The sequence below is a fragment of the Xenopus laevis genome, chromosome 1L (assembly GCF_017654675.1).
Source record: "Xenopus laevis strain J_2021 chromosome 1L, Xenopus_laevis_v10.1, whole genome shotgun sequence".
Classification (NCBI taxonomy): domain Eukaryota; kingdom Metazoa; phylum Chordata; class Amphibia; order Anura; family Pipidae; genus Xenopus; species Xenopus laevis.
Window position 1 is genome coordinate 43705669 of NC_054371.1, and position 144179 is coordinate 43849847.

The 144179-nt window shown below is 37.2% G+C and overlaps 2 protein-coding genes across 2 annotated transcripts; one reads left to right on the plus strand and one right to left on the minus strand.

The window, feature by feature from the left end:
• The first annotated feature begins 1326 nt into the window (after nt 1-1326).
• Nucleotides 1327-85987, plus strand: tusc3.L (tumor suppressor candidate 3 L homeolog). Its single transcript, XM_018230223.2, has 10 exons — nt 1327-1476; nt 31513-31682; nt 45539-45656; nt 53233-53373; nt 56663-56803; nt 59492-59581; nt 70628-70691; nt 74717-74791; nt 77583-77673; nt 85697-85987. Exons 1-10 carry the CDS (start codon nt 1342-1344, stop codon nt 85710-85712), a joined length of 1041 nt encoding a protein of 346 aa, XP_018085712.1. The 5' UTR covers nt 1327-1341; the 3' UTR covers nt 85713-85987.
• A 34307-nt stretch (nt 85988-120294) lies between these two features.
• Nucleotides 120295-140676, minus strand: LOC108719597 (macrophage scavenger receptor types I and II). Its single transcript, XM_041583858.1, has 10 exons — nt 140568-140676; nt 137184-137291; nt 134018-134331; nt 129158-129302; nt 128911-128991; nt 127473-127544; nt 125172-125234; nt 123947-124112; nt 123827-123843; nt 120295-120656 (listed from the first exon to the last, which is right to left on the minus strand). The coding sequence occupies exons 1-10, from the start codon at nt 140674-140676 to the stop codon at nt 120454-120456; spliced, it is 1278 nt and encodes a 425-aa protein (XP_041439792.1). The 3' UTR covers nt 120295-120453.
• Between the last annotated feature and the right edge of the window lie 3503 nt (nt 140677-144179).

Consider the following 144179-nt stretch of genomic DNA (forward strand, 5'->3'; position numbering starts at 1 on the left):
CCGCGCGGCCTAGGGGCGCCGCACACTGAAATCCGGCGCTGATAACAGGATTACAATATCTGAAGCCAAACTGAACAAAAAAAAATGATAATTTTAATTATCATCATAAAAATTATGGTTTTTAATTATTTTAACAGGACAAGACTATTTAAAGAAAAAGTTTATTGTTGGACTATAACTCTACAATTATGGTGTTTTTGGATGTAGGAACTTACAGGAACCGAATCTTATTGGCCAACTAGGCTGTAAAAACCTCCCAGCAATTGTTAGTTGACCAATTAAAATGCAAGGGGGGGGGATTTTGAGAATTTAAAGTTTGCATCACTATGTTGTTGTTCACATTTGATAAAGGGCTAAAAAGCTCAAAACATGTTGTGATTTGTTGAATAAAGGCACATTGTAGCAGAATTATCCTGCGCCTATGGTATCATTACCCGATTTTTGGATTTACTAAGCTGCTACTATGTGAGCCTAGTAACAACTAAAATACATTATTTACACCAACCACACTGTTAGACCATACGTTGGGATAAAATCTGTGACAATGAAGATAATTGTAAGAACGTGAGCATGTATTATAACAATAAGCATCGCCAATAGGCCTAAATTATGGAAGTTGAAGGAGGTATTTCACTGTATTAGCCGTAGCAAGCAATTTCAGTCAGCAAAAGCAAACAACAGCTTGATAATTGTAAATAAGGTATAAAGACTTCAGTGTTACACACACACCCTCAGGGGGTACCCTAAAAAGCTAAATATATTTTGTGAAGAAAAGATCCCAAAATAGGATTAAAATATCTGAAGCCAAACTGAACAAATCAGTACATTATTTACCAATCACTCAGCTCTACTTGACTGAGAGAATGTGCAGACCTGACAGGCTTACTTTTCTCACAAGGAGCTTCCACAGTAACAGTTGGTGTGAGGATGTTATTCAGCATGGAGGAGGGTGGGACTTTGCTAGTTGCTAGGTGACATCATAGCTAGTGAGAAGCCACTCCCATTCAGCAGTAGCTTGAACAGTCTCTAAGAGAAAGCACCCTCATTGCATGTCATCATTTATCATTTTACAAAAAAAGTAAGCATTTCTGCTAAAGAAATATATTTGAAGATTTTAATATTTTCACCTCAACTATCCATTCAGAGAATTTTATTTTCGCGATAGATCCCCTTTAAAGCAGCCCTCCCCCAGCAATGCAGGTCAGCAGCCCCCACAGAGTAGATACTGGTCAGTGATTGGACAAACAAAAGAACTACAATAACAGCAGTGCTTTGCATCCTTCCTACCAGCTTATTGGTTGCGTCACAGGCCGGCTGGGAAAGCCAATGAGCTGAGAGCAGATGCTGCTGGGGATGCAGAGTGTTAGAATGATGGCGAGGGATAAGAAGGTGTCAGTGCAGCGATGGCTGATTGTCCCCAGTTTGCTCATCCTGTCACTCTGCCTGCAGTCTGGTGGGGGACAGAAGAAGAAAGAGGTACAGCTTCATTCAATGCATTGTCCAGTCTTATAGCTAAACACAACTGTCTTGTGTTATTTTCTCTGTGTTTGCCCAGGGCCTCTTTAGTAAAGGGGCATTTGCCCAGAGGCCACTGATTCTAGAGGGCCCACTGTGGTTTCAGTTACACATTATTAATATTGATTAGGCTCATGTTCTCAGCTGCAGAAGTCTGACTGTGTCAGGCCACCCGTACCCCTCCTTCCCTGTCAGCTTCAAATCCTTCCATAGCAAGAGGCAGTGCATCTGTTAGTAGTAGGGGGTGGGATTAAGATCTCTTAGGCTACATGTAACAAGACTCTCTCATCCCTTGCTTTGCATAAGCACATGCTGACTATTGTTTACGTGTGTTTGTGTAGATATATATGTCTGTATGTGTGTGTATTTATATGTATAAGTGTGTTTGTGTGTCAGTCTGTGTGTCATGTGCATGTGTCACTCTCCCACTGTCTTACCCTGCTCTATTCTCTACTATTGGTATGACATTTTCATTGTAGATGTATTTTAAGGCACTGATTTTCAATTTGGCCACTTTTGGGGCATTTGTATTAGTTTTGTTTAAAGATAGCACAATGTTCAGGGCTGGGTTGGATGGGACCAGTGGAGTAACTATAGAGGAAGCAGACCCCATGGTTGCTGGGATTGATTGGGGAAAAGGGGGGCCCGACTGTGGAGTCGGCTTCCTCTAAAGTATTAAAGGAATTGTTCAGTGTAAAAATAAAGACTGGGTAAATAAATAGGCTGTGCAAAATAAAAAATGTTTCTAATACAGTTAGTATTGTATAATGTAATGTATAAAGGCTGGAGTGACTGGATGTGTAACATAATAGCCAGAACACTACTTCCTGCTTTTCAGCTCTCTTGGTTTACACTGACTGGTTACCCTGGTTACTAGGCAGTAACCAATCAGAGACTTGAGGGGGGGCTACATGGGTCATATCTGTTGCTTTTGAATCTGACCTGCATGTTGAGGATCAATTACAAACTCACTGAACAGATATGTACCATGTGGCCCCCCTTCAAGTCACTGACTGACTCAGAGTTATAGAGCTGAAAAGCAGGAAGTATTGTTCTGGCTATTATGTCAGACATCCAGTCACTCCAGCCTTTATACATTACTAGTGATGGGCGAATTTGCTCCGTTTCGCTGATAGGTTTGCGAATTTCCCCACGAAATTCACGAAAAATTCATGAAACAGCGCCGGCGTCTCGTTTTTTACTACAATTTTTTTTTGCCAGGGAATTTTTGCGGGGGTTTTGCGAATTTATTTGCCGGCGGCGAATCACGCAAATTCGTGCCTGGTGAATAGATTCGCCCATCACTATACATTACATTTTTGGCTAACTAACTATATCAGAAACATTTTTTATTTTGCACAGCCTATCTATTTACAGTTTTTATTTTCACACTGAACTGTTCCTTTAAAATCCCCACCGCTCGTCTCCTTAAATTGAAGTGACCGGGCACCTTCGGGAGCATGCGGTGGGGGAGGGGGACGGGACTAGCAGAGCAGGTGAGATAATGAACACCGGGCCCCACTAAAGATTTTTTCAGCTGGGGGGGGGGGGCGTGGTGGTTTGAATGGGACACATATTGGCATTCTCGCCTTGGGGATGTAATCATTTTCAGACATAGCACTGAAAGTGTTGGCCTGAATGAGATTTACTACTAAACAGCAAATGAAATAGTAACATAGTAAGTTAGGTTGACACACACCCAGCAAGTTCAACCTCTTACGTCTATATAAAGTAATGCAACAAAAAAAATATGTTCCCTTTTATAAATAATCTACGATAATAAGATACTATAGTAGCATTTCTGAAAAGGGTGGTTCACCGTTAAGTTAACGTTTAGTATTGGGGAAGGGCAAATAAATTATGCAGTCTCGATTGTGCAGCGAATTTCTGCATTTCAGCACTGCCGAATAAATTTGCAAAACTGCAGCGAAATTTTGCCGGTGTCAAAAATTGTTGGTCGCGCGTCAAAAAAGCCGATTGCGTCAAAACCATTGTGCTTCAACATTATTCGGACGCCCATTGACTTTAACGCCGGCATCAAAATTAACGTGCGCGTCAGAATTGACACGGGCGTCAAAATTCGAGTTTCATGGATTTTTCGCCATTTTGCGAATTTCGTGGGAAATTCGCTAATTTTTGTGTGAAGCAAAATTGGACTAATTCACCCATCACTATTTAGTATGTTATAGAATGGTCAGTTCTTAGCAACTTTCTTATTTATTTTTTCTAGTTTTTAAATTTTTTGCCATCTTCTTCTGACTCTTTCCACCTCTCAAATTGGGGGTCATTGACCCCATATAAAAACACAGTTCTGTTTGGCTACACATATAATGTTATTGCTACTTATTATTACCCATCTTTAGATTCAGGCCCTTTTCTAGTCATGTTCCAGTCTCTTATTTAAATCAATGCATGGTTACTGAGGTAATTTGGACCCTAGCAACCAGATTGCTGAAATTGCAAACTTGAGAGCTGCTAAATAAAAAGCTAAATAATAGCGACATTTTACCACCCCTGGGAACTTTCATGGTGCTTGAGTTGAGTATTTTAACTTGCCTCATTGGAGCAGCTCCCCTGCCCTTTTGGCTCTCCAGCTGATATTAAACTGTGACTTCTAAGCATCCTACAAAGAGCTAGTAAAGAATGTATGTAAATACACCTGCATGTGTGATGTTTACAAGGTGTGCTGGTTGATGGTTCGCTATTACATAAAATATATGACAACTATTACTGTTAATATGAGATGTTTGTATGGACCAATAACTAAAGTGACTTTATTTCCCTGTTTAGCTTAAGAAGTTATAAGCAAACATATATGTATATATATGGGAAGCAGCACCCAAAGCTGCCAAAACAAGAAATAGACTTGCACAGTACAGCTGTATGAAATTGATGTCAATCAGGCAGGTTTGATTTTAATAGTTTGATGATGTGCCCCTTAGCCTGACAGCCCCTATTCTGGTCCTTGCAATCAGATTGCTTGGCCCTAGGGCTAAAAGAACGGATTAGGCCAATATCACCCACCTTTGCTGGACATATTTGGCGACCTTGCCAAAGGAGTGGATCTTATAATGTATGGCCACCTTGACACTATGCTCAAAACTTCTCAAAAATCCCTTTGTAGAGGTAACATTTCATTAGTCTTGATCTGCTTCAACCCACCCTTGAATTATACAGTACACTTGTCCCCTCTTTCTATGTTTCTCATGTTTATTTTCCTTGTAAATTGATTCATTTGATCTGACTTGATAATGAGAATCCCTGCCATAAGGCTAATACCACATGGGGGCTGATCTCAGCCTGTGGGAAAGCGCCCCAAAGCTGACATTCACTTTCTTCTTTACATGCCCCCGAAACAGCTGTGTTGGCCTCAGTGCAGGCACATACTCTGAATTTCAGTGTGAAAACGAAAATTTCCAGACAGAAATTCGCCGCATGTGTCTGCCAGTGTTTGGCGCCCAGGACAAAACTCGACATACTAGTGAATTAGCGTAGTCTGAGCGAATTTGCGCCTGGTGAAGTGTTGCGATGGGTTGCGAAACGGACGCTGGCTAAAATTCACTGTTTAGTGAATCTGCACCTTTGGGTCTACCTTTGCACAGCTACCACACACATTAGGTTATATTGTATATCAAACTAACAAACATCTCTAACATATAATTTACCTATGATAACTGACCCACAGGTTTTATAAAAACATACTGGGTTTAGCTCAGTGTATTAGTTTGTTCAGAGTGCTAGCTAATTTGTTACTATTGCTTACTCTGGAACAGAGAGAAATTCTAAGAACCCACTGTTTTTGTGTGTGTCTTTGCGCTCATCAGGCTTATCTGCGCACAGATTTCCACCACCACAAGGCTCCATGAAATATAAAGTCTAATGGAATTTTGTACATTTTTAAAATGTAAGGAAGTACACGAGCTGTTTTCTATCCAAAAACACCATCAAAATTAAAGTAAAAACTAAATATTGTGAAGAACAAGCCCCAGCAAACCACATAGGATGATTTCACAGTGACATGGTTGGTTTATACAGTGATCCAAAGACCTTCTATGTTTATGTAAAATAATAAATAGTTTATGTTAGCAATATTATTTCTCTGACCAACCTACTCTGTGGGAGAAAAGAAAGAAAGTATCTCTAGTATAGGTCTCCATTGTGATTGGATTAGTGGAAGAGTTTATATGCCGAGAACTTCCCACACCAGTCAGTTGAACTGAAGAAGCTGCTCGGATGAGTAGTGAAACGTCTTCATTGATTACTCAGCAAGTCCAGTTGTTTTTAGATTGACCTATACTAGATATACCATGACCTGGATGAATGAAAATCTTCATAGTCAAAGAAAGTATCCCCTTCTTTTTGATCAGAAAAAACACACAAAAATGATATGTTATCGCTATTTATAAATATAATATAAAATATAAAAAAATATAAATAAGTCCCGTATTTTCTAGCTGATTGTTTTACTAACTGCGGGACCCCACAAACGTGAGAGTTATTGGATATACAAGATGAACACTGTATACCCACATGGTATCAATGAAAATAATCTCTTCACAGCATTCATTTGAATACTTTATAACAAGATCTATTAATGAATTTTATACTGGGATGGTTATCCATTATAATTTTATCAACCAACCAGCAGTTTGTCGAATAAATCAATATGATCACTAATGATTCATATACTACATAATTAACGAATAAATAAACACTTTTTCCTTATATTACAAGTAACTGTTAGCATGGGGTATGAATAGATTTAATGGAATCTGTACAATTCATTTATATGCATAAAATAACAAGAAATAAGAAATAAAGAATATTGGATATTCAATCCTTTTAAATTAAGAGTAAGTTTATTAACAGTTTTTTAATATTTGTATTATAATCAATAAAGATACATTTTAACAATGTAGTTGAATTAATCCCTACCAATAACAATATCACCTGGAAGTCAGGCTAAGTTTTCCTATAATTATTATAGCATGGCTAACATGGAACGCACCATCATACATAAGACGTCATCACGCTATACGCGATCACGCTGGCGCACTTTGGAAACGTCATTGCGCTGAGCGTAGGCATGCGTAATGACGCCGGCACATGTTCGAAACATTATAAATATTTTGCGTCCGTGGCAGCACACACAGCCTTGAAAAAGCAATTTGCGAAACGCGCGTCGGTTTTCTATTTCTCAACGGTTTATACCATTTTTATACAAAACCTTGGGGGTTCTCTTAAGAAAAAAACTTTTTATAGTGATCTGGGCGCTTCTCTTAGCCCATATTAAGGAGATTCCTTATCTGCATTCTTAATTTACTGTCTTCACTATAAGTGCTCTGGAATTTGTGTGTTTTTTTTAGAAAAGATAGCTCTTCAATCCAGTTAGTTAAAATAGAATTGAGACCACAGTTCCAGAAGCACTGACTTCTCTCTCTTTGTGGGGTCCCGCAGTTAGTAAAACAATCAGCTAGAAAATACGGGACTTCTCCACCCACTTACCTATTTCCTTTTCATACCTTTTCTTGGAATCAGAGATATCAATAATTGCACTTTAATTGATTTCTAAGTGAATTGATCACAATCTGTTGGCACTTTATCACCCTTATTGGTGTTTTAGTTGAATTTTAGTAATTTAACAATCAATTAATGTTAAATGAATTGTTTATGAGTTAGAAATTACAAAGCATATACAATATTTAAAAGAAAAATCAATTGAGTCCTAGTTTTATTCTATTTAATGCTATTTAATTAAGGTCAAGCACTAGCACTTTGTGGGACTATTTATTTAAGGGGGAACCAACATATATAGAATCACGGGATTAAATGGTTTAACTGAAATCAAATCATATAGTGATAACATATAATTTTTGTGTGTTTTCCCCGTCTTTTTTTTTCTTTCTTTTCTCCTATATAAAAATTCAATACTGACAGAAGTCAGATCCCCTCTTTTTAATCCATTTTATATATCTGAAGATAGATCATTCCTTTTTATTGAAACCTACTGTGCGGATAATTCACAATGGGATTTAGTGTTGACATCATGGTATACATGTTGACATGTATGAAACAATATTTCAATTGCACGGCTCATTTACTCACCATGTCATCTGTATTCAAGGTAGTCGTGATGATAATTATTTTGGATCGGACTATAGAGTTTTCTAATGTTTTGTATCATAAGCTATGAGGTTTTTTTCTGTCAGAGGTGTCAGGATAATTCTACAGTGCCCTTTGCCACCACATTAGTTGCCCATAGTAACAAGTCAATTTTTCTTAAAGAATGAATGCTTTGTGCACTCATGCAAAACTCATGCTTATTTGGCTGCGAGGGGATAAATTATAAGTTCATTAACTGGAGTAAAAGCTTTGTTTTTCAAAGTAATTAAGGCTTTCAAGATGATTTTTTTTTTTTCTGCCAGTGCGTTAAATTAACCTTTATTTTCACAAATTAAAAAGCCTATTTTGGGATCTAAAGCTGAATTTTTTTGTCAGTTCACTTTAGAATTGCTGAATAACCACTATGGAACATTAACAAATTGCAGCTTTACAAATTAATACCATGAAAAATATGACTATATAGTATTTCACTCCTTTATTTCTTGCAACTTAGTGCTCTAATTTCCCCTATAACACCTTCTCTGACAGCAATCTGTACTGGGCACTGGATGCTGGGTTTAGAGCATGCTGCTGTATGTTTCTGCTGTGTACAAAGTAAAATGCAGGGGAAGGCATGGCGTCAATTTTAACCTTGTTCGTTATTAAAAGAACAATATATGACCCCAGTCCTAGATCAATACATTTTTTAGAAAAAATAAATGTATGCAGCCATGACCATAATGTTGATACCAATTTTGCCTGTAATTGGGCGGAAATGACGTCACACGCCAAGCATCGTCTGTTTGGGAGTCTTTGTAACATGCCATAAGGTATTTAAACTGCATGTACATATATATTCTTCCTGCCTTTTTGATCTTTCTTATATTGAGGAGTTTTTTTTCCCTGATGAAGACCACTACGGTGGTCGAAACGCGTCGGGTTTTTCTATGATGTTTGTAAGTTTTTAACAATATGTTATAATAAATGTTGATATTTTTATATAAGTCTATGTGTGCAATCCATAGATATAGTTATTTCTATGATATTTATTAGGATGCTATGATTGGGCAGCCCCCCTTGGATTAACACCTCAGCATGCTAATGGGTGTGCGCCTTCCAAATTTCAATTTGACTGATTTTGAACCAGTCTTGAGTCCCAGTCTAGTTACTTTGGCCACTTTGGCTATCCTCCTGCCTTGAGTAGTAAGGAATTTATCAGTTTGCCATCATTTGACATGATTGGCTAACCTAGACAGTTCTTTTTCCGCTTTCTCTTTGCAAATTCATGATTTATGATTTGCCAAAAAGATAAATAATAGCAAGAGTGTAGCAGTCAAATACATGAATGTCCAGTTGTCGATGCTTAACTTTTTTAAAAAAGAAAAAATAATGGTATTCTTGCTATATATTTTAAGAAAATGAATAGACAGTCAGATGAAACTAACAGCGTACTGTTTTTGTAAAAAAAAATCTTTTATACCATTATATTTCCTCCATTAATGTAATGATATGTTCCTGAGAGTGTACAATAAAACTGAAATACTTTCTTCTATCCTTACCCTTAGCCTACTGTGCTCTCATTATTACAAAATCACAGAGGTAAACCTTACAATGTAGGTTATAGGCAAAGTTCATATTAGATTATTAGTAAACCTGTACCCTCTAAAATGTCAGCATTGATATTTCTTGGGGCTGAGACAGTGTATATCAAAGTGGTGACACCTCTTTGTAAAGAAATATTCTTGTGTTCTTTTATATGGGAGTTCTTTAATTTTAGAAAAATAAAAAAGTACCATTATTGAAAACATATATTATTTATAGTGATGGGCGAATTTGCGCCGTTTTGCTTCGCCGAAAAAATTGCGAATTTCGCGTGAAATTCGTGAAACAGCGAAAAATTCGCGAAACGGCGCTGGCGTCTAATTTTTTGATGCCGGCAAATTTTTGCCGCGAATTTTCGCAAATTTATTCGCTGGCGGCGAATCGCGCAAATTCGCTGTGAATTCGCGCCTGGCGAATAAATTCGCCCATCACTAATTATTTATGGTTTTAAGAATTGTTTAAAGAACCCCAGGGCTGTATGGCTGCAATCTTTGTCTGCAGGTGTGCCCAACCCTATAGGCATAACAACTACCTGCAAAAACAACACGTTACCCCAATTAGCCGTGTTATTCTTTGATTTCTGATGTTTATGGTGCTAATATTGCACAGCAGTTGCAATTGGCCCCCTGCAAAAAATGATTCACAGGGGCCCCAGGCACAACAATCCATACCCTGTGTCTGCCCTCCCCTCCAAGTAGGAGAGTGGCTGGAGAGGAGAGCGTTCTTTACAGCTATAGAGGAAGCAGAACCCACAGTCCAAATGAAGTAGATGTAGCATCTACATAAATCTTATTTTATGAAGAAATAGGTTTTTTTGTAATTGCCCTATTATTTAACAAATTTGTTCTATGGAATCCAGTATAGTTTGTCCACATAGAAGTCCAAAAGTAGGGGTGGGTACAAACTGCAATAGTTAGCCAGTGACCCTGACTTCCAGAAGGTGACTATAAGAAATGGACCATCTCAAGAAGACGATTAATTTTAACACAACACAATTCATCCCAGGATATTGCTACTCATTCTGCTGTGGCTTGTCAGATGGCATTGCAAGTGACCATTTTACTATGTCATTTATAGTTAGAGGGAAATCATTAAAACGAAAATTATTCCAGTTCCTTGGAGCATTTTTTAATCTTTACATCTGCTACAAAGATATTTGCTTGTAAAATGTTGCTGCTACATTTATTCCCAAGAAGATTGAAATGTCTCTTTAGAGAGTTGGTTTCCACTAATTAAAGATTTATATATTGGGAAGGCTGCCATGGGTCTATTTTATTTTTTTCATGGTCTATTTTTGACATAAAAATGTAATTTAAGCCTCTTAGCCAAGAAAACCTTAAGTAAAAGCCAACTGGGAAAATTGCATTTTATTCCTCTATACCCTTGCACTAAATAGTGCAACAAAGCGTTTCACAAAAATAACCATTTTATAATGTGAAGTCAAAAAATGATTGTATTCATATCAGTATTTTAAATATGCCTGCAGGATTGGATAACTGTCAGCCAGCACCAGTGCTATTTTACAACATGGTCTTCTGCAAAGAAAGCAAATACAGGTATAGGATCCCTTATCCGGAAACCTGGTATCCAGAAAGCTCCGAATTACCGAATAGACTCCATTTTATCCAAATAATCCAAATTTCTAAAAATGCTTTCCTTTTTCTGTGTAATAATAAAACAGTACCTTGTACTTGATCCCAACTAAGATATAATTAATCCTTATTGGAAGCAAAACCAGCCTATTGGCTTTATTTAATGTTTAAATGAATTTCTAGTAGACTTAAGGCATGAAGACCCAAATTACGGAAAGATCCGTTATCCGGAAAACCCCAGGTCCCGAGCATTCTGGATAACAGGTCTCTTACCTGTACTACAGGTACTGTACAGTATAAAGTTTGCCTAAATGCTAGCTCTGCATGAATGATACTTTATTCCCTAAAAAAGGTCTTTATTCATCATATATTAACTTAGATTTATTCTTGCTGTACCTGTGATGATTAGCCATTTTAAACTGCAATTACATTTAGCATCTGTTTTTGGTTTTAAATGTGTATTTTTTTAAAAAAAATGAATGATTTTCAATGTAATAAATTCACGTTGTGCTGTTATTCCCTTAATATGAGGTGTTACAAAAAGCACATTAATTCAGTAAATTGACTTGCAATAACAAGGTTCATTTAATGAAGTAAATGTGTAAATAACTGCTAACCTGATATTATTTTGCCTATTACTATATTTTATGAAGTGGGGCTGATCTGTACATTGGATTATATTTGGTGGACTTGAAATTTTCAAGTCTAAAAAGGTGGACACTTTTTTTTATTTAAGTGGCATCATTGGTTGGTCTTTGCCCTGTTTTAAAGTTGGCAATGCCAGTGTTGCTTGGTTTCTATTAATGATTGCCTGGATTTCACACAGAGAATCACTGTACACTTCCATTGCACAAAGTAATATCCCATTGATTTGGATGTCTTTTAGTGAGATGGCATTACTACTCTAAAATATCATAAACCAAGTGTAACATATGTTCAAGTGAGAATGAACATTTTCTGTGGTATAGAATTTTTTTCTGCCTTTTTCCATTTTCTTTTCACACATTTTTTTCAATTTCCTGTGTGTATACTTGAAGATATGTTTTTATTTATTTTTGATTGCCCTTTTTCTCCCACAACCAGTCTATAATGCTGAACCTTTTGACAACATTATGTCGGTACTATTACTGTTTAAAAAATCCAATGTTGTTTTATTTTTATTTTTTTTTGTTAATTACATATATAAAGATTTTTTTATAGCTTGCAGTGGAAACTGAGATATTTTGGAAAGTGTATGTGAAATGGATAAATTGCGATATTTGTATACAGTATGTTGTAATTCCTTTTCATAACTAAGAAATTAAAATAAAGCACTAGACAAAGTGTAGACAGGTTTTCGACAATCTTCCAATTCAAAGGAGGAAACAGCTCAGTATACAAAAGCGTAGGGGCAAATTTACTTAAGGTCGAATATTGAGGGTTAATTAACCCTCGATATTCGACTGTCGAAGTTAAATCCTTCGACTTCGAATATTGAAGTCGAAGGATTTAGCGATATTCGTTCGTTCGAAAAATCATTCGATCGAACGATTAAATCCTTTGAATCGTTCGAATCGAAGGATTTTAATCCATCGATCGAACAATTTTTCTTTGATAAAAAAAGCTAGCTAAGCCTATGTGGACCTTCCCCATATGCTAACATTGACTTCGGTAGCTTTTAGGTGGCGAACTAGGGGGTCGAAGTTTTTTCTTAAAGAGACAGTACTTCGACTATCGAATGGTCGAATAGTTGAACGATTTTTAGTTCGAATCGTTTGATTCAAAGTCAAAGTCGTAGTCGAAGGTCGAAGTAGCCCATTCGATGGTTGAAGTAGCCAAAAAAACCATTAGAAATTCGAAGTTTTTTTTATTCATTCCTTCACTCGAGCTAAGTAAATGGGCCCCTAAGCCTCACACTAGATAAAGAAGTGACTGATTATTGCAGAGAGGTTCAGCTTCTATCTGTCAGGGCCCAAAGGATCCGCTAGGATTTGCGGACCTAGGAGGAAGCTACAGTCCAACACAGTTCAAGGTATCCGAAGGGGTGAAGAAGAGGAATAGTCAAGTCCAGGCAAAAGGTCAATACAGGCAGCAAGTGTTCTTAGTCGATATAACGGGCAGAGGTCAAACACAGGAATCAATTACAATCTCAGAAACCACACACAGGAACACAAGAATTAGAACCTATAATTGGGCAAAATCTGAAGTGTTCTGGCATCTTATATAGGCTGGTTTTCACGCCAAACGAGCGTGATGATGTCATGTGCCACGTGTTGACGTTATGCATCAGTGCTGCGTGTTTCGACGCCGTACTGGTGTCAGGACATTGCGCACGTTTTGACACATTGGCGTCAGAACTGACCACAAGGGAGGAATTTTTGCCACCATCCATTTCGCACCATTCGCAACACTTCGCCAGACACAAATGCGCTCAGATTACACTGATTTACTAATATGCAGAGTTTCGTCCTGGGCGACGAACGCTGGCGACTTTCGCTAGCCTTACTTCGGCAGTGCGAGCATTTCAAATCGAAGATGCACTACCATTCATTTCTGCCTATCGAAAATTCGCTAGTGATCTTGCGCTCAGGTCAATTTGCATAGGGCGGGAAATTTAAAGTTGTATGGACGTCTTTATGTTAAATGTTGGTGCAAATACTTACAAATTCCACTTTTTAAAACACATGTCCAGGGAACCTTAGTAAAGACAAGAGAGTTAATATAATGCCCTACACATGAGCCCACTGTAAAATGAATGTTTCATATGTTAGGCAATGTCTAAAAAAAAAATGGTTCCCCAAAAAAAGTTTGTTAGGACTATTGCAGGCTATCACGCTGAAAAAAGAAAAAGATGCCAGCGTTTTTTGAACTTTGATGCATTTTCAGCTCACTTATGATGTAAGTGAGAGAAGATTGAGGAAGATCTAGTTTCATTTCAGCACTTCGTCTGGAAAAGTCACTAGCGTTAGCCACTGCCCCCCTTTAGTAAATCTGCCCCAATGTTGGGAGAGAGGTATGTCAATTTGGGGACTGTTTAAAGTTTTTAAAGTTTACATTTACTTATGTGCCAACTACCAAATTATAAAACGTTTGCTTTTACAAATTACAACCATTACAAAGCACTAATTGAAAATTTCTCCTCCCTCTCCACTTTTTGCAAAAAATTGCTCATGCCCATTGGGTGAAAACATACATTATTTTGTGTATAACATCTCTTTAAAAAATATACAAATGTGTTTTTGCCAAGTTTTACAAGTTAATAGTTTTATTCTATATTCTGAGAATGAATAGCATATTTGTCCATCTCATTGTGGGTTTCTCCATTAAAATTACAGGGTTTTTTTTTTATTTTGTTTAAGTTAATTGCTTTATACAGAGAACAGATACAGTACAGCCTTTCTCAATGATCTGTACACATTTTCCTCCCAGAAACTAATTTATTTTCTGTCATGTCACAAGTGTCAAGAAAAGCTGAGAACTTCTGTTTTGCACTGACACTTTAGTTCCTGATTTCTTTTTATGATTTAATTGTGGAAGAACATTGATCTTTAAACTTCAGGGAGGGAAAAAATATGAAGTGGTGCATTGAAATAACTCATGAAGTAAAGATTGTGTTCTTTCATCTACAAGCACTAACAAATATCTAAACATTTGTGCAATCTCTGTGCAAAATAACTCCCACTATGCACTTAGAACTGCTTAGCAGCACCAATGTTCTCTGTCGCTCCATTTCTCTTCCTAGAGCCTTCTCCATACTAAGAAAGGGGATTTGCTAGATGTTTGCCTCCTTGGTCCTGAAAGATTAACAGAGGCATTTTCTCCTGCTTGAATATGTATTTTTATAAAGCAAGATTGCTGCAATAAGTACAAAGGCCATGCTGGGAGTCTGCATGATTCCTGGACCTATACAGAATAAAAATGAGTGCATGTGACTGTAGTAACTTAATCACCTTTATTACTACAGTAACGCTTCAGGTCATTCAAACTTATGATACACCATTTATATTACCCTTTATATTACAATCTAACAAAAAGAAACACATTTGGTGCAATTCTTACCTATTCATAAAACTTAAAAAAAGTATCAAGGGTAATATAATATTGAAACCACTCTAAATAGACATATCCCAAAGCATTGCATTCATATCATTCCAATTCATTATTTGTTTTCCTTTTTTACATATTAAGCACTGCCTCAACATCATAATGCCATCTTACATAAAGAGGAAACCATATAGTAAAATGCAATGAAAAGATCACAAAAGCACAAAAAGAAAGCACAAAAAAAATAGTATAAATCATAAATGAGGTGAAGAGAGTTACATCTTTACACAACCTTAAGGTTTTACAAACCTTAATTTCAAATTCTTGTAACTTAATACTGAGTTCTATTTTCCCCATATACCTGGTAGGCCTTAACCTAATTGTCCCTAGACCCTTACCAACAACAATTAATTTCACCCAGCTTACCCGCTACCTATACCTTCCATTATGCCCCTGTATCTCATCCATGGTGACCATATTCTAGAAAACGTATCTAGTTTATCATTAGGGATTAAGGTCAATTTCTCCAAAACCATAATATTATCCACTCTGAGTTTCACAGAATTGAAATCTTAAGTAGATGTGCGCCATGCTCTTGCAATGACCTGTTTCGTAGCACTGAACATTACCATCGTTAGCTTAAATTGGTCCTTGGTGAAGATTTCAATTGGCTTATTAAATAGAGCCTCATATGGGTCCTTTCTCAGAGAAATATTAAACACATTATCAATCATAGTATAAGTTCGAATCGACAACCCTTTTGCAATGTGTCAGTCCCACCAAATGTTCCCTCATTGTGCCCGTAATATTGCACCCCCTAAAACAATTAGGTGATTGACCAGGAAACCATTTGGCTATTCTAGCCCGGACCATATACCATCTCAAAAGTACTTTAAAAGAAGTTTCCTGGACGAGGGCATTGATAGAGCATTTAGTTGGCTGTTGTAAAATAGTTTCCCAGACTTTATCAGTTTGCGGACTGCCCAGTTCTCGGTTCCAATCATTAATATACTTAATTGTAGTACCGGGGTAGTTGAGATTAATTCTCTATATATTACCGAGACACTTTTTGGGCCCAGGGGTTTAGAGATGCATATAGGTTCCAATATTTGCAGCTAAGCCAATGGGCAGAGATGGTTACGATAAGTAGTGAAAAGCAGGGCTGTGGCTGTTATCGGTAGCTGCAGGAGGCGATGCATGCCAAGACTAAGGGGCATGTTTACTAACATTGGAGATAAATATCTGGAGAAATTTCTGGAGATGTTGCCCATGGCAACCAATCAGCAATTAGATTTAAACAGCCACAGCCAAGTTAGAAAACAAAAGCAAAGATCTGATTGGTTGCAATGGGCAACATCTCCAGAAATCTCTCCAGATATTTATCTCCAATGTTAGTAAACATGCCCCTGATTCTCTTGTAATATGTAGTGTGTCATTGAAGCAATTTAGATTTTTGGCCTGGCATGACTGAACTCTATAAGGGACATGGTGGTAAGTTGGTCCCAATTCCATTTTTTGCCCATGGTTCTGTGATGTTCCTCTGACCTCTACTAGTCTCTGTTCCAGTTAGATAAAATGGTAGGTTGATTATTTGTATTCAGGCTGAAAGGGCTGTGAGTAAGTTAAGCTCCTACAAGTGATGTGTGTTTCCTTCAATCCCTTAAAGGGATTCTGTCATGATTCTTATGATGTAGTTTTTATTTCTAAATTACACTGTTTACACTGCAAATAGTTCACTTTACCATATAAAATTTAAATCCTGAACCAGCAAGTGTATTTTTATTTTTAGTTGAAATATTGGTGTGTAGGCAGACATCTCAGGCCATTTTGCCTGGTCATGTGCTTTTAGGAAGAGCCAGCACTTTAGAACTGCTTTCTGGCAGGCTGTTATTTCTCATACTCAATGTAACTCAATGTAACTGAATGTGTTGCAGTGGGACCTGGATTTTACTATTTATTAGGGAGCTGCTATCTCGTTACCTTCCGATTTTTCTGTTGTTAGGCTGTTGGGGGGGGGGAGGAGGGTGATATCACTCCAACTTGCAGTATAGCAGTAAAGAAGATTATCAGAGCACATGACTGGGGGCAGCTGGGAAACTAACAATATGTCTAGCCCCATGTCAGATTTCAGAATTAAATATAAAAACATCTGTTTGCTCTTTTGAGAAATGGATTTCAGTGCAGAAGTCTGCTGGAGCAGCACTATTAACTGCTGAATTTTTTTTTAAAAAAATTCCATGACAGTATCCCTTTAAAAAGGCATATTGAACTTAGATGCCAGTATGGAACTACTCAGGAGTCCCCAGTTGCTCTGAATTTTTCTTTTATCTTCAAGCATAGAGAAAAAACAATTTTCTTTTTCATTTTGGGAAAAGTCTGTAGTGCAATACAAATGCAAATTGTCTCTAGGCTTGAAGAGTGTTTCAAAATTCTTGATGAATGTATAAATGAGAAAATGACACAGTTTTCAGTTGCTTTAGATTTAGATTTTTCTTTTTTCACAAAAGCCCTTCCTATTTGTGTGGTGCAAAATATTATACCAACTTCTATATAGATGTCTATAAAGGGGGGGGGGTTAATTGTGTAAAGTGTTGTTCTGTGCATGGGCCATTAATAGTTTAAATATTGTAGCATTTTAAAAAAGTATTTTTTAGCTTTATTAACTGAAAATATAGAATGTGACTACAAAAAATGCTAAGCCTCTATACTTCATAAAACTGCAGTGTTTATGATAATGGTTCCCATGATTATTCCATTTAATTATGAATTAAATGCAAGTATGGAAATTGTCATCTGGAAATCCATTGTACCTTGATGGTACCTAAGATGCATGAATCCATGTTGGTGGCAGAAGAATCCTATTTAGTTTATTTCATGTTTAAATGATTATTATTATTCTTAAAGGGCATGTAAAGTCTAAAATAGAATAAGGCTAGAAATGCTGTATTTTGTATACTAAATATAAACATGAACTTACTGCACCACAAGCCTAATCAAACAAACAATTTATGCTTTCAAAGTTGGCTACAGGGGGTCACCATCTTGTAACTTTGTTAAACATCTTTGCAAGATGTGCACATGCTCAGTGTGGTCTGGGCTGCTTAGGAATTGTCATAAAAAAAGCTGCTTGAGTTCTGTATGGCTGGGAAGTAAGGCGGGGGGCTCCCCCTGCTGTTCATAAGTATGATTGTTTCCCTGCTCAGCAGTTAGGGACCATCTGACAATTCCTATTCACAGCAGTAAATGAAGGGAGAATTTCACTGCATACAGTCATGTTTCTTAAAAAAATGGTACACATTTTTTAATTGAAGTATATTGGAGATCAGTTTCTTTTTCATTAAAGAAAGTAAAAATGGGATTTTATTTTTTTCCTTTACATGCCCTTTAAGGTATGGGGATCCAATTTAAGGAAGGGTCCATTCACCAGAAAATCTCATCTCCCATACCTGTAATTTTTGCTAAGCAGTGCAATAATGTTTTTTTTATTAAGGAATAATGTTTGACAATGAACAGAGAATATACTGTTGCTATACTTTCTTAATCATGTAAAGAATTCCATTTTGTATATTGACTTAATTGACATGTTAGAAGATTCCCCAAATCATAAATTTTTGCCTTAAAATATGCCTATTCATGTTTTTAGAGAAACATTGTATATTTGTGCCCTACGAATCACAATTTACAACAGGTCTATTAACAGAAAGGTTGGCATGCCGATTTGAAAACTTGTCGTGCAATTCATTCTTAAAAAAAAAACATATTCCTGACATGGCCTTTTGTACTGGCATTCAACACATTCATTTAAATATAAAGACAAATCAAAGAAGATTTCAGCATTTGCATGTATTAGTCTTGACATTTAGTGGTCAAACTGGCTGACTGAACATGTGTTCTATTGAGTGCTCAGTGATTAGTAAACATTGGTCTTCGCGCATTAAACTGTCCAAATAATTAAAACTCCAGAGGTCTAGCTATTTGGAATTTAATTGTCTTTTTGAAGAGCTCAGTACTACCTACTGGTTAAACAGCATAATGTAATAAAAAAGTCATCATTTCCTTTCATCATTAATAAGTAAGCAAGGGTTATGACCCATCAGGGCAAGATGAAGCCTGCTGTTACTGCACATCATAAAAATGGTATTTAATGTAACACTCTATTCTATAGGCAAATCTTAGAATATATAGTGGCTTTTAAGTTGACAGTTCTTGTTTTCCTTTAACATGGTTTTTGTAAACTAGAGTCTCAAAATATACTGAATGCAGTATAGAAGGAACATTATTACAAAGATGCCATCTATATACTATATCCCTTGAGTGTTTACCTTTTTGAAAACATGATATATTGCTGGGTTTGAAAAAAGACTGATTTAAATTGGACTGTGTTCCTGGGTCTGTTACTGTATAATACTTCAATCCTTAATGGAATTGGATTGGATATCACCCCAGTAAGTCTTATGTAGTTCAGGGCGTGCATTCTTACTTTTGTTTCCTAACTGCTTGACCCTGCATTTATCATCCAAGTAAATAATCCTGTTCTATGGAAATGTACAGCACTTGTCTGGCCTTATTATATTGTGTAGGTTTGAATATGTTCTGTTATTGCAAACTTCAAGGTAATTGCAGAATAAATTAAAAAAGAAGTAAATTAAGCTCAAACCCTGAGGTATTTGATTTATGACACTAATGGAAATTTGGAGATATAGTAAGAAAAAAAGGAAATCAGTTTTTTTTCCAGTTATAGTACTCTAACAATTATTGCACCTTGTTTTGATTTTGTAATTCTAAAAATGAGCAGAGGTACATAAGGCAGGGTATAGAACATCAGGAGGACAGCTAGGGTTGCCAACTGTCTGGTTTTTACCCGGACAGTCCAGTTTTCAGGAGGATTTCCAAATTAGGAAATCCGAACAGTGCTTTAAAGTGAATTGCGCCAATCAGCAATCACCACATCATCAGACCCACCCCAACATCATTGGGCTCGCCCCAGACATTGCCGGGCCTACCACTAAAACCACCCCCCACCCAGTCTCCCACTAGGCAAAAGGTGGCAACCATAAGGACAGCATTACCTTAGGCCAGGGTTCCCCAACCTTTTTGTTCCGAGAGCCACATTCAAATATTAAAAGAATTGGAGAGCAACACATGCATGAAAAAGGTCCCTGGCAAATAAGGTTTGTGATTGGCTATTTGGTAGCCCCTATGTGGACTGGCAGCCTACTGGAGGCTTCGTTTGGTAGGACACCTGGTTTTTATGCAACTAAAACTTGCCTCCAAGCAAGAAATTAAAAAATAAGCACTTGCATTGAGGCCACTGGGAGCAACATCCAAGGGGTTGGAGAGCAACATGTTGCTCACGAGCCACTGGTTGGGGATCACTGCCTTAGGCACTACTTGCTCCAGCTGTAACTTGCATAGCATTACTCCCATTGGCTGCCAATAGAATTAATGGCATGCAAATGAATAGCACAGGGACTGGTCATGCCATTGCAATTTTCTCGAGTACACTTTATTTGGTTGGGGAGGACCTGGGCAGGTGATGCAGGGGCCTCGTTCTTCTTTATGTGATATACAACATTTTTTGTAACAGTCAGACAACACAAGTGACTTATAGTTATGTATACATAGAAAAACATAATAAAAGAAATACAAAAACAATGTTACAGTATATAATGCAGCAAGAAGGAAACCAGGAAGGGCAGACATGAAATACTAGAGACAGGATGGACATAGCATATGAGGACAAATGACAACATAATGTAGTAACCGGACATTATAGTAAGCAACCCAAGCACAAAGTTTCATTAAGTCCACGAGGTACCAGAATATCAAGTCTGTGGATCCATCTGGCTTCTCTCCTCAGCAGGGTTTGATCTCTGTTGCCCCCTCTTGCTAATGGAGGTTGGTGATTGATTGCTATACACCTAAAGGTGGGCAATGTGTAGCTTTCTTAGCTTTAAATGTGCACTGCAAGTTGGTTGTTTGGATTTCCCTGATGAAAGTTCCCCGTATAAACTCGAGTATAAGCCGACCCGAGTATAAGACGAGGCACCTAATTTTACCTAGAAAAACTGGGAAAACTTAGTGACTCGAGTATAAGCCTAGGGTGAGAAATGATGGACTGGGAGACTTGGCACTCTATTACTAAATACCCCCAAAGCTCACAAAAAGATGGCACAGATATAAATCTGGTGGGGTGATGAATGCTATTGCACTGTCTTTGATTCCTGAAAGTACAACTTGGCAATGGAGCGTTTCAATCGGGGCCACATTGATCTCCATCCCGGGCCGCATGCACCCCTGAATAGTGCATTTCCTCTACTGTGCGCCGGTACTTATGGTAGGAAGCGCTGGATCAGGTCAGTCTTGCCGACCCCATGTATGCGGGGCCCCATCAGGGGTGCAGGGGCCACGGAGGAGCTCCTGAAGCGCAGCCTGTTTTTTGCAGCCTTTTACGTACTGACTCGAGTATAAGCCGAGGTAGAGGTTTTCAGCAAATTTTGGGTGCTGAAAAACTCGGCTTATACTCGAGTATATACGGTAGAAACTGAAACGTTGGGTATCAATAAACCTTTTTATTTCACCACTATTATCTGGTTGAAATCCCTTGGAGTGTTGTCGCTGCTGCATTTATATATATATATATATATATATATATATATATATATATATATATATATATATATATATATATATATATATATATATATATATTTATATATATATATAACAAGGGAAAGTTGTGCTCACCACTATTTTTTAAAACCATTAGGCGGGGGTGCAATGAGGATGTGACCACAAAATACATATAGTCAACTACAAGAGGTCCTCTGCACTCAACCCATTATCAATATATTTAAGACAGAGACATTTTGTGCATACTGCTACTAAAAATGCCTTACCCTTTAAACACAGGGATTGTTTGTCCATATATTGCAATATATTTAAGATGGCCAACTACGTCAAAGTCATCCCATATCTGGCCAGTCCTACGCTTAATTTTCATCCGATTCATTAAGAATTCAATTGCTTAATTATACATTTACAAAGGGACTAAGTTTTACCTGCAACTTACTAGCTGCTTTCAAAGTAAAACTCCCAAACTTGGCTGCCCTTTTATTAGACACCAGTGGGATCACCTGACTATAGCTGGGAGGGGTGGGAGCTACAACATGGAGCTGGTCACTGTTCCTGTATAACTATAACAAACAAGTTGACTATATATATATATATATATATATATATATATATATATATATATATATATATATATATATATATATATATATATATATATACTCACACACACACACAGTACTAATGCTAAAGGAGTTTTCTGGATTATGGATTTATAATGGATTTGCAGATAATGAATCCCATACCTGTACATACAGCTGCTGAGTGCAAGGATAATGAAAAAGAAGCAAAATAAAAGTTCTGCACTTATGGGTCCAACATTTCAGTCACAGAAACGTTGGACTTTGCATGTGATTAAATCAATATTTTTTATTTATTTTTCAGAGTGTGAGAGTATATATCACAGTTAAGAAATAAAAAGAATCCCAGGGATTAGGAACCCATTCAAAGACAATTCTAAAAATTAACAGCTGATTTTTATGTCTCAGACATATTGTTTTCATCGTGTAATATCTGAATCCAGAATCCTGTATGTGCATTTGTATCCCTAAGTATGCAGCAATTAGCATACTCACTCAGCTGCTAAGCCATTCTACAATATGTCGCTTAATCAGTGCTGACTGCTTCTGCCAGCATCAGCAAAACACGCAACTCCAGTGACTAATGTAATGTGACACTTTGCTTCCCAGAGACATACAGTAAATTGAGAATTGTTTTTATTACTGAGCTAAAAATTAGCAGTGATAGAATTTCGTACGACTGCTTTTGTATTGCGGTGAATATATTTGAAATCCTTAGAAAATAAATTTACAACAGCAATCTGCAGTGGCAGAACAATTTAATAACATTTCATGACTTAATTTTATAAGACATTACAAAGAAAAATTATGTTACATCTAACAGTCTCATTTTAGAGCAACAAATCACGCTGTTATTAAAGAGACACATAATTACATTCATAAAATGTGTTAACTAATTTCTTCATGCATTCTCGTGCCCGAATGACACTTTGTAAGCTTATTGCCCAGCCAATGTGCTTGCTTTCCAAATAAACTACGATGGACAAATGAATTTGGAATATATTCGACAAGCAGTAGATTTCTAAAATGACAGAGAATTTTATATGGCAGCATGGTGGTGCAGACTTGCTAGGGTTCATTTACAATGCCCCATGAAGTGTGCAAAAAAGGTGTTAGTCAACGCTGTATTAGTAAGGGTTGGGCAGAGGTAGACACATAGGGGCACATTTACTAAAGGGTGAAGTGACTAACGCTGGAGAAGATTCTCCAGCGTGATGTCATTTCGTTACTTCGCTGATTTACGAACTGTCGCTGGTGTCATTCGCTATTGAAGGAGATAGACGCTAGCATTGTTTCACACTCTAACGCCAGGCGAATTTTCACACTGGCAAACGGACATAACGGCAAATTCACTAAGATGCGGATTTTACTGATCGTTATCTCATTCGCCAGACTTGCCTTCGCCACCTCAGACCAGGCAAAGTCCAATGGAGTGCATAGAACTTCCTAAATTTTTAGTGCAAAATTTTTCCCAAAAAAAGTCCCAAAAAACGCTGGCCTTTTTTCCTTTTTTCTGAGTGATAGCCTGCAAAGGTCCGTAAAAAGTTTTTTGGGTAACCGGGTTCTTCCCTCCATTTTCTAACAAAATGGAACATAAACTATACAGTGCAGTGGCGGAACTACCAGGGGAGCAGAGGGTGTGATTGGGCCAGGGCCCGCACCCCCTCAGGGCCCCCCGGCTGCTTGCACACTAGCGATTTCCAGCCAGATAATCTTGTACGGAGGGGGGCGAGGGGGCCGGCTGCACGTCCCGCACCAGGGCCCGCCCCCCTCCAGTTACGTTACTGATGCAGTGGGCTCATGTATAGGGCATTATAACAACTCTATTTACTTTATTAAGGTTCCCTGAACTTGTGTAATGTAATGTATTTGCTGCAACATATACGACCATGTAACTTTATAATTATCCAGCCATCGCCAGTGTTTATTACTAGATGAAGCTACATCCTCCTCAATCTTGTGTTAGTGATATCATATCCTGTATGCCAAAAGTTATATGAAAAGAAATTAAAAGATGGCATTTTTTTCATATTTTAAAGTGGGATTGTATATAGAAGTTTTAAACGTTGAACATTTTTCTTTTAATATTTTTTTTAACCATTTGAGGGGCATACCACATTTGTTTTAGGGTGGGCTCATGCCTAGGACAATAGATCTCTTTTGTCTTTATTTTGCTTCCTTGGACATTTTTAATAATAAGTGGCCACTTAAAACAATTTCCCCAACATCACTAATAAAGACATATACAGTATACAACCTGTATGTACCCTCCCTATTCAAATTGACCCAAGCATAAGTGTATTAACAAATTTCCGCTAGGCACAAATGAACGTTAGCGAAAGTTCAATATGTAATGGTCGCGCTGACTAATTTATGCTACGGAAACGACACCAGCTTTAGGCTGCTGAGACGCAACTTCGCATTTTAGTGAATTTGCATAGTGGTAGCGAATTTGCGGCTGGCAAAGTGAGGCAAAGTGTTGCGAACCTTCGCAGGAGAAAATTCTTCCTTTAGTGAATTTGCCCAATAGGCTCAAGGAAGGGTGCAGCAGGAGGTGCAGTCTGCATCAGGCCCTATCCTTACCACCTGCCTTAAAGCAAGCAATAAGTACACAGCTGAGCTTTACCTTCTGATCCTGCTCTCTGTGCTATTTTTTGATCTTGCACTCAGTGGAGAGAGCAGCAAGCCTTGGGAGCGCAAATGCTCTGTATGTGAGCACTACAGGGTGCCTTCTTGCACTTGTAACCCTTGGGATTTGGAAATCACCCCAACAGCCTTGCAGTGCTGAGGGTGTACACTAAAGGTCATAATTTACAAGAAAATTTACTGTTCTGTCCATGCTTGGATGGGTTCTATCCAGGTATTCTGGTTTTATCCCACACTCCTAAATCCTATAAGATCCTATGGCTTCTTATAAATTTGACCAGAGTATATATGTGACAAGGGTCTTAAGGTGGGCATACACTGGCCAATAAATGCTCCCGATTTTATCCTTCCCGACCAAGTAAATAGTTTATTGGCCCGTGTATGGGGCTAGACCTGCCCGAGATATTTTGTCAAAAATGATCCAGATAATGATCTGTTAGGTTTAAAAATACTGCCGGGGCTAGGATTACATAAGCTTGTTGATGCGGTCGTTATCCCAATGGCCTTCATTTACCATTGTTGAGATCCGATTGTTTCTTGATTTATTGGTAAATGTATGGCAAGAGCTAGCCACTATTTTCCTCTGGGGAAGGGACTAATACAAAGAATGTGCAATATTGGTAAAGTACTAAGAAATATGCTGCCACTATGTAAATAAAGGGTAATAATATAAATTCTTCTACATGTACATTATTTTGGATATTTGTTTGGATTAAATTATTTGTGGTGAGTCACCTACTGAAAAGACACAAAGGTTGATGTAATAAAAGAGGCTGAGTTGGCACCAGGTCCAGCCTGAAACAACCAGTCAGGAGGCAACAAATTAATAATGATCTGTTTGATAGCAAACATGTGAGTGGTTGCTAGGAACTACAAGACTTTGAGACTATTATTACATTACCCAACATATTTTCAGGTGCAGTCATTAGCCTCCATTTTATGATTACATAGTACAGAAAGTGTGCTTCTAGGCACAATCAAACATATATGTTAACAGTCAGTCCTTGTTTCTGGTATGTAGATGTTGGTATCAGGATTCATACTTACAGGTTTGAAAAATACCTCTTCGCATTCATCTTTACAAAAGTTACTTATGCTGAGCTGTTGGCACACACTGTTTTTTAAGTAGCAAACGATGGGGGTTATAAACAAATTGTTGTGCTGATGCATGTCAAATATTCTATTATTGCAGACATTTTTCTATTTAAGAAAAGTTGTGCTAAGGAAAAATATGTTTGTTTCTATATACAAGTTTTAAAATTTTTTACATTTTTTATTGATGTATTTTTCTAGCACTCCCTGATGTGGCATAAATATTATATCCAGCAGCAACCTTGTTGCCATTCTTCAACTTTTCTGTTAAAATATCAAAATGAAAAAAGTCAAAATTAATTGCAAAATTAAAAAGTTGTGTATTTTCCTCTATGTCACTCCGTCACTTCTATTTTCTGACATTATTTTTATTAAGTAACCCATTTATCTCAATGGGTAAAAATCAGACAACCAGTAAATCTCAGCCCTAAAACAAGAGCATGAAGCAGCAATGGATGACCGTATTTTATACAGCTGATTTTTTATGCCGGAGTTTTACATACATTTTACATAAATTATGAAAATGTATACACAGCTTGATAAATAAGCTGTAATAATAAATACTGATGCCTGATTTGATCACCATCTTTTTGCAAAGTCTGATAAAGAGGCCCCTTGGTGATATCATAAAAATACAGCATTGTGTATTATGTATGAATCTGCAGAATCCAGTATGTAACGATTGGGTTAGACATATGCTGTTTGGTGAAAGATCTTTGACATTTAATAGCTATTTTCCCTTAATGTTTTTTGTATAAATAGCATAACATGCAACAGACTAACAGTAAATTTACTTTGTAGAAGTTCAACTTCTACAAAGTGCTTGACATTCCTTGAATAGTAAATGAAAAATGTATTAAACAGATAGAAGTGTGAACATTTTAATAGGCTGCTACAATGTTCTTGACTTGCTGTTTGTCAGGGTCAGTTGTATCACAGAATCACTTGTGTACGAGCCATCGAGGGAAATGATTTGTGAAGTCTAGTTGTGAACGAGCCTGTCACGTCTATTGATTGCAATAATGATTTTTTAAACAGCCCAGTTTGCAACGCAATAACTTGTTGTTCTTGCAAACTCTTTAAAAAACTGATCGAACTTTATGTGCACAAGAACTGTGTTCTTGTTTACATTTTGATTTTGTAAACCATTTATAATTATACTTAAAGTAATGGAATATTCCATTGTTGAAAATGTATAAATACAATAATGTTGCTTTTATATATATATTTGTGTAAAATGATTTTATGAGAATTTGGTGCAAAACAAAACGTTTCTACATATTTTGCTTTGATATTGGATAATTTCAACACTCAAGAAGAAAAAAATAATGCAACCATAAATAAATGTTGTTAAAGTGTATTTTGTTCTAAAGCTGATTAATTAGTTTTCAGTATCTCAAATCAGTCTGTTTCCTGCTGCTCCGCTCCATGTGATGTTGCACATTTAGCTTGTTAGCCTGTTGCTTTTTGTCTTGTAAACAAGCTGAAGTGATTGACTTGAATATTTTATAGACTCTATTCAGAGAAAATTACAGGATATTTACTTTGATTCTTTGGCGTATTCAGTCCTTCTGCTTAAATGTATTCTATGCTGTATAATTATTATATTATACAGAATTAATCTGTGTACAGTGCAATACCTATGTTGTCATTGTTGTCATTGTGGACTATGGAAAAACCAAGATGGTGCTTCCTTCTCCAGAGTGCGATTTATAGCCCAGTTCGTCTGACCACACCCATAGGCTTTTAGGCCACACCAAGTTTTGGCTTCTGGGTAGGGAACCAAAAGAAATACAAGAGCTGAGGGAAGGGATGAGGAACCTTATAGCTAGCTAGCCTGGGACAAGTGGCAGTTAAAGCAATGCTAAAATAGTAAATGGAGCCAGTAATATTCCCATAGCAAGTAAGAGTGGAGGAAACTACAGGAAATATTATATAATGCAATTTTTTGTGTACATTCTGTTTACAAAGAGACAATAAAAATTAATCTATTATGGCCCTTCAAATATATCAAATGTTCTTATCAAACAACTAACAATAATTGCTGGATTTACCATTTATTTAATATAATTATTGTTATTTTGTATTATTTTTGTTTATTTCATGTAGCAACAATCATAGTGTGGGCTTTTGAAAACTTTTATCTCATTTTCTTCAGACCATCTCTGTCAATCAGTCAACTTGGCAGGTTGGAAATCAGTTGTTCTCCAATTTTCAGGGGTTAAGGAGTTACAGTGTATTGCACATCTGTGTATGTCCTGCCTGAGCAATCAGACTACCTCATTTTTAAAGGGGAAGATTACCTTCTTTTAGGATATTAAAGAAGGGCCTATTCTATGCAAGTTTTCAGTTGATCTGCACTATTACATTGGCTGTTTTTTTTTTATTTGGTCCTATTTCCAAACTGCAGCTGAAAATGTCATCTGCTTGTTACTGAGAGTCACTGACCCTCTCAGCCAAAATACAGATGGAATATGTAGCAGAAAAAGGTAAGTAATACAGAAATTGAACTACAGCAATGCCATGTTCCATAGAGTTCTATTGAAAATTTTATTTTCGCTTTTTCCTCTGGAAAAATAGTACAGTACCTTGATGATAAAACCATCATAAGCTAGGTTAATAACAAAAACATTCATATTTTAGCAGCCTTGAGGCACAGTGCAGTCTCAATCATTCTAGATAATACATCAACAGAACCAAAAATATTTTGTTACTTGTCAGATGTCATTGCTAACACATGCAGACATTTGTTGATGAGGCGTCTTGCAGCATTCATTGTTTGTCCACAGTCCACCATAGAATTTGTGTGCATGGTCATGGTCATCTGATGTGAGTGTTTTCAATAATTTGCAAAAAGGACATGTTTGATGTATAATGGATGAGAATCCTTATAAAATACTGTACATTTTTGTTTTTTAATGTGTGGTGTGAATGTGTGGCAGATCTGTTATATTTGAAGATAGGAAATATGGCCATACAGTACTGTGAGTGCTAATGACTAAAAATATATGAGCATTACTTTACTAACACAACTAACACAATGCAAATTACTAGGGAGCATAACAATCAATAGAAATAACTTTCCAAGATTTTGAATCAGTAACATTTTTCTAAATTGGAGATGTCTTTTTCCCCTCCCCAGTTGATTTTGGCTTGATCAGAAATTACACTTGTGTCCCAAAGATACCACTCCAGAAACAGTGATCTCTAGTTGATCTGGCACAGCCTCAGTAGCAGTGCATAGGAAATTAGGAAAAAAGATACTGGGAGTGGAAGCAGGGCCGTCCATCACCGAGGACAGGTAGGAACAAGGGAGCAGGCACAGGAGTGGACACAGGCTGAGTAGCTGGCACAGGAGCAGACACAGGCTGAGTAGCCGGCACAGGAGCGGACACAGGCTGAGTAGCCAGCACAGGAGCGGACACAGGCTAAGTTGCCAGCACAGGAGCGGACACAGGCTAAGTAGCCAGCACAGGAGCAGACACAGGCTGGGTAGCTGGCACAGTAGCGGACACAGGCTGGGTTTATCATGATGGATGGATCATGGTTTAAGTTTTATCCTCTTCAGAATCCAGATCTTCCCAATCCTCATGAGACATATCCTCCTCTTGATAGAAATCATGAAAGGATGAAACAGCAGGCTGAAAGGAAATTTGCTCTTTCAGCCTGACAAGATGAGCGTACCTCGGAACAGGGGGGAGTTAGTTGAAAAGTCTTTACTGAGCCAGGAGCTGCAGTAGTACTTGAGGAGGAAAACAGATCAGATGACACTGGCCATAGATCCACTGTAAAGGTTGCCTTCAGTACAAAAATTAACAAGGGTCTTCTAAGAAGTGGGCCTTTTCAGCAATGCACCCTTCAGCCCACTTGCGTGCATCTCCTTCGAGGAGACAATGAATAATAAGTCTGCTCCTCAAAGAATCAGGAACTTGCTTGAAAAATGGAGCAGTAGCTTAGTTTTCACATGTAAGTAGAAACTCAGAAAATTAACCTTCTTCACCTTTATACTTTTTGAAAGAAGAAAGCCACTGGGCAGTAGAGAGTTGCAGTTCATTTACTCTGCTTAAAATGAAGGGGTTACCAGCAGGCTCCTTAGAGAATAACTTGATCATTCTGTTATGTTTGGTCACTGAGGACAGGTAGGAAGGAGGTAGAATGTAAACTGGATAACCCGTGTATAGCTGTAAATAGGAGAACAGAGTCCGGAAGCCATAAAAAGGTTAAAGTTTAATGAAAAAAGGTGCAAAACAGTAACCAATAAATAAACAGAATAACTATGGTACCGGTAGGCAAAGCAAAGTCCAGTCAAAGGGCCAAACGTTGGGACAGGCAGCAAGCAGTGAAGATCCCAAAAACAAGCCGAGGTTGGGACAAGCAAAAGTCCAGATGGATAGTCCAGAGAGTAGGCTGAAGTCAGTACCTGGAGATCCACACAAAGCAGGCAGGGAACCAAGACAAGAGTACAGGAGCAGGGAGAGGACTCAGAGACTTGGAACTTGGACCAGATACAATGGAGTCGCAGATTACATCTGGCTAGGGAGCTCAATGATTAAGCAACCAGGAGTTGTTTGTAACAGGCTTATAAAGGGGCTAGATTGCTGATTGACAACAGTTGAAGTTAACAAGGAAGGAGAGGCAAGAGAGCAGCAGAGAGAGATAGCAAGTCCATTATAATAGCAAAACCCAAGCAAAACCCTCGGGAGAATGGTGCAGGTTTGGTTCAACAAGTAGACCAGTTTGATAGCTGGCATTTCCTGACAAGGACTTTACTCAACTTGCAAATGATAACCAATATTTAATTGATTTTTTATAACTCCAAAAGCTCTAAATTTTCAATAAAATATCTAAAATTAAATTAATGATGGTTCCTGTTTGATATTGTAGAGATCATTCTTGCAGATACTAGATTTATGCCCCCAGACTGTATAGTTTTGCAACACATTGCAACAATCATTATTTTTTCTCAATCGTGTATTTTTTCTTTTTAAATCATTAGTTGAACTCCGTGGTGGGACTGTATAACAATTCTATACTTTTTGCATACAATTTGGTTGTCCAGCAGAGTATTGTGATCTTTGATTTTGCTTTACTGGTCTTTCTCTTGCATTTGCCTTATCGGTACATCTCTATTAAATGCTATATTTATAGTAAGTGGTTCCATACAGTATGTTTAGTTCTTCTGAAAGTTTATAATGATCAACAATTGTGTTTTTACAGGAAATGCAAATGTTTTTTAGAACTCAGAAATTCTTTCAAATACACTTTAAAAACATTTGCTTCAAATTCAGATGAATATGAAGGATTATTTTCTTTCTTTTTTTTTCAATACAATAATATATAAAAGTTATTATTAGCCATCTTGGACACTCAGTAAAGCATAATTCAATTATGCATTTTTGTTTCTTAGATTATAACTAAAGATTTACATTTTCGACAGAAAATCATTTTTGTATTTCCAACATTCATAACCTAATGTACAAGGGTTGAGTCAAAAAAAAGTACTTAAGTCCAAAGCTACTTTTAATAAAATATTTAAATCTATTAATAAATTATATATTTTTATATTTAATCATCATGTGTAATTTTTTTATATATAATATATATATATGTATATATATATATATATATATATATCTATATTTTTTATTTTTTTTTATTTAGTGAATTAGGAAACTCAAGAACCAGAAAACTGCTTAGTTTCAATATATGTTGTTTTGTCCATCTAGAATCTTTTAAGTGAAAAAGTTGAGCAGATGATGGAATGGAGTTCTCGCCGCTCGGTCATCCGTATGAATGGAGACAAATTCAGAAGATTTGTGAAAGCACCACCCCGTAATTACTCGGTGATAGTGATGTTCACTGCCCTTCAACCTCAGAGACAATGTTCCGTGTGCAGGCAAGTGGTTTGGGATATACAGTATCTCTGTATTTTAAAGGGTATATAAGGCTTCTGATAATATGTCTCTCAAACATGTATATATACTTATGTATAGTTTTAAAGAACAACTACAATTCTTATGCAACAATACATCTAGATAGTGCTCGAGTCAAAACTTTGTTTGACTCATCTATAGATAGTAGATTAACTGGTGGCTGTTATATAGAAAGAAGATAAATACTCAGTGCTAGAGGCCTTCAATTCAGTACATACCACTGTGTGAACATTAGTTAAGCTGGATCCTGCATATGGTGGTGTAAGAGCTTTAAATGGTGGTATAATCACATATACAGTATACTGTATATATAGAACAAGGGCAAAAAGCTTTAAAAAGCTGAATGGCCTGAGAAGGTTAAAGGAGCATAAAATAGGACCCACTTGGAAAACAATTTAATCTTGGCAATTTTTTATTAGTGAATGGATATGATAATATTCAAAGATTTACACTGACATGTTTGTATCCTGCACCATTTAGGGTTTTGTTTCATCACATAGTTTACCTACTTAAAAAATAAGACTTAGCATGATGTAGCAGCAGAATTAGCATTAACTGTAAGGCTAATTTACTTGATGAACCTAAAACTAATATCAGTAGGAACAGTCAATGTGCAAATCATTACACTTGACCGCCAGGTTCATAAACTTCACATTTCTCAGGAGACCAGTTAAACTTCAACATCTGTATTATTACATTCCCCGAATTTATGGGGGTGTCATGACTGTTTGATGATTGTTAGAAAGAGGCGCACAAACAACCACAAGGAAAGAATTTTCATTGACCTAATCAAAAATTCTTTGTGTTGTTTATAACAGTACCCATATATGAGATAAACTGCATTTTACTGCACATTATAAAAATTGTAATAATAAAAATAGTTGTTTTTTTTTTAGTTTTGGAATTCCATTTGTTTAAATTGTTGCAAAAGCAAAATGAAATCATGTGGAATCATCACAACTTCATAGTATCAAAATGAAAAAAATTTTTTGCATATATCTCACATAAAAAATGGTGTGGGTAAAAAAACCTTCATACAGCCATTCTATATTGATAACGAATGATGCAACATTACTGCCCTCTTCAGTATACCTGGAATCACTACTGAGAATCAAACATACATAGTATTTTGTAATTATTGTGTATGTGTTAAATGTTAAAGTAGAATGTGTATGTATATTTATTTATTTAGCACTACTTACTTACACATCACTGTACAGCAGAATAATTTATAGATGGCAACTGTACACTCTGCAAAAAGTAGCCCCATATCTTTGATTTTTTTTAATAAGAAAAGGAGCTCTGGATTAAGGTAGCAGGTAAGTGATTAACTGGGTTTCCTAAATAATTGGCACACCCAGTTATTTTTACTTTGCTTCTCTTTTAAGAGAATAGCACTCCTGTAATTACTTTACCTGCTTCAGTCATGCATGTGGCCCTTGTTTCAGTTTGAGGGGCATTTGACCAGTACTACTTTCTTCATTTCCTTTAAACTCACTCACTTGCCCAGTTCCTTTTAGAAGTCCAGTACATTAATCTTGGGATTATGTTAGGGGCAACCCATGTAATCAATGAATCTGTCTTCCAGAATTCTCTAAACATTTCCCACCTTAGATACTGTATATCTTAAATATAAATATTTATATTACAGTAGATATGAAAGACAATATATAAAGTCAGAATTATCAAAGATCAGCATGAAAAAGTGTATGAAAAAAATAGATTTTTTAGTAATCAAATTTTCTTTCTTCCGTAACTTAAATTTGTATTGATTTAAAAAAACAACAGAAATATAATAAACATTACATATTCACTGAGTTGTAACAGTAGGTTCAGAATATTGTATCAAAGTTATCATTAAGTTAGCGATAGGAAAAATGTGCAGTCACATCAAAAAAGTACCAATTGAAATACCAAAATGGTCAAATAAAAAATGAATAAGAAAAGAAGGAGAGACAGAGAGAACACAAAAATTGTGAGATGAAAGCTGCTGAGATCCATTAAAAAAATGGGTATATCAAATTATTCAATGGAAATCTTTCTGTGACTTCATTTACTCAAGAATTCTCAAGAGTTAATGCAATTACGTACGTAAAGGAGAAACAAACTTGTAATAAAAAAACCCTACCCTCCTACCCTAAATAGACTCCCCTCCCTCCTCCTCCGCCAGCCTTGCTGCCCCCCCCAGGCAAATGCTCCTAACTCTATACTTACTCCTCCGTGAAGATTCTGTCCAACAGAGTTCACGGGCACCATCTTCTTCTCTTCTGTAATCTTCAGAATGAGACCAGCAAACCGGCTCATGCACAGTTGGAGCATGCTTTGAAACTCACGAAAATTGCTGAAGCGGCGGTCTCATTCGAAGATTACCCAAGTGGCTGAAGATGGCACCATTGAACTCCGCTGGACAGAATCTTCACGGAGGAGTAAGTAAAGAGTTACGACATTTGCCCGGGGGGGGCAGGTAGGGAGAGGGGTCTATGTAGGGTAGGGGGGTAGGGTTTTTTTTAATTAAGGGTTTGTTTCTCCTTTAAGCATCAAACAATCATGCACAATGCAAGAAAAACTCTCAGACATGTTTTTATGACAAAGAGAACTCAAAAACAAATCGTAAATACCCCAGAATGAGAAAAGGTGAGAATTTCACATTTTGATAAACCCCCCCCCCCATTGTCTTTAACATTAATATGTAATCCCAAATAAAAAAGAGTGTATACCTAGCTCTTTGAGTGTGATATTGAAAAACAATGTAAATATGATGTTTGGCATTTGTAGCCTCAGAATAAAAATAGCCTGGTTGCAAAAGGGTTAAATCAGGAACTAAAATATTTAACCTTAGTCCTCAGGATTGCTGCATTTCTGGATATATTCACAGCCATGTCTGACTATATCATCACATATTCCTCTGTTTTTGATACTCACCTGATAATTTTCACATTTACTTAATTTTCATATTTTTCTTTTTTTCATATTTGTGGAACCTGCATTTGTGGAACTCAATTAACATGAATTCAGTTAACATATATTTAACAGTTACAACTTGAAAATATACAGTGGCATACAGTGCAATGTAGCTCGCCAGGTAGAAACAGACTCTGGCCAAAAGGGTAACCAGCTAAAAAGTTCACACTTTGATAAATTTACAGAGTAACAACCGTTTGCCTGAATGAAAGTTTGTATGCAGTCACAAAACTTCTCTAGCGCTGAGCTTTTTCGCTAGCAAATTTTCCTCTTTGCCTTTTAATAAATTGGCGATGTCCCTGCAAATTGTTATTTGGGCCAATTTTTGCTTAAAATCCCATTTTTACTTACTTCAATGAAAAAGAAACCTATCTCCAATATACTTTAATTAAAAAATGTGTACCATTTTTATAAGAAACCTGACTGTATGCAGTGAAATTCTCCCTTCATTTACTGCTGTGGATAGGAATTGTCAGACGGTCCCTAACTGCTGTGCAGGGAAACAATCATACTTATGAACAGCAGGGGGAGCCCCCACCTTACTTCCCAACCATGCAGAACTCAAGCAGCTTTGTTTTTTTCCCTGTAGAGCAGTCGGCGACTGTGTAGAGATTTGTGTTGGATTTTATTTTTGCCTGTTTGGATTTTTTTCCAACACCAGCTACAGGGACAATGATCATGGAGCCAGATTTAATCAGATAAACTGGGATTCTATTTGGAGGATTTTTTTTGCTGCAGCCACTGGTTCTGCAGAGTTGGAGAAAGTTTAAACAAAACAAAAACTATAAAATCCACATTAGATTACATGACAACACAGGCCCCAGTGCAGTCTGCCTATTCTGATTATCAGTCTTGCTGTTTCGGTTTCTGGCAGATATTATTTGGCTTGTGCTGTTTTTATAATTTATGACGATCCCTAAGCAGCCTAGATCATACTGAGCATGTGCACAGTCTTGGTCTTGCAAAGATGTTTAACAAAGTTACAAGATGGTGACCCCCTGTGGCCAACTTTGAAGGCATAAGGCGTGTGGTGCAGTAAGTTCATGTTTATGTTTAGTATACAAAATACAGCATTTCTAGTCTTATTCTATTTTAGACTTTACTTCCCCTTTAAATCATGTCATGTTTTCTCTTGTTTTTCAACTTTAGACAAACTGGGTCAACTATTCCTAGTAAAAGTGTAGGGGTAAGGTGAGAGTTGCACATATTTAACCAAGTACCTCTCTAGCAGCCCTCTGACAAGTTCCTGCAGACAAAAACCCCATACTTCTATAAGGCCATATTGGGTTCATCCATTTGATGATCCAGTGATAGAGAAGCAAGAACATTCAGTACTCTAATATATTTAAGTGACACTTTATTTAGGAAGAACATCGATAAGTGTAATGTAGGATCTACAGAAAAAGTTGAAACATGCAACAATAAATGCTACAGAGCAATGTACAATGTATGATAGTATAAATATGAGCAAAAACCATTATAGAACACCCAGCTAATATAGCAGCTTATAAAAATATATAAGTAAATCAACAATAAGAAAATATGATGGCATATAAGACTAGACTGAGGTAGTATAACCATACAATAAAATATTCTACAGCACAAACAGTAGAAATAATAGCAGGTAGTTAGTAAATATGTAAAGATGTAAAAGATATTTACGTACTTTAGTGAAAAAAAGAGTACTAAGGCTAAAAAAAGTAATGAGTGGGATAGGAAAAATGTTTAGCAAGACAAATACATAGCTGATAACCTAAATAATCATGTCTGCAGTTTTTACAAATCAATAACTGTAGCAGCACCACTTGGCCACTTAGCTATTGGTATTGGTTTGTTCCTGCCATCATCAGTTCAGGTACATGCATATTATTGATGTGAGTTAAGTAGGTTTCTGCTCTTACATTTTTGATATTTGGCATATTTAACTCTTCAGTATTGAAAAACAAGTCACAAACAGTAACAATATATTATGAGCTTAATAATGTATGCTATCCAAATCATTTTTTTGTAGGATGTGTAAGATTAATATGATATTTTGCTTAGCCATTTTGCTTCTAAATTGCTATAGCATGGAAGGCGACACCCACATTGAGCACCTTGACCTTTAAACTGATTTTCCATATAAAAACATAGTATATATTATGTGGGAATTTAGTTAAATAGCAGAAATAATACCTTTTCCAAAAACATAGACATTTCAAACAGGTTTTCATTGTGTTATTTATTCACAGTAGCAACAAACATATCAGGTTAATTCCTATGAAATCATGAGAGACTGGTTCACTAGCAGTTAGCATACATAGGAAACTCACTCTTAGATAGTGTCTTGGCCACTGTTAGGGCAAATTAATCCCAGAAAATTATAATGAATGACCCCCCGCCCTCTCCTCTTTCTGTTTCCTGGACAGACAGCTCACTCCCAGCCCCATTATTTTATTATAAGTGGTGGGTCATTAATTCCAGCACCTGCAATAGACTTGCACTTAGCCTGAGTAAACACAGTCCTTGTTATCTTTCACATTTGTTCTGTCTCATAGAGCAATCTGGGAGATATACACCTCTCCCCCAGGGAAGGTATGCCAGAATATGTATTATAGCAAAAATATATATGTCCACTTGGTTTAGAGCCATTATTCTTATCTGGGTATGGAAGCTTTGAGCTTGGGATATGCTTTAGTGTCCATTGTATGTATATACCAGGTGTTCAATTACCACTTAGGCCATAGTTACTTTGTCAACAGGTAATATGAGTGATTAGGTGGAAGAATAGCATGAAAACTGATACAGATGAGAGATTCACAACAGTGAACAGTACAGGTAAAGTATATATTTAGAGAACCTCTGAAATGTATGTAGTATCGGTTACCATCTATATTCAGCGCAACACCAGTCCATAGCCCTAAGCCAGTTTTGTTATCTCTGTAGTAAGCAACTACATCTGTACATCTGCTACATCTAAACCATTGTTGCAAAATAACAGAACACATGATTGCCATACTGGGATGTGCAATTTAGTACTCTCATTACAAGTCTTTTCTGCTCCTTTAGCTTTTTTAATTGGATAGTGTTTAAACAAAGTAATGAAAAGCAAATGTCCCTGTGTGTTTATGTCTTAATATTTTCATGCTGATTTGTCTAAGTGTATATTTTACACCTTACTAATTTTATCTCATTCCACTTTTATCAACTCCAGCTGTTTTATGGTGTTCTTGCAGCCAGTATCTCAGTATCTCAGATGGGTCTGTTTAGAGAGTCTAGTAATGCAACTAAGGCAACCATGGGTTCTGTGTTATATCTATACAGGGTGAATATAGACTTAAATAACTCATACAGAATGCAATAATGCAGATAGATCTGAAGTGCTATGGGCAAGTAGGAAGCAAATCTTGCTAGCTCCCATCACTCATTAATAGTTACATAGTTACATTGTTAAATCAGGTTGAAAAAAAGACAAAGTCCTTCAAGTCCAGCCCCTCCAAATGAAAACCCAGCATCCATACACACAACCCTCCCTACTTTCACATAAATTCTATATACCCATATCTATACTAACTATAGAGTTTAGTATTACAATAGACTTTGATATTCTGTCTGTCCAAGAAATCATCCAAGCCATTCTTAAAGGCATTAACTGAATCAGCATCACAACATCACCCAGCAGTGCATTCCACAACCTCACTGTCCTGACTGTGAAGAACCCCCTACGTTGCTTCAAATGAAAGTTCTTTTCTTCTAATCTGAAGGGGTGGCCTCTGGTACGGTGATCCACTTTATGGGTAAAAAGGTCCCCTGCTATTTGTCTATAATGTCCTCTAATGTACTTGTAAAGTGTAATCATGTCCCCTCTCAAATGTCTTTTTTCCAGAGAAAACAACCCCAACCTTGACAGTCTACCCTCATAATTTAAGTCTTCCATCCCTCTAACCATTTTAGTTGCACGTCTCTGCACTCTCTCCAGCTCATTTATATCCCTCTTAAAGGACCAGTAACATCGAAAATAGTTTTAAAGTAATAAAAATATAATGCAGTGTTGGCCTGCACTAGTAAAACTGCTGTGTTTGCTTTAGAAACACTACTATAGTTTATATAAATAAGCTGCTTTGTAGCAATGAGGGCAGCCATTCAAAGGATAAAAGGCTCAAGTTACACAGCAGATAGCCGATAAGCTCTGTAGAACATAATGTTATCTGTTATCCACTATTTATCCTGTACCATATAGACTTTTTTCAATTTCCTCCATTGCTACTCAGCAGCTTGTTTATATGAACTATAGTAGTGTTTCTGTAGCAAACAGATCAGTTTTACCAGTGCAGGGCAACACTACATGACATTTTCATTACTTTAAAACACTTTAATTTTTGGTGTTACTGTTACTGTTTGGACTACAGTGCAAAACTGCACTGCATACTCCAGGTGAGGCCTTACCAGGGACCTATAAAGAGGCATAATTGTGTTTTCATCCCTTGAGTTTTTTATGCAAAGACAGAACTTTATTTGCTTTAGTGGCCACATAATGACACTGCCCAGAATTAGACAACTTGTTATCTACAAAGACCCCTAGATAACAAGGAAACTCCCAACACACTGCCATTTAGTGTATAACTTGCATTTATATTATTTTTGCCAAAGTGCATAACCTGCATTTATCAACATTAACCTCATTTTCCAGTTTGCTGCCCAGTTTTCCAACTTAGTCAAATCCCTCTGCAAAGTGGCAGCATCCTGCATGGAACCTATAGTTCTGCACAATTTAGTATCATCTGCAAAAATAGAAACAGCACTTGCAATGTCCAACTGCATAACTAAATAAAATTACTAAAATAATTACTTATGTCCACAAGTGCAATGCATAAAAATGGATGCAAAATTGTGCATGCATTGGCACCATAAAAGATACTTACAACCAAAGACACTGCATGCACTTCTGCATAGTTGCTCTGAGCATCAATGCACAGCCCCATCTGTTTTTATTTATTGTGTGCAAGTGCACTCATTGATGCTAGGGAACCCTTGAATTACCATCAGCCTATACATAGGTAATCTTTAGGGGTTGCGTCAATGGCCACTTCTGACTTTTGCCAAGTAATTCACACGCTAATGTTTTATTTATGGCAAGCACATTGGCACACCTGTAGTGATGCCATTCCTAATCTGATAATTTTAGCCACCAATTGATCCTCATTCACAAAAAGGCACACAAAGAATTGCATGTGTTTTGGCGCATTGCCCACAATGTGAATTGTGGGTGAAAATTGACAAATTGCGTCCAAAAACAGTACATTGTCTAACCCATGATAAATAATGTTTTCATCATGCGTCACAGCCAAGGAACCAATAAAAGCTCAGTATTGCCTGCAGCTTTGTATATTAAGAAGCTGCAACAAAATCTAACTAGAAATGGAGGACAAATTAACATATAAGGCTGTAGAAATGTCTGTTTTAAGAGGGTCATTTTAGGAGTGTTGAATAAGGCAGAAGCAACTGAAATCATCTAGCTTTCATTAAAAGGTAATCCATTTAAGCATTGATGTAATTTCTGATGTCCTTTATCTGCTAATGATAAAACAGATTTAATATAAGTAAATTGATTATTGGGGGGAAGCAATTATCAAGATAAGAATAAGGAAGCAAACAAGTTAAGCATTATTGTGAAATAGCTTTGCATTCGCTTGGGCTAAACTTTGCTTTGTGTGATCTATAGATAGGTGGCACATCATTTAAAGATAGCAATTGAGCATGCTGCTAACATTTGGAGAGTCATTAGTTTGTTATCTCACTAAAATACTCTTATTTCACATGTATTTTGTATGTAAGTTTGTCATTTGGGTTTAGAAACAAGATGGTTTTATTGCTAATATATTTCAATTTTCAAAAATTGAATATTCTGTGCTGTGTATATAATATGTCTAACCATAAAGTAACCACCTCCAAAAAGGACCACTAACTGTAAACATTAAAACAATTGATTTAACCTTGCATGCTGTTGATTTCTGTCTGTACAAAGAAATATATGCTGCTGTGTTCTGCAAAATGTTATCTGTGTAAATATAGCCCCCAGTCGGGTGGGGGCTTAGGTAATACATATTCATCAACTGCCTCAAAAGCCCTACAAGAAGAATTATGAGTATTTTCTAATACAATGGTTACATCTCTAGAAGTGTTGCCAAATTCCAAGGCACACAAAGTAAGTTTTATGTGTGTATTTGGACTTCTAGGGCATTTTTGATTTCCTTGTGTTATTGGTCCATTAATACTTTAAAGGGGTTCTGTCATGATTTTTATGGTGTAGCTTTTCTTTCTAAATTACACTGTTTACATTAGAAAAAATTTACTCTAACATATAGTGGCAGATTTACATAGGGTCGAATATCAAGGGTTAATTAACCCTCGATATTCGACTGCCGAGGGTAAATTTACCTTCCCCATAGGCTAACATTGCACCTCGGTAGGTTTTATTTGCTGAAGTAGGGGGTCGAAGTTTTTTTTAAAGAGACGGTACTTCGACTATCGAATGGTCGAATAGTCGAAGAATTTTTAGTTCGAATCGTTCGATTCAAAGTTGTAGTCGAAGGTCAAAGTAGCCAATTCGATGGTCGAAGTAGCCAAAAAAATAATTCGAAATTCAAAGTTTTTTTTATTCTATTCCTTCACTTGAAATAAGTAAATGTGCCCCATAAAGTTTTATTCCTGAACCAACAAATGTTGTTTATTTTAGATGTAATATTGGTGTGTAGGCAGCCATGTAAGGTCATTGTGACTGATCCTGAGCTTTAAGAAAGAACCAGCACTACAATAGTAAATTAGAATAGCTTTCAGATAAGTTATTGTTTCTCCAACTCAATGTCTCAGTGGGACTTGGATGTTTTACTATAGAGTGCTAGTCTTATATCAACACCTAGCAATGCAGGTGTCAGGGAGCTGTTATGTTGTTTTGTTGATAGGATGCTGAGGGGAAAGTGGGGGTGATATCACTCCAACTTGCAGTGCAGCAATAAAGAGTGACTAAAGTTTATCTCAGCACAAGTCATATGACTGAGGTCACCTGGGAAACTAGCAACCTGTCTAGCTCCATGTCAGATTTCAAAATTAAATATAAAAAAATCTGTTTGCTCTTTTGAAGAATTAATTAGTTATACACTGTGTAGTACTTATAGGTTTGAAGCCATGCACCCGTTGTCAGTTAGTTGTCCTACAGCCTGCAGCCTCCCAGTGTAGTCCTTTGACCTGTGCCCCTCCAGTGCTTCTATTGAGTGATTTTATGAAATACAGGTATGGGACCTATTATCCAGAATGCTCGGGACCTGGGGCTTTCCGGATAACGGGTCTTTCTGTGATTTGGTTCTTCCCAACTTAAGTCTACTAGAAAATCATGTAAACATTAAATACACCCAATAGACTGGTTTTGCTTCCAATAAGGATTAATTATATCTTAGTTGGGATCAAGTACAAGGTACGGTTTTATTATTACAGAGAAAAAGGAAATATTTTTTTAAAATTTGGATTATTTGATTATAATGGAGTCTATGGGAAATGGCCTTTCCGTAATTCGGAACTTTCTGCATAACGGGTTTCCGGATAACAGATCCCATACCTGTATTTGTGATTTTATCTTGTTTTCAATTCCACATTGGTGTTAATTTGTTTGTTTTGAGCCACAAATCATTCATTGTGCAGTGAAAGAAGTGGAACTAGGATCTTAAGCACTTGAATTAATAGTGATTTTATTGCAGTCTGCTTTATTAAACTATTTAAAAGACCCATTCCATGTTTAGAATGATTTTTCTTTGTACCCAAGAATAAGTGAGAGAAGATCCTGCAAAGACCAATTCTGAGTGCATTTTGCTAAAACTTTGTAAAAAAAAAAAAACCTGTAATTTCACTAAAGACTGTGCACAAAGAAATATATAGAATAAAAACAAAACCAGAGTCCATACTGCAATGCAGATCAAAAAACGAAAAGCCAAGCTCTGCTTGAGTTACATTCAGCCAAGAACAAATGTCAAATCAATAAAAAGAGGTAAGCAGGCTTTCAACAGAAGAAAACTCCCCAGAAAAGTAAAATTATGCCTTGTTTGTATAATGGCCAAAGAGAGACAAAAGTGTGTCATGTTTTGTACTTGTATTGGGCACTTACTTGCAAGTTTTTCTGTTTTGTGTTTGCTTTTCTATTAAAGAAATTCAACCCTTCATAAATCTGCCCCTTAATGCAAACATATTAAGTTGCACTGAAGTATTGTTGTTTTATTTAGTTATATAAATGTCCATGGCACTTTTTTATTTACCTCTGGGTTATAGTAATTGTGCACCAAAAGCTGCCATATATTAGTTTGCGAAAAGCCAAAGCAATTTTCTTTCTACATAATTTTATTCACTTTAAGTTGAAACCTATACCATTGAACATACTATACACTGACAGTATAAAAATGCTATCACTAAATTGCCATAAAACACGGCTTAATTTACAAATTTAGATTCACGTTTTCTTTTCTTTTTCCTTTTATCTCTTTTCTCTTGAAAAGTTGCCCTATTATCTTCCCCAGAAGACCCATTGCCATCTGCTATAATATATAATACTGTTCTATTTTCATTTCACTTGCAAAATTGGAGTTCCATTAGGAACACTTCATTCAGATTTTACTCATGGGGACTTATAGTAACTAAGTGCCTTGCAAACATCCATCAGATCACATTTTCACATTTTGGTGCCTAAACAAAATATATTATGATTATTAAAATTGTTTTTAAATAAATAGAAAGATAAATACTTTTCTCTTAGGAGACATAAAACCAAGCATATTCATCTGCAGCAAAGCAAGATCAGAAAATGCACAATAGTAAACAGCAGTAATCCTAACCGCTTTGTCTATTAGTCCTGATTCAGTTCTGCAGTCAGTTGACTTGAAGCTCCCAATGTTGCTGTAGGGTTTAACAAAATTTGTGCATACCACTTATTCTGGTGGGCTTGGTTTTTCACAAGAAACTTCTCGATTACAGAATGTTATATTTGTCTTTTTCCTTAACCCTTCTCTTTATTTTTAGGAAATTGCTTATACTATCAGGTCAGGATCCTTTCTACTGATCTATTCTCTAATTATTCTGTTTCTTTTACTCCTGTAATATCAGTCTCTCTTCTCCTGGTTTAAAGAGATACTGACAGTGTCAGTAATATTGTAACATTGTCTTTGCATGAGTTTTATAATTTTGCCATTTAATGCCAATTAATTAGATCTTTTAAATAATAAATAAAGTCAAATAGGGTATGTACTCCCCTACATGTATTTAGGGGGCACATTTATCAAGGGTCAAATTGAAAATTTGAATTTTTACATTTTTTTATGGTCAAAATTGTAAAATCTGACTATGGAGTTATTCAAATTCGATTTGAGTTTTTTAAAAAATTAGATTTTTCGAAATGTATAATACTCTGGTCCTTTAAGAACTCAAATTCGACTATTTGCCGCCTGAAACCTGCTGAATTGCTGTTTAATTCAATGGGAAAGGTCCAGGGATCAATTTGGAATTGTTTGCAGCCTTCCTGACATTCAAGTTTTTTTCTGAGAAAAAAATCGAGTTTTTAAAATGCAATTCAAAATCGATTCGAGAGTTTTCGGGTCGATTCCATTCATTCGCGTTTTTAAAAACTTAAATGAATTCGAAATTCAACCTTTGATAAATGTGTCTCTAATAGTAGGTTTTTTTTTCATATAAGTATCACTTTAATAAATCTACCAAGCTAAACATCTGAAGTCATTCTGCCACATCTAGACTGGAATTCAGGGGGAAATTGTGTACTGTGGATTAAAAGCATGGCACTTGGAACTGGAATTCTGTTTTTACACATTGCAGACTGCATGTGCATTTTCAAAATGCTGGGCAGGGTGCAAAGTGTTAAGATACGGGCATAGTGGCTTGCACCAAAATGGAAGGCACAGTGCTGCCTGCTTGGCATCACTGTATTCATTTGGGAACTTGTGTGGCTTTTGGATAATTTAGCTTGGTTAAGTGAGAGCCATCACATGAGACCCCTGTACTTACAACCTTCTTAAACATATATTTTTGTATGAAATACATCACAAATACTTTTCAGTTTCTTGCCATGCATTGGTGGGAGTAGTGTAAATGTCTATGTCGTTGGGCTCCGTAGACATGGAAATAGGTTCTCTTAAGTAGAGAATTGGGCTTCACACCTAGCATTGTAACAAATTAGCCTGGATTTGGTGGATGCCAGAATAAATGCTACCTGCCCACATACCTACCCATACAGTATGTGTATATATACCCTATATAAATTGATGTTAATAAAAATGCAGCCAACAAACACCCCAAAGTACAGATTTATATTAAATTAAAATGTTGGCTGCTCCCTCAGTTTTCAGGTTACTAAAGTCATTCTACTATTTTGACAATATATAACTTTAGCTTTTTACATTCTTGCTTTCTACACATACAGCTCTCGAAACAATTCTTTATAGTATGATAATTGATTATTTCCTAAATGATGGGTGAAAACAGAGTTCTCAAATAACAAAAACATCCTCTGTAACTTCTTTTGATGGGAATGATACAAGTAACAAGAACTCACAGAAAGGGCAGAGTGACCAGGCTCCAGCAAGAGGCTAGACCAACAAACTGCTGTCACTTCACACGTTTGAATTTCATACTATTCAGCACAATAATGTTATACCAGAGATCCCGGTGTCTCTTGAGCCTGTTCCATACCAGTCAATCAATCCTTATATCTGAATAATTACAAAGGAGCTTAATAAACCAGATAACTTTTTTTATAGTTCATGTCTATGTTATGTACACAGATGTCTAAGCCAATCAATAACATGATTATTTTTTATTTCTTCCACAGGCAAGCTAATGAAGAATACCAAGTTCTGGCAAATTCATGGCGATATTCTTCAACATTTTCTAACAAACTTTTTTTTACAATTGTGGATTATGATGAAGGTGCTGATGTTTTTCAACAGGTATTGTATACCTTATATTCAGGATTGAGTCTTTTCTCATAACAGTAAGGTTTTATTTTTTAATCTATGTTAATTCTCTTGAATACTTCTTAGTTTTTGAGATATTATCCCACTTGTTTCTTTCTTTTGATGCACGTGCGTGTCTTTTTTTGTTGTTGTCCCAACCGTCCCAAAGAAGGAGGTCGCGGCAGAAAGATTATTCAGGGAGCGGGTCTGAGCCGGGGCACAACGTGTTTTTTCCCTGTGTCCCTCCGGCCCAGTACGACCCTGCGTGAATTAGCAGTGGTAGTGTAGGCTCTGTACAGGACAAAATTATTGAAATGGTACCATTACTGGTCCTAATATTGATAAACTGGTGATCTTACAGACAAGACTGATATAATGGCCATTTTCATGGAAGCTTATTTTCTGATTCTGGCTCTGGTTTTCTGACTTTTTTTGCAGAATATTTAATTGATTACATTAAGAAAGTTCCTTATATTAATTGAATAAAGCTTAGTAGTTCCCATTTAGAGGTAAAGCATCATTAAATTTTAAGTGACAAAAAGTCAGGTATTCCTATTTAGTTATAAAAATGTCAAAAAAGAGCATCTGGCAAAGGCTGCCCAGAGTTTTAGGATCCTTACCATTAAGCGATCATGGGGTAGTGGCGTCCCACAGTAATCATCAAATAAAATATTCTGTAACATTAAATGATACAGTGCCTTGAAAAAGTCTTCACCTTCCTGGGCATTTTTTATGTTTTGTTGCCTCAGAACCTGGAATTAAAATGGATTGTTTGAGAGTTTGCACCATTTCATTTACAGAACATCCCTGCAACTTTGAAAATATATTTTTTTATTGTGAAGCACACAACAAATAGGACAAAATAACAGAAATCTTCAGTGTGCACAACTGTTCACCTTCTAAAGTCAGTACTTTGTAGAGCCACCTTTTGCGGCAATTACAGCTGCAAGCAGGGGTGCTCCGCCAATGAGGCGAGTTGAGGCTGTCGCCTCAGGCGGCAGCGCCCCACCAGGTACCAGGGGCAGCAAAAATACTGCTCCTGGTACTTTAATAGCGAATTTCCGGGGGAGGGGGGGCAGCAGCAACTGCTGCTGCCTCAGGCGGCAGAGGGGCCAGGATTGCCCCTGGCTGCAAGTTGCTTTGGATAAGTCTCTATAAGCTTGCCACATCTTGCCACTGGGATTTTTGCCCATTCCTCAAGGCAAAACTGCTCCAGCTCCTTCATGTTCGATGGGTTTTGCTTGTGAACAGCAATCTTCAAGTCTGACCACAGATTCTCAATTGGATTGAGGTCTGGACTTTCACTAGGCCATTCCAACACATTTAAATGTTTCCCTTTAAACCACTCGAGTGTTGCTTTAGCAGTATGTTTCAGCCATTGTCCTGCTGGAAGGTGAACCTCTGTCCCAGTCTCAAATCACAGGCAGACTGATACAGGTTTTGCTCAAGAATATCCTTGTATTTAGCAAACATCCATCTTTCCCTCAACTCAGACCAGTTTCCCAGTCCCAGGCCCACAGCATGATGCTTCCACCACCATGTTTCACTGTGGAGATGGTGTTCTTGGGATGATGGGATGTGTTGGGTTTGTGCCAGACACAACATTTTCCTTGGTGGCCAAAAATTTCAATTTTAGTATCATCTGACCAGAGCACCTGCCTCCATACATTTGGGGAGTCGCCCACATGCATTTTGGAAAACTCAAATCGTGCATCTTTTTTTTAACTTTCAGGGGCAGATTAATCAAAGGTCGAGGTGAAAATTCAAATTTAAAAAATTAGAATTTCGAGCTAATTTTTGTCTACTTCGACTAGGGAATAGTCCAAATTCGAAATCGAAATTTATCATGTACTGTCTATTTAAAAATTCGACTTTGAACATTCGCCATCTAAAACCTGCCGAATTGCTGTTTTAGCCTATGGGCTGTTACTGCTGTTACTTTGATTTGTACAATTCTAATTTGATTGATTATGGACCTATTTGATTGAAAACGGACCTATTCGGACAAAAAAAACCCTTCAATTTAATTTGGGTTGGTCTTTTTTAATTAGAATTTCTGAGTTTTTCAGATTCGTAATTCGACCATTGATAAATCTGCCTCTAAGTAATGGCTTTTTTCTGGCCACTTTACTATAAAGCCCAGCTCTATGGAGTGTACGGTGCAATAAAGCTGTGGCCAAAAAAGATTCCAACAAAATAAATGTATGTGAGTGAGTTGGTTATTACTAGGCCAGTTTGGGGAAAATGGCAGGTAAAATTTGCCTCTGCCCATGTCATGCTTTGATTAGGTTATTTTCTAATATTGGTCTCTTATTGTTAAAAATTATTTTCCATAGACTTGACCATATGGGGTTTGCATTCATTGCATTGCAATATAGAATACATTTCCTAAGTGTCAACAGATGTAGCTTTGCAGTTGCTATTGTACTTCAACATAATCACACCTTTTTCTAAATCAACACCATCTGTTATTAGGAATTTAGTGTGTGCTATTTATTAGTTTTACAAAAACTGTGTGTAATGTTAACTTTTTAAAAGGCATTCAGAAGTGTGATTCATTGGCAGTGATGCTAAATTAATGACGGCTTCCAGGGGCAGACATGTTTATTTTGCCCAGATCACCAAGTGTATTTTTATAAGCAAGGTACTTACAGTGTGAAGTATGCAACGTACGATATAGATTATAAAAACAGATAACTCAACTCCATTATCCTATAATTAACATCTTGTCACTATAAGTGCAGCAGTAGCCTGTGTTTCAACTGTTTTGACTTGCTCATATTGTATTTTAAGATTTATGTTAAAACTCTTCCACATCACATAGGAAATCAGTATGAACAAGTTAGGTGATCTTGTTTTATCTCAATTCCAGTACACCAGTACAGGTATGGGACCTGTTATCCAGAATGCTTGGGAACAGGGTTTTTCCGGATAATGGATCTTTCCGTAATTTGGGTCATCATGCCTTAAATCTACTAGAAATTAATTTAAACATTAAATAAACCCAATAGGTTGATTTTGCTTCCAATAAGGATTAATTATATCTTAGTTGGGATCAAGTACAAGCTACTGTTTTATTATTACAGAGAAAAAAGAAATCATTTTTAAAAGTTTGGATTATTTGGATAAAATGGATTCTATGGGAGACAGCCATTCCGTAATTCGGAGCTTTCTGGATATCGGGTTTCCGGATAAGGGATCCTATACCTGTATCTTAATAAAAAAAAGTCTTTGTAGTAATATTTTCTGTCACCCCTACAAATTATTCGGACACATTGGGAACTAATACACTGGGGCAAATTTACTTAAGGTCGAATATCGAGGGTTAATTAACCCTCGATATTCGACTGTCGAAGTTAAATCGACTTCGAATATCAAAGTCGAAGGATTTAGCGATATTCGTTCGATCGATTAAATCCTTCGAATCGAGCGATTTATTTTCGACCAAAAAAAGATTGCTAAGCCTATGGGGACCTTCCCCATAGGCTTACATTGACTTCAGTAGCTTTTAGGTGGTGAACTAGGGGGTCGAAGTTTTTTCTTAAAGAAATGGTATCAAATGGTCAAATTTTTAGTTTGAATCATTCAATTCGAAGTCGTGGTCGAAGTAGCCCATTCGTTTTTTTCAAAAAAAAAACATTCGAAATTCAAAGGTTTTTTCCTCTATTCCTTCACTCGAGCTAAGTAAATGGGCCCCACTGTGTTCCAGATTGCCATATATGAACAACAAGTATGTCACAGATGTGACCAAATCAGTGCACATTTGTGAAAGTCTGTGTTTAAGTTTTTGTAATAATGGGCAAGATTTTTCACCAGGTTTTGCCGCAACAAAAATGCGCATAGACTACAATGTATTGTGTACTGAAAAAGTTGCAGCTAAAAAAGTTGCAGCGGAAAACGCCCATTGATTTAAATTTTTCCATGAAGTGAAACAGGATAGATGTGCACATTACCAGTTATTTGTGTTAGGCATTCACTTAGGGGGCTATTTATCAAGCTCTGAATATCCGAAACTCTGAATCTGAAACCCCGGCATCTAAAAGCTCTCGAGGTCCTGTATAAGTCAATGGGGAAGGTTCGAGCGTCTGTGCTGATGCGTTTACCGATATCCAATGATTTCGGGGTTTCAGCGCAAAAAATCTATGGGGCAGATTCATTAAGGGTCGAATTTCGAAGTTAAAAATACTTCGAAATTCGACCCTCGAATTGAAATCCTTCGACTTCGAATATCGAAGTCGAAGGATTTAGCGCTAATCCTGCGATCGATCGATCGAACGATTTTTCGTTCGATCGAACGATTAAATCCTTCGAATCGTTCGATTCGAAGGATTTTAATCCAACGATCGAAGGAAAATCCTTCGATCAAAAAATCACAGGCAAGCCTATGGGGACCTTCCCCATAGGCTAACATTGACTTCGGTAGGTTTTACCTGCCGAAGTAGAGGGTCGAAGTTTTTTTTAAAGGGGAAGTACTTCGACTATCGAATGGTCGAATAGTCGAACAATTTTTCGTTCGATTCGTTCGATTTCGTTCGAATTCGAATGAATTTAACCAATTCGATGGTCGAAGTACCAAAAAAATACTTCGAAATTCGAATTTTTTTCATTCGAATCCTTCACTCGAGCTTAGTGAATCGGCCCCTATGTTTTTGCAGAAAACTCCGAACAATTTGTTGGAGTTTTCGGGAAAAGCTCCAAAGTTTGCCCGACCCTATTTTTTCTGCCTTTTTTCTTCATAAATAAGGTCCATTCGGGAATTCGGAGTTGCTTGAAGTTTGATATTAGAAATACTGAGATAAATTCGGACCTTGATAAATAACCCCCTTAAATTCAGGAGAATACAATCAGTCTGTTTGGGTCATATCATCTATCTGTTGAAAGCAAGTTAAGTCTTTATGAGCACATGTGGGATCTGACACAAAGAGGTTCAACTGGTCCTTCCAAGTAAGAAGAGTCATGTGTTAGGAAATGGCACAGATGTAGACTTACCTGCCTTAGCTTGTAAAGCCTGCAGTAACTACCGTAGAACCAAATACAATTAAAAAGTACAATTTCACATTTTTTCTTCATAAATAAAATATACAGGCATCAAGCAAAGTTAAGAACATGTAATCTTTTTTATTTATCATGATGTTAATGCTTAGAAATACATATTTTCAATGGAAAGAAAGTGATGGAATTACATGAGAATTACAATTAGCATATTAAACTGAAATTCATTTTAAAACCTCAGGAAATTTGTGGCAGAGTCACATTATTTTCAGTGCTACTAAATGTTTCATAATATTGCTAGTAGTATAACCTCTAAACTGGAACATTTAACAATTCTAATTTTATGATGTATTATCTCATTCTGCTTTTACTGCATTTCGAAAATGACTTTTTTCCCAATTTTATTTTGTGTCTTTAACCTATTAAAGTTTTAATTGAATACCGAAAGTTCAATTCTGGCTTGACTATTAAGAAATCTAGTTTGTTTATAATTATCTTATGAGTGAAAAAATAAATTGTAATCCTGAAAAGAAATGGCAAAGAAAAAATGGGAATTATGCAGATGTTCAGCTCTAAACTAAACCTCGTTATTTCATAAATTAAAAAAAAAGTTTGTTTTGCTCCGTAAAAATTGCAGTGTAAGTGTGCCTAGAATCTAATTAATATATACCTCATAATGTGTTATAAGGGAAAATACTTGCAAAGAATAGAAGTAACTCATGGGTTGAGTCTGTACTTGACGTTATCTTTATCTGGCCTTTTATTTTCAAAGAAATTATATTACTGTTTGTAGGTTTTTGCCAACTCTAATCATATTGGAGAAAAGGGAGCACATCTGAAGCTGCTGCATTCATGATATGAATCTGTGTATATATTTATATAGTGCTACATCTATACACCTATGCATTCTATACATTTTTACAATACACTTCTAGTAGAGAGCCAGGGTACAAATATTGCAATAAATAGATAGAATCAATAAACAAAGTGCCTCGTGTTCACAGATACAGGAATCAAGAGACCTGCCCTTTAGAACTTCCAATCCATGTGTCAAGCAGCTTCCTTGAATTAAAGGAACAATTCAGTGTAAAAATAAAACTGGGTAAATAGATAGCCTGTGTAAAATGTTTCTAATATAGTTAGTTAGCCAAAAATGTATCTATAAAGGCTGAAGTGCCGGGATGTCTTAACATAATAACCAGAACCCAACTTCCTGCTTTGCAGTTCTCTTACCTTTTAGTTAGCGGCTTGAAGGGGGCCACATGGGACATAAATGTTCAGTGAGTTTGCTTTTGATCCTCAGCACACAGGTCAGATGTAAAAGCAACAGTTATGATCCATGTGTCCCCCCTCAAGTCACTGACTGGTTACTGGCTGGTAACCAATCAGTGTCAACCAAGAGAGCTGAAAAGCAGGAAGTAGTGTTCTTTTTATTTATATTAGACATCTGATCACTCCAGTCTTTATAGATTGCATTTTTGGCTAACTAATTATATCAGAAACATGTTTTATTTCATACAGCCTACCTATCCAGTTTTTATTTTTACACTGAACAATTTTAAGGTCTATTCAATCTAAAAACACAATTAAAATATTTACACAAACAAAAGGATGCTTCCACACCTTCCTTTACAATCCATAACTCTTTCTAAATCAGCCCCACTAACTGTGTTGTATTCTCAGATACATACAGCAGTGGAGTAACTACCTGGGGAGCAGGGGGTGCAATTGGGCCAGGGCCCGCACCCCCGCAGGGCCCCCCGGCAGTCACGCGAGCCACTGTATTCGGCTGCAGCTGCGACGATGGTGGGGGCGGGGCCCGGCTGCACGGCCCGCACCAGGGCCCGCCCCCACCTAGTTCCGTCACTGACATACAGTATATATAACCACTCCATCTCTTCCTCCATCTGGCCCATCTTTTTATATATTTTGTCTTCCCTTTCTGTATTCTTCCTCTTGATTTTTTTATTATACTGTATCAAATCTAATAATGGTAAAGATGTTTTCACCTATGCTGCCAGCTGTGCATTGTTCTCTAAAACAGTGTCTATCAAGTTAAGATGACCCACCATCCTTCATCTATTTGTATTTGGATTGAAAACTATCCCCCACTATAAACTAACTCCATTTCCTACTCTTCATGAAACCATGTCTACAAAAGTTCTTCCACCTCCAGAAAATTGTAGGAAATACATTTACTAAATCTGATGATTGCAAATTCATCTCAGCATGAAGTGGGTTAGATTGTATATGGTCCTTTCTGTGGGCACTGAAGAGTGAAGAATCCCAGTCCAACTCTAGAACTGAACTTCCCTAAAGAGGCCCTTTGATTGCAAACTTACTAACTGATTCATACAAAAGGACCTTGGCTCAGCATTTCATTGGGGGTTACTGTGGTCCTGAAATAAATCTTGGTGAAAGTATTTTTTAGCTATTTGCCATGGATAGTGTTTTTACTCTATGATCTGTAATACTTAAAAGAATTTAGTGCAATATTTTTCTGCCAATGATCATGTGATAAAATAAGTTAATCTCATGGTTTCAGTCTGCTCATATATCAATATGTTTTATATTTTAGCTAAATATGAACTCAGCCCCAACATTCATGCATTTTCCTGCTAAAGGCAAGCCGAAAAGAGCCGACACTTTCGACCTACAACGAATCGGTTTTGCAGCGGAACAGCTAGCGAAGTGGATTGCTGACCGAACAGATGTTCATGTATGTTGTGTAACAAATTATACACATTCCTTTAAATATAACGTTTTCAAGCATAATAATGAATTTGCCTTCAGAAGACAGGTGTTTATTGTATTAGTTTGTGTCACACACATAAAGGTCTTATATATTAATCTTCTCTAGTTTTATGGGTTATGTTGTGTACAGTGGCATCCCAGGACACTTATTCTGTGAATTATTATTTCCTTTTGTCTTCGTGAGGCAATATGGCTCCTTTCGCCAAAAAAACAAGAGAAACTGTAACTTTTTTTGTTTAGTGTGATCATCCTTGAGATGATTGCGGAGTTGTCCATTACTGTGTGATTTGATATTTTGACACCTATTTTAAAGAATATGCAAATTCAAGTGCCTTCCAAATGAATGTACAAAATTGCTTTTATTCGCTCAGAGAGTAATTTAATCTGCAATCATTTTTAGAAAACTGGTGGCTGTTGATACAGGCAGTTCAGTGCAATGTACCTAAATATTAGTTTTCCAGGAATTTAATTATTATGCACTAGCAACTGTACACTTTGAATAAGAAACATTTGTTTTTGGTGCCTGATATATTTTGTTTGAAAACTATAGGTAACAAGGTATACTGTACATTCTATATTGCAGAGATGAAAGGAAAAGGCATTGTAATATAAAATAAAGAAGTACAGTATTGTACCTGTTATCCAGAATGCTTGTGACCTGGGGGTTTTCTGATAAGGGATCTTTGGACCTCCATACCTTAAGGGGTCCATTTAAGATTGCATGAGTTTACCTAAAAGTTGGCGAAATTTTTCTTCGACACAAAAGCCTATTTGGGGTACCTTATGACGATTTCTGAGCTTTTTTCAGCAAGAAACTCCATAAAATTAATAAAGTCACACAGGGTTTAATTAAAGATTGATCGTGCTGAAAAGCACAAGCAATCTTAAATGGTCCCCTACGTGTACTAAAAAATTATTTAGACATAAATAAATCCAACAGGATGGTTTTGCCTCCATTCTAGATTACTTATATTTTAGCTGGGGTCAAGTACAAGGTAATGTTTTATTACAGAGAAAAAGGAAATAATGTTTAAAAATAATTCCCGTAATGCAGAGCTTTCTGCATAATGGGCTTTCAGATAACGGATCACATACATGTATTTATAAATTAATTTTATTACCCCAATTCTTATTAAATTTCCCCTGTATGTATGTTAAGAGTAAGTGGCTTTTAACACTGAAGTTCTAACAAACTTACAACTCCCAGCATCCTTTACTAGGTGGGAGTTAAAATGTAGCTCAATAGTGGAAGGGGTTGCCCATCCCTAGCATACCATCTGAGAGGCAAGAAGAGTGGGATTAGTAAAGATGGGGGTGCATGGTGGAGAATTGTGTATGCTTTGTAATACATTTATTAATAGTGCTGGTACTCCAGTATTTAATTCTGAAAGCCAAGCTCTCCAAGGCAAAGTCAATGAAATCACATTCAATGAGACAATGTAGCATAAATTCTATTTCAATTAGCATATATATAGCAGAACACATTTTTCTTTCCATAATTATACTATCAGAGCAATGGCCACACAGTAGAGGACTGAATGTACAGTATCTGATACAAAATACTTGAAACTTGAAATCGAGATAAGGATGAAACACAGTTTATTAGCATTAACTGCACCCCTAGGGGCAAATTCACTAAGATTCGTAGTTGCTCCATCGTCCGCTTCGCCGTACTTCGCCGCACTTCACCAGGCGTATTTTCGCCAGCGCTACGCAAATTCACTAAAATCCGAAGTTGCGCTCAGGGGAAGTGTAAGGTTGCGAAGTTGCACTAGTGTTAATTCGCCAAGCAAAGCGAAGTTACGCTAGCGATGCTTAATTTGCATACGGCGCCAAATTGAAGTTACAATGGAGGTATATGTTGCATCACTACACAAGCCTGGGAAACCTTCAAAACAGCAAATACAATTTTTATTTTGCCCAATACATGTGCCCACTGTATAGTTAAGTTGCCATGAAATGTAGGGGGGAAGGAGGGTAGCCCCAAAAAATCTTTCGATCTTTTTCAGCCTATCACCCATAATATAGAAAAAACGCCAGCGTTTTTTGGGACTTAGAAAAAATGTTAACTTTTTTGGAAGAAATCCCTATCTACTCTATTGCGCTTCGCCTGGTCTGAGGTGGCGAAGGAAGTCTAGCGTAAAAGGTAGCGTTCACAACAATGCGCGCGTTAGTGAATTTGCGTAGTTACGTCCGTTGTGCAAATTCGCCAGGCGTAAGGGTGCAAAGTTACACTAGCAAATTTACGCCAGTGTCCGTTAGTGAATCGGCAAATTAACGAAAATGTGCTACGCTAGCGAATAAACGCTAGCATTAGGCGCTTCGTCCTTTAGTGAATTTGCCCCCTAGTCTTCAGCAACACTGACCTGTAATGAGTGGAATTTTGCATCCATATATACATCGGTAGCTAAATAATTGCTACTGCTTCTAAGCCCAAATTGAGGGTGGACATATAAAATGAATATGATACAATGGGGCAGATTTACTAAAGGGAGAAGTGGCCGTCGCTAACGTAAATTCACCAGAAATACCATCCACAGGGACATCTCCAATTTACTAACAGTTGTACAACAAACGAAAGAGTACATTGCTAATGAAGTTTTACACCCTTTCACCCTGTGAATTTTCAAAGTTGCATGAAGTGTGGCGAAGCCTTCGCAGGTGAAAATTTGCCCTTTCGTGAATTTGCCGCAATGAGGTGGATGACTATAGGCTAAACAAGTATTTTTTTATCAATACGCTCACAACAGTGCATTTGATTTTAAACATTTTGCCAGTTTTCTTTTCTGCTGTGGAAATATATAATTTCAGCAAACAGGGTTTGGGAGTTGATTTTTTAAGTACAGGTTTCATGGTTATTTCTAAAATTGCATAACCAACAATGTAAATTTGTGAAGCTCCATAATTTGCATTTGCACATCTAAAAATATCTAAGCTTGCCCCCCCACCCATGCACTCCCGAGCATCAGTTAGAATTTAATCATCTCTTGCACCTAGAAGAAGCAAATTAAGGATTTCATTGTCTGCTGGTTATTGCATAGCCCTAATGTATGAGCAACTGATGTCATTACCAATGAACCTGTACCCATATAACTGCATTTATTTTGCAGCCACAATGCAAATATTTCTTTAAACTGTAGAAGATGCCTTTTTTAGTGAAGGAGAAAAATATTGTAGCCAGCATATAACTTATTCTTCGGTGCAAATTTGCTTTATATTGAGAAATTATTTATTTACTAGTGTCTGTTTTCCAGATTCGTGTATTTAGACCTCCAAACTACTCCGGAACAATCGCCTTAGCCTTATTAGTATCGCTAGTGGGGGGACTGCTTTACCTGAGACGGAATAACCTAGAATTTATTTACAACAAAACAGGCTGGGCCATGGCAGCTCTGGTGAGTATGTTTTCATTTGCCTGTATTGGTTACTGTGAAAAAATGAGTTGTGTTGAAAATATGTATGATAAAAAACTGCATTACAGATAAGGGCTGCCAACCTAAAGGGAGGATAGCCAGGGGGTGGGAATCTTAAACCAAGTGTATGGAAATATGGTGCCCCAGTGGCTATTTAAACTGGCACACAAGATTTCCGGGATGTTTTCGTTATTTAAAGCCTCTCTTTCATGCACATGTATAAGGAAAAGAGAAAATATATAAGTGTATAAATCTCTTGCTGAGACTTAGGTGGTGTTTTTTTTATTAAAAGCTGCACAGAATGCTACACCTCTTAAGGCTGCCAGCAAGTTGTCATGTTGTTTACACATAACACACATGAGTACATTGAGAAAATCTGTCCCCATATTTCATGAGTTGGCCTCTCTCAATGCCAGAAAGGCATTTTATTTATGGAACACCACCTCTATTCCCCATAAACCAGTTATGCACATGCCATGTTCGCTGCCTACGAAACAGGGTGGGGTATCTCCGAAGCATACGAGTTTATAGCCACCTGCCTGCACCAGAAGAATTAATTGAAGGCCTTGGGCTGAAATATTCTGTTGTTTAGGATGTTTTCGAGCATGAAGCATAGTGTTTGTATGATTGTATCTATATTTAAAACAAATAAAAAGAGGGAAAGACAAAGCACAATCTGTGTAAAACAGGCTATAAATTGTTTAAAATTGATCTAATGAATAAAGGTATGGGATTAATTATCGGGAAACCCATTATCCAGAAAGTTCCAAATTACAGAAAGGCCATCTCTCATAGACTCCATTATAATCAAATAATTCAAATTTTTAATAACCATTCCCTTTTTCTCTTTAATAATAAAACAGTACCTTCTACTGGATCAGATCCAAACTAAGATATAATTAATCCTTATTGGATGCAAAGCAATCCTATTGGGTTTATTTAATGTTTGAATTATCCCTTATTAGGAAAACCCAAGTCGCGAACATTCTGGATAATAGGTCCCATACCTGTACCCTTCATTTGTGACCAAAATCATACAGTTTGTTAGAAATGTTGTAAAGGTTGTTAAAGGAACGAACGATAATACAAAAAATTTAAAGTGTTTTAAAGTAATGCAAACATAATGTACTGTTGCCCTGCACTGGTAAAACTGGTGTGTTTTCTTCAGAAAGACTACTATAGTTTATATAAACAAGCTACTACACATGGGCAGCCATTCTAAGATGAAAAAGGAGAAAAGGCACAGGTTACACAGCAGATAACAGATAAGCTCTGTATTATACAATGGGATATTACATAGTATATCTGCTATCTACGGTGTGCCCTGTGCTTGAATGGCTGCCCCCATGGCTACACAGCAGCTTGTTTATATAAACTATAGTAGAATCACTGAAGCAAACATATCAGTTGTACCAGTGCAGGGCAATAGTGCATTACATTTTATTATATCTATAGAAATAAGTCAAATCAACTGGCTGTGTTTTTTCTCCTTGAAGACGTTTCACCAGTCATCCAACTGGCTTTCTCAATTCAGAATAATCATGATGATAAACAGATTATGCTGATTGGAGCAACATTCCAAAGGATATATATTCTCGAAGGAAGATTTACAAGTTATTCTGAATTGAGAAAGCCAGTTGGATGACTGGTGAAACGTCTTCAAGGAAAGGTGTTATTGTTCCTTTAAACCAATGCCAGTGTCAGGGTTGCCTCTATACTTTTCACCGGGTCAAAAAAATCATTTATATTGTCTCTTTTTCTTATATTAGATAAATGTGCTACTAAGTAGCTCAACTGTAAATCAGGTAATTGTTGAATTATTTCACTGAAATCCGTACTGACAATGTGGGGCATGATTTCTAACTTTACTAGTTATTTTCTATGGAAGTCTTCTTATAGAAAATGTTATTGATATGAACCACGTCCAGCTACCCTAATCCACAAACTATTGCATTCATGCATAAAATTATCCTTCATTAGTAACAATCAATAAAAGTGAAACATGCCTGCAGTTAATGCACAGATATTGTTAAAAGCAGAGAGCTCAGCTGTTCCTAGAGACTAAATGGAAAAGGGATTTAAGCTGTGCGTTTGTATTAATGCTTTCAGAACAAGTCGATTCCAGGGTGTATAAATCAGGGTAATGCATCATTTAATACATTGAGCCATTCGGTTCCCGGTTACTTGTTTAGCTGGAAAAAAAGAGTCAAACGGAAGTTATTTATTCTGGTAACAAATGTCTTTATTAGAAAATAATGAGGCAAAAATAATTTTCATTGCCACTGTTTTTATGTGTATGATTTTGATATGAAATGTCAAGTTAGGGCTTGATTTATCAACATTCAGTAAATTTTAGCAAGCAGCAAACACTAGTTACCGCTTGGCAAAATGTTACCAATCATTATAAGATTTAACAATTTTCCACGATGGATTGAGTAACCTTAATCCCTTCATGCAATTTGTATCAGATATAAACGATTCAGATGAGTGTTAGTAGCTGTAAATAAAAAAATGTTTAGAGTAGAAGGTTATTACTTGTCACCTTGGAATTATGCTTTGCCTGGTTTTCTTATTTTACCCAAGACACAGGGTCAAACTATATAAAAGTTGATAGTAGATGATTTTAGGGTATTTCTCACGTGTATTGATTGAACTATATTTACTTTTTAGTGTGTTGTCTTTGCCATGACGTCTGGGCAAATGTGGAATCATATCCGTGGTCCTCCTTATGCTCATAAAAATCCTCAGAATGGCCAAGTGGTATGTAATGTCAATGTGATACTAATATCAGTCAGTCTAGAAACTGTATGTTAGAAAACAGTACTGAAGAATGTAGAGGGATGTTTCTCAGTCCAGTTCACCTTCTTAGAACTTCACACTTCCAGAGACCTGATCCTTATGATGTTTTTCCACTCCCCTTACTCTTCACACTACTATTGTTTCTGTATATTATGTTTGCTTTTAATGAATAATAATTATGTTTTTTTATAAAGGGATTGTTCACCTTGGGGGTTATTTATCAAAGTCTGAATTTATCTCAACATGTTCTGCCAAAACTCTGCATGGGTTTTTCCACTTATTTATTATAAGATTTTCCCGAAAATGTGGTTTGCGGGAAAAAAATCTGAATTTCACAATTTTTTTCACGATTTTCCACCCGAAAACTCCGATTTTGTATGCTTTTTGACCCGAAAACTCTGAAATCTTTGGGGTATTGCACGAAACCCAGCGCACATCGAAAAATCATTGGGACTTCTCCCATTGACTTATATGCAACCTCGACAGGTCTGAGATGCCGGATTTCTGATTCTGACTTTTCCATCCTTGGGGTTTAATAAATTGTGAGAAATTCGTGATTTTTTAAGAATCCAATTTTATGCTAAAAAAAATCACAAATTTTTCAGGATTTTTGCATTCGGAGTTTAATAAATAACCCCCTTAGTGTGATGTAGAGAGTGATATTCGGAGACAATTTGCAATTTGTTTTCATTTCTTACTGTTTTTGGTATTTGAGTTATTTTTATTCAGCAGCTCTCCAGTTAGCAATTTCTGCAATCTGGTTGCGTGGGTCCAAATCACCCTAGCAACCATGCATTGATTTGAGACTGGAATATGAATTGAAAGGGTGTAAACAGAAAGATGAATTATAAAAGGTAGTAATAAAAAAAAAATAGCAGTGACCCCTATTTGAAAGCTGGAAAGAATTGGAGGAAGCAAATAATGCAAAAAGATAAAATGAAGGCCAATTTAAAAGTTGCTTAGAGTTGGCCATTTTATAACATACTAAAAATAACCTTAAAGGCAAACCACCCCTTTAATGAATGATAGGTTGTGCAAAATGGCAAAACCAACCACATCAAGAATTGCTATGGCAGTTGAAGTAAAATGTTTGCAGCATGTGATATGACTTTATAGAAGTACAGCAGTAGCCTCCCTCTTTTGCTTGCATATGTATGTATGTATATATGTATGTATGTATGTATATTTTTATTTGACTAGCACTCCTTGAGGGCAAAGCACTGTATAGCAGAACAATACATTAGTAGAACAATCAGGGGGTCATTGCAATAATAAATACAAATATGTACATTATTAAAATAGAATTCACAAAAATATAAAGTATAGTTACAAAACATTAAGTGCTCACTGTCATGGAGACAAATAGATGGAAGTTCCTGCCCATAGGACTAAGTCTAAGCGGCAGGGTAACTTACAGACACTATTCGGAGGGGTATTAAGTGAAGTGAAACATTTATGATGATTTTGCCCATAGTAACCGATCAGCAATTAGAATTCAACAGTTAGAAAACAAAAGCAAAGGTCTGATTGTTTAATATAAGCAACATCTCCGTTGATGTTTCACTCCATTTTTTACACATAAAATACACATAAATAGACTCCCAAGTATGTTTGCACCAGAGCTGACAAAATGGTCCCAAATGTAAACAGAAGAGGGAGGCTATTGCCCACAGAGACCTGTGGATTTCATGAGGCTTATATATGCCCCGTGTGGTCCTAGCCTTAAGGTTGGACAGCCAATACTGGCAGGCCTGGATTTGTGGAGAGGCCACCAAGGCCCGGGCCTAGGGCAGCAGGATTTTAGGAGGTGGCATGCTGCCCAATGACACCCACATTTGTTCAGAAACACCGGGAATGTGCAGGAGATACAATAGTTTTTTTTAAATGTTCCGTGCTCCGATCCTCATTGCTCTGGTCCAGATGAAAATTTGAGCGAATAAAAGGGAGGGGGCGGGGGCAACAAATGACAGCTGGCCTAGGGGTGCCCGCTATGTAAATCCGGCCCTGAATACTGGCATGCATGAAGACTAAAAAAAAATGAACAAGCAAATAGTTTGCCCAGAATGTGTCCTGGCATAAGGCGTGCATGCTAGCAAATTACAAACTCATAGTGCTCCCTCCATAATGTATTACTGTACATGTTTTTTTTCTTACATTAATAAATCACTTAACCTTTAACTGGTAGGTTCAGAGGGATTTAGTAAAAGCATGGAAATTTCTAGTATCTATAGCAATCAAGGGGTTAAAGCAAAGAAAACTACCGGCCATAACAAGCACTTGAACGTTTTCCGGCTGATAGTCTTGACTTTTCACAGTATATAATACCTGGTCTGTTTTTTCAACATAATGTTCATTCAAGTGGCAGAAAAGTGACAGGTATTAATTTAAATAGAATTCTTCTGCTCTATATTAAGCAATTGAATTCTGTAGCTGCTACTTTACCATGAAGATGATATGGCCCCGGTTTCCCCATGCTATTTTATTGAGTGTATTCCTTATTGCATGCTTTGTGTTCTGCGATTTTTTTTTTTTTACTGAATTGCCAGACATTGTACGGCAGGTTTTTCACTTTACATCATTAACTATCATTTAGGTAATGTGAGCAAGAGTAGCAAACAAATGAATTAGGTTAACAGATACCATTTTACATTCAGTGGAGAGGATAGGATAAGTTGGAATGGTGTGGATAAGAGAGAGCGCTAGAGACAGTCAGAAGTAGCAGACCTGGGGCAAGGGAGAATGGGAGGTGCCATCATTACTACATACTGTTGCCAGTTGATATTCTCATGCCTAATTGGTTCTAGTCTTTGAGCAGCTGCTTGGGTTACTTGCATTGGCAGGCTTTCTTGTGGCAACAAATTAGTGCTGCTGAAAATAGGAATAAAATGTCTCTGTCCTTCAGTGATAGAAAAAAGATGAGAGAGTGATGAGAGAAAAGTTGCCAGACTACTGAACACATAAAAAAAGACTGTTCCTGTCTCTCTGTGCTGCACAAGGCAAGACAAGGTGCCCAGTGTTTGTGCCTTGAGGCTAAAAGCTAGTTATATCTATGTGCCCATATACTGAGTGGTGGTGGACAGGTTTACACAGCCAGGAGGGTATAGATCACATTGTGAATGCACAGTACTGATCATTTATAGAGCTACAGTACTGTAAGTTTTAACTGTATACCACTGCACAGAGAGTACTTAACGGTACATGTATGGGGCCTGTTATCCAGAATAGTTGTGGCCTGAGGGTTAACAGATAAGGTGTCTTTCTGTAATTTGGATCTCCATACCTTTAGTCTACTTTAACCATTAATTAAACCAATTAAATTGAATTGTATTGCCTTCACTGTGTATAAATTACTGTATATCTTAGCTAGGATCAAGTACAAGTTATTGGCTTCTTGTTACAGGGAAAAAGGAAATAATTAAAAAAAAAAATATATATATATATATATATATATATATATATATATATTTTTTTTTAATGGAGTCTATGGGAGATGGCCTTCCTGTAATTCAGAACATTCTCGACAATGAGTTTCCAGATAACGTATCCCATACAGTACCTGTATGTGTGTCTTGTAAAGAACATATACTGTGTAATAGGTGTTAGGCTAAGTGCACACGCTGAGATTCAGGGAGATTTAGTTGCCCAGTGACAAATTGCCTTTTCTTCGGGTGACTAATCTCCCTGAAAAGCCTTACCACCGGCTAGACTCTAAATCGCCAGTGGGATGGTACTCGGAGCACTTCGTTTTCTGAAGTTGCCTCATGAGGAAACTTCAGGCTACTTTGGAAAACAAAGAGCTCCAAGTGCCTTCTCGCCGGCGATTTCAATTCTAGCCAGCGGGAAGGCTTTTTTTGGGCGATTAGTCCCCCGAAAGAAGAGGTGATTTGTCAATGGGCGATTAAATCTCCCCAAATCTGATTGTGTGCTCTCACCCTTAAAGTGAAAAATAGTTATTCAAAAGAACATCTCTGATAAATCCTTATATACTCATTTGCCTATGAGTAAGTGCCTTCAGCATGAAATGTCATTTATTGGGGCTTATTATTTAACGACTTGTTGCACCTAAAGGTACTGGTGGGGCCCAATATGGAGTGATACAACCGTTCTGGTACTACTTAGTTCCTTATTCTCATTTGAAGCATATTATTGTGGTTAGTTAAAACTTTATTTGATTTTAAGAGCCAAAAGCATGAAAAGTTACTGGCAGTGTTACCTGGAAGAAGATCTTCCATCAGCAGGCCTCTTGGGTCACAATCAGAGGGGAAAACAGCTGCTCTGACATATGGTGAAATTCTTATTATTAACGCATTGAAACAATCTTAGCATCCTTTCACAACATTACACTCATATCTGTGTCTGTATCAATTTTTCGGGATCTATTAAACCCAGAGGCTGCAAAAAGTCTGAATTCAAAATCTGGCATCTCAGACCTGCCGAGGTTGTATATAAGTGAATGGGAGAGATCCCTATCTTATTTGGAAGTTTCTGTTATCTGTGCTGGAATTAACCCAATAATCTGACAAATCATACGATATGGTTTTGAAGAATGTCTTAAGAATATTTCATTTCTGAGTTATTTATTAAGGTTGGGTTGTGTTTCTCAAAAAAGAATGTTTTTCAATGGTAGTTTCACGAAGAAAAACAAATTTTGTGGGGGAAAAAATGTTTTTTTCAAGATTTGTAATCTTATAATCTAAAAGCAAGAATCCAAAAGTGCTCCAGCTAAAACCTGTCATGGGCGTGTTAAAGTCAATGACAGAGGTCCCTTTAACCATCTGAAGATGTTTTTTGCCTTCATGATTTTCCGGGGGGGGGTTTATGGTGGTTTGCATCCAGTTAAGTTTTTTACATTTGGCTTTTTTCATAAATAAGCAAACATTCAAGTTGTTTCAAGGTAGAAAAAAAACCTTACAATCCTCCCAAACTCGACCTTTGATAAATAACCTCTACATGTCAAGTAACTAACACCTCATTATAGCAAATGATCTCTAATGGTCTGTGAAGCAATATTATGGTATTCTGTAGATTCCATTATCACTCCTGGTAGAAGCCAATGTCTATACTGATCTGATTTGTTTAGGTGACTAGGTGCATGTACTGGCAAAAACATTATTTTCAGAAAGAGGTGAAATTCATCAAGATGACGGCTAGATTTGTTCAACCTCGGTTGGAGAAACACAAAGGCAAAATGTAATTTTCTGTAGCCAACACAGTTGTAAGACTTGATAATTGAGTCATCATGGTTTCTTTGGAAACAAGTGTTAGAAGAAGATTCCCACCCTGTCATCAGTCAAAAAACTGAGCACCCTTGTTCTGGAAGAATGGCACAACATTTACCAAGCTACAGCCTACTTAACATACAACTGGATGTATCAGGGCCAATGGCCATCTGACACCTTCTTAATAAATATTTGCAGATATTATTAGTATGCCCGTTATTTATTCCACCTCATATAAAGGTATGGGATCTGTTATCTGGAAACCTAGAATTACAGGCCATCTCCAATAGATGCCATTTTATCCAAATAATTTAGCTTTTAAAAAATGATTCCCTTCTGTAATAATAAAACAGTACCTTGTAAGTATCTCAGCTAAGACACTTTTATTGGAGGCAAAACAAGTCTATTGGATTTATTCAATGTTTAAAAGATTTTTTAGTAGAACATCCAAACTATGAAAAGAGCCATTATCCAGGAAACCCCAGGTCCTGAACATTCTGGATAATAGGTCCCATTACTGTATGTTGCCTATTGAAACCCATAGCTGACTTCATGATAAATTTGTCCCTTTTCAGCCTCACCTTCTTTAAAGAAGTTCAATCAAAGACATTTTGATGGGATTTTATTTTAGAAAAGCACAACTTGCTACTTTTTTCCTAAAGCTTAGATGGTTCTTTATCTTCTATTAGAGACCAGTTCTCAGATAATTTGTCTTCAGTTTAATTAGTCATTTCATCTTGTCCATGATATTTACCAGATCAACAGGGAATATAATCAGCAGCAATAAAATTAGATCACATCTTTTAAGTAATGGACTTTAAAGTGTTGGACAAAGGTTTCAATTTTTCTTCATTAAGTAATAATTGCAAAGGAAAAGCAAAAGTGGTTATAAAAAAGCATAAAACTGATTATCATTGTATTTCACCTGACATTCTGTTCTGAAACAAGGAAATACATTTTGCATCTGGTTGCGTGATATAGTGGAGACTTCAATCTGTTATGATGATGAATTGTAGGCGGCATGTAAAGATAGCAAAACCTAATTAATTAGACTGTTGTCTGAATGAGATGTGTTTAACTGGGTTGCAAAAAAGTTAAACTCTACCTTATGTGGAATAATTAATCTGTTCTTATATGTAATACCATCTGTGCTTATGTGCATTTAAAGTGACCTTAAATTGGACATACTCTATATAGTTGGGCACATTTCAGCTGTACCATTGGTGTGCCTATTGGTACTTCACCAGGCAGTTTGGACAGGGCATCCTTGTATCTGCCTTGATTGAAAATCTTAAGGCGGGCATACCAGTGCTGTCTGTGTACACTCTGGGGCCGATTCACTAAATTCGAGTGAAGGATTCGAAGTAAAAAAACTTCGAATTTCAAAGGTTTTTTTGGGCTACTTCGACCATCGAATGGGCTACTTCGACCTTCGACTACGACTTCGAATCGAAGGATTCGTATTAAAAATCGTTTGACTATTCGACCATTCGATAGTCGAAGTACTGTCTCTTTAAAAAAAACTTTGACCCCCTAGTTCGCAGATAAAAGCTACCGAAGTCAATGTTAGCCTATGGGGAATTATCCTTCGATCGTTCGATCGAATTTTCTGCACTAAATCCTTCGACTTCGATATTCGAAGTCGAAGGATTTCAATTGCTAGTCGAATATCGAGGGTTAATTAACCCTCGATATTCGACCCATAGTGAATCAGCCCCTCTCTGTCTTATTAGACCACAGGCCAGGCTGAACATATAGAGAGTGTACAAGGAGTAACACACTCTATGGCCACCTACCTATTGTTTTGATCATTCTTGCTCCTCTTTACTTCCTCATCTGGCAATACACCATAAGCTACAGTAGCTGACATGGGGGCAAACTCATTAATGGGCAAATTTTCGCCAGGGTCAGCTTCACATCCATCGCACCACTTCGACAGGCGCAATTACGCTACGAATACGCAAATTCACTATAATGTGAAGTTTCATCCCAGGCGTCGAACAATGGCGACTTTTCACTAGCATAATTTCACTGTGCAAGCATTCCGTAGCAAATATACACTAGCATTCATTTGTGTCTAGCGAAACTTCGCTAGTGATCTTGCGCTTAGGTCGATTTGCATAGGGCGGGAAATTTAAAGTTGTATGGACGTCTTTATTATAAATGTTGCTGCAAATGGTTTAAGTTACCGGTTTATATTACACATGTCCAGGGAACCTTTATAAAGACAAGAGAGTTAATATAATGCCCTACACATGAGCCCACTGTAAAATGAATGTTCCATATGTAATAAAATGTGTGGAGAAAACCACTTACCCAAAAAAGTAAGTTAGGACTTTTGCAGCCAATCCCGCTTTAAAAAAGGAAAAGTTGCCAGTGTATTTTGAACTTTGATGCATTTTCAGCATATAGGATATGATGTAAGTGACAGAAGATTGAGGAAGATCTAGCTATTTTTTAAGCACTTCGTCTGGTCTGAGGTGGCGAAGGCAACTTTGGCGAAAGAGGTAACGTTCAGTAAAATCAGCATTTTAGTGAATTTGCGGAGTAACGTCCGTTCGACAAAGTGAAAAGTCGCCTGGAGATAGAGTGTGAATGACCTCTAGCGACAGTCCCGTTCACTAGCAAACTGGTGTCGATGTCCCTGTGGGTGGCAGCGCTGGGTAAAGTCCCTAGTGTTATCCACTTTGCTCTTTAGTAAATCTACCCCATGGTGCTTCTGCAGATGACATTTTGAAAACTGCCTGATTCCCAAAGCCACCTATATCCTATTAGGTCCCCATACAAGTACCATTAATTTTGTTTAAAGTAACTTGTAGGACCAGCTTAACCGGTGATTGTCTCTTCATCACTTTCTGCAAGGGAGAATTAAGGATTTCAACTAATTTCTTATTTCTGTTAAAGGGGTGGTTCACCTTTACGTGAACTTTTAGTATGTTAAAGAATTTTTAGCAACTTTTCAATTGGTTATCATTATTAATTTTTAATAGTTTTTAACTTATTTGTTTTCTTCTTCTGACTCTTGGCAGCTTTCGAAAAAAAAAAAAATGCTCCGTAAGGCTACAAATGTATTGTTATTGCTCATTTTTATTACTTATCTTTCTATTTGGGCCCTTTCTTATTAATTTCCCAGTCTCTTATACAAATCAGTGTAGGGCTGCTAGGGTAAGTTGTACCCTAGCAATCAGACTGCAGAAATTGCAAACTGGAGAGCTGCTGAATAAAAAGCTAAATAACTCAAAAACCACAAATAATAAAACATTAAAATCAATTGCAAATTGTCTCAGAATATCACTCGCTACTCATAATAAACATTAATTTAAAGGTGAACAACCCCTTTCTTATATGGGCGAACACCAGTACTAGTAGGCCAGTGTTATCAATTTTTACATACCTTTGAGAAGAGACTTTTGAATACATTTTTTAAAAGCCTGATTCTGTGCACATAATTAAACCTGACTTTTGATTTCCATTTACCATGTTTTACAGTTGCTTTATTAATTAATGTCTTATTATTTCCAATAGATTAAAAATGAAACTAATAATTGCTGGATGGCCCTTAGCCATTCCAGACTACATAAAAATGAGTTCACGTGTTCCAGGAGCCCACAGTTACATATTAATTTTATTAAATTTTTCAAGTATTTTAATTGGACTGTTCCGGTTGTCCTTTTAAGTCTGTAACATGCAGAGTTTCATAAATGGAAATATTTTTTTACATATTGCTGATAATTCTGTATTTAAGAAACTGTTCTTAAAATAAATGCAAAAAAGTTTATTTTTTTAGAGGGACAAGAAAAGAGTAAAATTTTGTTGAATTAACAGACTGCACTGGAGCTACTGAGCAGTTCAGACACAGGCATTATACAGAATGTTAATACTAATGCTTGTGCATTTGTAGTGGTTGTAGGCGGCCATTTGTCACAACCAGCAGTTGGTTCATCATCATCATATACAGTAGTTAAGCCATATTTTGCATTTAAGAATGTCAAAATTCAGGTAATAGAGAAGCAAGTCAAGAGAAGCCTATCAGTATTTGTATTTGCATATAATCACTCAATTTCTTTAGAACTAGACAGGTGTCATGATAATTAATGGAATAAAACCATCCCTACATATGACTGTGCAGATACAGGTATGGAATCTGTTATCCAGAATGCTCGGGACCTGGGGTTTTCTGGATAACGGATTTTCCTGTAATTTGGACCTACTAGAAAATCATTTAAACATTAAATAAACCCAATAAGCTGGTTTTGTTTCCAATAAGGATTAATTATATCTTAGTTTGGATCAAATACAAGCTACTGTTTTATTATTACAGAGAAAAAGGAAATTATTTTAAGAAATATGGATTATTTAGATATCCGTTTCTGGATAACGGGTTTCCAGATAACGGATCCCATACCTGTACTGTAATCCTTTTACTCATTACATTTTCAGAGAGGTAATTCTGTTGACTAAAAGCAACAATTCTTAATGGTTCCTCTAATGGAAAAACATTATAACACCTGTTCATATTAAGAAATGTAATACAGGTATGGGACCTGTTATCCAGAATGCTCGGGACCTGGGGTTTTCCGGATAACCAATCTTTCCATAATTTGGGTCTTCATGCCTTAAGTCTACTAGAAATTAATTTAAACATCAAATAAACCCAATAGGCTGGTTTTGCTTCCAATAAGGATTAATTATATCTTAGTTGGGATCAAGTACAAGCTACTGTTTTATTATTACAGAGAAAAGGGAAATCATTTTTAAAAATTTGGATTATTTGGATATAATGGAGTCTATGGGAGACAGCCATTACGTAATTCGGAGCTTTCTGGATATCGGGTTTCCGGATAAGGGATCCTATACCTGTACTGTATTTGTGTCTCAGTTGTTTTTTTTAAGATTTTTGCCTGAAAACCCAGAAATCTTTGGGTTATTGCACGAAACCCATCGCAGATCAAAAAATCTTTGGGACTTGTCCCATTGACTTATATGCAACCACGACCGGTCTGAGATGCCGGATTTTCAGATTCTGACTTTTCCATCGTCAGGGTATAATAAATCCCGAAAAATTTGTGGGGTTTTTTACTAAAAAAACACAAATTTTTCGGGGTTTTTGGCATTTGGAGTCTAGTAAATAACCCCTACCTCACCCCCCCACCATGGATAAGGAGCTTTCCTTGTGTAAAACATTAACATCCAATACTCTTCAGTATTAGCATCACCCTTTTTGTTCTCTGCTTCCTATTGGACACTTTCCCATTTCAGTTAGACCTGCCCCTGGGTCTGAGGTCATTGGACACATATAAGTTCTAAACTATGTATCATTAGCTAATGAGGAATTTAAATTGTATGAATAGAATGCCTTTATGTATTTCTATTTTTTATTACAGAGCTCAACTTACAAAACATAAGTTTATCTTGGTGACTGTGTTGTATTCTTTCCCCAAATGTATTCCTATTTATTATTAGAGATGGCCAAGCACAGTGCAGGTGTGGAAATAACAGATGCACTTACAAAATACAAATCTTTAATTCATTTACAACAATACATATTTAAATTGAATTTTAATGCTTCATTGATGTTGCCAAACGTTATTTCCTGCTTTTTTTTTTTTTTAGAAAAAAAATATTCTGCTTATTCGTTTTTGAAGACAAATTATTGTCTTGGTTGTTTTCTGACTTGATATAGCTGTACAATGTTGTATGGGAAAGAAAGGAAATAACAGTTAGTTTGAGTTTTGACAGATGGCTATGTTTTGATGAATACTAATGTAATGCATTTGTTCTTTTCCAGAGCTACATCCATGGAAGCAGCCAAGCCCAATTTGTTGCAGAATCACACATTATTCTTTTGCTTAGTATCCTTTCAATATGAATATGTACAAGATAAAGGACTTGAAATTATATATTTAGGCCATACATGCAAATGTCTATAGAGGAACTGTTCCACAGACTAAAATGCCCATCTACAGACTAATTCACAACAATTATTGGAATACGCAACCTGGACAAATCTTTGTTAGGTGGCAAGTGCTGCACTGTGTGACCTAAACTGTCTGGGGTCAATCAAATCAGAAGTATTTTGCAGCAAATCAGCATCCCACAATGAGCCAATAAAACATGTTTGGCACAACCCACAAATCCAGTGTGCTGCTGATTTTCTGCAAAATACATCTACACTACACTAATAATCGTTTGTTTGACCAGAGCACATAACACAGGCCTACCAATTGCATCTCGGTTGTCACATTACAACTGCTATAGGTGAATATTTCTATTTTTTTGGTGTAACTCTCTGTGTATTAGATGCAGATTTTTTCATAGTCACATTTCTGTATTTGAAGGCATATTTCACTGTTATTCAACAAATTATATTATAAATGTATATTATATTTTAATATATTTTCTGTCAAAAAGTCTTCAAGGTAGTTTAGTAGTAGTAGTAGTTATCAGTCTATAATATGGAACACAGAAAGAAACCCATGCTGTGGTGTTGATCAGATGCTATTAATGATACAATAGGTATGCTTCATTTTGTTTGCCTACCTTGTTATCAGAATTAGTGGGAAAGAAGTCTACAAGAATAAATGTACCCTTTGTAGCTATAACCAAAAGCTGTGGTACCCCAAAATATATGATACAGCATCAGGAGGGGGCCTTAGATGTCAGGTAAAAAAAGAAAAGTATAGCGTGGCCTAAAAGTAAGGTGTCCTCTAAGGCCACTCATGTCTACTCAAACCTAACAAACAGTAGCACAGAGGAATACCTATGTTGGAGTAGTTGTTACATACCTATTTGTACAGATGGTTTCTGAAAGTTTCTTTTAATGCTCTTTAGCCTGGAAACAGTGCATGCAACATGATACTTTATGTTAGGGTGCCAATAAGTAGTTATAATGAAGACTGACACTTTCCTAAATACCATTAATATCGGGGTGAGGTGAGGCAAAGGGTAAATAAGTTTGCATACTTTCCTTATATTTTCAGTAGAAATATACAAATAATATATGAATAGTGATGGGCGAATTTATTCGCCAGGCGGGAATTCGTGGCGAATTCCCACGATTTTTATGCAGGTGTAAAAAAAACGGACGGCGGTGTCAAAAATGGATGCCAGCGCCATTTCGCGAATTCTTCGCCGTTTCTCAAATTTCGTGGGAAATTCGGGAATTTTTCGGCGAATCGAAATGCCCCAAATTCTCCCATCACTATATAAGTAATAAGACAAAAAAAAATCAGCTAATGGCAGGTTGCCAATTTTTCATATAAATTGCAACCTTCAAGAAGGTTAAGGCACTGGAATTTAATTGAATAGTAGTTTAACTAGTAAACTCGGGCATAACTCAAGGGCATTTATGTATCAAATCATGTATCTATTTATAAAACTGCAGTGGTAGTACTAACAGCAACCTTCCACTTTTGGTTAAAATTCCAATGTAAAAACCTTGGGTGTGTTATTTACAAAAGTAAGTGCAACAAAAATACATAAGGATGCAATGAAAAACATACAAAGAAATTGGTCTATTTAACTTTTCTAGACTTAAAGGAATTGTTCAGTCAATACAATCTGGCTAAATATATAGACTGTGCAAAATAACACTTTTCCAATATAGTTAGTTAGCCAAAACTGTAATAAATAAAGGCTGGAGTGATTGGATGTCCAACATAATAGTCCGAACCAAACTTCCTGCTTTGCAGCTCTCTCATTGGTTGCCAGTCAGTGACTTGAGGGGGTATATGGGTCATAACCATTTGCTTTTGAATCTGACCTGCATGCTAAGGTTCAAAAACAAACTCACTGAACATTTATTTGAATACCGGAAATTCGGCTCTTAAAGTACCAGGACCGGCATTTTTGCCACTCCTGGTACCGAGTGGGGCACTGCCGCCTGAGGCGACAGTCTCAAGTCGCCTCATTGGTGAAGCGCCCCTGACTAGGTCAAAAACCTTTCATAAATGTCCTTATACTTCCATAGAGCTAATGATATTACCCAATCATAAAGTACTAGTTCTAAAAGCAAAAAAAGTTTCCCCCAACTGGAATTGTCATGCAATTTTCTGGCTGAAAACACATTCATTTGAACTTCTCGAAGAGTTGCTTTAGAATTTAGAGCACGCATAAAGAAACATATTATCAAATAGAAACAAATGTGGATACGGACAGTAATGACTTGTTTGTTTTAGCAGCACTCTGCAACCTCTTCCGGAGATTGGTGTGCTTTGTGTTTCCCAGTATTTATCATTCCGACAGTGTGCTTGTCTGTATTCTTCAAAAATTCCAATTAGGCATGAGTAGGCTAAGGGCCATTATGGTTTTGTATATACATAGAGGATAATTATATGCATTGCAAAGTAAAAAGCTGTAGACAGATATCCTTATTGTACCATATTCAGGTTTCAATTGCTTTGAAAACTTGCTTTTATTTATAATCTAGAAAAAGTATTGAGCGATGGTACCATTAGGAGCAATCAAAAAGCACAAAGAAAAAAAGTAGTGTGAAAACTGCAATACATTATGACAAATATTGGAAGGTCTGGAGTAAGACATACATATTCCTTTTAAACATTGTTCACAGTAAAAACGGCAGTTGCAGCTGATGGATATGCCCAGCATTATACTGTAGATATTTAAGTACAAGCATTACAGACTGTTTAACATTGGGGTTGTGGCAAGACTGAAACTTAAACGCAAGATCACAGGATATCATTAATAAAGTGTAATTAACAATATAATCTGAATATATTTTTACAAATGTATGGTGTCATTTTGCAAGATTTTTCTTGTATATACAAAATTCATTTCTGAATATTTGTACATTTCATCCACGTAGGGCAAAGTTTTCAGTTTATATTTTGTGATGGTCTATGGACCCTAATAACTGTAAGGGGCCGATTCACTAAATTCGAGTGAAGGATTCGAAGTAAAAAAACTTCGAATTTCGAAGTATTTTTTGGGCTACTTCGACCATCGAATGGGCTACTTCGACCTTCGACTACGACTTCGAATCGAAGGATTCGAAGTAAAAATCGTTCGACTATTCGACCATTCGATAGTCGAAGTACTGTCTCTTTAAAAAAAACTTCGACCCCCTAGTTCGCCATCTAAAAGCTACCGAAGTCAATGTTAGCCTATGGGGAAGGTCCCCATAGGCTTGGCTAACTTTTTTTGATCGAAAGGATATTCCTTCGATCGTTGGATTTAAATCCTTCGAATCGCTGCAAAAAGCCAGAATCTGAAAATCTGCCACCTCAGACCTGTCAAGGTCATGTATAAGTCAGTGGGAGATGTTCCTATCCCAATTGGAAGAAATCTCGGTCTGGCTGGGTTGAGCCCGATAATCTGATAAATAAGAGGTTTTTCGGGAAAAGAAACAGAAAAATACGAGCAATTTGGGTAAAAGCCAGAAAAAAACATTCGATTCTGGGTTTCGCTCAATTTTATCATTTTTTTCACAATCTGATTTATTTGAGTTATTTTATTGATAAATGAGGCAAAATTGGGGATGGGAGTTTGGTCAAGCTTTTTTATTTAAATTGTGAGATAAAATCGGAGTAAATTTAGTAAATAGCCCCCCTTAATAATTTGATTAAAATCGAGTCTATGGGAGATGGCCTTCCCGTAATTTAGAGCTTTCTGGATAAAGGGTTTCTGGATAATGGATCCCATACCTGTATGGTATAAATTAGGTACAGTCCATTCAGAGCTGAAACTAAACCCATACTTTATACAACAATGTATCTTTACTTTTTGGACCTTACTGTTTTCAGCTGAATATATATTTTAAGGGAAAAATGTAGGTCTGTTTTTTTAGTGGTTTATTTACTCTTATTTATTTGAAAATATATATCCGTGAACATTTTTAGTTTCTTAGCAACAATTACAGATGCTGCAATTACCATGGGAATGGTTCTTCTTAATGAGGCTGCAACATCAAAGGGAGATGTTGGAAAAAGAAGAAGTAAGTTATTTCTCATAAGCGTCATGACTTATTCCCACTGCATGTCATTTCCACACCAAACCTTGTCATGTAATGTTAACATATACAAGGTCCCATTGATGAGCACAAGCACAAAGCTCTAGATTTGATGCAATTCACAAAGATATAGATATCCATACATGCTCCTAAGCATCTTGTGTTGATTTCCAATACGCCTGTTCAGAATTCAGCATAATTATATGCATGGAAGCAAAGAAACCCTGTAATTACTGGCAGCCTGGACCTGACGGTAATATCAGGATACCTTAAGCAGCTTGTGCAAGTGAATCGGGTACTAATGGCAATTATTGACACTATGTGAAATCTTGATTATTATGTTTTAGATACACAGAATCATAGTAACTCTTATTTGCTAATATAGGAACAACCAGTTGCATTAAATATTGGTTGCTATGGAGTACCCCACTAGTGCAATGGTGTGTCCTTTTTTTTAGTAAATAATGGTAAAAGTGCTATTGCTTAATTATGAAAGGACTTTAAGGTACAGTCATATTTTAAAGGCATGCTGTCATGGGAAAAAATGTTTTTTTCAAAATGCATCAGTTAATAGTGCTGCTCCAGCAGAATTCTGCACTGAAATCTCTCAAAAGAGCAAACAGATTTTTTTATATTTAATTTTGAAATCTGACATGGGTCTAGACATATTGTCAGTTTCCCAGCTGCACCCAGTCATGTGACTTGCGCTCTGATATACTTCAGTCACTCTTTACTGCTGTACTGCAGCAGCCTAACAACAGAACAATGGGAAGGAAACCAGATAGCAGCTCCCTAACACAAGATAACAGCTCCCTGGTAGATCTAAGAACAGCACTCAATAGTAAAATCCAGGTCCCACTGGGACACATTCAGTTACATTGATTAGGAGAAACAACAGGCTGCCAGAAAGCAATTCCATCCTAAAGTCCTGGCTCTTTCTGAAAGCACATGACCAGACATGACCTGAGATGGCGTCTACACAACAATTTTACAACTAAAAAAATTATATTTTATATTGCCTGAGAGATAAATTCACATCTGCAATGACTACCTGGATTGCAATCAGCATTCCAGTTCTTCCCATGGTTGTTTCAAGATCATGGCCCGTGCAGCCCAGTCAATTACTTTATCTCCCATCAGTAAACCTGTTCAGTTTGTGCATGGGTACATTATTATTCTGTAATAGGAAGAGCCTAACACAAACTGTAGGAATACGAGAATTGTTAAGAATTCAGGGACACACTGTAGTGTGTGGAAATTCACTTGAATGTTAGCCTTAGCAAAAACTTATCAAAGCAGAAAGTCAGCAACATTCAGATAACTCTAAACAGCCATTTGTTTGTTTGTTTTTCACAATGGTGTTTTCAAGAGTTTGTAACATAAAGCAACAGTAACTTACAGTTCTTGTTCATTAACCAGAACAACCTGTTCCACTGGCCGAGTGCCCGCAGGTCCTGCTCTTTGCATCAATGTTTTTAGCCCCACTTAGTGTAGTAGTCCATATGTCTATTTAAACAGTTTTGGGTGTTTTTCCAGAATTTTTCTTATACAAACTCCTAGCTTCAGAAGCCTCACAGACTTGCTTCTCCCTGGGCAAAGCTCCCTTCACCAAGTGGTGACATCACTTACCAAACCTGCATTCATTAGATTACATGCTGATTACATGCTGATTCTCCAGTCTCTTTTATTCTCCTCATCTGCTGAGTCTCATAGAGCATTCTGGGAGACATGTACCTTTTATCTAGTGTTTTTGAGCCACAAGGTCGTTGTTCACCTTTAAGCTTCTTGGTGAAGAAATTAAGTACTCGCTGTAAAAATCAGTTTTTCAAGGAGCCTCACGTAGGAAAACTAAAAAGCAAAATCTTGATCTGAAAGTCAATGTGAAATGCCATTTCCAATACCCTGTACATTAACCTTATGACCGTGAAAGTAGGCCGCTTGCATTTAGCTAAGCTTTTCAGTCCAAAATCATTTTCTGGTGGATAATAAATCCTAGGTAAAATTTCATTTGTATTACGTTTTTATACAAATCCCCATATTGTCACACTGTTTAAATTGAATTTAAAATTTAAACTAGACATGTATTCTCCAACCAAATGTAGCAGCTTTTAGGTGGAATTTGTTTATTCTGAATTGATTATTCATTTTATATTCACCTGTCTTATGAAGAACGATTTTAATCATAGTCAGTATTAAGAAGCCATGGAATATGGAGAGGAGCATTCAGTAATAGGTTAAATTACTGGAATTGGCTGTTTGCTTTACCATATTATCAACAAATCTCCTTGAAACAGCAGGGCAGCAAACAGTCAGCTAGAAAAAACAGCCTGTAATAGGGAATACGTTTGCTGCTTTATAACTTTCTATACTTGCAAAGGCATTAAGGAACATGTTTGTAGTGGTGAAATAGGAAAATTGCTCAAGGTTTTCACGTTTCTTTTTCTGCGTCATCTATTCATAAATCATCTGTTGCAATGCAAATCTTCATTTACTACTTGTACAAGTTTTTTTTTCTATAATAGTATGTCCTAGTTATAAAGAACTTTAAGTTTATGGTAGGCTGACTGAGTCAGCTTCCTCCATACCTGGCTGTAGGAAAGGAAACTATAGATAATACATATTTATACCTTAGGACAGAAAAGCAAAAGGATTTTTTTTAAAAGAAGAATATGCTTTCTAAGAAGTTCAGATGAGTTTAAATAAATATAATGAGGTTACTGTACTTCTTTAAAGGTGTGGCCTATTGAAATTAATTGTTTTTATATTTTTTTTCTAGTAATTTGTCTAGTTGGCCTTGGACTGGTAGTGTTTTTCTTCAGCTTTCTTCTGTCAATCTTCCGATCCAAATACCATGGATATCCATACAGGTAAACATGTAGCAAATCAAACATGTATAACTTAGTTACTCTGGTGTCCTGTCCACCTGTCATGCACCATTAACCATTCTTGGGGTGGTCAGTAGGTGGCTTGAGAAGTGGTCATTGGAAACAGTGGATTGGTGGGATGCCAGCACACAGGGATAATGATACTCAAGCCAGACAGGATGCAACCTGCATTTGTCCTGCAAAAACATCTGAATAAACTACTGTACCATCTTTCTTAGAAAGCATAATTTAGCTCCATCATTAGGGCAGTTAATACTGATTAAGGGGCCATTTTTTAAGAAAAAAATATTTTGCTTTTCTTGCTGAGTAACACAAAGAATGCTTTACAATTTTCCACGGTAGTGTTTCGTTTGAAGAAAATTAATTCTCCTACTCCAAGCAACCAATATGGATCACTGACTGCACCCATTTTATTTACTGAACATCTATAGAACCAGGAACATAGAAAAAAAAGGGTCCTATTCTCATTCAGTGCTCTGTAGAAAATATATCCTTGAAATACATCTGGAAATCACGTGTTCCCCAGAAACTTCTCTTAGAAAAAGTAAATTTTTGCATTAAGCTGTAAAATATTATTTAAAGTTATGATTGATCTTGCACACTAATCAAGCGCAAAAATGCAGGGGGTACTGCAATTAAAAATTCTTTATCATACATTTATATGTAACAAACATTACAATATATTTGTCAGTACTTATTCACAATGTTCATCAAGGCCATAAAGATACATACCACCCAGCAATAACAGCATACAAGTAGGAAAGTGGATACTCTGAATGTGAGAATTACCCCAACGTTTTGGCAAGAGCGCCTTCTTCAAGGGAACTTGATCTTAGCATCTTAAATACAAATTTGTAAAAAAGATATATGGGAAAGTTTTTCTAGCTCAGAGGGCCCTCCATTACCTTAGATTATTGGTTTAATACCTTACCAGACATACAGTAGGTAAATAATATGGTTACATGGTTTGCAGCCCATATTTTAGTAAGAGGCCCGCCCCTCATGTCTAAAGATGTACAGTATAGATTGGTTATTTTGTGGTGTTGTAACTGGTATTGTTTTACCATTAAAACTAGAGTCCAGGGAATATTTGGCAAAGTTTGGCAAAGCTTTTAGAAATTGGAAATTGGCTATTGAAATTTTGTTGCCATTGCACATTTTTAGTTATCATGCAGGGAACACTTCAGCCCCGGGTTTGGCTGTGCACCATGTCATATACAGCATGCCCTGATGATCATGTGACATTCAAAATCAGCCAAACTACTAGATCTGGCCATTTATGGCTACCTTTGAACTTTATTGTTTAAATATTGAAGTTTTTAATAAGACATGTAGTACACCATTACAAAGACAACATTACACCATAATCTTAAGATCCCAATATAATACATTTGTTAGTTACGATATTAATACAAAAGTTTGTGGACGTTTCCCCAAAAGTGAAGCTGCAAACGTGTTAATACACAAGCAAATTGCTATAAACCTGTAGTTAGACTTTATTGTCCTCAACAAGCACATTATATATTATACATATTCTTTGCCAGATTTTGAATTTGCAGTCTGCCAAGACACTTTAGAAAATACGAAGACTGTTCTTGTACATTTCCACCTAGTACATTCTGTTCACCTTCAGAGCAGGTTAGGAGGCTGCACATGGGGGAAAAAAGAGAAGAGGAAAGAGAAAATATCATTATGTTGCAAGCAGCAGAAGAATCACTATACTAACCTAAAACTTTAAGACATGAAGAAAAAAAATAAAATACATCAGCAAGTTATGTGATATTTAGACATGATTCTTAGAATGCTTTGTTTGTCAGGGAGATGCTAGTTTTTCAGCAGCAGCTGAAGGACTGCTAGTTGCCTACACCTATCATTTGCTATTAGTCCGGATATTCCAGTTACCAGCACATCTCCACACTGCCTTTCTTATCAAGTATATGAAAAGGACATCATGGTTTTGCTCATTGATGCTACTGGGGTAATGTCCAAAGACATAGCGTTTTGTTTTGAACATTGTGAGGGAGAGTTGCTGTAGAGGAACTCAGGGGTAGAATTCCAGACTTACAACAAGCATATCTATGCGCACTTTGGCCACCTACATTCTGGGTCCAATCAGATCATAAGGGACACTTATGCAGGCCCTTATAAAGAGAACCACATCTACATGTTGATGCAGTTTCTTCCAGATGTGATTTTTTTAACCTGCCAAATAGATTGGACAGATATTTATTGCATGAGCCATTAGAGAGAGCCCATACACAGGTAGATAAGCTTCCATCTTATTCTGAAGGGACTAAATTGGTAGCTTCTGCCTTTGAATGGCCAGCTTTAAGAAACAGAAGGAAAAAAAACACTGGAAATGGTAGTGATATTGGATGTTGGGAAAAGTTATTGGCCATACAAGGAGCGATAAAAGCTACCAATAGATTGAGTCGGCAGCTTATTGACCCATGTATAGGGCCCTCCGATGGGCTTCCCTGATCAATATCTGGCCAAAAGTAAGCCAGATATCGATTGGGCAGGGCTAAAAATCGAGTTGGATCACAGACTGCATCTGTTCGTTGATGCTGTCCCACGATCCGATCGCCCGTACTATTGCATTACGATCCGATCATTGGGCCCTAGGGCCCATGATCTGATCAGTCCGATATCGCCCACCTCAAGGTGGGCATATCGGGGCGAGATCCACTCATGTGACAACATTGCCAAACGAGTGGATCTCTTTGTGTATGGCCACCTTTAGGAAGAATGAAGGAGACAACCAGGAACATGTGGACTCAAGTGAAGAGATGCAGAAGGATATTGTAAATTATCCCTAGCTTAACAGAGGCTAAAGGCTAAGTATTAACAAATATCTATAAACGTATAAATACTATAGTTAGCCACATTATATTACAAATAGGTGTTTCAGTAAATTAACTTCATTCGCACAGTAATTAATTGGTCATTATACTGCTTTATTTGTAAAGCATTTATTTTTGTAATCAAGAAAACCCACCATCAAACATTATCTAAAATGTAAAAAAATCTTTTTAATTCCATGTTTGAGGTTTTCCAATTAGAATGCTAATTACTCCTACAAATTCTTCACCCTTCAAACCGCATTGCAAGTGTAAATTGCTAAGCAGACCCCTGCAAGTCAAGATGAAGAGCAGAAAGCTATTTCTGAAAAGTGTGGCATTCTAATTTTCTGCGCTAAAAGATGAATCAAAAATTGTTATTCTTCTCAGTTCAATACTGTGCATTCAGTTGAAAAGACTTAACAAGAGCAGACAATTTTCTACAAATTTTATATGTGTGAAGGCAAATGCCTTGGAAGAGCAATGATTTGCATTTGTATTTACATATGTGAAAGTACAGTATACATCTGCCGTTCATAATTAAACTAGGAATTAAATGCTACAGGGTTGGAAAGCCAGTGTGCATTTATTCTGCAGTAATTTGCATGTCATTTTGAAAGTAGGGATGTTCTCTTGCTGCTTGTGTATCACTAACAAACTTACAATTAATATTACATTTTATATAATAGTGTTGCCTCTGAATTTATCACACAACCTGGAAGAATTTATTGGTCATAGCAATGTTATTATATATATAATATTGTTGACCAGTTTTATTAGAATTAGGGGAAACTTAAGTAGTAAGTATAGATGTAGAATGATTCGAAGGATTTAAATCCAACGATCGAAGGAATATCCTTCGATCATATCCTTCCCCATAGGCTAACATTGACTTTGGTAGCTTTTAGATGCCGAACTAGGGGGTCGCAGTTTTTTTTAAAGAGACAGTACTTCGACTATCGAATGGTCGACTAGTCGATTCAAAGTCGTAGTCGAAGTAGCCTATTCAATGGTCAAAGTAGCCCAAAAAAAACTTCGAAATTCGAAGTTTTTTTACTTCGAATCCTTCACTCGAAGTTAGTGAATCGGCCCCTTACTGTAGTTACTGTAATTTGTGGTTTACACATTTCTTGAATTATTTATTGATCACTTTAATATATTTTGCACTTGATCAAAACTTTTATCAAAGCTGACATCTGCATCGTTTCGTCAGAACAGTCAAACACAATTCTGTTTAATGGGGACATAGTTGTGCTGAGCACTATCACTAGTTTAAATCTGCTGGATCACTTGGGATGATATAAAGTTCAACCAAAATCGACATCTAAGTTTTTAACTTAATGATAGATGATGATTGTGTTAGTATTAGGGATACACCAAATCCTACTTTTTGGATTTTGGTCAAATCCTGCGGACAGGATTTGGCCGAATCGTGAGTTTTCTGTGGCAAAGAATGAACACAAATTTAAACAAAACAACAAATGGTGAGCACCAATAGTGTAGATTATAAAAAACATTAAAAAAAATGTTATTTATTAAAATATTAATAGTATTTATCCCCGATTGGTTAGGGGAATCACAGTTTTCACTGATATTATCAGCAAGCATGAGGGGGTTATAAGAACAGATTATTCCTGCTCCTTAAGTGAATTTCTATAGCAGCATTTCAGATCATGTGACCTGTCATCAGGGAATGCTGCTCCCTAAACTACCATCGGACATTACATTTTATAATCTTCACTATTGGCACTCACCATTTGTTCTTTTGTTTAACTGTTTATTTAGTATCTGGGGGCCTTGTGCCTCAAGGGCTGAGCTGCCAGATCCCTTTAAATAATTTTACTATAGAGACATTGCTGGAAACAGTACAGACTTGCACATGTTTGATCAAATGACCACTAATGTACCTGCAAGCATGTACCACTTTGTAGGGTTCGGATTCGGTTTGGCCTGTTTTTTTTTTTTTTATATATCTTGTTGAAAAAGGCTCGCTTTCAGCCGAATCCCCTAATGAATCCTGGATTTGGTGCATCCCTAGTTATTATTATTATTAATAAACATAAGCCTAAAACATATCATATTTGTTCTACGATACTGGTCATTTTGCTGAGTATTAGACAGATGAATATTATTAAAACCAAAAGGGCAATTTAGAGCACAATGACCATATTTTTTATTCCAGGAAGGCAGCAGTGCTGAGTGTAAATAGATGGAAGGGCAAGGAGCATGTGGTGACCCAAGTACCTATAATGAATGTGTTTTATGCGCACTTTACTGTGGGGAATTTTGTGGGCCTGCATCTGTGCTTGCAGTCATAAATGACCCTCATCTATCTTTCTTTTTCCCCATTTTTCATGGCACATGTTCCTCTTATAATGATGAAAAGCAAACAATAGCATAGCTTGTAGTAATTTGGCATGCTAAATCAATTAAACACTCTATTCTGTTTTACTTTAAGTACCTTTATGGTCCTAATGAGCCAGCTCAGGGAACACCAAGACATTACATCATACAGAGTGTAGACAATAATGAGCCAAACAATGCAATGTAAATCACAATTCATCATGTTTCACCAATAGTTATCTGTTAGAAACATCAGTGCTTGTTACAGCTGCTAGTCCACATGATTAGACTGGGGGAGACCATCTCCTGCCCTCTTCTGAGGTGTGAATTGGGTCCCACTCCTGTTTTGTGCATGTCCTTTTACAGAATTATTTACTGTTGGTGGGGAAACCACAGAAGGTGCCAATACAAAAGTTCTCTTTATGGACAATACAAGTCAGAGTTTGTGCAAGTCAGAGTTTTTTTGTGTGTCTATGTATTTTATTTAGCAGAAGAACTGGTCCGCTACATACAGTAAAATAAACTTGCTGGTTGGTTAAACCTATATGCCTTTTGTAGCTCTTGCTGACAGACTCCAAGGGCCAAATTATGATTATAAAGAAAGTTTTACAGAGCAGTGCATTTTTTCGGACCCTTTGGATTTTGCAATCCATATTATTCATGGTGGAATGCAGAAAAAAATGTTCCTGACAGTTCTGATAAATATGAAAAATGTTAAGCTGCCGAGAATCCTTCAGGGTTTCCTGAATCCACTACAAGGATTGTTCAGAAAGAAGTGATAACCTACTGTGAGGTTCTCTAATCAGGCATTTTTATTATATGAGTATATTTATTTTTATTCTTATAAAACAAATATGAAGAGTGTGCCTAGATATCTCTTTGAGGGAAACCTCATCCAAAGATTCAACATGTACTTAATTGAATGAGCAATGGCTCTAGATTAGAACAAAGCAACTTCCACAATTTTTAGCACCCTAACTTACTCCGCAATCATATAAACAAACATATAGGACCTCCTTTACAAAACACAAAGCACAAAAAGCCCATGTTGTTTTCAAAGTCCATAACTGATCATTTAATTATACTTTTAATAAGAGTAGTAATCAGTAAATAAAACCAGGCTAAGCAGATTGACAATACAGTATGGAACAGATGGTAGGAAGTAGTGATGGGCGAATTTGCGCCGGCGCCCGTTTTTGACGCTGGCGTCCGTTTTTTCGCCGAAAAAAATTATTGACGCCGGCAAATTTTTTTGGGCAAATTTTTGCGGGCGTTTCACGAATTTATTCGCTGGCGGTGAATCACGCAAATTGGCCGCGAATTCGCGCCTTGGGGAATAAATTCGCCCATCACTAGTAGGAAGCTGTAGACAGCTATAGAATGACAGGACATCCCTAATGTGTACACAAATATAATGTTGTCCCAGGACAAATGCCCAGTCCGAAACTGTTCTGGTTGCAGCATTTGTGTAGATAGTACAGGGTTAACATAGTCTTTTTTGCTTATCACCACTCAGCTGGAACACATGCATGCATTGATATTCTTGATATTCTATTTGGCTTGCAGGTTCCGTACATTCATTTTAAGCAGCAGTAGATGGAAGGCACCAAAGGGTGTAGCGAGGGTGCCATTGACTGGGAGGAGGGATGGAAGGCCAGGGGATTGGACCTTAAGGGTGCAGGTTAAAGAGCATTGGTGGGAGCAGAAGGGGAGGGCAGTTATATAACCAAGGAATCCCTTACCTGCTTCCTCTTCCCTCAGGATCCTGGAACGCTGGTGGAGCTGCTGCCATCAGTGTGTCTGGTTCTCCCCAATGGCTGACTCATTAGAGGCACAGGTGAGGGAAAGAGTTAGGCAGCAGGGTTCGGGTTGGGTGAATCAGCTTTTAGCAGAGCTGATTCCCCCTCCAGCCGCAGCTACGACCGTTAGCAGCAGGACTGCTGCGCGTGTCAATGCATCGGGTTCATCTAGGCGTTCCCGCCCCCCGTCCCGGCTTAGTCCCAACCCCCCTAGACGGCGGATCCGGAATGCGGCTCGCAAAGCGACCGCTACTCCAGCTACCCGCACGTCTACTGCGGCTATCCCTGCACAAGCTATCGCCAGCACCGTTAGGCCCCCTGTTACCAGAGCGCGAGCTGCTGCAAGTGCAGCAGGGCGCGCTCCTCCTACCACGGCCACTCCTATTCAGCCAGAGAGACTGACTGCTGCTCGGTCTGAGTCTCGCAGCTCCCCTCTTCCCCCTGTTTCTGTCTCTACACGCAGGCTGCATTTGGCAGCTAAGTCTCCCCCTATACCCGCAGTTCCACCTAAGCACACTGGGGTACATAATAAAAGTGTTACATCTGGGGTGCATACACACGTTGCCCCACTTTTTTCCTCTGAGGATAGTACCCCACCCCATGATTCAGAGTGTTCTGACTCTGCCTTAGGGGGGTTTCCACAGGGTCAGCAGTCTCTCCACCACAGAGCTGATATTTTACCCACTACTCATAGCACCCCCCATTCAAGTGCTACTGTAGATAGGCATGGTTCTACGTCGCGGGGAGCTGACAGGTGTATTGGCCGTAGCTCCACTGGTAGATATCAGAACATAGCTGACTCCCCCCTTAGGGATAACAGTGGTAAAACTACATATTATGACACAGCTGCAGTTATCTTGAAATTGTTGACTTCTTGCAGCAATTAGTGCAGTGTGTTTTGTGTTTAAATGTAACTGTGGGCTTATTACACCACGCGTTTTTTGCATCATGTCTACACTGTGATGAAATGTATGGCACTGATCTGTTTGATGAAATAAATTCTGACTTTTCTTGTTTTTTCAGTTTCTTAATTAAATAAACAGTATCAAGATTCCCAAGATGTCAGCGCACGCACCGAAGATAAAGTATTCCGGCCGGTATCTGTAGAGTGCTCGTTATTCCCATTCCAGTTACTTGTTGATTGTACATATTAGCTTGTTATGTGTCTGCTGGTGGCTCTCTTTTATGGTGTATTCAGAAAAAAAGATGTAATTTTTTAATGTGTATCGAATACTTTGTTATTTATACAGTTTGCTATTTGGCTGCAAGAAAAAGAAGTTGCACTTGGAATTAAATATCTCGTTACAAAAATAACTCTGTGCTACTTTTATTTATTCATTAGATAAATTGTCAGGGGGTAAACAAAACCTTAGCACAGTCAGAAACACACCAGAGTTGCCAGATTATAAAGGTCCAGCATTTGGTTTAAGCAAAGAATGCAGTTGAACCACAATCAGAAATTAAGATTTTATAAAGCTTTTCCAAGACATTCTGATACAATGCTCAACCTCTGGGTAGTTTGACATTTATTCTCTTTGGATCTCTACTAACATACCATCTACATTGTCTTAGTGATACTACAAAATAAATACCCAGAATGGTTGCTGCTAAAACTGATAAGGTATCATTGTTGGTTTGGACTCACTGCTGCGTGTGAGTTGGCTATGCAGTGTAGGGATACACCAAATATCGAGTTTGGTTAAGGATTTGGCTGAAGATTTTTCTAGAAGATTAGGATTCCAAGAGCCTGACTAAATCGAATTCCAAACCATTAATATCATGTGACTTTAGATTATGTACATTTTTTACAATGATTTGTTTGCTCACCCTTCACACGCACATTTCCCCCTGAATTATGCTAATTTGCATATGCAAATGACGGTTTGGATTTGATTTGGGATTTGACGGTATTTGAAGCCTAAATAAGTGGATTCAGTGCATCCCTACTTGTAAACACAATTGCTCACTACTTCTATCTTGCTTCTGCCAGGTCAGATGCAAGTGGAAAATATAGAATTATTTTCACCTCATCATCCCAGTCGGTCCTTCACTATAAACCTCAGTGGAAGAGAAAAAGAAACACATTTATATCTACAGGGCCATCATTCAGTCAACACTTGTGCCATGCCTCTATAGCTTTAGTCAGTAATATTGTAATGTCTAGTGTGCTTATATCTTTGCTCCATGTATTCTAACTAAAGCACAGGGACACAAAGACACCCTGTACTTAGAGGTGCAATGGTATCATCACTGGGGCGGTGCCAAATCTTAGGGACCCCCAGAGTGATCATAGTCTCCTGATACCTTAGGACAGTGCTCCTGTTTGCTGAAAACTTAACTGGCCTAGGATATTTCTGTAGGAGCTTATTTGCTGCCATCTTTTTCTCTTTGAGCACTAATCAGGGTGCAGTTTGCCTTTGCTCTTCAGCACTTTGGACTGATCCTCTATGTAATCGTCAGGGTGCATGTTGCTTTTGGTCTTCAGCACCTTGGACAGATCCTATAGGGCTTTAGTGTGTCAGGGCTGTGTAACTGGATGCCCATGGGTGGTATGAAGTTCTCTTTTCATTTTTACAACGTGTTTATTAAGTCGATAATGAAGCAGTATATGGTATGAAGTTCTCAAAGAGATTTTTTTATGGTCTCCATACTGGACAAGAGCTCCACTGACTGCTTTGAATGGCATTGTTGCGTTATTATGTAACCCTAAAACATTTCATATAGTCAATAGGTGGCCTACTGTATAGAAACAGGTGCACAGACCAGTTGGCGGTACACGGTCCCCAGGGCTATGCACAACAGAATGAGAAAGAAAGATTTTTGCATCTAAGTTTTGTTTTTCATTTTACTGTGCATGCGCCTACCAAGACCAGAACAAATAGAAGACTAAAGAAGACATCAACGACGATATCAGGGATATCAGGTAAGTTATTATAATCAGAGTGCCTATCATATTGAAAGTCCCCAGTGATTATTACTTTAACTGTCCTTTATCACTTTCAGCTGACCTTGTGTTACAGTAACACTAGCTAGCAGTCACATGAAGAATCTGATGATGATTTAGTATAGATGGAATATGTAAGGAACACTGTAGCCCTTTTAAACTCTATTACACTCTTGTATATTTTGTAGTGCAGTGTGGCTGGCATACAGCTCTGCTCTGATTTGATGCTCAAAGTCATTGGAATCTCTGGCCTAATTACAACTTCTTTGCCAAGTTCATGAGACAAAAATATAAACTGGACAGGAAACAATATTCTTAATTTAAACAAAACTGGGGTTTTTTTTTTCTCTTAAAAACAAAATATTTTGTTACTGCAATGCAGAAGACCTGTGTCTAATTGCCAAATACTTCTACTTTTTTCAACTCTGAAATCAAAAATGATCTTTTACATTTAATCAGCCCTGTAATTGACAAGCTTAACTGCTTGTGCAACATAATTGCTTTTATGTTAATACCAATGGTTTAAAATATTGGCTTATTTGAAGACCATTACGCACATGCTGTAGCTCAAGGCTGTGAAAGTAATCTATATTTGTATTAAAGAGTCTAAAAATTTCAATCCAGTTTAACATTCTAAAGTATCTTTTTAATTCTACTAATTTATTAGAACTCTGACAATCTGTAGTCTCCTGTTATATTACCCTTGACAGAAAATGACAATAGGACATAGTAACAAATATAGTAAACAATAGAGAGGCTGATATGATACAAAATATTGTTTTTAATGATAAGTGGAGCCTTTCAACAGGTAATGTGCCCCTAGTTGACTACGGTGGCTTCAATTTTAAAAAAAAAGGGAATTTGCGTGAGGAACCTACAAGAAGTGCAGATTCTTATTGAATTGACATTTCAGTTCCTAGCCCAATTACATTTTTGTAAGATAACAAACAGTGTATCCCTCCACACACGCTAAGTGCTTACTTATATCCTTGAAAATGCTGCACTGAGCAATGGAATTCCTACATTGAGGGGCAGACTTATCAGCAAACGAATGGGGAATCTTGCTAGTCTACTGCATACTTACCTGAAAAAAATAAATGGGCCCATCTGATTGATTCAATCAATAATGTTATGTATGATTGTTCTGGACCACCATGACCAAACTCTAATACCCGATTTGACCGTATTTATTATTAAAGAAGCTGGTTCGGGTAAAAACTCGAAAAATTTAGCAAAAATCAGAATTGTATGTTTTTTCCCGAATTGCTAAATTTTTTGGGCTTTTTCCCTAAAAATGCCCGAAAACGCTGGATTTTCGGGTTAATTTCAGTGCAGACCACAAAAACTTCAAATAGGACCTCTGCCATTGACTCATATACAACCTTGGCAGATCTGAGATGGCAGATTTTCAGAAAAAATCGAGTTTTGCCCCCCAAAAGCCCGACCGGATTTAAGTAAATAACCCCTTAACGGTCGCTGTTAAACCAAAGGTCAGACTTTGAAGGAGTTTGATTTTACCAAATTAATTATTATTAAATATATTTTAACCAAACGAATACATTTTATTTTATTCTGACCCATCTTTCAGCTCATGAATGTCCCCCAGTAGGCTCACTAGTTAGTTTGGCTGAACCAGAGCAAATAAAAATAACTTTGTACTTTTAATTCACCCAAGGTCATTTTAATATCCCATTTGTCAAAACAGACAGGATCACAATATGATATAAAGATATATAGATATAGGTATATATATATATATATATCCTTTCTATACATTTGTATAAGTGTGGTATCTGATTATTTTGAAAGCTATGGTACATTTTATTTTTATAAACCATATTTACAGCATGCTGAAAAATCAGGATAATCATTTACAATCCTTGAGGATCACAGGGAATAAAAATGTTCTGCACTAAACGACTGATATAAATCCTATTAAAAAGTGTTACGGTTCAAAAGTTGAATGTGCTATTTTGACCACTTGACAAATCTAACAGCAATGTAATAACAATGATTAATATAATTAAAGTTCTACTGTGAATGCAATTCTGCTTTTATCACATACTGCAGTGATGTATAGCATAGAGATGGTGCACCTTTTAGTTCAACATGTTTTTATGAAATGTATAAATCACACTTCTTGAGATGAAACTGTATAGTTTTTTAGATTATTTGTACATAACATTCTTTAACTCACCATTTAGAATGTTGAATTTTTTGGCAAGGGTGCATTGATTTGTGATTTGTGCTTATTCTTTTATTCATATCCAGGTATGGGATCCCTTATATGGAAACCTGTTATCCAGAAGGCTCCGAATTATGGAAAGGCCGTCTCCCATGGACTCCCATTTTATACCTATAAGCCAAATTTATAAAAATGGTTTCCTTTTTCTCTGTAATAATAAACAGTAGCTTGTACTTGATCCAAACTAAGATATAATTAATCCTTATTGGAAGCAAAACCAGCCTATTGGGTTTATTTAATGTTTACATGATTCTCTAGGACACTTAAGGTGTGAAGATCAAAATTCCTTATCTGGAAAACCCCAATTCCCAAGCACTCTGGATAACAGGTCTCATATATCTAATACCCTTTGTTCAAGTCTTTATATATTCAGCAAAGTATTGCCTTATATATATTATAATATATGGGTCCATAGTAGACAAGGCCAATTAAATGCGAAGACTATGGATTGATCTTACAGTTAAGATGAACTAGATCTGATCTGAAATACATTCTAGCAAATAGGCTTTCTGACTGGGTTTCAAAAGGTCTGATGGGTAAGGGCTTGTGTGCAAGACTGAATAAGAATCTAAGAACATATAGATGTAATGGAGTTTGAGTATGTAACCGTGTGAGTTGGTGGGAAAGTGTGAGATGGTATGTGCCTCATGATTCACTTGTGGCTCAATTATAAACACTGAGCAAATTTGCAAATGGGCAGTAACCCATAGCAACAGGTGCAGATCTGCCTAGAGCTAAATGAGTCCCATCGGGACAAAAGTGAAAATATGAGAGTAAGTAAAAGGGAAGGGGCAAGAATTTTATATGAGTATGCTCTTGCATGATGCTTGAAACGTATTATATAGAAAAGGCAAGGCTTTTAGTATTTGAAATGGAGCATTGGATATCATGTATTATAATAGGCGGGGAGGGTGATATATTCATTTTCACATGTTTTTTAAAACTCAAGGGGAGTAAAAAAAATCACCAATTAAGCCAATTGATTTTTTTTCACAATCATGATTTTTTTTTCCCTCAATTACAAAGATGTTTATAAAAAACATTGGTCACAAATCAGATGAAATTGCGCCAAATATTTGCGAAGTCAGGGTGATGTCATTTTTAGACACAAGTGAGCTGCACCCATTTATGCAGGGCTGTGAGGGAACTCTGGAGCTATGTCCTCAGGGCCGGAACTGAGGTTGGCAGAAGAGTCACGTGCCTAGGGCCCAGTCGTGAAGGGGAGTCAAGCACGTACAGTACCTCCTTTCACTGGCTGCCCCTAGTTCCTATCTCCTGAAGAGGACATATTTCTGCTTATCCCTCCCCCACCCACCACAGGTAACCGGGGGCAAGTGAGCATGTTCTATGTGCACACATAGGGGGGGGTGATGTGTGTGCTCTGTCTTGGGTGCAGAAATAACTTGGCCGGACCCTGTAACATCCTAGTCTGGCATTGGCAGTAGCACCAAGGTTCCTCTGTATCAATAAGCAGAGCAGCTCTCGATTCAGAACTGGAAGGCAGCAGCTGCAAGTGCAGCAATATGAAACGAGCGCACCCCTTTATGAATGGGGTTTTACACTCAACTGTTTGAAAGCAACTGCACTTGCAGATATAAATGAGCCCCTAGTTTATGTCTAGAACAGTGATCCCCAACCAGTGGCTTATGAGCAACATGTTGCTCACTAAGCCCTTGGATGTTGCACCTTGTGGCCTCAAAGCAGGTGCTTATTTTTGAATTCCTGGCTTGAAGGCAAGTTTTGGTTGTATAAAAAGCAGGTGTACTGACAAACAGAGCCTCCTGTAGGCTGCCAGTTCATATAGGGGCTACCAATAGCCAATCACAGCCCTTATTTAGCACCTCCAGTGACTTTTTTTAATGCTTGGTTGCTCCCCAACGGTTTTTTTAAACTGAATGTGGCTCACGGTAACAAAAGTTTAGTGACCCCTGGTCTAGAGGGTCATGTCTTGGAGGCTTTAATTGCCCCATATATGGCCAGCTCAAGGGAAGTTTTGCACTGAGCAAATAGTTTGCTCTGGAAGTATATGATGATAGCAGTTGGCCATGTGCAATTACCCAGAGAATTGCCTTCAAATACTCTCAAAAAACGATAACTATAATTTATGATTGATTCTGAAGGGTAGCAAGACTGGCTGACTTTAAAATCTTTGTTTAAAATCTCAAATAAGAATATAGCAACATAATGTGATAAACACACTATATTTCAATTGGTTACAAGTGTATTCCTTTAAGTTTGAAATATTGTATTTTTACATTTACAAGCAATTGCCTTTTCTTTTCATTTCTTTTCATATCATTTCCTATTGTTAATGTTAATCTGCGTCTATACAAATATTTCTTTATACCATGGCAGATTTTATTCTGACGCATTTCAAACCACAGTATTCTAATATTCCCGATAGATCTCATCAACAGCCTGTTTATGTGTCCTCCTACTTGTCAGTTTTGCCAGGCAATGACTTTGGCTTGGCTACCGAGCTTGACAGTTGATAAAATTCTTCAGAAAATAATGATCTCCAAAATACCTACATGAGTGACACCAAAAGCCAGAATTGAAATTTTAAAGATGAAAACATGTTATTAAACTGTAAGAGATCAGTAAGAGAATGTTCTTTTTTTCTTATACAAACATTTACTGTAATAATAGCCTAGCTCCGAGCTGCCATGCATGTATTAAAGTTGTACTTTTTTTTATTCGGATTTGCAAATGGATCATATTTGTGAAGATGTTTGTATATAAATTATTCTGCTCGGGCCATCTCAACTAACCATGCATAATAGCATTGGGACCCATTTGTTTTCTGTAAGGGTAGTTTTTCCTGGTTAGGGTACAACTCACAGCCAGCACACAGACAGGGTTGTTAGCCTTAGCATTTTTATTATTAACCACACTGATTACTGATGCCCTCCTTATACACGCCATCAAAGTAGGTGAACAAATGATCTGATGAGACCATACATGATGGACTCAAAGGGGCAAATGCACTAAGTTGTGAATTTTCACCTGTGAAGGCTTTGCCACAGTTCGCGCCACTTCGCCAGGTGCAAATTCACTACCACTACTCTAATTCACTAAAATGCAAAGGGAGGCGAATGCAGGCGAATGCAGGCGAATGCTTTCAAAGTTTCACTAGCGTTAATTCATTAGCACCAGGGTTGGACTAGCTTGCCTGGGGCCTGGGGAAAAAACCCGCTTGGCGTCTGCCTTGGTGGGCCCTTCGTTTAGTTAATTTTGGAGGGCATAATAAAATAATTAAATGTTTACTGTGTGGTCCGACTGGGTAGACGACTATACCTATGGTGGGGCCTAGGGACAGTTTCTGGCCACCAGTAATGTGCCAGAGCCTAGGGGAGGAGACCATTCCCAGGGTGGGAAAGTTTTCTTTGGCTGCTAGTGGAATGCCAATGTTAGGGGAGGAGGGGGTGCTCTGTTGTTGCTAGCATGGTGCCAAGGAGGAGGGGCCTATCTGGTGGCTGTCACTTGCTGCCAGTGACTAGGGGCGTATACTATCCAGGGAGGGCCTGTGCTCCTGGGGTTGAGGCTGATTGGGCGGCACTTGGTTCCAGGCCTGAGTGAGAGCTGCTTTCATGGAGTGGTTGTGCAGTCAGACCCACCGGACATTTGAATTTAGCAGCAACTGGATTCAGGGTCGGACTGGGCTGGCCCAGACCCTAAACACCCGCTATTTACCTTCCTCCCTGACCCCAGGCTCACGAAGCGGGTGAAGGGGGAGGTGCGGGTTGCGGCTGGGATGGGGAGAGACAAGGCTCTGTGGATGGGCACTGGTCAAGCATTTCATAGCAATCTTTCACTAATGTTTGTTTTGGCCTAGCGAAACTTCGTTACTACACTTGCGCTAAGGTCAATTTGATTGGTGCTTAAACTGGCCACTTATTGTTACTCATGTCCAAGGAAGCAAAATAAAGACAAACGAGAACCTCTAATGAACTAGACATGAACCCACCCTAAAATAAAAAAGTTTAATAGAAGAAGTGCTTATTCATGCCACTTGTACATGACAACTGCCTGCAATCTGTTGTGCCACTGCTTATTATGATTGCCGGAAAAACACTGCACTTTCATGCAACTGTCACTGGAAAAAGGGATGGCACAAGTGCTTGCAGGTAATTGTTAGTGATGGGCGAATTTATTCGTCAGGCGTGAATTCACAAAACCACAGCGAAAATTAAAAAAAATGGACGCCTGCGTCAAAAACGAGACACCGGCGCTGTTTCGTGAATTTTTCGCCTAACTCAAAAAATAGCTTATGGACATAGTATTCAGGTAAACTTTTTATGGTCTATGAGCCCATTAATCTCATTCAGCCTGCACCTTGCCCAAAGTCCAAGTTGCATTGCTGCAGGCGTTACACAGCCCTGTAATTAATGCCTGACATAACAGGGAGGCAAGTACAGGGCTCCACAGTACTGTGCAAGCACAAATGAAAATAGTATAAAGAATTTCCAGACTTAGCATAAAACTGCAGGTATATATTTAAGTGTTGTCTTGTGCAAATGTCTGGCTTTTCTTTGGAGTGTGATCATTTCTGACATTGTTTAAGCAGGGTGCCATAGGGACATGTGTATCTAAGTTCTACTATTTTATTGTTTATAATATATGTTTGATTATGGCTTAAAGAATCTTTAGGAAAGGTGAGGGGTTAGAGGTTTTTTTTGCCTTTACTTCAAACCCAGAAAATGCCAGGCAATCTCCCATCTGTTTTGTAACTAAGAACAGATGAGGTTGAAATAAATAAATGCATCTTAAGGAGCAACAGCTGGACAGATATACAAGCAATCCTCACAGGAGAACAGGTGCAACCCAGAGACGATAAGTTTGTCTGACAGATCCACCTGTGCTATCTGTTGCTCCAGCTGTGTTCTTGTGTAAAGATCGTAGAAACATGAACTCCTCGGGTCCTACGGTCTATAGGAGATTAGAATGATTCTGCACTTAATTCACACATTCAACAGTTGAATAGTTGGTGGTGGTTTATTTGGTCATAATATTTAAAGCTGGAGAAAAAACATTGCAATGGAAAATTTTCAAGTCTATTTAAAGAAGCCTACATTGCCAAATCCTGGAAATCCCTCGTTATTATCTATACTATTATAGATAACTATTATAGATAACTATACTGTTATTACTAAATAAGATCAACTGGATCCTAGTCAATGAGAAACTAACTAGCATTCTAAATGATATTCAAAAGATATGGGACCCATGGGTACGCTATGCAATTTGTGCCATCTTCTCCAATTAGGTAGAGAAATAACTAGTGATGGGCGAATTTGTCCAGTTTCACCTTCCCAAAAAATTTGTGAATTTCCCATAAAATTAGCGAAATAACGAACAATTCGCAAAATTCGCAAAACACTAATTTTTCACTGCATATTTGCGCTTGCCAAATCTATTCGCCCATCACTAGAAATAATTAGATAAGGTGACAAATAATCACAAGAAAGGAAAGTGGGTACATTCATTAAGAGAAGCCGGAGACAAGGAGAGAACCAAAGGAGGCATCGTATGATATTGTTCTATATGGTGTTACACTGTTTGTTTACTGCACCCGATATGAATAGGAAATACTAACAATGGTCCTACTGGTAACTGTGACATCTGTGAAACCTGGATCCACAATAAGGAGAGATCCAGGAACTTACCAATGGAAGCAACTTGATATGTCCCCTCCTTCGCATATAACACCCTGGACTTTCCCACAATCAAGAGACTTGGGACACATAAATAAATTGAAGCAATGTGAACTGTTTTGTTGTTTTCATATATTCATGTATAAGACGATACCAAGTCAAAGATAATTGTTACATAAATTGTCATCATTAAAGGGATCCTGTCATCAGAAAACATGTTTTTTTCAAAACGCATCAGTTAATAGTGCTACTCCAGCAGAATTCTGCACTGAAATCTATTTCTCAAAAGAGCAAACAGATTTTTTTATATTCAGTTTTGAAATCTGACATGGGGCTAGACATTTTGTCAATTTCCCAGCTGCCCCTGGTCATGTGACTTGTGCCTGCACTTTAGGAGAGAAATGCTTTCTGGCAGGCTGCTGTTTTTCTTTCTCAGTGTAACTGAATGTGTCTCAGATGGACATGGGTTTTTACTATTGAGTGTTGTTCTTAGATCTACCAGGCAGCTGTTATCTTGTGTTAGGGAGCTGTTATCTGGTTACCTTCCCATTGTTCTTTTGTTTGGCTGCTGGGGGGGAAAGGGAGATGGTGATATTATTCCAACTTGCAGTACAGCAGTAAAGAGTGATTGAAGTTTATCAGAGCACAGGTCACATGACTTGGGGCAGCTGGGAAATTGACAATATGTCTAGCCCCATGTCAGATTTCAAAATTAAATATAAAAAAATCTGTTTGCTCTTTTGAGAAATGAATTTCAATGCAGAATTCTGCTGGCGCAGCACTATTAACTGATTCATTTTGAAAGTATCCCTTTAATCGAAATAGATTGATTCACAGACTCAACTGTTACTTCTGCATAGTGTTCTGTTCTCTGGAAAGGTGCTGATTAAAAGTGAACTAAAACAAATGTATAGAATGCAAACTGTTTAAAGGGCACCTGTCATGCCCATCAGGTGTGGGCTAATAGAGTCTGCACTACAGTTGGTGGTAATTTAATCAGGTGCTGATGAAAAGTGCACCAAAACAAATGTAAAGAATGAACAGGGAGAGACTTAACTTTCCCAGACATGGGAGTGTGACAGCTCTTTTTTTGTTAAAGTTTTATTTACACATGTTTTTTCACCATTAAAAGCTTACCTGTTTTCCGATTGGTCAATATTTAAATCCCAGTCTTCTAATTGGTTGATTCTAAAAAGGGGGGCGTGGTTCCGCAAAAATGCGTGAAAGCCGGCTATAAAAAGACAAACATGCCGATCGGTCTTCATTCTTCATCTTCTTAAAATGATGTTTAAAAATATATATATATATATTGTCGCAGCTGTAACTTGTTGATGACAGAGAAAGTCTTGTGTGGAGGTATGCCCCTGGCTAGGTGGTAAATAGGCGGGGCTTATAGATTATTATTATTAATCTTTAGGGCGTCCGCTGCAGAGATCTGATGCAGATGATGGCTGGGAAGATATGTATGAGCAGGTATTATTATTAGCAATGGTTACTGTTCTGATTCATATGATAATTAATAAACAACAGCTGCGGCCATTCTCCACCATGTACGTGTCTGTGTCTATAACTTTGTTGTTGGGTAAATCATCATTTAAGTAAGTAATGCTGGCTGCAACTCCCATGGAATGGAATTACAATATAAATGTAATATCCAAAAGGTAGTTATCAGGGGTGTTTGTTCATAGACTTTCATGAGCACATGAACACGAGTCTTGTATTTACGAGGGCATCACCTTCACAAAGGGCAGCAAAATATAATCAATAAAACTCAAAACCCAAAAAAGGCTGATATTGAGAGCCCACTGCACATATACTGTAACTGATCTGTCAGGAAGAGCAGAGGGCACATTCTGGGTCTTAAGCTGGCCCTAGACGCAAAGATCGGATCATACGAATCAACGTTCGATCAAACTTTCCCATCTCCCGACCCTCCACTAACCATTCAGATCAAAGTCTTACCATTCCAATCAAATAAAGTACAAAAGAACAGATAAGCCGATGTTCTGCCCCTGACAGTAATCGTACGTTAGTTATGTCTGACAAAGCTAGTGACAATCGTACAATCGGCAATACACGCAGAGATATTACCCACAGCCGACAGCAATTTTCTAACCTGTCCGATTGACCAAACGACCGATCTCCGCAGGACAAAAAATGACGGGACTCTCCACACACAGTCCGAAAATCATACGAATCCACGATTCATATGAACGGATCGTTGCGTCTATGGCCAACTTAAGGGAGTGTGCAAATGATCCATGTATAGACAATCGAAATCGAAGTGTGTCATCAGTTCAATCAGTATGGAATAGAAGGGACAGCATAGGCCTGTAAAACTATGGACCCATCCTTGTCTGTAGGACAGGAGTGCCCATACTTAAGTAATGTGGGGTCTATTTTTAGTGAGTTAGCATTGTTAGCATTCTGTTCCATGGAAAATGTTACTTAAAAATTGATTTATGACAAAATGTTTATTGCTATATTTAAGAGATTAATATTTCTCATGTAACCTTAACTTAATAAATACCTGAATAAAAAGCATGAAATAGGTGGAGAATTTAGACAAGCTGATTGTTGACAGTGTTTTGAGATCTACTGATCACCAGCTAAAGGTCTACTGGTAGATCCCGATCTACCTCTTGGGCACCCCTGCTATAGGACAAATGAATAAAGGTGGCCATAGATGCACAAATAATATCGTACAAAACTAATTTTCGTGTGATATTCGGTTCGTGTATGGTGGGAAACGAGCCGACCGATATCAGCAGAAGCAGAAGACTTGGATATCGGTCGGCTCGCCGATCGGGCTGGACAGAAAATTTTGATCAGGTGCCTTTGAAGGTGTTTCTCATATTCGCATGGAGTCCAGCAGCGGCCAGGAGAGGGGCCACATGGAGGGGCATGGAGCACTGAACTGCGTTCAGCAGAAACACCTCACTCCACGTCAGTCGCAGCAGAGCCACCTGGTCAGTTATCTGCAGGTCCGGGAAGGGATGTTCCTGGCCCAATCCACCACGCTGAACAGTAACCGGCTGCAGATGGCAGATGTTCTCAATGCCTATGATGTTGTTGGGCTGCAAGGATTGGCTTCCATAGCGGGATGTGGGGTAGGGCTCTGCCCGCAGCAGCAGAGAGATGTATCCAGACAAGTAGCAGTGGGCGTTCAAGGGGTTGATGTTGGTGAGAGCGCATTGGCCTGGGTTCGGCTGGGTCAGTGGAATAGCCAGGGAGGAGAAATCAAGCGCCACAGGATGGTTGGTCGCCCTGTCGCCTTTTCTGAAGAGGAGCAGAAGTGGAGGTTTCTGTAAGTTATTTCTTAATAAAGGTTTTGGTATTTTAAAGTTTAATTTGTCTTGCTGTTTTTTTTTTGTTGTATACTAACTGTTTAAAAAAAAATGTTGATGTTACTGGTCCTTCAAGTTGTCATCCAATGATAACATCTAAACATTCTTGTGGTATGACATTTGTATATATCAAGTAACTCACATGCTGAGCAAGCATGACTAATGAATACAGCTTTCAAAAGACATTTGAAAGGATGTTGCATGTATTATTTTGACACAAAGTAATAATTTTGCCTAAAGGATTGACAGCACAACTTAACTGTTTTGCACAATAATTTGCTCTTTGCTATAGTTAGCCATTTTAAGAATATTTATACTGTCTCCAAAATATTTTTCAGCAGTTTCTCGAAGCAAACTAAGTAAAGGGTCTATATAAAGGAAGTAGAGCCAGGCACTCGCAGATCAACTGCAAATAGTTTTATTAGTACGACATGTTTCTGGGCAAGGCCCTTTATAAAGTAATTCTTGATAAAGGGCCTTGCCCAGAAACATGTCGTACTAATAAAACTATTTGCAGTTGATCTGCGAGTGCCTGGCTCTACTTCCTTTACATAAATTGACTCGCCTTATCTGGACTAAGGCAGAGCTTTGAGGCACACCAAGGCATTATTGGAACCAGTGTTTACATACATAACTAATTAAAGGGCACCTGTCACCCCCAAAATTGTCAGGTGTGGCCTAGTAGACTCTGCACTATGGTTGGTGGTAACAATAGATTTCTTTTTGCTTTTTTTCTGGCTCCTCTGCACCAGCAAGGAGCTCTCTCCTGGTGCAGGCGGCCATATTTAGTAATGAGCACTTCTCCCGGCATGCCATGTGCATGTGACATCACACACATGCACATATTGAGCAAAAGCCCTGGCTCTATTCTCAGTGCCACAACATGGATCCCTTCCAGAGAGTGTGTGTAAGGGAACCTTACCCTGGTGGTCTAGTGGGCAGCGGGGTCCAACGCCGCTCCTTCGGCGTGGACGCCCGCTGTGCTGCTCCTTTCCCTTGCTCTGCCGGTTCCTCTATGGCGTGCGCGCCGGCACGCTTCCTGGTTTATGCAACGACGTGATGCGCAGGGGCGTGAAATTCAAACAGTATAAAAGGGAAATTCAGTGTTCTGCTAACTGCCCATTGTTAGGTTCAATTTGCCTTGTTCCTGGGTGCTTTATTACGTGTATTCTGATTGATCTACTGTGATTCTGACCCTTGCCTGACTGTTTGACTCTTCTGATCTCTCCAATCCTGAACCATTAGCCTGTCCTCCGACTATTCTACGATCTCTAATCCTGATTCTGGCCTGTCTGACTATTCTAGCTGCTTGTGCTGGCCCGGCCTGCTTGTTCCTGGTGGTGTTCTTCCTTCCAGTATCCTGGTGAGACGATCGTGCCCCTTTGCTCGTCCAGAACCGTTAGCTTTGCTCCTCTCTCTGTTAAGACCTGGCGGCATCCAATTAGCCGAGGGCTCCTTCCGAGGTGAAAGGTGGCAGTTAAAGGCAGAAGTAAGAGCCGAGGCCAGGGAGCTTCGGTTCTGGATATAGGGTGCCGAACGTGACAGTGGGATTTAGCATTCAGGACAGCTCTGCTGTCCTGCTCCTCTGGTGTAGAGAAACAAATTTGGGGTTACAGGTGCCCTTTAAAGAATGTTGGACGACTTGAAAAGGTGGGTGGCGGCGGGCAGGGTTGGACTTTGCTTTCCATTCTCATTGATAATTGTCTATATCTTATTGGATTTGGATAATTTAAAGACAAATTTAAATTTAAACAATAATTAGCTGACTTCCAATTGCAAAATTGTCAGCTTAATCAGGCAAAAGTGATTATGGTGGCTAACATGGCCGTGTCAGGAGTGGCCTCTCAAATTACTCTCATAGTACCGTTGATTATTCTTCATTCCGAGAGGCACATGCTGCCCACCTAGGATACCAGTTATAAAATGGGTTAATTTCTACCTGCAAAGTACATACAGATTGAAAGAAACACCTTCATTATGACTTGTTTATTAAGCAAAAAAAAAAAAAAATATATATATATATATATATATATATATATATACATGTATATAGTATATAACTGTTATTTTCCTGGAAATAGATACTTCCAGCAGGGCCTATCCACTAATTGAGGTCTCTTCTAAGCAGAGCTGTTAAGTGTCTTATCTTAAATAGGATTTCCTAATATCATGTAAGATTCCTTTTATCTCTGTTCCTTGGCTATTGAGCTGATTTATGATTCTGTTGGTATCTATAGCCTTTCCTATTCATTTCCATCTTTACTGCTTGTGACTTTAAACCTTTGTAACACATCTAAAACAGAGTAGCCCTATCATGTTTTTTGCACGTTATCATCCATATTATATTGCAATTACCATTATTATTTTATCGCTGTAGTCTATAATGTATATAGCACTGTACAATCTATGTAACATGCTGGTGTAGAATGTTTTCCATTAACATACTGGCAGAAAAATGTAATTGAAATATCCCGTGTGACACCTCTGTGGAAATGATAGGATTAAATATAAAAAGTAAGATGTTGCCCTATTTCTTTGCTGATTGAAGAGCTAGAGAAAATGAATGTCCTCTAAACCAAAATAACTGCCAAGGCCATAGCGTATGAACCCAGTACAGTGTTCATTCCATACATGCAAGGTTTCATGACTTATTATACTGCTGGTTTATCCTGCTTTTAACCCCCTCAGTGCCAGAAAGGTTGACACTTTATTTGTGTTAAATGCCAGGTGTTTTTTTTTTTTACATTTTGTACTCTTTCACTTAAAAGAGAACCAAACCCTAAATTATAAAAACTCCGACTCTACATAGACCCCCTTCCATAAATGCCCCTGACTCTTTACTTATCTCTCTTTGCAGATTTCAACGCAGTAGAGCTCATGGGAGCCGTCTTCTTCTCTTCGGTTTTCATCTGGAAGTAAGTGCCTGTGATACGAGTCTGATGTACTTGATGATGAATGAGTGATAAGTAACAGAAAGATAAAATAACATCAGATAGTATAGATAGTAATGGCCTGTGTACTGTTAATAAAGAATAAAGGTTATTAGAGTACAAACTTGTTGTTGAGCAGAGGGATGGATGATTCACTGACCCTGAAATACTGTAATAATATGATTGGATACGGAGTGGCGGACATGCGCCACACCTCTTCAAAATAACATACTACGCATGTCTGACTCGTGATTCTTATATAACTATTGCGCATAACCATAAGCTAGTAACTAGATAGCACCAGGGGCGCTCCGCCAATGAGGCGAGTTGAGGCACTCGCCTCAGGCGGCAGCGCCCCCCTGGTTACCAGGGGCGGCAAAAATGCCGCTCCTGGTAACTAAGAGCCGAATTTCCGGTTTTCAACCCGGAAATTCAGCTCTTCTAGTGCAGAGCGCGCAATTGCGCGCTCTGCATTAGCGACGTGGACCCTCCCCTACCCAGTCCCAGTCAGGAAAAGTGAGTACCATGGGGAAGGGGGGGGCGGCAAAACGAAGCCCGCCTCAGGCGGCGAAATGCGCAGGATCGGCCCTGGATAGCACAATATAATGAAGCTCGTGCATGATGAACGAGCCGATGTAATATGTTGTAACAACTGCGCATGAATAATCACGTGTATTGAAACTAAGACAATAAAAGAAGGGGATTTCCAGGAGGAGAACGGGATAATTTGTTGGTAGACGCCTGATCAACGTCTCGTCGTGAGGTTCCCAGCATTCTCCTCCTGTGCAGAAGTCCCCAGCCGTGGAGTGATGCTACAACATCCGGTGATGTATTGATGTTAACTCTTTTATTATAATATACTTAAACAGTTGTTTGCCTTAATACTATGTGTACTAATTAATTTAATAAACAACTCTTATTGATTTTGATGAAATGTTTTGCATATAATTATTAAAGTAACATTGACCTATTCTGTGTGATAGTGTGGGTTGGGTTGTGATATATTTTTATAAAGCAAAACAGTGCCGTATCAACGCATCGCAGTTGGAGCAGTTTAGGTTTTTTGACAACTGCGCATGTGCCGAAATTCACGGAAATTACCGAAGTGCAGGAAGAAGACCCAAAGATTACCAAAAAGCCAAAAAATGGCGCCTGTGAGCTCCCCTTTGCTGAATCTGCAAAGAGAGGTAAGTAAAGAGTTAGGGGCATTTACAGTACCGAAGGTAACAGCTGGGCTGGGGGGAGCAGGGAGGGGGGTCTATGTAGGGTAGGGGTTTATATAATTAAGGGTTTGGTTCTCCTTTAAGGAGCATTTCATTAGGGGAACTTTATAAGTAAATACTATATAATGTAGCTATACAGAGATATAAATGATTTGCAAATCCCCAATGTCTCCCACATGCCAGTACCAAATATGTACAATTTTATGGCAATTCCTAACTTGCATAATTCAAAAACCACAGTATACCAACACATTTTCAAAGCACAGCCCTAGAAACAAATATACTTTAGAATGCAAGACCAAAAAGACCAGTAACAGGAAGTTGAGCCCAGAAAGTATACAAAGTAGGAATTTTTACAATTACAACATTATGTAATTGGTTGCCATGGGTTACTGCCCAGTCTTTATAAATGTGAACTCTAGCCAGTTTTCAAATTTCATGGATATTATTTATGTCTTTGTGCCATAACATCTATAGAGTAAGTAAATGAGAATCAATATTATGGGGCAGATTTATCAAGGGTAGAAGTGAAATTTCGAATTTGAATTTTTATTTATGGCCAAAAGTGTCAAATTCGACTAGGGAATTATTAAAATTTGATTAGAATTTTTTTAAAAATCCAAATTCGATTTTCAAGATTCACCATACACTGGCCCTTTAAGAACGCGATTCGACTATTCGCCACCTAAAACCTGCCAAATTGCGGTTTTAGTCAATGGAAGACATCCTGGGATAAATTTGGAGTTGTTTACAGCCTTCCTGACATTCAAGTTTTTTTCTGAGAAAAAACTAGAATGGAATTTTTAAAATTCGAATCAAATTAGATTCAAATTCAATTAGAGTTTTCTAGTGAATCCTATTCACCTGAGTTTTGAAAATTAGATTTTTTTTTTTTTTATAAATTTTGATTCGAATTTCATGAAAGTTTACCGGCATTTTTAAAAACTCACATGAACTCGAAATTCGACAGTTGATAAATGTGCCACTCTACGTATATTAAAATTCAGTGATCTCCCTAAAATCCCTACCTTCCTGACTGATATTAGCTGTTGATATACAGTAGTAGAGATCAGTGTTGGTGTTTTGACTCACCATACTTTTAATTTTTGTTTAATAGAATTTAGATGAATTAACGAAACATCTCATGCTAGCTTTGCCTTTAGTAAATCTGGGTCAAAAAGTTTGAAGGAAGACCGCTCAGTCATTAGATTAGTGAACACAGTATGCAAGATAATGACTAAATTAATATAAAAAAATTAAAATCATGTCACAGATTTTGTCATTAGTTTGTAAATTATTGATACGTTTTAAATTTTTATCAGGGGCCTTTTTCTTACTTTTTAATACTTGCCACGGTTTTCTGTTTGCACTTTTCACAGTGTTGAGCTATTATCATTAAACAATTAAGACATCAAATTCCAAATGTAATTATGAGAGTGACATAGAATAATTGCCATCATAGCACATAATGGCATGCAAACTAACAGGCTGCCTTAACAGATTTCCAGTATTGCTTTTAATTGCTATATTTAAAGAGCACACAGTCAGAATATCATTGTAAATGTTACAGCAATTAATTTTCTATCCAGGGGTCACAACACACGGTTCACTTACAGGAGCCATTTTTTAATAATAAACAACAGCAGCATTAACACCTAGGGGCACATTTACAAAGCTCGAGTGAAGGATTCGAATTAAAAAAACTTCAAATTTCGAAGTGTTTTTTGGGCTACTTCGACCATCGAATGGGCTACTTTGACCTTCGACTACTACTTCGACTTCGAATCGAACGATTCGAACTATATATCGTTCGACCATTCGATAATCGAAGTACTGTCTCTTTAAGAAAAACTTCGACCCCCTAGTTCGGCAGCTAAAAGCTACCGAACTCAATGTTAGCCTATGGGGAAGGTCCCCATAGGCTTGCCTGTGTTTTTTTGATCGAAGGATATTCCTTCGATCGTTGGATTAAAATCCTTCGAATCGTTCGATTCGAAGGATTTAATCGTTCGATCGAACGAATAATCCTTCGATCGTTCGATCGTAGGATTAGCGCTAAATCGTTCGACTTCGATATTCGAAGTCGAACGATTTTAGTTCCTAGTCGAATATCGAGGGTTAATTAACCCTCGATATTCGACCCTTAGTAAATCTGCCCCCTAGTTGGCACTACGAAATAATTGATGTGAAAACTAACAGTAAAATTCACAGCCCTGGCAGAATAATTGGTAGAACTGTTTGTTTGGTTCTGCTAAATGTTTTCGCATTTGGAGGTTATCAAAATCTGAATTTTTCTGATTATTTTCTGAAAAAAATTCAGACCAAACTAAAATCCACTGTTTGACCTTATTTATTATTTAAGAAAGCAAGATTTAATTGGATCAGGAAAAAACTCAATAAAAAGAAGCGAAAATCCAAACCATACAATTTTTTTTCTGAATTGCTTGATTTTTTGAGGCGTTTTCTCAAAATGTCCAATTTTTCAGATTTTTGCACGAAAAGCCTGAAATAGTCGGATTTTTAGGCTAATTCCAGTGCAGGCCACAGCAATGTCCAAATAGGATAGGAACCTCTCCAATTGACTAATATACAACCTAGGCAGGTCTGAGATGGCGGATTTTTTTTTGAGTTTTTGGCATTGGGACTTTATTAAATATCCCCTAAATTTTACTAGCATAAATTAATACTAGTAGTCCTTGCTTCAGGTATTGAATCTGTTATCCAGAATGCTTGGGACCCTGTTATTAATGGCCAACAGTTTCTAAACAGATTCAAAACAGATTCTAAAAATGATGATATTGAGTAAAATGGATGGTCTGGGTGGGACTGCATTTGTGAGCTCCTAAATCAATGTCTGTTATAATGGTATGCCATTTTCTTCATAGTTTGTCCAGTTCTTCTACATGTTACACTGTAGCTACAAAGTACATTTACCATCAATAGTTCACTAAGGCCACTTAAAGGGGACCCGTCACCCAAAAAAATTATTCCAAATCCTATTTTATCACATTATTCAAGCAAAATGAACTTTAATTACACTATATAAATTATTTGAATCTTGTTTCCTTCAGTCTGGGAATTCAAAATGATAGCAAGCAGGCAGCAGCCATTTTGTGGACACTGCTTTTAAGGAAAGCCTTGCATCATCTCAAAATCTTGTTTGTGCACCAGAATGGGGGACCCGATGTCCATTCCCATGCCCTGGTTACTCAATTAAGTGGTAAAGAGAACGGGGGACTGTGAGGAGAGCAGTGACATCTAGGAAGTGCTGAATGGAAAGTGAAAGTAATTGTCTGCCCCGCCTCTATGCCCATGGCATAGAGGCGGGGCAGACAATATTTGATTGACAGCTGAGATTTTTAAATGAGCTTACAACAGCTATGAATACTTTAATAAAAAATAGAAATTGGATTTCATGTTTAATTTGAAAAGGACTTTTATTACACAGATTGTTGTGTCTGGGTGACAGGTCCACTTTAAAGCAATTGTGACAATTGATATACACCGTTTTGTGAATATTTGTCACATGGATCATCTTACAGTCCTTTTAGCTGAAATCTTACCAATAACCTTAAATAACCTACAGTATAAAGTTGCTTTTCTCACCACTTTTCCACATTGCTTGTTTGTTTTCAGGCATCTGAAATGATAATCTGTGTATTTTATTCTTCTGTTGTCTTTACATGTATTCTAGTTAAAGAATATTCCAGTAGAGTGTACAAATAGAGTGCAGAATTCAGCAGTAGGCAATCTGGGCATACGGTAAGTTAAATAAGACCATATTTTTCTTATTTGCTGTAGTGATGGGCGAATTTATTCACCGGGCATGAATTTGCGTCAAATTTTCGTGTTTTGCCACCTGCGAATATTTTTGTGAAACTGAGGCAAAAATATGCTGGCGAATAATACGTCACAACAAACAAAATTGTTTCACGTCAAAATTGGTGCACGGATAAAAATTTCTGCGCATAAAAAATATTCGGACGACCATTGACTTTAATGCATTTGGACAAAATAGTATAAAATTGTAAAAGTTGTAAAAATTTTGTGCGGCAAAATAATTGACAAACAAGGGAAAGTTGTGCTCACCACTAATTTTTAAAACCATTAGGCGGGGGTTCAATGAGGCTGTGACCACAAAATACATATAGACAAAAGTATAATAGTCCTCTACACCCATTATCAATATATTTAAGACAGAGACTCAATGGGTTGAGTGCAGAGGACCTCTTGTATTTGGCAAAATAATTGTCATTGCATTTCACTAGTTTTATGCAGTTTTAATTTTTCAGCTGTTTTGTAAAATTTTCTGCAAATCAATTCGCCCTTCGCTAATTTGCTCCTTTGCATATCATTTACATAGCTGTTGTCTACATTCCTGCCATGATATATAATAAACATTCCAGCAGCCTTTCTCTCTATTTGATATTGATATATAAAAGTGTTTTAGACAAGAAAGATTTGTATTCGTCATATGGGGTGTTTGAATATTAGTTCATTTTCATTCTTTCTTGTTCAAAGTCTTCCGGAATGACTTATTTTATCTATAAAATCAAATAAATAAATAAATGCTATAAATTGGGCATCCATATCTCCATAATTCCCTTCAGGAAATGGGGTCATCTTGTTTTGTGATGTTTACAGCTGGTACCTATAGGTAAATGTGAACCCGATGCTTGATATCAGGAAAGGAGCTTAATAATAAAACTACATTTCATTTTTAAAGCACGATAAAGATGCATTATGAAGGGCAGGGCAGGCTAAAGGGGATGCTACAGAGATTTAATATTAGAAAGAATATGCTAGCAAGAGATACAGCAGATGTAATGTACTTGATAAATCACTGTCAGTATGACAATGAGAGTGGTATAGCAGTGCAGTAATAGAAGCCCAAAGGAAATTGAGAAAATTGAAGATGAATGATATCAAACAGCACTTTTAATGGAAAACAACTTGGATAAAAATACTTTCACTACTACAAGCTGCAAGTATGAGCCATACTGTCTAAAAAATAACAAAGCATTGCTTACATGGCAGATTCATCCTCACATACAAGTACATTAATCACTGTGGACAGTGTCTGTCTGTTCAGATAGCCAGTACAGTATGTCTATGCACACCTTTGAGATCAATACTACACAGCTGGGAGTTATTTATAAACACCGGACAAATTTGCACCTGGGCAGTAACCCATGGCAACAAATTAGATGATTGCTTTGAGTGTTCAATCTGCACCTGGCTGAAAAAAAGCTAATCACTGATTGGTTGCTATGTAGTGTCAGACTGGCCCAACAGGATACCAGGAAAACTCCCGGTGGGCCCAGTAGTCAGTGGGCTCTCTTGCTTCTAACCATTTTGGCTATTTCATGGTCATTCCCTATATTTTTAAGGGGCTTAATAATGGAAGAATAGAGTATAAAACGTATAGAGATCAAAGACTAGGGGGCAAATTTGCTAAAGGGCGAAGAGGCTAACAATAGAGAAAATTCACCAGCATAATGTCATTTTGTTACTTTGCCGATTTACTAACGGGCGCTGGCGAAAATTCGCTAGCGAAGTCGACCTACTGTAATGCTACTTCGCACCCTTACGCCAGGCGAAGTTGCACTATGGCGAAGGGACGTAACTACGCAAATTCACTAACTTGCGCATTTTACTGAGCGTTACCTCTTGCGCCAGACTTGCCTTCGCCACCTCAGACCAGGCGAAGTGCAATAGAGTAGATAGGGCTTGCTTCAAAAAAAGTACTTTTTTAAGAGTGATAGGCTGAAAAAGATCGTAAATTTTTTGGGGGGTACCCTCCTTCCCCCCTACATTTCCTTACTTATGGCACCTAAAGTATACAGTGGGCACATGTATAGGGCTAAATAACAACTATATTTTATTTTATGAAGCTTTCCCAGGCTTGTGTAGTGTAATGTATTTGCTGCTAAATATACGTCCATTGTACTTTAACTTGGCGTCGTATGCAAATTAGGCATCGCTAGCGTAACTTCGCTTTCCTTGATAAATTAACATTATCGCAATTTTGCTACCTTTCTCCTCCCTGCCCCAAGGAAAATAAAGAGTTTGAGTGAAGAGAGAAGGAATAATAGTTTTTTTTTTTGTTGTAATTTTGGTGTTTAGGCAGCCATCTCTGGCAGTTTTGCCTGGTCATGTGTTTTTAGAAAGAGCCAGTGGGGTGGCAGTGGGATATGGGTTTTTACTATTGAGTGAAATTCACATATCTACCAGGGAGTTGTTATCGTGTTTCATTGCCATTGTTCTATTGATGGGTTGCTGGGGGGGAAAGGGAGAGGTGATATCACTCCAACTTGCAGTGCAGTAGTCAAGAGTGAATGAAGTTTATTAGAGCACAAGTCACATGACTTAGTGCACCTGGGAAACTTGTCTAGACATGTCAGATTTAACGATTACAAAAAAAACCTGTTTGCTCTTTTGAAAAACATATTTCAGAGCAGAATTCTGAGCTGGAGCAACACTATTAACTGATGGGTTTTGAAAAAAACTTGTTTTCTGTGACAGAATGCCTTTAATGGGTATTTAATTCTGGTCAGCAGTTCAAAATCATTATGAACTTTTTCGAAAGACTTAATAATACTAACAAATTTGGTTCTCTTATCAATACTTTCATATACAATACTGTTACACCAGGGCTTAGTCAATAGTGGTGCCACTGTTTTTCAGAAAAAAAGGCACAAGGAATAGTTACTGTAGAACAGGTATGAGATTCAATATCATGGCAATGTCATTTCTAGGACTTTATTTAACAGTTTTTAATTTAGGACTATATAGGACATATGCTATTTATCTGTAATAGAAAAAAGTGCCTTGTATGTGAAAAAAAATACGCTATGATTAATGCATGCAGAGGGCAAAATGCATTTGTGTTTTTTAATGTTTTTAATAGCCATAAAGCTGACATAGCAAATAATTTTATATAAAAATTAGCGTAGGTAATTAATACAAATTACAGAGACCCAGTATTAGTAGGGGATGACGTCGTTTTTATTTGACACATCAGAATTCCTTAGGAAAGACACTCATCCAGGCCTGTAACTGATAGCAATGGACTATATCATGTAACAGTCAGATAATGAAGTTAAATATAATTTACACAACTGAACTCATGTCAAGGTTCAGAAAATCTCAATCTACATTTTGTCATTGTTTGAGATTGGATTTGGAGTTGGAGATAAAGTGAAATGGTTGTCAGGTTAAATTAGCTAAGTGAAATTCATCAAAATATGTAAATCTTTACTCACATATGGAAAACATCAAATGTAGTTCTTGACAAGTAGCACAAAGATAAGTTTTCCACCATGTAAACATGGTATAAAATATATACAGGAAACATTCAGAAGCGTAAGTGCCTTTATTCCAGTGCTAAAAATACTGTGCATATAGTGATGGGCAAATCTGTGCAGTTTTGCCGAAAACATTTTCGGCAAAGCAAAACTGCACACATTCGTGAAACGGCAAAAAAATTCACAACACGCATTGAAGTCAATGGGCGTCAAAATAATTGTGAGGTGCGACACTTTTTATGCGCGCAACATTTTTTTTTTTGATGCTGCAGATTTTTCACAAGGCAAATTATCGCCATGGTTTTGTGAATTAATTTGCATGCGGCGAAATTTCGCAGTGAATTCATGTCTGCCAAATTTATTCGCCCATCACTATGTGCATCTATAATAAACCATATTATCACAGATTCATAAATGGTTTCTTTAGTTAAATAAAATAGCTAAAGCCCAAAACAAAAACATGTCTGTGTACTGTGAGTGGATAATAGTGAAGGGCGAATTTATTCGCCAGGCGCGAATTTGCAGCGAATTTGCGCGATTCCCCGCCAGCGAATAAATTCGCGAAACGCCCACAAAAATTCGCCTGAAAAAATTCGCCAGCGTCGGAAAAAAACGCGAAATTCGTTTTGCGAATTTTTCACCGTTTCGCAAAATTAACGAATTTTCCGGCAAAGCAAAATGGCGCAAATTCGCCCATCACTAGTGCATAAGTCTTTAGTATGTTTTGCCCTGATCTGCCCACACCCACCCAAGTGATCTCTCACTTTGTAGAACCTCACTGTTCTGGCCTTTTTATACCAACAACAATACACATGATGTTTCCTTTTCAGAAAAAAACATTTAAGACATTATAGAACTAAACTGGTATTCTGTGTGGACAGTATTCTTTCTGCCAGGTTGAGCATCAGTATTATGTGTCTCTGCTCAGGCTTCATCCACATATTCAATATTAGAAACCTGGACTCCAGTCCTTAAGAGGGATATAAATGAGCTGGAGAGAGTCCAGAAAAGATGATTGCAAGGGGACATGATTACTCTTTACAAATACACTAGAGCACATTATAGACTGATAGCAGGGGATCTTCCTTCCCATAAAAAGTATCAACACACCAAAGGTCAGCCCTTTATACTGGAGGAAAATAACTTTAATTTGAAGTAATGTAGGTGGTTCTGTGGACAGTGATGTTGTGATGGCTGATTCTGTTAAAGCAGATTTGGATAATTTCTTGAACAAGCATAATATCCAAAGCTGTTGTGATACTAAAATCTACAATTAGCATATATGTTGGTAAATATAGTTAATATATGTGCACTGGGATTTGTTTGGAGGGGTTAAACTTGATGGACTTTGCTCATATGGAGGGGTTAAAGTTGATGGACCTTTTTGATGGTCTTTTTTCGACCCGACTTAAGTATGTAACATCACTATAGAGGTCACAATTAATAATGCTAAAATCTATGAAGAAGAGCACCAGAGCCACTTAAATAAGAAAAGAAAAACATTAATATCAGTATAGCAAGCAATGTCAGAATATTTAATATTCTAGACTTAAAATGGCTACTATTCTTGTCATGTACCCATTCAAATCCTAGAGAAGTTGATATCCAAGGGCAAAACCTGCTGTTTTTTTTTTTGGGCTGGCATATATATTTTGTTTTCTGCCTGCAAGAAAGTCATTAATAACTGCTTCAGGAATGTCCTTAGATTTTTTTTCAGAATCTCAACAACTCTATAAACTCCACTGAAGCCAATTTTTATACAGCACTTTGTGGGAAGGACATTTTTAAATTCTCTGCTGATGTTATGTGCTAAAAAAAAATTTCAATACTTCAGTAACTAACTCTGAAGATGAAAAGAAATTAGAACTGTGACACACATAGTCACAAAGAGAAAAACAATTTGCACAAATAAGAATAAAAATTTCCATTTTGCAGTGTAATATTCTTCCTTAAACTGTTATTGCATTTCAAATTTAAATTGCTCATTGCAGCTTGAAGGTGTCACAATCTTCTGGAGCAAACATAAGTTTTTCAGTAAGAAGTTTTATTACATACACTGTGCACTGGCGGACACTATAAAATTTCCAATATTTCATCCATTGTCGGAAGTGGTTGCTAAACTGTTTCCGGGTTTGCAAAAGCTACATTAAGGGGCCCATTTACTTAGCTCGAGTAAAGGAATAGAATAAAAAAAAACTTCGAATTTCGAATGTTTTTTTGGCTACTTTGACCTTCGACTACGACTTTGACTTTGAATCGAACGATTCGAACTAAAAATTGTTCGACTATTTGACCATTCGATAGTCGAAGTAAAAAAACCCTACTTCCCCACCTAAAACCTACCAAGGTGCAATGTTAGCCTATCGGGAAGGTCCCCATAGGCTTTCTAACTATTTTTTAGGTCGAAGAAAAATCGTTCGATCGATGGATTAAAATACTTTGAATCGAACGATTCAAAGGATTTAATCGTTCGATCAAATGATTTTTCGTTCGTTCGTTCGTTAGATCGAACTATTTCCGGTAAATCCTTCGACTTCGATTTTCGAAGTCGAAGGATTTACATTCGGCAGTCCAATATCGAGAGTTAATTAACCCTTGATATACGACCCTATGTAAATCTGCCCCTAAATTTGTGCAAAGGAAAATTTGTTTGCACAAAGGCATACATTTTCACATTGCAAATAATTGTTCTTTTACTGAACTCCTTTTTATTACATTCCTCCAGTCCAAATGATTAAAATTTAGGTTTTTCCCACACTTCAATCATGGTGAAAAAACAGGATCTTGAATTTCCAAACTTGAATTTAATGTAATGTCGCCCCCCCCTGTCTGTTTACCTTTCCGGGGGGAGGCAGCAACACTAGTGCGGAGAGCGCAAAGCGCATTCTCGCACTAGTAAAGCCGAATTTCCGGTTTAAAAACCGGAAATTCGTCTCTTGAAGGCACCATGAGCGGCTTTTTGCCGCACCTGGAAACCTATCTGGCGCTGCCGCCTGAGGCAAGTTGCTTAACTCGCCTTATTGGCGGAGTTAAGCAACTTGCCCCTGTTTGCAATCAAACAGATCTGAAAATTTGAAGAAAAAAAAGTAAACATCTAAAACCTGGAAAACTTTTACAGAAGGCAAAGGGCAATGTATTTTCAGCATTCAAGTTATTTAATTTACAGTCGAATTTGTAAAAACGGATGGAACAGGGTCATTTTCTTTGCAATTATTCTTTCCATGAAACAATGCAATCAAGTGTTTTTTTTGTTGGAGTTTTTCATAAGTATGCTAACAATTAACAAAAAACAAATTTGAAAAAAACTTGAATTTGAAAACAGATGAATCAGCCCAAGTCTTGAATGTCTTCTACTAGGTCTGAAATGATATTCTTTCTAAGACTTGTTTCCGTATTCCACACTACTAGTACACTAGAACAGCCTGCAAAATTAATTAAAATATCCTGGAATTTATGCCATTTTGATGCCATCCCCTGGGAAACAAAAAATTGGTGTTCTGTTGTATGCTCACTTTGGCTTTCTGTATACATTCGAAATAACAATATAATCAATCATGAAATAAAGTTTGTTCCCTGCTATGACATAAAAACATGGTGAGTAAATATAGTAGGAGAGAAGATTTTTTTGAATAAGTTTACAAAATTAAGTTTTTAAATAATCTTATAAAGAGTATATTACACGGTAATGATAACTTTTTTTTATTTATTAATGCCAAATATTTTTAAATTGCAGAATAATTGAAAATCTTGTGCGCTAGAATTTTATACTACAAATAACCACCTGGTTCCACAGATAACATGACTTTTTTTTTTAGTGAAGTTCTGAGAGCTTGATCTGTTGTGATAGATATGATCCACATGAGAGGGAAGAATGACTAATGTTGATCTTTAAACAGAACAATCTGATAAAACCAATTCCATTACAGAGAATGTGATGGATAACACAGGAGGACACATTTTTCCTCCGAGAAATTATAAACAAACATGTGAAGAAGAGACACGTAAACCAACTCTTGATAATGATTTGATTGATGGCAAAACACACAACCATCTCTTTCAGCTTAAGTAGTATCTGTTAAGAATTATGGACTCAGCAATGTTATTTGAAAGATTGGAAAACAACTCTAAAACTTGAAGCAATATACCTTTAGACAACTGTAGTTTTGAAATTGAATGCATGGACATCCAGAGCATTTACAGACTTGGCCATTCACTATTAAACCCACTACATTCAGGAAGAATCTTTATTATAAGTAAAATCTGTGTGGGACATTCACTAAGAATCGTAGTTGCGCTGGCGTCCGCTTCGCCGAGCTTCACTGCGCTTCGCCGCACTTCGCCAGGCGTATTTTCGCCAGCGCTCCGCAAATTCACTAAAATCTGAAGTTGCGCTCAGGGGTAGTGTAAGGTTGCGAAGTTGCACTAGCGTTGATTCGCCTAGCAAAGCGAAGTTACGCTAGCGATTGTTAATTTGCATACGGCGCCAAATTCAAATTTCAATGGAAGTATTCGTAGCAGCACTACACAAGCCTGTGAAACCTTCGAAACATCAAATAACATTTTTATTTTGCCCTACACATGTGCCCACTGTATAGTTAAGTTGCCATGAGTTAGGAAATGTCGGGGGGATGGAGCCCCAAAAAATTTTTCAATCTTTTTCAGCCTATCACCCATAATAAAGAAAAAACACCAGCGTTTTTTGGGACTTAGAAAAATTTTTAACTTTTTTTTGAAGCAATCCATATCTACTTCATTGCGATTCGCCTGGTCTGAGGTGGCGAAGGAACTCTGGCGTAAAAGCTAGGAATTTGCGTAGTTACGTCCGTTGCCCAAATTCGCAAGGCGTAAGGGTGCGAAGTAACACTAGCCAAGTTACGCCAACGTCCGTTAGTGAATTTATGAAGTAACGAAAAAAAAACAACGCTAGCGAATTCACGCTAGCATTAGGCGCTTCGGCGCTTAGTGAATTTGCCCCTGTATTTCAAATAAAATAATTGCCAGACCTTGTGCAGCCTAGGTCTGTTAATTAAATAAAGTAAACAAGTTATTGTGCTAAGTTTAGAACATTCTTTATATTAATTAGTCACTCCCCATGAGACATAAAGTGCCTATAGCATGGCATCCTCATGATATCAATATTTCTTTGAATGAGAATTTTTTGAGCACATTTTTCCTCAAGGACTGAAAAACTGTGCATAAATACACATAATATTAAATATAACATTTGAACATTTTTGGTTAGTTTAAATGAAATAAGACATTGCCAACAAGTTCAACTCTCTGCAAAAAAATGCAAGTTTCTTCTACAGTAATGTTTCCTAAATAAGTAAGGTTTGAGTTTTTGGGTCCTCCCTAAAATGCAATATTCTATTATAATACATGTATACTATACTCCTACAAAATGCCTCAGTTTCAAATACATGTGGGAACTTGATACTATTATAGGCGGAACATGCCTTAGATTCATTTGTATATACATGTATTCTCCATGTAGTTTCCTCTATAATGGAGGGGGCAAACAAAAAAGTCAAGGATCAGATCTTAAAAAAGGTCATATTTTAAATGCATTTTGTGAATCTTAGGTATAGTCCATAAGATATAGAATTTTTGTTGATAAGAAGTTACTTCCCCCAAAAAGAGACGGGGATCCAACTTTATGTTTGAAACATAAGAAGGTTTATTTGTGGTATATTTACAGTCATATGAAAAAGTTTGGGAACCCATCTTAATTCTTTGGCGTTTTGTTTATCATTGGCTGAGCTTTTTAAGTGGCAAGTTCCTTTTAATATATAACATGACTTATGGAAACAGTAGTATTTCAGTAGTGACATAAAGTTTATTGGATTAACAGAAAATATGCAATATGCATCATAACAAAATTAGACAGGTGCATAAATGTGGGCACCCCAACAGAGATATTACATCAATACTTAGTTGAGTCTCCTTTTGCAAATGTAACAGCCTCAGTTGAACGATTTTTATTTCGAATAGTTTGTTTCGAATTCGAAGTAGCCAATTTGATGGTCGAAGTAGCCAAAAAAAACATTCGAAATTCTAAGTTTTTATTATTCTATTCCTTCACTCGAACTAAGTAAATGGGCCCAATAATGTGATCTGATTTTAAATACCTGAGATTATGGTTGTTTTAAAATAGGGCTTATTTAATAAAACTCAAATTAATCAATTTTTTTATGAAAACAAAATGGACCTAACCTACTTCCATGAATTGAACTCATTTATCAATAATTTTTCTCAAAAAGATCGGAGCGCCAAAATGTTGCTACAAAATAGAGCTTCAAGTCGTATTGTATGTTTGACTCTCCAAAACATTGATTTTATTGCATTTGCACTGCAAAGACATCACCATCTTTATTGCCTGTATTCTTCCCAGCTGTGACAGGCTAATGTTTTATTCAATTATTTAGCAAAGTTAAGACGCTTGTTAAGTGGCTAAAAGTTGTCTTTGTAAAGTTTTGACAAGTTGCTGGAGATGTAGACCTCTACCTAATTGCTTTATTGGTCCATTGAAACAGGAAGGATGAGGATGGCTGATGAATTCATTTATTGGGGAGGTTTATGCTTAGCGCCTCAGATTTGCTGAAGTAAATTTTGAAGTTTGACAATTTGCTAAATGTATTGAAAAATCCATCAGGTTGGATAGAGAAACTGTATTAACCTAAGGTATATAAGAGCATGTATTTCCAACAGGAACCTTTACTGAAATGCATTAGGCACTAGCTTTAATCTGTAGCATTTTTCAATTTCCATGTTCCTGTTTGACCAGGAGGTCTGTTACTCAAACTTTAACATGTTTAGACACTGGCAAAGCATACCTATATTTGTAAATATAGAGAGTACAAGAAAAGTATAAGAAAGTATCCTGCAGAAGTACATTGTACTGTATATCTTACTTAATGATATCCAGTCATTGCTTCCTAAGATGACAGCTTCCCATAAGTACTGTGCTTTCCAGCCTTCCACTAACTTTAGACTTCACTTTACTTCACTAATGACTTTAAATTGCTTTGCGATTTGAAATAGCTATTAAACAAAATAATTAGAAATTGCAAAAAATCGCTGAAGCCTGAATAATCAACATTCTTTTCAACAATTTATTGACAAAGAAAATGTACTTTGTTATTCATGCAAGAGATTTAACAGCAGGAAACAACTTTTCTTGTCAGTTTGTCTAACGAGTAAACCTGCCCCTACCAAATGTACAGAGAGAATGGGAATAGATTATGTTGGGATTCTTCAACCCTACTTCAGTATTAAACAGATTTCTTGTTATAGGTGATAGAAGTGTATGCATCAATAATAGAGCCAGGCACAGAATCCAGAAGGAACGGAAGTAACTCATTTCTCATAATATCAACACAAGGACAAGAAGCCGCCTACTTAATTGAAACTATGTTTACTTAATTGAAACAAATATTCCTGTATTTCAAGTGTCAATATCTGTTTTCGACTGAAGTACTATAGTGATTATCTTTGCAGACCTTATTTTCTCTTATTTTATTGTGGTTTTTGCAAATAGTTCCGTCATTAATTAAGGGATATTATACTGATCCATTATGGTTTGGGAAGGCAATATGCTTTGCATTGCTTTTTGCTGATGAGAAAACGAGTACCCCTGTTTCTAAGATAGACTTGACTCAATAGTTGTAAAATCAAGGCAAAACTTTAGAATTTTTGTTAAGAATTAGGATATTGGAACCTACTTACCAAAATAATTTTAGTACAAAATGAGAAGCAAAGAAACCCATGAGAGCAATCAAGCTGCTCCCACTTGAAGACATGAAGATATGAATATAATTGAATAGGCAGACTAAATACCAAATAAATACATTGAATGTTAATGCACTGTATTTATATTATACAGAGACCAGAATTGATTTTTTAATGTAAAAGGTGAAATGTTTCTACAGACAATTAAAAACCTAATAAACTTTTGAAAAAAAAAAAGTTTTGCAATCCTCAGCTACTTTGCTAAAATGCACCCCTGAAATAGACGTTTTAGTAAATCATGGCCACAGTATCTTCCTCTGTTGCAGAGTGAGCTCTGAATCTGATGATCAGAGATGGTTTTGCAAATATATGCAGACTGTGCAAAGTTTGAGCTACTTAAAAAAAAGTAAGGAAAGTGATGACTAGTGATGGGCGAATCTGACCCCTTTTGCTTCAGAAGAAATTCGCGAAACTGTGAAAATTAGATTAAATGCATTAAAGTCTATGGGCGACAATTTTTTATTGACATGCGTCAAATTGCGCAGCAAGTTTTTTTCATCCATTAGAGTCAATGGGCGTAATTTTCACAGCAAAACTATCACTATGACTAGAGTTCTTTATGTTTAGACTTAAAACAACAACGTAAATTTGGAGCAGTCTTCTTGGTTTCCAGACAGGTAACACTGACACAGTTCCTTCCTGGAATGGTAAATGTACTCTGTCTATTCATTGGTCCAAGGACATAAGACTAATCAAGATGACCCAATACATCACTCTTCAGTTTAATTTTTATATAGGGGACCTGCCTTAATTCTCCTTCCTTGAGTATGTGCTGAAATTGCAGTCGAAAGAGGTAGCACTTGGGGCAAGCAGCAGACAAAGGCATGGTCAATATGGAAAAAAACGCTCTGAAAGGAGACACAGGATACATGTGGTTCAGGAACAATAAAAGTGACTGATCAGGCAGCACCGGCATGGCAGAATTGCCTTTGAAAATAATTTTTTCCAATGGTGTTAGATATCATAATATAATGTCATTGCAGCACCTATATGAGTGTGAGGTCTAATGAAGCAGGAGACAGGTTGGCATAGTTATTAAAGCAAGTGCAGCTGTGGTACTTATCACTTGCACTTGTCTTAGGCGCATTGTCACCTTGCAGTGGTAGGCCAAGCCAACCTTGCCACCAACCCACACAAGAACGTGTGCACATACACACATGGTGACTACTGGGATGAGGGCAAAGTGAGTGGGCTGCTCATCATACATATCCAGTCCATGACTTAAAGGCTCAGACTAGGAGTAGGCAGGAAAAAGTTACGTGCCTAGCATTCTACCCCACTGTGCCCTAGGCATGTGCCTCTTCTGCCTACCCTTAGTCGCGGCACTACCACATTGCCTCTGATATTATACTGGAATTGTGGAGACTAATACTGCTGCATTGTAAACAAAAAACATGACAACTCCTCCAGGAAATTGCATTTTAAACCTTCACTTGTGCTTGTAAATGAGTCATGGGATCTTACTATTCAAACCTAAAAATCGACCTTGTTCAGATATTTTTTCTGTAAAATTTGCAAATATATTCTTAGGAATATCTATTTCAGCCCACTTGCCCTAGGGCTAACAAATGCACTGGAACAGGTATAGTCTGGTATAAAATTGTATTTACATGACATTGTAATGACTTCCATTTGCATAAATCACACTAAATCATACTTTGTAACATGACATAAGAACTGTTAATTTTTTTTATATTACAGCCAATTTCTTCTAATTTTTACACAATTTTGAAACTTGCATTTTGGCAATGAACAAAATTTATTTAGTGAAAGCACCCATATTTTTAGATTATACAATGATAAATGGTACTTTTCAACCAATATAATGATCTGGCACTTGCTTTAATTATAAATTAACTAAACTGGTTAAAGTTATTTGTTGGTTTTGGTGGGTTGATGACCAGTGGAAAGTTTTGTCATTAGGGCTTGTGTACAATGTTAAAAAGTTAAAAAAAAGAACCCCAATCAGGCATTTTTATTTCAACCAACACCCAAAAAAATCATATTAGTCAAGCAAAATAAACTTTAATTACACAATATATATTATTTGAATCTTGTTTCCTTCAGTCTGGGAATTCATTATTATAACAAGCAGGCATTAGCTATTTTGTGGACACTGTTATTAAGGCAAGCCTTGTCTTGTCTCAGAATCTTGTTTGTGCACCAGAATGGGGGACCCGATGTCCATCCCCATGCCCTGGCTACAGATTTAAATGGTGAAGAGAACAGGGGAATGTGGGGAGCGCATGTGACATCTAGGAAGTGCTGAATGGAAAGTGAAAGTAATTGTCCACTTTAATTGATGAGAAACTCCTTAATTCGACTGACAGCCTTCAACAACTTCAAACAATTAGAAAGAAATTTAATGAACGAAGCATATGTACTATAAAACTATATTTTGAACTTTGAGGTTCTACTTGACAGCGGACTCCAGCGTCTTCACTATGTCTGCAATTTGTCTGTCCCCAACCTTTAAATTTGCATTCAAAGATTGATTTTTCATTTCCATTGCATTCAACATCATCCATCCATATTCGCCCGAGTCCTGCAACCAATACAACATATCCCTTAAAAAACATATAGAATGAAAAATTGCAGCCCATTTTAATAGCTAATGAAGAATTTTGGATCTAAACATCGGTTAGATTATAAATCAAATTGAATTTCAAATGAGAAATCCTGAATACCCCAGAATGGTATATTATCATAAAAATATAGTAGCTTAAGTGCACTACTTTTAGCACTTCTATATAAAGGTTTTTGGAACAAGAATATTTGCATGCATCTCTTTTTCTGCCCAGAAACAAGATAATAATCATTTCCATCTTTCTAAAATATCTACATTTCTAAATTATCTTTTAATATCCTAATGTACGTCACCCCCTTTAGGAATATGATATATTCACACTCATATTTATTATTCATGTTTGATTCCACTAAAGATTCCACTAAAGATTTTTGGATTTATCATTTAGAAAAAGGATTCCAACTGAATTAAAGTCAGAAATAATTTTCAATTCATCTAATTCATATCAGTCACCTAGAAAACATGCCCATGTTTCATATCCATCAATATTGATACTGAGATAAAGAACAAGAGAAAAATATTTTTAAAAAATGTAAATACAGCCCATAGCCTACTATGGAATTTGATAAGTCAGAAGAGATGTTCTTTTTAGTTTCTGTAATAACTCAAGGCTAGTGATGGGCGAATTTCTGCCATTTCGCTTTGCCGAACAATTTTCGAATTTCCCTCGAAATTCGCGTAACTGCGAAAAATGTGCGAAATGCGACTATTCTGACGCTGGCAACAATTATGATGCCCATTAAAGTCAATGGGCACCCAGAATTGTCGCAGGTGTCAAAAATATTTAGCCGTTGGCTAATTTTTGCGGCAAATTTATTCGCCAGCGGCTAAACACGGACATTCGCCACGAATTTGCGTCTGCCGAATAAATTCGCCCATCACTACTCAAGGACATGGACAATACTAAATTAGGAATTTGAATTGGTTGATTCAGTCGAATCATTAGGTTTGTTGAAAAATTCCTACAAAGATTGAATGGCTAAAAATGCTGCAGCAAAATTGTTCGATGTTTGATACATCTACCTCTTATTTAACATTATATTTAAACTTATTTACAGCATTTTCTTGGTAGCCCATTTATTCATCCCAATTCAACATGTATCATTGCCTCATTTTTAATGCTGAGCTACTCTTCCTCTTGGATATCTATATAATAAAGTCTAAGTGTATCCCAAAAATATTATTCACATGTATTGCATTTTCCATTCACAGGGCAATATGCATTCCTTGTATTCCTCAGTTCATAGTTTTAGATTTCCTATGGGCTATGAATAGGATTTCCTGCTGCACTGCATTTAATTATATCTATTGCTTGAATTATATTCACTGTGGCTATGTCGTCTATTCATATTCTCTATATGCATATCTTTGTATAATACTACTTATATACATGGTGTACAATTTACACTACAATAATAGCAAGGACAGGAAAATGTGCAATAAACAAAAATATATAATATATACACAGTTACACCAAAGATTAAATGGCATTTTTTAAGAAAATAGAAGGAAGGAGGTCCATGCCCTATACAGATTACAGACTAAATAGCTAGCGAACTTAAAGTTACTTATGGTTGGTTCATTAGACAATAAGTCTTTCTTACAGAGAAATTCAGAAATTAGAAATCTAGAATTCCAGAGTGAAGGGAAAAACACAATTTGAGAGGGTGATGGAAATGGATGTAGCTGGTGAGAAAAGACAGTAGCTCTGAGACAAATGGAGGTGATGAAAGGAGCAGAAACACATGCAGAGAAAAGAGATATTAAGAAGTCTGGAGGAGTGAAGGGCTTTGGAAATTAAAAGAAGGATTTTTTAAAGGACCAGTAACACTAAGCATTTTTTAAGTAGAAAAAAATTGTAGCCCATCCAGTAATACATCTATCTACATGCATGTTCCAGATCTCCTAGCACAATTTTTTTATAAAACCAAAGATCAGTGACACAATGCTAGAGTGGCTTTTTCAGTCTGCCCATATTACCCTTCAGTGAGATTTGTTTATTTAAGTGCTACAAGCACAAAATGCAGCACTCAGGTCAGCCATAAATCTTCTAAAAACCACAAAACATCATCATGCTCATGCCTTTACTGCTTGCAGCTCTTACAGAAATAAATCACAGCAAGGAGGTGAGACTCTTCACACATCCCATCTCCCTGAACCTAGATGGAACAAATGTAAATAAACAGAGAGACCAAGTACAAAGCTGGCTAAAAATCCAATCTAGCACTGCAGCGACAGACATCCAGTTTTAGAAGATGTCAGGCTATGAGATTGTTGATTCAGAGCCAGCTCTTCACAATGGAACTGCTTTCAGATTAGTTATTGCTTCTCCTACTCAATGTAATTGGAGGAGTCACCGAGGGACTTGTATTTTTACTATTGAGTGCTATTCTCATATCTTCAGGAAGCTGTTATTTTGTGTCAGGCAGCTGTTATCTTGTTACCTTCCCATTGTTCTGTTGATAGGCTGGGGGAAAGGGAGGAGGTGATATCATTCCAACTTGTAGTGCAGCAGTAAAGAGTGACTAAAGTTTATCAGAGCATGCCACATGACTGAAAGCATCTGGGATACTAACCAAATGCCTAGTCACATATCAGATTTCAAAATTAAAAATAAAAAAATCTGTTTGCTCTTTTGAAAAATGAATTTCAGTGCAGAATTCTGCTGGAGCAGCACTATTAACTTAAGTGTTTAGGAGAATATGTGTTTTTCCACGACAGAATCCCTTTAACAACAAACAAGAGGTCTGTGCAATATTGCAAATAAAGGAATGAAAGCCTCTTGTGGTGAAAAAGATCAAAGATTATACAAGGTAGCCTGCTGCATCAAGAGAGTAAATAAACATGCTTGATAAAGGAGGGAAAGGCCAGGTTAAGTTGGAAAATAATTAGTTCAGTTGTTCACAATAACTCACTAGCATGTTTATAACATATAAAATATGTCAAAAAGCCTATTGATATAATACCAATTACCAGCACAAGATTATATATAATGGTAAACTAGTAATTTTACGAACAATAGTGATAAAGCAGAAATAACTATAACTATACACATTCGTCTATACTCAATGTCCATATAGAAGCTACTGTTACACTTTTGCATGTTCTATATATAAACTGTTTGTTACCTTGGCCAAAGTAGGCAAAGTAGGCAAAGTAGGCACAGTGTGTGATGTGTGATGATCACTGGAATCTTCAAGATGGTAAAGTTATTTGCAAGATGCTGGGATACACTGGTGCTGCTCAAATATACGTATATTTGAGCAGCACCAGTGTATCCCAGCATCTTGCAAATAACTTTACCATCTTGAAGATTCCAGTGATCATCACACACTGTGCCCCATTCTCCATTGTGTAAAACTTCAACTCTTCCTAGGCGGGCACTTGAGCCGCCAACCAATCGGACTAATGGTGCTGCAATTTGGAAAACCAACAGTTGCTTTTAGCCCTTGTAAGTTACATCTACAGACATGGGAGCAGCATTGCAAAACTCCCTACTCTGGCATAGATATTCCCTTGTACAAAATACAGTTCAGAAGTAAAATATAAGAGTGTAATGAACCAACAAGGTTATGAGGTAGTTTCATCAAAGATAATAGTACACAACTTGTATAATCATTTATTTTTCTCTCTCATCTGTGGCTTTCTCTTTCTAATATATTTTCTCAAATGTTCTTGCATTTATTAAAGGTCCTAAGAAAAGTAATTGAGTTTGCCATTGACAGAAAAAATATTTTTGATGAGCTTGTGAAAGTCTTGTCGTTCTCAACTGATTGTGTTAAATGAATATTGTTTTATTCTGTGCTGTAGGAAAAAAAATTCAATTTGGTCAAGATGGTTTGATTTCAGCAAGAAAATGTTTGGTTTTATAATATTCATTCTGTGTTTATAATTGTTTAGCATAAGGTCTTCTCAAAGTAATGTTGCCATGTTAAAGCAATGAATGTTTATAAGTATTTCGGTATAGCCCTGTATGTTTTGACCAAACAAGAACAATGATTGAATGGTATAAAAACCAATGTATTATTGATAGTTAAAGGAGAAGGAAAGTCTGTTTGCACTTGGGGGTGCCAAATGTTAGGCACCCCAAGTGATTGCACCACAGAGCGATCTTTTTCCGTCTTCCTCTTTCTTCGCACATGCGCAGTAGGACTAAAAGTCGGCTATTTCATTCTACTGCGCATGCGTTTGCCCTGGGAAATTTGAAGAAAGAAGAAGCCAGAAGAAGATCGCTTTGTGGTGCTCGCTGGTATAACCCCAGGCTGGTGCAGTTTTCTGCTGATAGGAGCACCAGCCCTGGTTTCAGGTAAGTCAATACAATCACTTGGGGGTGCCTAACATTTGTCACCCCCAAGTGCAAACAGACTTTCCTTCTCCTTTAATTAAAGTAGCTCATTTTGTATTTTGTCTATTTGCATAAGTTAATGAAAGAGCTACTGTAGGATTTATTTTGCTATTTTGTAAAGATCTTACCGGTGGTGTTGCTGGAGGTCACTTCTCCATTTTCTCCCTTTTCACCCTTTTGTCCTGGTGGACCTTTAATAGAAAATTGAATAATGTTATCTTTTTTGTCAAATATTTCTCTTTTTGCAAAAAAATTCAGTTTAATGCTGCATTAGGATTATGCAATTTGAAATACTCTTAGGGGCCCATTTATTAAACCATGATTTTTGTGGTTGAGTTTTTCTTCTGGGAAAACTAAAAGCTAAAATTTATAAATTATATTTAAATTTATATTAAATTTATATCATATATTTATTGTACCCCAAAGTTGCTAAAAATCCTAATATGAAAATACTCCATCTTAAACCTGTCAAGGTCATGTAGAAGTTAATGGCAGATGGCCCTGAATAGTGATCTGAGCTGGATAATCTGATAAAGTCTGGGTTTTTGTCCAATAATCTGATAAAGTCAAGTTTTCACAGTGACAATTCAATAGAGTTTTCAGAGCGTCAATCTTACGAAACAATCTTACGAAACAGATGCTCGATTTTGTTGTATTGTTTTTCCTCTCTGTCTTTTTAGAGCAAAATGATTGATAAATGAGTTCAGTTCATGGATGGAATTTTGGTCAACTTTGTTTTAATAAAAAACTTACATTTATTTGAGTTTTAGTAAATAACCCCCATATATATGTTTGTATGTATAACTTTAATTATATGGCACTACTAGGATACACAGCACTGTGCAATTTTACAATATAGAAAAGTACAGGTTCAGGAAGCACAAGCATTATAATAAATAATAATAAATAAGTATAAATACACAGAGATCAAGTGCCATGTGGTACAAGACACAGAACAAGGTCCCTGTCCCATGGAGCTTACAATCTAAGTGGGTAGATAACATACAGCACAAAAAAGAAGGTACGCAAATGTTTGTGCATTGGCCCTTAAGACCCTTAAGAGGAGTTTACCATGACATGATATGGTGGCTTATCAACTTTATGATCATAACTCTGTAACTTAAAACCCCTGTCTTTGTGAACACATGCACTTGAATATACAGTATACTGAATTACTTAGACAGGGGACCAGGGAATGTGCACTGATTAATTGGCCAAGTCAGTAGCACTTATTATACTTCATACATTGTTACTTAGCTTTAGGAGTGCTCCCACAACCCCCCTTTTTGCATTGGCCCTGAAGTGCCAAGACTGAACAAGATATTGTTCTAGTGCTCCACAAGGAAATTTCTTTTTGAAGACATGTTCCCAAGAGGGAATTCCAGAGCAAAGGAGCAGCAAAATAGGTTTTAGGCAAGAGAAAGAAATGGGTGTGGATGGTGTGAAAAGATGGTGGTTTTGAGAGAGGTGCAAGAACCATATAGAGAGACAAGTGAAGAGTAGCAGAGGAACAAAGAACTTAAAATACTAGTAGAAGGATTGTGTATGTTAGCTGTTGATTAAGAATAAGCCTTGATAAATATATTACCAGAGGATGAACAGGTTCCCTCTTGGGAACACGTTTGCCACCCAGCTAGTATTTCACTGGCCTACATTACATGGCAAATTGCCAGTTAGGGCTGGTGCTAGTATTAAAAAAATCACCGGCAATATATTTGCCGATTTATAAGTGTCAACTGTCAACCCTTCCTATAAATCCCTCCCTTCACTGCCTATCTCCATGGCCCTTTACTCCATTTTGAGCAGAGGCCTGCCTCAGCCATTTACATTTCCCTGCTCTATTCACCCCTTTCCCTGCCCAACACGCCCATTACCAAACCTGTTGCGTCTTCCTCCCACCCTCAAATTACATCAACGCTCTCCCCCCCAACCCAAAGGCCAGTATTATTGGCACAAAAAGGTGGCAACTCTACTTGGGAGAGTGTTATGTTTTGGGTAGCCGAGGAGGAGTAGAGTATAACAGTGCTTTATTAGCAGGCTCTCATGCAGCCATTACACAACAGTAACTTTCACTTTCACTTTGAAGCTGTCAGGAAGTATGCACAGTATAAGTCTGGACACAGTGACTATACTCCATTTGTATAAACACCACAGAGAGCAGGAGGATTCTAGCAACAAAAAACTGCATTAACTTGAATACCTGCCCTATTTCCTTATAAAACAACTGCATCCTCAGTCACTACCAGTGAGTGAATAGATACAAAAATGCTGGGTTACATTGATTCACCATAGCTGTCCCTTTATGCTATATGAGGTGGATATATTTATGTCATTAGTGTAAAATAGCAGATACATATGGACACCCCATTGCTGAAAAACAGTGCAAGGTGCAAAGCAGTATAAGGGATGATTTACTGTACTTACTGTACCTGGAATTCCAGAGCTTCCTTTTGATCCTGGAAGTCCATTTAGTCCTTTTTCCCCTTTGGGGCCCGGAAATCCTAAAACATAGATGCATAATTGCTTAACATACAATGTAAAGAATGAAGCAGTAATGAAAATGTAAAAACTACCAAAAATGTTTGAGTTTGAGCAGCCTTGTGCTATTTACACTGATGATTCATATAGGGTTGGTACATTTGAACTTCTGGCAAGGTGGTACTGCTAACCACCAATTTCACTGGGCTGTCTATGACTTAAGGTGTAAAATGAACCTAAATGTGCTTGTTTCTTTGCAATAATTAAATTTATATATATTTCATATTTTCATTTGAATAACCCATCATTGAATCAGTTCATAAATGCTGTATATAAAAGCTGCAGTAATAGTGCATAATCTCTGTTCCCCAGGTTAAAGAACATAAGCTTAGTTTGGTTTTCTAAAAAACAATTATTAGGCAGAATCCTGCTCAAAAAGTCCAAATCCCAAACCAAATACTGTATTCGGTGCATCCCTAATTATTATTATCTCTAAATTTCACTGAGGGCTATTTGCTGTTATAATCTTTTAATGATCTCTGTAGCGTGTATATTTCCTGGGAGGAAAATATCATATAATGTGATGAGACCACTACCTTAAATCAGTATATCATCAGTACCCCTCAATTAATACTTTAAATTGCAACATTTTTTATAAATATTTTGCAGTTGCCACATAATTTGCCTTTTAACAGGAACAATACACCAAGGGGATATTTACTAAAACTCGACTTTTTCTCACACTAATAAAATAAAATGTTGACCAAACTCCCAAAACTGAATCCCCTTAATGTAACAATAATTTTTCTTAAAAATGTCTGTGCAAAAAACGTTGCTACAAAATTGTGCGTCAATTCGAATTGTGCCACTTAAACCCAAAAACTGTCGCCACGACAACTCGAATTGTCAGCACAGATCACAAGGTCAAGAAACATCTGCCACTGACTTCTACATGACCTCGATAGGTTTAAGATGGATTATTTTCAAATTCAGAAAATTTTAGTTTTTTTTCCTTCTAACAATATGAGTTTTACCCTCAAAAAACTCAAACAGAAAAAAATGAGGTTTAATAAATAGGCCCCTACAATCTAAACTGACTGCTAGTAAGCCATGCAGCATCTTGGTTTTATACTAAATGAATATTTTTACATGCAAAACTCAACAAAAGAGGCAAAATAGAAAAAAATTTACTTTTTTTATTTTAGAAACCCAAAGAACTACTAATGGTATCCAAACACTAGCAGATACTCAGGAGTGCCCTACTAACTGCATGCTGCCGTAAACTTATGAATAAAGAAATATTTAATGGATGGATATGCCCTCAAAAATAAAATAACTTCAGTTAAAATTATATGGTACCTATGAAATATATACTGTAGATCCACAAACCTCTTAATCCTGGAAATCCTGGGGCACCTGTATCACCTTTCATACCTGTGTCTCCCTTTTCTCCCTTTGGACCAGGAGGACCTACAGTGAAACATTCAATTCATACAGTGTTATATTTATGAGATGAATAGAGTGTCATAACAGTTTAACAATTTTGCACCAATGGCAACCAACCATGGATTTTATTTCAGTTTCTAATTTTCAGTGAAAAGTTCAAAAACAGTTGCTGGTTTCTAGGGGTTAGTACACTGAAAGTACCCAGTGTAATTTAACTCCAGTGAAGTGAGGTTTATCTGCACCTCAGTAACCATTATTTTAATAGACACAAAGGTGTCAGTAAAAAGCCCCTTTATTCCCACTGTCAGCTTTACAATACCAAATTCCTTCTCTATCTACACAGAAACCGAGAAGCACAAGATATTAAGACAAAAGGTGCTCTCATATTCAATCCTTTGGTAACTTAGTCCAGCAATACTTGCCCCACGCGGATCACTACACATTTCTACAAATCCAACGTTGACTCACATTTTCAGTAAAATTTTCCATCACTAATGTGATATGGGTAGAAAACATGTGTCTGAGGGCTTCCCATTCAGCTGGTATGGGTTCAATGCTTTCCTTGTTTTTTGTTGTCAGGGTGCACAGAAGCAAAAGTAAATACATTGGGCATTTGGGAATCAGAATTCCAGCTCAATCTTATGATGTTAAAGATTGGGAAAAACGCTATGAGGTGTTAAAACTGCTACAAGGTGTTCTTATCATTTAGAACAATACTGTAAGTGGTACCTGACCCCACATAAATTGTCCTACATTTACTATGGAACCTCCCATCACCGAGTAGAGCTGCAGAAACCCTGAAAAATACCTTCTGGGAATGCCCAAAAATCCAGCACCTTTGGCAAAAGGTTTTATCTTACACCACAAGTTGTGCTGTTCCATTCTGCCTGTAATGAAGTCTCACCCTGGTGGTCTAGTGGGGGGATGGCAGGGACGCCTGCCGTCCCCGCCGACCATTCTGCCTGTAATGAAGTCTCACCCTGGTGGTCTAGTGGGGGGACGTCTGCCGCCCCCTCGGGGCGGGGCCCACCACGCTGCTTCTCTTCTTGTGCCGGGTTTCTTTCAGTGCGCGCGCATGCGCTCTTCCAGATTTAAAGACGTGACGTAATGACGTCAGCGCGCAATGGCGCCAAATTTAAAAGTATTAAAGGGGCATTCCCACAGTTGTCATTGCCCGTGATAGGATTGCATTTCCTGGTGCTCCTGAGCCTTGTGCTAATCTGTCTGTTATATTCTGAACCTGTTTTGACCCCTGCCTGGCTATTTTTAATATTCTTACTTCTGGATCCTGACCTTTGCCTGCTTTCGACAACGCTTCTGTTTAACCCCTTGTTTGATCACCCGGTTTTGACCCTTTGCCTGTTTGACGATCCTTGCTATCCACCTGCCTTGACCCAGCCTGCCTGACTACGATTCTGCCTAATCCTTTGTACCGTGACCTTTGACCCAAAAAGACTCCGTGCCCCTTTGCCAGCCAGAACATCTCGCCTTGTACCCCTCGTTAAGTCCAGGTGGCACCCAAATAAGCTGAGGGCTCCTCCCGAAGCCCAACAGTGGTCACACTACTGGTGAAGCCGAGCCGAGACCAGGGTACCAGTTTATAGAGCACATACTCCTTTTTGGTATAGAATATGGATAACTACTCCTATGGGACCTGTTGACCAGAATTTTTAAGGCCTGGGGCTTCCACATAACTGACCTTTCCATAATTTGGATATTCATACCTTTAAGGGATACTGTCATGGGAAAAAAAAATTCAAAATGAATCAGTTAATAGTGCTGCTCCAGCAGAATTCTGCACTGAAATCCATTTCTCAAAAGAGCAATCTGACATGGGGCTAGACATATTGTCAATTTCCCAGCTGCCCCAAGTCATGTGACTTGTGCTCTGATAAAATTCAATCACTCTTTACTGCTGTACTGCAAGTTAGAGTGATATCACCCCCCTCCCTTTTCCCCCCCAGCAGCCAAACAAAAGAACAATGAGAAGGTAACCAGATAGCAGCTCCCTAACACAAGATAACAGATACCTGGTAGATCTAAGAACAGCACTCAATAGTAAAAACCCATGTCCCACTGAGACACATTCAGTTACATTGAGAAGGAAAAACAGCAGCCTACCAAAAAGCATTTCTCTCCTAAAGTGCAGGCACAAGTCACATGACTGGGGGCAGCTGGGAAATTGACAAAATCTCTAGCCCCATGTCAGATTTCAAAATTGAATATTAAAAAATCTGTTTGCTCTTTTGAGAAATGGATTTCAGTGCAGAATTCTGCTGGAGTAGCACTATTAACTAATGCGTTTTGAAAAAAAAAACATGTTTTCTGATGACAGTATCCCTTTAAGTTGAAAATAATAGTGAGATGCAGGGAGACCTCAAAAAACAGAAATCTATTGTTGAGTGACAGAGGTTCGAAAAAGCAAACTAATTTAAGACCACAGTGAAAAAGATCTGTGTTGTGGCCTCCAAGCCATAGAAAATAATTGGTATGAAACAAATAGCAGAGGGAAGCAGGCAACTTATTCACTAGCCCCAGTAGAACAGAGTGACAAGTACAGTACCTTGAATTGAACCTAGGAATTGCACCCAAGAAAGCATGTAAATCACTAACATGTTCCCATGCCACCTTGCTCCATTTTTATTGCATCGTTAAAAGTAAAGTATCTTTTACAAACTCTCTGGCCCTTGAAGACATGGTTCTCAGCTGTTCACTGTCTCTATAAACTAGACGATCGCTGAAGAGACTGAAATGTAGTAACGAGGGCCGTATTGCTTACATAAATAGATTCACATTTGTGACTTTAATGTAAAGGGGGAAAATGTAAGGGAAATTAGCACAGCATGTGCAGGATATTTACTGTACGTCGTCCTCTGAGTCAGGAATCCAGCTGGTTCATTACATAATATAGTCATGATTCACTTACTCATCTATTGTTTTTCCATCCACAATTTGTCAACTCCCCACTGGTACCTGGCATTTAAGGCCCCCAGCAGTTTGAAGAAATTATGCAAATGGGAGAAACAAAGACATTGCAGCTGAAACATGTGCGCATTTGTCCACAACACAACAGGAAGATAACAGGGACGTGCTACTTTATCTGTTTACTTTGCACTCAAGCAGTTTTTCAGTACTTCTTGGATGTTATCCGATTAGGAATATGGTGGAATTAACCTTGTCTTCGGAATTCCTCCAGTCTTACAGTACTACAAAACTAAGAGGCACATTTACAAAGCTCGAGTGAAGGATTCGAATTAAAAAAACTTCGAATTTCGAAGTGTTTTTTTGGCTACTTCGACCATCGAATGGGCTACTTTGACCTTCGACTACTACTTCGACTTCGAATTGAACGATTCGAACTAAAAATCGTTCGACCATTCGATAATCGAAGTACTGTCTCTTTAAGAAAAACTTCGACCCCCTACTTCGGCAGCTAAAAGCTACCGAAGTCAATGTTAGCCTATGGGGAAGGTCCCCATAGGCTTGCCAGCGTTTTTTTGATCGAAGGATATTCCATAACTATTTTTATGATGCGCACAGCATTGCTAGTACTGATAGTACAGGTAGAGGATCCGTTATCCAGAAACCCTTATCCAGAAAGTTAAGAATTACGGAAAGGTCATCTCCCATAGGGGTAAATTTATCAAAGAGTGAAGTTCCGCCACTAGAGTGAAATTCCGCAGTTCTCAATTCATTTCTATGGGATTTTGAAAGGCCTATTTATCAATGGGTGAAAGTGAAAGTTCACCCTTTGATAAATACGCCTTTAAAAATCCCATAGAAATGAATGGGGAGTGGCGGAATTTCTCTCTAGTGGCGGAACTTCACTATTAGGGGCCGATTCATCAAGAGTCGAATATCGAGGGTTAATTAACCCTCGATATTCGACTAGGAACTAAAATCCTTCGACATCGAAGTCGAAGGATTTAGCACAGATAGTACGATCGTACGATCGAAGGATTATTCCTTCGATCGAACGATTAAATCCTTCTAATCGAACGATTCGAAGGATTTAAATCCAACGATCGAAGGAATATCCTTTGATCAAAAAACTTAGGAAAGCCTATGGGGACCTTCCCCATAGGCTAACATTGACTTCGGTAGCTTTTAGCTGCCGAACTAGGGGGTCGAAGTTTTTTTTTAAAGAGACAGTACTTCGACTATCGAATGGTCGAATAGTCGAACGATTTTTACTTCGAATCCTTCGATAGTCGTAGTCGAAGGTCTTCGAATCCTTCACTCGAAGTTAATGAATCGGCCCCTTAATTTCACTCTTTGATAAATATACCCCATAGACTCAATTTTAATCAATGAATTAAAACTTTTGATTTTCTTTTTTTCTCTGTAATAATTAAATAGTACAGCTATTATGCTGTATAATTAATCTTTATTGGAGGCAAACCTAGCCTATTGGATTTATTTAGGGGCACATTTACTAAGCTCGAATGAAGGATTAGAATGAAAAAAACTTAGAATTTGGCTACTTCGACCATCGAATTGGCTACTTCGACCTTCGACTACGACTTCGACTTTGAATCAAATAATTCGAACTAAAAATTGTTCGACTATTCGACCATTATATAGTCGAAGTACTATCTCTTTAAAAAAAACTTTGACTACCTGCCACCTAAAACCTACCGAGCACCAATGTTAGCCAATGGGGACCTTCCCCATAAGCTTTCTAAGCAATTTCAAATCGAACGATTTTCCCTTCGATCGTTCGATCGAAGTAAATGCGGCGGGATTTTACGTCGATGGCCGAATGTCGAGGGTTAATTAACCCTCGATATTCGACCCTTAGTAAATGTGCCCCTTAATGTTTAAATGGTTTAGTAGTAGACAAAGTTTGCAGATCCAAATTATGGGTAGATCCCTTACCCAGAAAATACCGGGTCCTGAACATTCTGAATAACAGGTCCCATACCTATAGTTTCATTGCAACAATAACCAATGAATAGTAGGTACTCATCAGGGTGAAATACCGAGTTAAGTAGAGGCACAACTTTGCTCATGTTACTTCATAGCACTATAGATTTTTAATACCCCATACCTCTTGCATCATGTACAGGTTTTCAAAGGATGTTGAATTGGCATATTCTACTTTACTCTTAACATTTTCCATGGTTGCTATTAATTGTTCCACTGTTTTCTGCATTTTATTAAACATCATGTTGTTATCCTGCATGTTTTGCTTTAACTTAAGTAGATTCTGGGCGTTCATGAAAAGTTCATATCTGAAAGCAGAAAGGTTCTGGACAAACTCCTTAAGAATAGTAGAAGATTCATAAGTCGTCCATGCATTATTTTCTCCTTGCTGCGTTTCGGCCAGTTCCTGAATGTCTTTTTCGTAGTTTGAATTCTGAACTAAAAATTAGAAACACAATGTAAAAAAAATATATAAGATCCGTTATCCAGAAACCTGTTATCTAGAAAGTTCAGAATTATGGGAAGGGCGTCTCCCATACAGTCCATTATAAGTAAATAATACAGATTTTTAAAAATTTTCTCTGTAATAATAAAACAATACCTTGTACTTGATACCAACTAAGATACAATTGATCCTTATTGGAAGCAAAACAATCCAGTTAGGTTTGAATAATGTTTAAATGATTTTTTACTGGACTTAGATCGAAATTACAGAAAGATCCCTTACCCAGAAAACCCCCAGGTCCCGAGCATTCTGGAAAACAGGTTTCATACCTATAATCTTTTTTTTCTTCATTTAAGCATGTCTCTTTAATTACGTGTTCAAAATACAAGCCCTGATCAGCAGTAGAAAATGATCATAGATTAAAGTTCAATTTAAATGAACATGTACAAGATGTAGATGGAAAATAATGGAAAAAAGACATCTGGGGGCAGATTCACTAAGGGTCGAATTTCGAAGTAAAAAATACTTCGAAATTAGACCCTCGAATTGAAATCCTTCGACTTCGAATATCGAAGTCGAAGGATTTAGCGCTAAACGTTCGTTCGATCGATCGAAGGATTTTTCGTTCGATCGAACGATAAAATGCTTCGAATCGAACGATTCGAAGGATTTTAATCCAACGATCGAAGGAAAATCCTTCAATCAAAAAAAGTTTAGCAAGCCTATGGGGACCTTCCCCATAGGCTAACATTGACTTCGGTAGCTTTTATCTGCCGAAGTAGGGGGTCGAAGTTTTTTTTAAAGGGAAAGTACTTAAGGTGGCCATACACGGATAGATCCGCTCGTTTGGCGATGTCGCCAAACGAGCGGATCTCCCTCCGATATGCCCACCTTGAGGTGGGCAATATCGGGCAGATCCGATCGTGGGCCCTAGGGCCCAACGATCGGATCCTAGCATTCACAAACGGGCGGTCGGATCGCGGGACCGCATCAACTAACAGATGCGGCCGCGATCCGACGGGGTTTTTAAACCCATCCGATCGAGATCTGGCCGACTTTCGGCCAGATCTCGATCGGGGAAGCCCGTCGGGGGCCCCCATACACGGGCCAATAAGCTGCCGACACGGTATGTCGGCAGCTTTTATCGGCCCGTGTATGGCCACCTTTAGACTATCGAATGGTCGAATAGTCGAACGATTTTTCGTTCGAAACGTTCGAATCGAAGTCGAAGGTCGTAGTCGAAGGTCGAAGTAGCCCATTCGATGGTCGAAGTACCCAAAAAATACTTCGAAATTCGAAGTATTTTTCATTCGAATCCTTCACTCGAGCTTAGTGAATCTGCCCCCTGATATGTGAAACCTCTGAAGTTATCTATGTACATATCTTAGGCGGTTATTTATCAAAGTCCAATTTTATCTATATAGCTGCAACCTCCAATCAAATCTGATTTGTTTTTTTAAGCTTATTTATTACATTTTATTTATAAAAACTCTGATTTTATTGGATTTTTCACCTGAAAACTCAGATTTCTTATGTTTTTTGCCTGAAAACTCTGAAAACATCTGGATATTGCACCCAGAGTACATCAAAAAATCATCAATTCAGAAAAAATTGTGATTTTTTAAAAGTCCGATTTTATAAAAACAAATCACAATTTTTTTTGTGATTTTTGCATTGGGAGTTTAGTAAATAACCTCCTTAATGTATTAATAATTAAGGAAATACTATGTCAATCCAAAGTTTATTTTATGTCTACTTCCCGAGTAATCTTAATATATGCTGCCCTTTTGCTTAATAAAAATTGATTCCTCCCACTTAAAGTGAATCCCTAAACATTTGCAAAACATTTCTCTGAATGCATAATGAATAAAATTACAATTGGACTCAAAGAATAATTCCATTAAAAAAGACGTCATCTTTGAATTTATGCATGCGGCCATATTGTCCTCAAATCAATATTGCGGAGGAAGTTAGTCCAGGTGGGAAAATGGATAGATGCTACTGAATTATTCCTTTTTATACTTTTTGTAAAGTATATATAAAACTGATTTATCTGATATATTATGGAATCAGGTTTGTGGTTATGGCGCTACTTTACGGCGCTACAGTACTTTACATTGAGCACATGAGAAGGATTGAATGACTACTCCAATACTGATCTTTTTTTGTTGTAACAGTTTTTGGTTTTGTGTATTTTTCTTGGGTAATTTATATAAATTTTAGGAAATAAAAGAATGACATTTAGTGGGGAGTAGATTGGTTATTTCACTTGCATTACAGTACCTGTAGAATGTTGACATACATGAAGGGATGGATAATTTCTAGATATTAAATTATAGCGTCAAACAGATAGAGATGTAATAGCGTGGTATAATTGGTTTCCATTTGTTAATATAGTGATACACTAATAACAGAAGTCAATTTTAAAGAGGTTGTTCACATTTGAGTTAAGTTTTAGTATGATGTAGCGAGTGATATTCTGAGACAATTTGCAGTTGGTTTTCATTCTTTATTATGTATGTTTTTTAAGGTTTTTTTTAGCTTTTTATACAGCAACTCTCCAGTTTGCAATTTCATCAGTCTGGTTGCTAGACTCCAAATTACACTAGCATCCATGTATCATTGATTTGAATAAGAGACTGAAATATGAATAGGAGAGGGCCAGAATAGAAAGGTGAGTAATAAAAAGTACTAATATCAATACATGTGCAGCCTTACAGAGCATTTGTTCTTAGATGGGGTCTGTGATCCCCATTTGAAAGCTGGAAAGAGTAAGGAGAAGAAGGCTAATTATTCAAAAACTATAACATATTAAAAGTTAACTTAAAGGTGACCCAAAGTTTACCTTTGAATCCAATAACAAGCATTAGAATGCCCAGGACAACAACATATAGTACAGCAAGGGCAAGGCCAATTAACTTCAGTTTTCTCTGAATGCCTGTTAAAGATGTATCTAGAAAAAGATTGCAATGTTAGTTAATTTTAATTTAGTCTCAATAAATTGCATTTAATTATATTGTTAAATTAATTTTCCTACTAAGCATGTTGTATTAAAGCATCTTGGTGAGACAAACTCAAACTAAGAATCCAAGGTTTATGTATATTGTTATTTGTAATACACGCTAATATGAAACTGTAAATTATTCTTAGTAACCTGAGCCTATCATATTATATAAGAGATCTGTTATCAGGAAACTCACTATCCAGTAAAATTAGGAATAGAGCAATGTCATTTCCTATAATATCCTTTTTTAATAATTTTTGTACTTGATATAAACAAATCTGGGATCCTACACTGGAACGAACAGCACGCATCCAAACTATAAATTTAAAGCTCAGAATTTAAATCTCCTGTGCTTGCGTGTTATTCAGGGCATCACAGAAGATCCCTGGAACTTCAGTAGTAATAGCAGAATTGTGCTCAAGGGATTATACTCAAGGCCGCTGCAGCTTTCAGCCAATAGGAGCACTGCCCTGGGGTCTAAATTAAGTGATTATATTCAATGGGGTGTTAGACACCCCAACCCCCCAGTGGCCTTTAAGGGCCTGTTCTCTAGTGTAAAGAGTCCCAATTTAACTGGTCTTTCTTCATAACTAAGACCTTCCATACCCTTGACCAGCTTAGTCGCTCTATTTCATTATTATGTCCTTTAAAATCAGAACTATTGCCCAGATTGCTAGTTTGTCAAGATCACCTGCATGAATGACACATTCTAAATAGGATTATTTAGCCTGCGTACGGACTGAGCTTTGGGGGAAAGGGTAGTATTTGAATGCTTTGTGGGTGTTTTAGGGGCATAATGGGATATGTCTATAATGAATTGTAAGTGTGGCCAGGGATTTCATAGTTGTTTTTTTTTTTTTTCATTGGAATAGATTTCATTCTAGATAGTTAGGTCCACCACCCAGGGGGACCAGATGACTAGTAGGAAAACAGACCCTGATAAATAAGAAATACAGAACCACCATGTCTTGTTTCAGATTTTAGATTCAGTGTCATATTCTTGTTTTATCTTTTCATCTACTAGGAGTATTTATAGGCGCTAAATTAAGCATCTGTTCCCTTTGACTTCACATAGGGTGGTCCTTAATGCTTTTAGATGTATTTTCTAAGGAAATGTGTTAAATATCTTTTCAAATGACAACCACCCCCATGGCTTAATAGCATTTTAAATTACAACCACGCTTTCTGTTCTGTGTGTCTAACATTTGAAGGTGATTCATTTTCCTTTCCTGAAATTCAGAAAATTGGTTGACCCAGTGTATTTGTTTTTTTGCTAATATTTAATGAGATAATACTATTGTTATTATTACCTAGGTGTTCTAGTATTGGTACATTTCGTGAATTCCTTCTTTTCTTCATCCTCGATTGTTATAGCACACCGGATACAATACAACATCATTTGTATTTGGTTCCTCAACTAGAATCACTATCTTTTTATTGCTTGACTACTTGTACACGACATGTTTCGGGCCTATATGCCCTTTATCAAGTGTTAATCAATGGTAACACTTGATAAAGGGCATATAGGCCCGAAACATGTCGTGTACAAGTAGTCAAGCAATAAAAAGATAACCACAGCATTATATGCTTGCAGAGTGCTCTCCTCATTTCTTTACAAATCAAGTTACAGATATCAGGATACCGGTGACCTGATCGAGGAAAGTTGCACCCTTTTTCCTGAACCAAGCGGGCGGAGCGTTTTGGGATATTATACTTTCTAGAATCACTCAGGCTTTGAGCACACAGTTCATTTTTCAACTGCTAGGGGCACATTTACTAAGCTCGAGTGAAGGATTTGAATAAAAAATACTTCGAATTTCGAAGTATTTTTTTGCCTAGTTCGACCATCGAATTGGCTACTTCGACCTTCGACTACGACTTTGACTACGACTTTTAATTCGAATCGGAACGATTCGAACTAAAAATCATTTAACTATTCGAACATTCAATAGTCGAAGTGTTGTCTCTTTAAAAAAAACTTTGACCACCTACTTCACTACCTAAAACCTACCGAGCACCAATGTTAGCCTATGGGGAAGGCTTTCCTAGCAATTTCTGATCGAAGGAAATTTGTTCGATCGATGGATTTAATCGATTTTTCCTTCAATCGTTTGAACCAACGAATTGTGGTAAATCCTTCGACTTCGATATTCGAAGTTGAAGGATTTAACTTCTATGGTCGAATATCGAGGGTTAATTAATCCTCGATATTCGACCCATAGTAAATTTGCCCCCTAGTATGCATGTAGAAGTCCATAGCTGGCTATTTTCATCTTGCCATACTAATATTTACATAAAACTGTTCTCTCAAGGCCAATACATCATGCCTATTGCTACTTTATGTGGTTACCTGTTTGTATTGACACCATTTGACAACATTATTTCATGACACTATTTCTTTGCTCTGAAAAACCTTGTGTGGGATGAAGATTGCTAATGGTGCCCTTGAAAGAGAAGCAGCACTTGGGGTATTATACATATGCTACATATGCTACAAGGTTAGTTATTTAGAAAGTGTCCAAAAGAGTTGGATAACTTTGTGGCAAGTAAAAATGTTGATATTAAAACTTTAGGTACAATCTTAAACCACTTTAAAGCCCCTTTCTGAAGCAAATAGGAGATCAGATGGGGTTTCTTTGCATTTTTCTGAATTAGGTGAGATTTACTCAGGCAAAAGGTTAAACTTGATGGATATATTGTTTTTTGACCTCACCTACAATGAAAATATTAATCTACAGTTCAATAAAGATTTTTGTAATTACAAACTGTAATATACTACATTCTCTTTTTTAATGTTAAGATTTAATGCTAGGTGCATAAATTGGTTCCAATATGCTACCAAATGCCTCCTGTTATTCATAAGGGCAATATGCAGCAAGTAGCCCATTCTGCCTACTTTGAGACACAATCGGAAGTGCAGTACTTAACACCTGCCTTAACCATGCAGTAAGCAAAGGGTTCCCTAGGTACACTCCTATGTCTTGTCTGTCTCAGTTACTCTGGTATTTGGGGCAAAATGTTGCATACTGTATGCAATTACTCTGGAATTCTGAGTAAAACATGACAAATTTGCCATGTTTTACCCAAAATTCCAGTTCAGATTTTGAACTTGGATAGTAAATTAGACATTCTGATTTATGCAAAACGTTATGCTGGTGCGAACGAATAAAATGGCCTTGTTTCTCTTGGTCCTTAACAGATTAAAAATCTAGTACAAACACTTACTTGGAGAAAGCAGAGATTTCAGTGACTGGTTATCAAACTGCACAGAACCGACCTCATCAAAACAAGCAATGTTATCAGGACAGTCATTTGATTTTGCCCAATGTGCCATTTAAAAAGCTGTGATAAGAAGAGAAACACAATCATAAATGACAAGTTATCTATTATATATTATGTGACATTTTTGAAATGGGTTTTTAAAAAGCCTACTGGAGCTTTCTTCATTTAAGGTTCATCTTTAAATTATTTTCTGGAAATTGGTTGCCTCTACCAACTGAACATTTCATCTCTTTATTGGGGTCACTATATATGAACTCTACCTTCACCCAGTTGTTGACTGTGTCTCAAATTTACAGATAACGAGGGGTTTATGTAGAAATCTGGTGAGTGAAATCTGGTGAGTGAAATCTGGGGAGTGAAATCTAGGGAGTGAAATCTAATAAGAACCAAGTAGGTAGAAAAAAGTGTAAAATCAAATTACTTTCAATTGCACTGTATTGCACAGTGTAGTGCAACAAATATAAAGAACTATAGATAACTTTGAATTATAGCTATAGGTAGAATACGTTTCAAACTAAACTATATTACCTGGGTTCATTATGAACATGTGTATATACTGTAGATAGTTACCATAGGTTAGTGTTAGGATGAATAGCCAGCCAGCTCAAAATACAGTATATGATGAGACAGACAGAGAGAATATTCCTTTAGCCAAACATCATATATACCTAGGTACAAATAAAACAACAAATATACAAGGAGAAAAGTAACTGCTGTTAGTGGGATTACTAATGGTGAATTGAATCATTGTGCTAGAACAGCTACCAATCAGAAGTTAGCATTTAACATTTTACTGCAGGTCCAATGATAAAAACAAATCTTTGATTGGTCACTAAAGGTAACTGCACTGGATAATGGGTTGTGGGGTTATTTTTTAAATTTCCACAAGATTTAAATCTTTGGACTAAAGACCAAATGTAATTAAGTAATACTGGATTCTCTTTATTGGCTTGAAAATGTGTAGACAATTGTGCAGAAGACAAGAATAATGTAATGGCGGCGCTAGTACATTCCTTATAATTATGACTTGACTTATATGACTGACTTCTTCGCTGAAAATTAATTTTAGAAGCGTTAGTGTATAATGCTGTATAAAATGCAGTCTATAATGCTGACAAACTGAAGTTAAAATATGAATGGCCTTTAATTTTTTTTTTTCATGTTTCTGGTGCAGTACATGTAATACAATTTGCTAGCATTTCCATTACAATACATCAACTGATGAAGAGAACATTTCACTTTCTATAGGCTTTCCTGGGAACACTAGACTCAATTTACATTTGAAAAGTAAGGGCAGCTTTTGCATATGTATCGGCATTTACCTACCCGTAAATCTTTATTCCCTGAAGCCAGGGCGGCAATAGGTTGAGTGATTCATTCAGTTCTAGGGAAAGTTGCTTTTTTTATGTGTGTTCTGTACAAGAATCAGTTTTCATAGTGATTCACAGTAAAGGCTAGGCGTTGATCTTTATTTGTATAATTATGTATTAACAAGATACAAAATACACAAAAACCTATTAATGCACATGGACTTTCCAACTCCCACGGAATTCTCAGAATAGTACGTAAATAAAAAAAAGTGGACACAATGTGCAATTTTATCACTATGCTTCTGTTCATATTTTTTAAAATATATATTTTGAACAGTGTGGAAAAACGAACCCAAATATTTCTATAAATTATTGTTAGCTACAACAACATTTCCACAAATGGATTGGCCTGGGGCAGTTTCTGTGCTGACAGATGCTATGTGGCTACTTAGATAGGGCTACATAACTGTATATCACAAGACAGACTCTTAAATAGAGGTGACAGTGTGATTTCCCAGTAATGCTACGATACTTACACTTAAATTCGGCACCAGCTTTTCTTTTGGAGCCAATATTTCTACATTGTTAAGATCGTCAGTGAGAGTAGCACTTGTGCAGTAAAAATAATAACAGTTTTTTTTTTTAAACTTTTATTATCATAATAAATAGCTACCTGGGTTCCATAGACATAACTGTTTGGCGAGCTATTCATTGGAGATTGCTGAATTAACCAACTCTACAGAACCTTATTCTGGGAACACAGATACTCATCCTAGCACTTGGACTTCAATAGCCCTGTCCTTATGTGCCCACTAATCACATTCATAAATAGTTATGAGCCAATTTTTTGCCAGGCTTGAATTAGTGGATAAATTCTACAATCTGTCATTGTTGAAGTTTTTGCCACAAAAAAAATTTACAGCCAAAAAGACATACAGCTAAAAAAGCCATTGACTTTCACGCACTTCATGAATTTACATGATTTTCCTAATTTTAGTGAACTGAAATGGTATAGATTTACTCAACATTAGGAATAAACCAAAGCATCAATGTGCCAGGCATAGGACCTTTCAAATAGTTAGCTTTATTAGGCACCTCCTATATCAGGGGTCCCCAACTGTTTTTACCCGTGAGCCACATTCAGTTGTAAAAAGAGTTGGGAAGCAACGCAAGTATGAAAAATGTTTGGGGGGGGGCAAATATGAGCTGTGATTAGCCACTTGGTAGTTTATTTGGACTGACAGCCTAAAGGAGATTCTGTTTGGCAGTACACTTGGTTTTTATGCAACCAAAACTTGTCCCAAGCCAGAAATTCAAAATAAGCACCTGATTGGAGGCCATTGGGAGCAACATCCAAGGGGCTGCTGGTTGGGGATCACTGTTCTATAGTAAACTGAAGATATTGAATAAAGGTTTACCACTAGACCAATTACTACACAAGAAAATAAGGGATTTCTTTTCTGTAACAAACACCTTAAAGGAAGTTGTTTACCATTGCATGAACTTTTAGTATGACATAGAAATCACTATTCTAAGACAATGCAATGGTTCTCATTTTAATTTTTTTTTTAGTGATTTTTACATTATTTAGCCTTTTGTTTAGCTCTTTTTTGGATTTTCAGCAGCTACCTGGTTGCTAGGATCTTGTTTACCTTAGCAGCTAGGCAGTGGTTTGAATGAGAGTCTGGAATATGAATAAGAGAGTGTCTGAAAAGGAAGATAAGGAATATAAAGGCTAAAATAATTAAATTGTAATGTAATAAAGTAATTCTTTTTATGGCTTCCATGGTCAGTGACCATTTGAAAGCTGGAAAGATGTAGAAAAGAAAGTCACATAATTCGCAAAGTTGCTAGGAACAGGCCATTCTATAATAAGATGAACCATCCCTTTCAGCCCCAAGTTCCTAAGTTTATACCATTTTGCCAGTGTGATTAGTGTTTAAAACTTGCAGTGTTTTGGAGAATATGGAAAACTGTTCCTATAAATTCTGCATTTATATGAATCTTAAATGCGTGCAATCTATAAAATTCTGCATTTATATGAATCCCAAATAGTAAGCTAAATTGAAATTCTAGGAGCTTGTTTAATAATCACAAGAAACCCCGTTGCTGTCACAGTATTTCCAGTGATGCCACTGCTTACTGTTTTTTCATGACTGTCACAGCTTTAAACTGGAACTCTTGACGGAGAAAGTGGAGTTAATGGGAATTAAGAAAAGCCATCAACAAAGCTTTATGTTCATGT

Bases quoted from the DNA above. Each gene is read 5' to 3' on its own strand.
- LOC108719597 (XM_041583858.1), bottom strand. From the start codon at position 140,676: ATGGCACATTGGGCAAAATCAAATGACTGTCCTGATAACATTGCTTGT. The intron at 137,292-140,567 runs GTAAGTGTTTGT...ATCTTTTTCTAG, and splicing joins GAAATCTCTGCTTTCTCCAA to ATACATCTTTAACAGGCATT. The intron at 124,113-125,171 runs GTAAGATCTTTA...TCCAAATTGCAG, and splicing joins GACCTCCAGCAACACCACCG to CACCATTAGTCCGATTGGTT.
- tusc3.L (XM_018230223.2), top strand. From the start codon at position 1,342: ATGCTGCTGGGGATGCAGAGTGTTAGAATGATGGCGAGGGATAAGAAG. The intron at 53,374-56,662 runs GTATGTTGTGTA...TCTGTTTTCCAG, and splicing joins CTGACCGAACAGATGTTCAT to ATTCGTGTATTTAGACCTCC. The intron at 59,582-70,627 runs GTATGTAATGTC...GTTCTTTTCCAG, and splicing joins ATCCTCAGAATGGCCAAGTG to AGCTACATCCATGGAAGCAG.